The 142,098-nt window shown below is 36.9% G+C and overlaps 11 protein-coding genes, 1 long non-coding RNA gene and 2 other non-coding genes across 26 annotated transcripts; 8 read left to right on the plus strand and 6 right to left on the minus strand.

Moving 5' to 3' along the window:
• Positions 1–1,484: 1,484 nt before the first annotated feature.
• LOC141599039 (thiamine biosynthetic bifunctional enzyme TH1, chloroplastic) lies at positions 1,485–9,532 on the plus strand. Of its 2 annotated transcripts, XM_074418915.1 has the most exons (11): positions 1,485–1,790; positions 2,513–2,770; positions 3,358–3,432; positions 3,674–3,749; positions 3,841–3,916; positions 4,894–5,028; positions 6,288–6,352; positions 6,464–6,591; positions 7,374–7,630; positions 7,981–8,551; positions 9,258–9,532. In XM_074418915.1, exons 1-10 carry the CDS (start codon positions 1,752–1,754, stop codon positions 8,510–8,512), a joined length of 1,641 nt encoding a protein of 546 aa, XP_074275016.1. In that variant the 5' UTR covers positions 1,485–1,751; the 3' UTR covers positions 8,513–8,551; positions 9,258–9,532. The 2 variants fall into 2 exon arrangements, with proteins under 2 accessions (XP_074275016.1, XP_074275015.1); XM_074418914.1 differs by lacking the exon at positions 9,258–9,532 and having other exon boundaries at positions 7,981–8,862.
• A 2,927-nt stretch (positions 9,533–12,459) lies between these two features.
• On the plus strand, positions 12,460–17,565 carry LOC141599046 (serine/threonine-protein kinase SRK2A-like). Its single transcript, XM_074418928.1, has 10 exons — positions 12,460–12,712; positions 12,822–12,965; positions 13,086–13,160; positions 13,301–13,402; positions 13,964–14,017; positions 14,131–14,223; positions 14,334–14,426; positions 15,133–15,237; positions 15,326–15,424; positions 16,833–17,565. Exons 2-10 carry the CDS (start codon positions 12,846–12,848, stop codon positions 17,172–17,174), a joined length of 1,083 nt encoding a protein of 360 aa, XP_074275029.1. The 5' UTR covers positions 12,460–12,712; positions 12,822–12,845; the 3' UTR covers positions 17,175–17,565.
• Positions 17,566–19,014: 1,449 nt separating this feature from the next.
• On the minus strand, positions 19,015–28,439 carry LOC141599044 (nibrin homolog). 6 transcript variants are annotated; one of them, XR_012523701.1, is made up of 15 exons: positions 28,329–28,431; positions 27,824–27,892; positions 26,812–26,865; positions 26,319–26,574; positions 25,727–25,815; positions 24,909–25,039; positions 24,485–24,531; positions 24,284–24,392; positions 23,556–23,642; positions 22,021–22,183; positions 21,059–21,444; positions 20,772–20,833; positions 20,524–20,623; positions 19,888–20,414; positions 19,015–19,829 (listed from the first exon to the last, which is right to left on the minus strand). XR_012523701.1 is itself a non-coding variant. In XM_074418923.1 (15 exons), exons 2-14 carry the CDS (start codon positions 27,858–27,860, stop codon positions 20,361–20,363), a joined length of 1,575 nt encoding a protein of 524 aa, XP_074275024.1. In that variant the 5' UTR covers positions 27,861–27,892; positions 28,329–28,439; the 3' UTR covers positions 19,015–19,355; positions 20,356–20,360. The 6 variants fall into 6 exon arrangements, 5 of the variants coding, with proteins under 5 accessions (XP_074275024.1, XP_074275026.1, XP_074275027.1 ...); XM_074418923.1 differs by having other exon boundaries at positions 19,015–19,355; positions 20,356–20,414; positions 28,329–28,439; XM_074418925.1 differs by having other exon boundaries at positions 19,015–19,355; positions 20,356–20,414; positions 27,824–27,893; positions 28,323–28,411.
• Positions 28,440–45,140: 16,701 nt separating this feature from the next.
• Positions 45,141–52,872, minus strand: LOC141599040 (MLO-like protein 4). Of its 2 annotated transcripts, XM_074418917.1 has the most exons (15): positions 52,482–52,872; positions 52,221–52,278; positions 50,037–50,263; positions 49,841–49,957; positions 49,431–49,494; positions 49,066–49,157; positions 48,402–48,476; positions 47,885–47,970; positions 47,753–47,802; positions 47,622–47,662; positions 47,364–47,534; positions 47,240–47,275; positions 47,034–47,101; positions 45,764–45,824; positions 45,141–45,653 (listed from the first exon to the last, which is right to left on the minus strand). In XM_074418917.1, the coding sequence occupies exons 1-15, from the start codon at positions 52,605–52,607 to the stop codon at positions 45,288–45,290; spliced, it is 1,638 nt and encodes a 545-aa protein (XP_074275018.1). In that variant the 5' UTR covers positions 52,608–52,872; the 3' UTR covers positions 45,141–45,287. The 2 variants fall into 2 exon arrangements, with proteins under 2 accessions (XP_074275018.1, XP_074275019.1); XM_074418918.1 differs by lacking the exon at positions 49,841–49,957 and having other exon boundaries at positions 52,482–52,729.
• Positions 52,873–54,644: 1,772 nt separating this feature from the next.
• LOC141599047 (uncharacterized) lies at positions 54,645–58,685 on the plus strand. The gene is made up of 6 exons (XM_074418930.1): positions 54,645–55,307; positions 56,194–56,444; positions 56,677–57,052; positions 57,154–57,285; positions 57,899–58,074; positions 58,299–58,685. The coding sequence occupies exons 1-6, from the start codon at positions 54,753–54,755 to the stop codon at positions 58,420–58,422; spliced, it is 1,614 nt and encodes a 537-aa protein (XP_074275031.1). The 5' UTR covers positions 54,645–54,752; the 3' UTR covers positions 58,423–58,685.
• A 1,093-nt stretch (positions 58,686–59,778) lies between these two features.
• On the minus strand, positions 59,779–66,416 carry LOC141599048 (uncharacterized). Of its 4 annotated transcripts, none has more exons than XR_012523705.1 (7): positions 65,964–66,416; positions 65,736–65,809; positions 62,487–62,588; positions 61,855–61,927; positions 61,092–61,494; positions 60,921–60,988; positions 59,779–60,469 (listed from the first exon to the last, which is right to left on the minus strand). It is a non-coding gene; the product is annotated as an uncharacterized LOC141599048 (long non-coding RNA). The 4 variants fall into 4 exon arrangements; XR_012523704.1 differs by lacking the exon at positions 61,092–61,494 and adding an exon at positions 62,152–62,239; XR_012523702.1 differs by lacking the exon at positions 61,092–61,494.
• Positions 66,417–66,784: 368 nt separating this feature from the next.
• LOC141599049 (uncharacterized) lies at positions 66,785–72,145 on the plus strand. 2 transcript variants are annotated; one of them, XM_074418931.1, is made up of 7 exons: positions 66,785–66,911; positions 67,203–67,345; positions 67,450–67,541; positions 68,535–68,634; positions 69,457–70,312; positions 70,480–70,613; positions 71,108–72,145. In XM_074418931.1, the coding sequence occupies exons 2-7, from the start codon at positions 67,251–67,253 to the stop codon at positions 71,967–71,969; spliced, it is 2,139 nt and encodes a 712-aa protein (XP_074275032.1). In that variant the 5' UTR covers positions 66,785–66,911; positions 67,203–67,250; the 3' UTR covers positions 71,970–72,145. The 2 variants fall into 2 exon arrangements, with proteins under 2 accessions (XP_074275032.1, XP_074275033.1); XM_074418932.1 differs by having other exon boundaries at positions 66,873–66,960.
• Positions 72,146–73,154: 1,009 nt separating this feature from the next.
• On the plus strand, positions 73,155–73,228 carry TRNAR-UCG (transfer RNA arginine (anticodon UCG)). The gene has a single exon. It is a non-coding gene; the product is annotated as a tRNA-Arg (tRNA).
• Positions 73,229–73,317: 89 nt separating this feature from the next.
• Positions 73,318–73,393, plus strand: TRNAR-UCG (transfer RNA arginine (anticodon UCG)). Its single transcript has one exon. It is a non-coding gene; the product is annotated as a tRNA-Arg (tRNA).
• Positions 73,394–75,237: 1,844 nt separating this feature from the next.
• LOC141599050 (ubiquitin-like domain-containing CTD phosphatase) lies at positions 75,238–80,732 on the plus strand. 2 transcript variants are annotated; one of them, XM_074418934.1, is made up of 7 exons: positions 75,238–75,638; positions 77,299–77,443; positions 78,414–78,528; positions 78,616–78,679; positions 79,160–79,325; positions 80,019–80,275; positions 80,547–80,732. In XM_074418934.1, the coding sequence occupies exons 1-6, from the start codon at positions 75,355–75,357 to the stop codon at positions 80,262–80,264; spliced, it is 1,020 nt and encodes a 339-aa protein (XP_074275035.1). In that variant the 5' UTR covers positions 75,238–75,354; the 3' UTR covers positions 80,265–80,275; positions 80,547–80,732. The 2 variants fall into 2 exon arrangements, with proteins under 2 accessions (XP_074275035.1, XP_074275034.1); XM_074418933.1 differs by having other exon boundaries at positions 75,240–75,638; positions 80,019–80,583.
• Positions 80,733–81,860: 1,128 nt separating this feature from the next.
• LOC141599041 (serine/threonine-protein kinase-like protein At5g23170) lies at positions 81,861–83,406 on the minus strand. The gene has a single exon (XM_074418919.1). It carries the CDS (start codon positions 83,286–83,288, stop codon positions 82,110–82,112), a length of 1,179 nt encoding a protein of 392 aa, XP_074275020.1. The 5' UTR covers positions 83,289–83,406; the 3' UTR covers positions 81,861–82,109.
• Positions 83,407–86,142: 2,736 nt separating this feature from the next.
• LOC141599042 (nuclear intron maturase 2, mitochondrial) lies at positions 86,143–88,949 on the minus strand. The gene has a single exon (XM_074418920.1). It carries the CDS (start codon positions 88,606–88,608, stop codon positions 86,344–86,346), a length of 2,265 nt encoding a protein of 754 aa, XP_074275021.1. The 5' UTR covers positions 88,609–88,949; the 3' UTR covers positions 86,143–86,343.
• A 1,180-nt stretch (positions 88,950–90,129) lies between these two features.
• On the minus strand, positions 90,130–98,582 carry LOC141599051 (putative magnesium transporter NIPA4). Its single transcript, XM_074418935.1, has 9 exons — positions 98,187–98,582; positions 95,820–95,876; positions 94,710–94,800; positions 94,454–94,614; positions 94,228–94,355; positions 94,004–94,141; positions 92,691–92,783; positions 92,182–92,287; positions 90,130–90,765 (listed from the first exon to the last, which is right to left on the minus strand). The coding sequence occupies exons 1-9, from the start codon at positions 98,371–98,373 to the stop codon at positions 90,611–90,613; spliced, it is 1,116 nt and encodes a 371-aa protein (XP_074275036.1). The 5' UTR covers positions 98,374–98,582; the 3' UTR covers positions 90,130–90,610.
• A 4,640-nt stretch (positions 98,583–103,222) lies between these two features.
• LOC141600565 (uncharacterized) lies at positions 103,223–104,470 on the plus strand. Its single transcript, XM_074420807.1, has 5 exons — positions 103,223–103,427; positions 103,707–103,819; positions 103,893–104,005; positions 104,097–104,200; positions 104,277–104,470. The coding sequence occupies exons 1-5, from the start codon at positions 103,301–103,303 to the stop codon at positions 104,468–104,470; spliced, it is 651 nt and encodes a 216-aa protein (XP_074276908.1). The 5' UTR covers positions 103,223–103,300.
• The last annotated feature ends 37,628 nt before the right edge of the window (positions 104,471–142,098 follow it).

Consider the following 142,098-nt stretch of genomic DNA (forward strand, 5'->3'; position numbering starts at 1 on the left):
ATGATGATGATGATGATGAAGAATGAATTTTTGGGGGTGTGGGTGACGAAGGGTGTTGTTCATTTTTCTAGTTTTAGGTGGTAGTTTGTGTTTTTGAGTGAATTAAAAGAAGGGTATTTCTGTCTTTTTATTGCATATTAAATTAATGAGTCGGGAATTATGCTAAATGATAATCGGAAATGAATTATGATGGGAGTTCAGATATATACGCGTAATGTAGGTGGTTATTTGTAAATAACGAAATACAAGGTGGTAGTTTGTAAAATACGGTAAATAATAGGTGGTAGTTAACAATTTTCACTTTAAACAATGCATCATAATTTGTGAAAAATAATCGTAATACAGTGGCAAGTACAACCACCACATATGAATTTTTATGAATTTTTCAGTGCAATACATTTTTTCCCATTTTTCTCCTTGTTCATCCTCCACCTCCTCTCCCACAACTCCATACCACCGCCCTTCTCTGGCGACAACAACCACTAGCCGTTGTCGCAACCAATGCTTGCCAGTTTTTTCCGCACACACCGTCTTATGATACCACGCAAGAGGAAAAGTAAACAAAAAACAAATTGCAAAACAGGTGCGCAATCACTTTACTACCAACCTTTCTTACTCTCACGGCCTCTCGACCGTCCACCTACCAGCCTACCGACGACGACATCCCCTCACCATCCCGTTGGCTACTGTCTACGCCTTTCCCTCAACGGTCTGCCTCCCATACCAAGTTACCAACTATAAGTCTACATTATCGAACCCTTTGTCCCCTCGCAAGTGAACTCCTCTCCCTCCACCGATGACTCCACCTCCTTCCGTCGCCGGTGATGCCTCCACCCTCGGCATATTTGATTTATAATTTTCAATTAACCACAAACCCTAATTATTAAGAAAATAAAATATTCTAAACATAACATTAAATTGATCAATAAATTTGTGATTTAAGCATAAATATCACCCCCCTTATACTAAGAGAATAAGAGAACTTAAAAAATTTCTCGCCTAAATGAATTTTGCTGTAATTGGGCTTTCATTATATCATATCTGTAATTGGGCTTTCATCATATCATATCTCTAATTGAGCTTTCATTATATTATATCTACAACTGGATTAATACAAAACATAATAATAATAAATTTTACAATTAAATTTTAAATTGGGTTAAATATGAGTTGTATGATTGTTATTTTCTTTAATATTCTTATCTAAAAACCGCGCATTCGCGCGAGATCTATACTAGTTCCTAATGAAGCAATTTTATTGATTTGAGATGTTGTGTTCGATTAATTTGAGAGGCATTGTTATCAAGGGAGAGAATTTGATTTAGAGTTATTTTGGTCAGGGCATGCAAATGGAAATTATCCTGCAAAAAGTGCTGTAATGAGTCAAAATTGTACTCCGAAAATAAATTCCGTGAAACGAGTACAAGTAAACAACCGTCATGAACTTATTATATTGAGATGTATAACCAAAAACTATATCATTTGATGTATTACATCAAATGTATAATCCACTTATATTGCAAAAAATTATTACCAATTTAGGATCATCAATTATTCAATTTGGTAATAAACCGAATCAAAGAGTTTCCAATTTACAAAATTTTCAGGTTTGATTCGAGTTCCTATCCGAATTACAAAACTTTACACTCAATTGACACTAATTTTGACTCCAAAAATTGAAGAATGGTCTCATTTTCTCAAAACACAGAAACAACTTTAAAAAGAGTTTCAAACATAATCGTTGTTGATTCATGCTTCATTCTCACCTCTTCTCCTCTTCCACACTGCTGGTACGTTACTTCTTCTATCTGAATTACGCCCACGTCCCACTTCTTTCGTTCTTTCCCATTATGAGACGGTCTTTTTATTATTATTATTATTATTATTATTATTATTATTATTATTATTATTATTATTATTATTATATATTGTTTTACCAATAAAAGACCGTCTTACATAATAAATAATTATAAATAATTACTAGTAGAATTCTGAGAAATTTTGGGTTGATTGAGCATGTGACTGATACCCATTACTGAAATGCCATCATTTGATGTAATTCAATTGCCTCTCTGACAATTTGGAGTTCTGTTACTAGAGAAATTATCTGGGTTTATGATTGCTATGTTTCAAAAAGTTTATAAATTCAATGAAAACCTCTTAAATTAACGGTTTAATACCGTAATTCGGGTTTTTCCCAGTTGAGTTTTGTCCTGAAAAGACGCTTATAGATGAGTAAAGGGTTATTATGTTGATGACTCTACCTACCGCGAATAAGTAATCAATTCAAAGTGTCTTCAGATTATTTGAAAAACTTTTCATTGAGTTTTTGGGTATAGATGATTTTAAAAAAACAAGGGTATATGATAAAATTTGAAAAACACATGATTAACGAGTCGAAAATCGCTTTCAGTTTAGTTTTCAGTGAGAAGTCAGTGATTAATGGTGTTTGACCATGTAGGCAGGTTGATATTATTGGGTATAATTAGTTTTGTGATGATCTGCTTCACAGAACTGCAGTTTGGGGTTGAATCAAGGCAAGTTGAGATCACCAGAGGCTTCCAGGAGGTATAACAACTGTAAGGTTTTGATGGCTTCACGGGTTAATGATGGCGCCAAAGAGAAAATTCCGCATGTTTTGACCGTGGCAGGGTCTGATTCTGGTGCTGGTGCCGGAATTCAGGCAGACTTGAAGGCTTGTGCAGCACTTGGAGTGTATTGTTCCACTGTTATCACTGCTGTCACTGCCCAGAACACTGTTGGAGTTCAGGTCAGTGTATATCATCCACAAGTTGATCTTTCTGATATACGGAGTTAATTCTAATGTGTTTCATCACTTCATGTTAAGCCCAAGTATGTAGTATGAGGACAACGTAGCCGTGGAAAAATTTCTATAGAACGTCTACAACGATGTAAATTTTATTATAAGAGGGGTGGCGTGTTAAGGGGTAGTAAGGTCCAGATCATCAATCCTATAGTCCTTACGCATCTGTATAGAGTCTAGAATACAAGGGATTATAAGATTCAAACATTACGAAATTGCTCAAATTATTGTGTAATTGTGATTGGGATATACTCTATAAGACAGACTTTGTTCTGGCTAACAAAGAAGCTAGAATAACAACCCTTTTCCCAATGATCGTGAACAGGATATTTCCTCTGATACCCGATATGTTCAAAACGCACCTGAAAAATTGAAATTATCAACAAGTGTCCTTTACCGATTTTTTATTCTTGTTATTGAATCACTCAGACAGCCAGGTTTCAAGTTATTTTGAGTATTGAAAAAGCCAGCGTGTGTTATATCATTTCAACAATTGAGTTCTAAAATTGCCAAATGCTTTGACTTATTTCCAGGGAGTTAACATTTTACCAGAAGAGTTTGTGGCGGAGCAATTAAAGTCTGTTCTTTCAGATATGCAAGTTGATGTGGTAAGTTCAATTGTGCAAATCCAGGAAAAGAAAAATAGAGTTTTTATCTCCATTAGTCCATTGAAAGAAATTAATCAATTATTTTGTAAATAAAACTATACATATTTTAATTTTTCTTTCTGTTTGATTACATCGGAATTTTCAGAGAGAACTACATTAATTTTAGAGGAGAGTTAGAATACCATTTTTGTCCTGTTGGGTAGACAATTGGGTTGTGTTTTAATAGGTTCAACTGTCTTAGGTGAAAACCGGCATGCTCCCTTCTATTGGCATGGTCAGAGTGCTTTTACAGCATGTTAAAGAGTATCCACCTAAAGGTTAGCAGATGATTTATACTATAGTGATGCGTAGTTTGGTTTCTGACTTCCTGTTATTTCCTCTGAGCTGAGTCGTGTTAAAACAATACAGCTATGGTAGTAGATCCTGTTATGGTATCAACTAGCGGAGATGTGCTTGCTGGGTCTTCTGTTCTTCCTGTATTCAGGTATGCATAAATCTATAACCAATGTGTCGTTTTTTTTTTTCATAATTAGCTCTCCTGTGCTTCGTATTTATTTGATGTTTTGATTTCATTGTTGCTGTATTGTCCTATGTAAGACTGTCTGCTGTACACTTGCACCCACCCACTTACCTCTAACGCTTCTATCCAGTCACATCAAATGGCTTTATGGTGCTGGTTTACTCTTTCTAAATTGCTTCTATCCCAATTGATTTTGTGTATATCTTTTATTGTTTCAGTTGAGACTTGAGAATCATAATGTAGTGTGGTCGGTCTAATTTAACACCAAGACAGAAGTTTTTGTGATTGCTCATCTTTAGGTTTGAACTTGAATTTCCCGTGTTATTGTTTAAGCATAAAGGGTGTCAACATTGTCACGTGTTATTGTAAGGCACTTGAGCGACATCTCATCGGTGTTACATGTTCTCTTGGACCTGTTGTACGATTCACTGTGGTTTGAATGGGTTTTTGTCTTTCATGTTTTTTGGCACACTACATTTCGAATTGTGATCGGAGATTCCTAAAGCATTACACCCTCTATAGCGGACAAATGGGGTTAATATTACATCCTTGGTAACACATCCATAGTTTTTAGTGTTCACCCATAAATCATGCACGCCCATCATACATTCAGATGTAAAAAAATGTCTTTTGGTGCAAAATTTGATATGCCCATCTCAGCGTAAGCAAGAAAGTTGAAATCTTATGCAACCAGCTGTAACTGGTAGATACGAAGTACGTGTTAAGAATGCACGGATATGTACTTTGGGATCCTATCTGATTAGGGTTATGTGGGACGTGTGGGATTGGTGACTATCCTTCTATTAGTGTGCCAAAAGAATTGGCAATACTGTCCAAACAATGGCGCAGAGTCACTTTCTTCTCTTTATCTGTTTATTCTTTATGTTGCTTGCAGTTATTTTATAATCGGGTTCTACATTTCTCACCCTCTCCTCACACAGGGAGGAGTTACTTCCTATGGCAGATCTGGTGACACCAAATATAAAAGAGGCATCTGTTTTACTTGGCGGCATGCAGTTAGAAACTGTTGATGATATGCGACGTGCTGCAAAATTGATCTATGATATGGGCCCACGGTAAGTTCATGAAGAGCACTTGATATTGTTTCCTGCTATTGCTTCAGTCTTTTTCCCCTAAATCTTTCTTTGTGACACCAAATATAAAAGAGGCATCTGTATTGTTTTTTTCCATACAGTTTTCACATTTTGAACCCCTTATTTTGAGGGCTGTCTTCCAAGCTACTCCGTATGATTTAAATCATTGCTATGAAAGTACTTAATGATATACTCCATCCTATCCATCCCAAACTACCCATCAACTTTTCAAAGTCAAATTTGTTAATTTAAAAATCTAAGTATAAAATTGACATATTTACTTTTGTTATAAAAAGAGATTCTGGAAAATTATAATTTCGAGACAAAAAAGGAGTGTTTGGCCTTAAATAAAAGAGTTTTTTCATAAATTACTTCTCAAAAAAATTTTGTTTTAGAACCGTCCAACTGGCCCCCAACCTGGCCTTTCATCTTTAAAACCTTCCAAAAAAATGCCTCAACCCGCTGACCCGACGTCCAACCCGTCCCGTGCCAGGTTATGGTCCACCCTAAGCTGAACCGGCCAACCCACTTCTTTCCTAGAGTCGTGTCAGGGTTGATCCACTCAACCCTGACCCGTGACAGCCTGTTCTGTGGCTACCTCTAATAGATGATATGGTTCATTGTTCATACTCTGAATTTAGCCATAGAATTAAATATCGGCCGCTTCACTGATATGGGACCGAGTTATAAAGGTTTTGAACTTTGGAGTTTACTGCGATCCCATTTTACCGTATTTAACCGATACCACGACCGCAACTGAAGCCGAGATTTAATACTATGTTTGAAGCTGCAGAAGTCAAAACACACGTAATGCGATGATGATTTTTTGTGTTCACATTGCTGTGTAATATTAATGTTGGCTAAAAGCCCTCGAGTCATGTATAAAAGCCTGCAAATTTATGGACGTATCTTATCTAGATTAGTGACTAAATGACATGCTTTCCGAGGTGTATCTTTGTAAACGCTTTACATTTCAGAAATGTGCTTCTGAACCGTATTTAACCGATACCACGACCGCAACTGAAGCCGAGATTTAATACTATGTTTGAAGCTGCAGAAGTCAAAACACACGTAATGCGATGATGATTTTTTGTGTTCACATTGCTGTGTAATATTAATGTTGGCTAAAAGCCCTCGAGTCATGTATAAAAGCCTGCAAATTTATGGACGTATCTTATCTAGATTAGTGACTAAATGACATGCTTTCTGAGGTGTATCTTTGTAAACGCTTTACATTTCAGAAATGTGCTTCTGAAGGGTGGTGACCTTCCTGCTTCAATGGATGCAGTTGATATCTTCTTCGATGGTAAGCTTATGGCTTTTTGCCACTCATATCTTGCTCTCTCCTTTTCTTTTAAGGTTATGCTGCTAGTGCTGGCACCAAAGCTTTTGAGTATAATATTTAGTGTTCTCGCAGGAAATACTGTGTGTGAGCTTAGTTCATCTCGCATTAAAACACGTAATACTCATGGAACTGGTTGCACATTGGCTTCAAGTATAGCAGCCGAGTTAGCTAAAGGCCTATCCATGATTTCAGCAGTTAAGGTGATTACCTTTTTTTGTGTGTGTTGTGAGCGTCTTTACAATCTACTAAAGTCATTACCATGGTACTAGATTTCTCCCTCAACAACAATTCATGAGGCCATTCGGTTGCAATGATCTATTTCACATTGCACCTACTTCATATGCGTGTTCCCGCCATATTTATTATATTTAGTTCATTTCCCTTCGACCAGGAAACTTATACCGGAAGCTAGGCGCTTCATTGAAACTAAGTGCTTAATTAGTTTTTCCATTAAAATTTGTTTAATTGTAGCTTTTCCGTTAATATTAAGCTTAAGCTCTTAGTTAGTTAGTTTAATGGAAACAAGACTTACATTATGGTGCAAGTTTTTCTGTTAATTAGCTTGGGGACCTAGATTAGTTTTTTCGTTAAAAATTGTTCTATCATCTTGTCATTCTTCCTATTCAGTCAATGTTTTGGTATCAATTCCTTCTTTTGTGTATGGAACTGTAGATACCTTTTGTGCATTTACTTTCCTGATAGGTACTATAACTTGGAAACTGATAATCTTTTAGGAACCTAAATTTGCCTTTTTGTGATTGTGCTGATGACAAATAAGGAAGTATAATGTCTTGAATTTTCATGCCTTTTTGTCGTCTCATTAGTTATTTGTTAAATCCACAATTTCCATTGACAAATGACACGTGAAAAACGTTGATGTCCACTCCTTTTGCTTTCCTGAATTTGCCCACTTTCGTCACTTTCATCACTCCCGATTTTTTCATCTTTGAATTGAACATTCCTTCATTCTCGTATGTTTTAGATCGCCAAGCGCTTTATTGACACTGCATTACATTATGGAAAAGATATGGACATTGGTAGAGGACCTCAAGGGCCCTTTGATCACTTTATGAAGCTTAAATCTGTGGCTGGTAGATCAATTGCACCTCAGTTATTCAGGCCGGAAGATTTATTTCTATATGCTGTTACAGATTCTAGAATGAATAAAAAATGGGACCGTTCAATGGCTGATGCTGTCAGAGCTGCTATAGAAGGAGGGGCTACCATTGTTCAATTAAGGTCAGTACCAACTCCTACTGTTTTAATAAACATGTTTTCCTAAATACGGAATAAGACCGCAAGGCAGTTCTCATTTTCCTTCAATAACTTGGCTGTTTGAACTTGATTATGAGTTCTGCTTGCTGTGAAACCCCTTATAGTTTCCTTTCCAAGACTTGCAAGAAATCTTTAATTCTTTATCTAACGAGTTGCGTAACAAGTCATTTTTTTAATTCATTCTTTGATCTGGATTATGATTAAATAAAGCAAAATGACTCCCTAAATTGGTAGCGCTTTTTTTTCATTGTGAAGTAGCAGTTATTCTATGCAATTTTTTTTCGGTCATCTTGAAACAACCTCTTGTTTGCTAGGGAAAAGGATGTGGACACTCTGGATTTTATCGAAGCAGCCAAAGAATGTCTCAGTATCTGCCATTCGAAGGGCATTCATCTACTAATTAATGACAGAGTTGACGTCGCTCTTGCCTGCAATGCCGATGGTGTGCATGTGGGGCAGTCTGACATGCCAGTCCCTTTAGTTCGCTCTCTTTTGGGCCCTGAAAAAATCATCGGCATTTCATGCAAAACACCAGAACAAGCCCGACAAGCATGGATTGATGGGGCTGATTATATTGGCAGTGGAGGCGTTTTCCCTACCAATACTAAAGCAAATAATCGTACTATTGGCTTAGATGGCCTGAAAGACGTTTGTTTAGCATCCAAACTACCCGTTGTTGCAATTGGCGGCATAGGTGCATCAAAAGCACGTTCTGTTATAGAACTGGATGCACCAAATTTGGAAGGGGTTGCTGTGGTTTCAGCTCTCTTTGACACTGAATGTGTTTACTCAGCAACTCGGGAGTTGTATGGAGTTCTACAGGAGTCCGTACCAAGGAGAAAGTAGATTAATCTTTCAAAATTTCTCCTTGTATTTTCCGATGAGGTAAGTTTGATGATATTAAAGGATCTCATCCTCCTTCTTCTGTTGCTCAATGGTTTTTTCCTTCTTAATAATTCTCGAGAGAGTACCCCCCAAGTCCCGCCTCTAAGTGAGAATAAGGTTTATACTTTCCTTTTCTCGAAATAGTCTCATTTTTTACTGTCTCCCAATAAGGTTCACGACTTGGGTTTTTCTTTTTGAAATGTTTTTTTGGAACAATTTTATCCTAATGAAAATTTGTATGTGTTACCAGAATTGTCACTCTTTTGCAGCCTCTTTCATAATTTTAACTATTGTCACTTATTTTTCTCTTCTATCTAAATCGTTCTTTCTCACTTGTATAACCGCTATTTTCCTTACTTTTTGTAATAGTGTGACCCTTATAGTGAGATAAATGAAGTATCATTGCTCTCAGGCATCTGACTCTGACTGATAGAGTGATAGTTGGCGGAGCTGCATTTTCTATGTAGAGATGAATTTCTATACGGGGGTTTGTAAATGACAAACTTGTCGAACCTTTCTAAATGTCGATGCATATATGAACGCTCTGTTGCTAGTTGAGTGTCGCCAGTGTGACGTCTTTCTATTTTTATGTGCGTCAGACGTCTTCCTTTTGGCGTCCTTAGTGAATGCTATGATTATTGTCTCTTGTAAAAACAAGAATCACAAAGGATTGTGCTGTTCTGCTTTATATGACCCTTTGTTGCAGGTCTTCTGGACACTCCGAGCAACGGCTACCGCAAGACAAACTTCTTCAACTTTCTCCTCCATCCATTTTCCTGTGATCTTCAGCAATTTAAGTGAAAAAAGCGTCTGTTGTTGCAGAACCTATGTGCCGGGCTGGTGGCCCATCTTTCGGTCATGCTCCCATGGGCCGCCTAGTTGTATTGGTTAATTGGGCTGGGCCACCAGTTGAGCCCAGCTAATTTGGTCCATAAGTTCCCTCCGAGATTCGATTCTTATTACGAAGGAAGTTTTATATTACTCTGTATTATAAAGAGTTTGCACAAGTTAATATTATAATATAACTAAATAATTTCATAAGTTTTATCAAAATAATTTTCTTTATTCTTAAAAATGACAAAAAAAAACTCTAAGAAGTCAATAATACGGTTTTCCCAATTTTTAATATTCGAGTAAGAACTAATTTACAATGGGCCAACAGCGCTTGATCGACTGACGCCTACTGGACCAAGTGAACCATGCAAACCGGTCCAACTAATTTTCCTATGTTGATGATAAGAGATAAGTAAGCAATTTCTCGACTTAAATCAATTTCGTAAAAAGAAGGATATTGTGTGGAAGAAACAATTTTTTTATAAGGGGTGTGATTATTATGATGACGGATTAGTACATTTTTTTATAGACATGACAAATGGAATATTGTATTCGAAATCAGGTCAAATCCGAGTCATTTCATGTTTACCCCATTCAATTCTTGTAACACCATTTAAAAATGGAAAAGGATCCTCTCCATTACTTTTTGGTCCATTTCTCCTCACAAAGATTATTCTATTATATATTTCACTCTTACCCATTTACCTTTTCTTACTCAAATAAATTTACAACCATCCGATCAGCCCCAGAGTTAATCCGGACCATTAAAAAGTAATGGACCTCCATTTCTTTTTGAGAAATTTCTTTTTGAGAAATGGAGAGGATCCTTACCCATTTAAAAATGGTCAATTTAGCCGGATCCAAGTGTGCTCTACAATGCATGGCACAAAAAGAAAACACAAATTCTCATTATAGACGGAGATCTCCGTCTATAGTTATAGACGGATCAAATATCCACTCACTTTAAACATGAGATAAATAACAAATTGCATGGTGGGTCCCAAAAATATTACCATTTTAGGCATATTTGACTCGTCTTTCACTTTAGACGGATATATCCATCTATAGACTATAGTGAGACTAATCGAAAAGAAAATAGAGAAAAAAAGTAGAAGACATTGGGGTGACCAAAACACATGGAGAGGAGACATTCCTTGATTTAAACAGAAGAAAGTTCCTTTGCATCTGCTGCTACTACAATTGGTCTCTCTTGTGACGGGTTATTATTTATGGCGGATATTTTGTGAGTTAAAATGGTAACAAAATGGGTTAGTGGAGAAAGGGGACCACATGAATAGTGTTGCAGAGAGAGAAAAAGTGGGTACTTTGTGAGGTAAAATGGTATCCGTCACTCAAGAGTGACGGATATATGCCGTCACAAACAAGAATTTGTGCTGCTACTAATAACACTCCACCCCAGCTACAACATTTATTCTCACTTCCCTTTTCAACATTCCTCCTTTTTTTATACTTACTTTTTACTTTCCCTTTTCTCTATTCTTTTTTTTCTTACAATACCCTTTTATTTTATTTTATTCATTTCTTTCATCATATAGAGGCATAGAGCCATACAAGGGCGTCTAAGGCCATGGGCAGTCACCGACGTGGAAACCATTCCTCCGATATTAGTCACCATATTTACAAGCTTTATTGATGCAATTCAATATAAAATATCGAAATTATAGTAAACATGTACATTCATATTTGGTACCTCGTTTTTTTTAGTGAACCTGAGCTTCATTTATTTTAACACGCCCCTAATTATATTGTTCCGGGTGTAATTCCAGAGCAGATATTTGTTACCACTCGTAGCTCGTAGAATGATGTCTTTGCTTGAATCCTCCTAGCGGTCTCCTGAAACGATGAACAAACTGAGGGCTCGGCTTTGGCCGAGCGTACTCACTCCGACGCTCAAGTCAGTTAACTTAGAGAGGTAAGTTGTTGTTACTTGGCTAAGAGTGTAATGTAGAGAGATAAGGGAGATATTACCAGATGAATAGTGATTATTAGGTTAAATTGTCGATCCTTTCCTCAATGAAGGTTGAGGAGTATTTATAGACTTTCACCTTTTGTCACGTAGTGGCCAAGTGGCTAGCAGGTGGAAAGACCGTTCTACCCTCGGCCGATGGGCCTATGGCAGGCCGGCCGAGGGATCTTGGATATGAGTACGCGGATATGTGCCCCTTTGGTGGTTGCAGTACCGAGACCAGTGACAGCCGATGGTTTTGACGGCCAGTCGTCTGAGTCGTTGACTTTGCTGTGGATATCTTTGACCTTGCTCAGTATGTTGACTTGGTCAGCGGTGCAGAATATGCCCCATCATATATATTCACATATAAAACGATTATGTATACTACTCCCTTAATATCACACCAATGGTAACATTGACTTTTTCACACTTGTCGAGACACGTTTTGCAACGCGAATATCTTTAGTTACACATTATTAAAAATTATAAAAATTTGATATTCTTATAGCATTCATGACGATAAATCAAACAAGATCGCACATGACTATATTTTATCTTATAGATTAAGAATAATATCGAAAATTTCCTACGACCATAAATAGTGCCAAGATTCTCTATGTTACCATTAGCATATACTCCCCTTTGGTTCTTTAAAAGCCACAAATAAGTAAAAAATATAAATAATAAGTATAAATATGACATGATATTAAGATATTTAGATTCGTTATTAAAATTTCCATAAACATGGATTTTCCAACCAAAAACAGGAATATAGAGATACCCTATAGGTATGATTAAGTTATCCTATTAGGAATCATGGATACGTCAATCACAATATAAATCGAGTTCGGATTTCCTATCTCATTTTCGTGTCTCATCTTGTGTTTAGTGTCTCTCCATTTAACACATAAGCATTAGACATTAAAAATAAGTATTTAGGGATCATAAAATGATAAGGAGGTGTTAGAAGATTAAGGTAACGGGACACAAAAGCGGGACAGAAATTTGGATTCATATAAATTGTTCACCTCTCCACTACTATAATAATTTATAAATATAGATTTTTCCTGTAAATTAAAATATTCGTCTTAAATTTAAAATGAGTCAAACAGAAAAAAAAATATTACTGAAAAACCGACAAACCGTCTTAAAAGAGACCAACAGACAACCGGAAATATCCCTTGATAAATTCCTTTATCATCTTATTAATCATAGAACTTGAATACTTGTATAATTCTATTTCCTGAGAAAAAATAAATATAAATCTCTCTATTTCTGCACCTCTTCATCCTTCTTTCCTGACACACATACACTCTTTCTGTAAGCTTTATAATTCACTCAATTTTAATCTTAATCAGGTACCCTTTAACTTATTCTTCTTGTTTTTCAATTAATAATTATTTTAATTTGATTTGATTAATTAAGTTTGTATTTTTATAATTTTTGGTGTTTATTTTTTCTGGGTAGTAAAAAAATTTGAAAAAAAAAAAGATGGAGAAATATGAATTGGTGAAGGATATAGGATCTGGGAATTTTGGGGTTGCTCGTCTTATGAGAAATAAGGAAACCAAAGAACTTGTTGCCATGAAATACATCGAGCGCGGTAACAAGGTTTGATTTGCTATTTTTTTGATTGATTTTGGTTTAATTTTGGTTAATTATGGTTTAATTATGGTTAATTTTGGTGGGATTTTGATAATTTGGGTGTGATTGTTTGTGGGTTGTTGTTAGATTGATGAGAATGTTGCTAGAGAAATCATTAATCATAGATCGCTTCGTCATCCGAATATCATCCGATTCAGGGAGGTAGGTTGGTTTTGTTGATTGTTTATTTATTGAATTTGAGGGAAAAAAAGTTGATGAATTTTTGGTATGTTAATGTTTGGTGAAATGGGTGGGTTTTTGTTTGTGTTGATTTTGGTGTTTTGGGAATGTGGTTTTGATAGGTGGTGTTGACACCAACACATCTTGCAATTGTGATGGAGTATGCAGCTGGTGGCGAGCTTTTCGAACGAATTTGTAATGCAGGAAGGTTTAGTGAGGATGAGGTACTTTTTAGTTGTTACTTGTAATCGTTATGGTTATTCTGCGCTATTTTTTTAAGATTAGCATGGTTAGATGTCAAAAGTACTTCTAGTGGCGGAGCCAGGATTTGAATTTCGAGGTTAAGGGTGCTTAATACATGGGGTCAAAACTCTAGGGAACGAATTAGTAATGTTAGAGAGTAACTTGGTACAGATTCGAGTTTTTAACTCAATGTTCGTTTTTTTCAATGGGGGAGCCTCATCCCCTGCAAGCCCTCCTAGCATCGTCATTGAGTAGTACTGTTTCCTTTTAGGATTATTTTTTCGTTGTTCTGATGTTAGGTGGAAATGCTGGTGCGTGTAATCAGATGGATTTAAACTCGGGATAAATGTAGCCACCTAATGTTTCACATACCTTAATTTTAACTAATAGGTGAAACTTCAATGTTAATGTGTTCGTGTTATTTAATAAGTTGAAGTGTAGCTGTTTGGCTTTGGGAGAATGGGTATTAGAATTAAATTCGGAATGTTGAACCTTCTACAATTCAAATGGTCGTCAATTTGTTCATTTTGTTGCAATTGCAGGCGAGGTATTTCTTCCAGCAGCTTATATCTGGTGTCAGCTATTGTCATACGATGGTAATGTTCGCGTTTTTTTAGAGGAGAAGCTACCATTTGTTTGCTGGGTTGGCCGGAATATAATGTTTGTTAAGTTTTTTGTTATTATTTCACTTTTATTTGTTTTTGCTCAGCAAATATGTCATAGAGATTTGAAGTTGGAAAATACCCTCTTGGATGGAAGCCCAGCACCTCGTTTAAAAATATGTGATTTTGGCTACTCAAAGGCAAGTAAATTTCAGCGACTCAAATTCAGTAGCCCCCGTTTAGCTTTAGTATGGCAGTTCCAAGATTATTTATAGGATTTACTTAACTATGTTTGTTGTGAATGGACCAGTCCTCTCTTTTGCATTCAAGACCCAAATCAACTGTTGGAACTCCTGCTTACATTGCGCCAGAGGTTCTCTCTCGTAGAGAATATGATGGCAAGGTAATTATTGAGTTAAAGTATTTATAATATGGAAGCTAGTAGTTTTTGAAGCATTACCTTTAATTTTACCAAGTGTGTTATCAAGAATATGATAGCTTTGCCACCATGCGATCTTATATTCTATTAAGGCACGTTTGCTATCGGTCGCTTGGTCAGGAATTGGCTCATTTGTCTATTAAATGCTAAATATCTCAATCACTACGTAGCTTGCTCATTTTCCTTAAGTCTTATCTCCTGAGTTGTTCTATCTCTAGCTTAATGGCCGTATTTATCAGTATGCCCTCGTTCCATATAATCTGGCGGATTAACAACTTTGGCGTGATAAATAACCAGAGGTTACTTATATTTAGCTCCTGAACATGTCTATTCTCGGCCGAATGCAGCTTGTAACTGTAATCCTGTTTTTCGGTCATATACTCCATCCTAGTCAAAACTTTGACTTTTCTATTTTTTGTAGATAAGATGATGCATGATAGTTTGGCAAGTGACAGTGTAGTTATCCACCTTTCATTATGTATATGAGCGTCGCTTTTAGGGTGTACCTTTGTATATGCCGTCATCCTATCTTGTCTTTTTGTAGATGGGTGCCACCTCTATGATATCTTTCGTACATGGGTGTCACCCCCTTGGTGTCCATTAATTAATATTGTATTTTATCGAAAAAGAGAATGCTCGTATGTTTCTTAGGAACTACTATTCTTTTCAGATGGCTGATGTATGGTCCTGTGGAGTTACACTCTATGTCATGCTTGTTGGAGCTTATCCTTTTGAAGACCAAGAAGACCCGAAAAACTTCAGGAAGACTATCAATGTATTGTTTTAAGTTCTTGGTATCTTTTGACGTGATATAGGTATATTGATTTCCTCATTCTGATCTTCTTTGGCTTGTATTTTTCCAGAGGATAATGGCTGTTCAATACAAGATTCCAGATTACGTTCATGTATCTCAGGAATGTAGACAACTTCTTGCTCGCATCTTTGTTGCAAATCCATCAAGGGTAGGTTGCTTTTGATAAAAAATTTAATTTTGTCCTCTGCAATTTAGTCGGTGCCAAATCGTATGCTTATCACATATTTAACGTAGTTTATGTCATCAATTTGCTTATTTGTGTCATATGTTTTGTGGTTGCTCTGAAGGGCTGATGCAAATTTTCTGAATTGCAAAATGAATGAGATAATGCTTGTGCTTTTTTTGCCTCGTATCCTCACTTTGCAGTGTCAACGTCTACAGACTCTTTAGTTAATAATGTTTTAGATTTAGAAATTGCACATAATTACTGAATTTGATGACAAATTTCTTAATCTTAACCATGTAGAAGAGTTTGTGAACTGATGGTACAACTATGTCGATCATCTAAGATATTGCAGTCCATTGAATGATTAGAAATTTGCGACTCAGAGAGTAAATTTTCCTTCTTTTTAATATGCATACATTTATGGATACACCTCAAACACAGTCACTTAGGTACAAGGAAGTAGATTGATTGCACAAAAAAGTTGGTAGGCCTGGTTGCATTTAAAGTAATTTGATTTGATGATACTGTGTCTACAGTTCCTAAAGTGTCAAGGAACTGCCATATTTTCTATGATTGTGTGTTGGCTATATCGGCCTGTAGCTTGTAGTTGCTAGAATGAGGCTTAGTATAATAGCCTGAGACCGTAGGACCGTAGGACCTTCAACCGTCGGTTTGGGTAGAATCATACTGATTCCAAAATCCAAACTACTTAAACTGAGTCTCTGAATTCTTTTGATTTTTTCAAAATCTTCTCACAGAATTTGAGAAGCAGTAAGGAATTATAGAATCGTAATACGACCACCAAAGGAATAGCTTTACCCGCTTTACTTTTAGAATTATTGTTCAAAGGAATGGTTAGAGGTGAGGATTGAGAAGTACAGACTCTTAACAGCTTGCGTAGAAGTAAGTTAATGTTATGACTTTTATGGGTTAGTTTCATTTTGAATGATAAATTTTGCTAACTGAATACCCGACAACTCAACCAGTGACATATCCAATTGAATAAAAAGCTTTAGAGATTGACGTGAATTGTCATGAACCACGCTCATGAGATTGTTCTGGTAAATTTGTATTGTGATGATTGATGACTGGTTGGGATTTATAAATATTTTAAAAGTAGGAATTCCATAGTCTATTTCACCTGTTACTCAAATATCACTTTCTGATCACCCTCTTTCAAAAGAATTGATTGAGGTTTTAATTTTGCGTCCTCGACCTTTTTTATGGACTATTTCTTATGTGGGTCGTTGGCATGTGAATGGCTCTATTTTCGATGACTATGGAATTCCTACTTATAAATTTTTTGTACAAACGTGAAATGGAAAGTATTTCTGGAACGACAGGAGAATTTAGTTACTGTGTTTGAGCCGGGTAAACTTGTGTTGTGCAGAGAATATCCATAAGAGAGATTAAAAGCCACCCTTGGTTTCTGAAAAACTTACCAAGGGAGCTTACTGAAGCTCATCAAGCCACATACTATAGAAGGGAAAATCCGACATTCTCTCTACAAACCGTGGAGGAAATCATGAAGATTGTTGACGAGGCCAAAAACCCTCCTCCTGTCTCACGCTCCCTCGGCGCCTTTGGTTGGGGCGCAGAAGAGGACGGTGACAGCAAGGAAGAATCTGCATATGAGGAAGACGAGGAAGAGGAGGAAGAAGACGAGTATGAAAAAACCGTCAAGGAGGTCCACGCTAGTGGAGAGTTTAGCAACATTGTCGTAAAAGAATGAACTTTTTCAAGTCAATGGAATTGTCGAGATTCAATAATTTTCAAAGGGGTTTCTTGGTTTTTATTTCAATCATATACTTGGATTATGCCAAGAATAAGGGTGTTTGTAGATAATGTTGTATAATTTGTTCAGGGTTATTCGAGTCCGCTTCCAAGACAACCTTTAAATTTTGGTTTGTTGTTTTGTAAATTAGGATATTTTTGGTTTATTAGGAATCGTGTTTTCTGTAAACCGGGTTTAGTATATAATAGGGGGTTATTATCGGTCATGGGTATCAGTGGTGTGATATATAAGACATAGGTTTCTCATTTCTGGTTGCTTGTAATGCAGATCTTGCTTCATTTATGTTTTCTCAGTAAATTAATCGAAAGAATGATGATGATTATTGGTTTGTTTGTCTTTCAAACTTGTATTCCTCCGTCTCATTCCTTTATTTACCTTCTATATTCTTTGTTAGGAGTATTTTTTTATCAAATTGATTGAGACGGAGGATTATACTGTCTTTTACTCTTCACAAATTTGCACATGTATGCTGAATCAGCAAATTTGTTCACTTGGGAGGCATGGCACATGTGAAGCATCACCTATGTCGGCCTGTCGAGTATCGTGCATCATGAACACGATCGGGGAACGTGAATCTGATAATGCTGCCATTTTGGGTTAGTTCGGGTCATATGAGTGACTCGAGTCATTTTGGATTAGGACATTTTTAGAGTGGTACTCAAGTCATTGATGAAGAACGTTAGTTTGGGGTCACTCATACATGTCGAGTTAGTTAATTTCGGTTTCTGGGCATATTTTGGCCCGTCTCTACAGTCTATGGGTGGGTCGAGTCGGGTCCTATAATTCTGATTTGTCAGGTCTAAGACGAGGAGCATGGGTGAGCATGATGCATGTCGCATGTGCATGTGAAATTGTGAATGTCATGGGGAGACGAGCTGTTTACATCTATTAGTTCGTTCAGAAATTATTGATTTATATTACGGGTAATTTTTATTTGGTCGCAAAGTTTAAATCTAGTATGAGTACATAATTTTCCGTCTACAATAGCAAAACACTACAGAGTTTATACTATTATGTACTCTCATAAAATTATGTGTCTGTTTTTACACACTATACATTTTTTTTATACAAATTATATACTATATATACAGAGTAATATAATCATAACAGAAATTATAGAATAAGGCCATTTTAGGTAAGACGATCATTTTATAGGCTACACATTCATTTGTTACAAAAAAATCTACAATCAATATGCAAGTGTTATAATAGGACAATTGGTCTTACTTCATACGGAGCATTTTGGTCTGAAACAATAAGACGAGATTTTCCAACTATTTTACAGCCAAATGTGATCACTATTATAAAACAAGTTATCATAAACTGTAACCCTAAATGTACCATTGTAGTTACATTTAACCATAAAATGATCACATACTCATCTAAAATTTCAGACAAAAAATGGTCATCTGAAATAAGAATTTGCGATAACAGAACAAAACGTCTCCGATATAAAACAATAATTATTCAAATAGTGACGTGGTACATTGATGTGGTGTATACACTGTAGGGCGTGCAGCAAAGGACCAAGTTGCTTTGCAGAAATATCTGCCCAAAAAGCATCCGTGGCTTCCTGATTAGATTCTGTACCATGTAAAACGACTTCTGTCTTGATTGTTGTCAATTGTGATACGATGTGATCTATAATATCCGTCTTAAACTTAAACGGGTCAAGTATTACACATAAGCCAAAAGCAGATGCATTAAGATTAGCAAAGAATTTGTCCTATCTATTCAAATGGTGTTATTTGACCCGTTTTATCCGGATATATCCATCTTAAGAAAAACCTATTGATTTCCGTTTCATATAAAAATCCGCCGACGTTCCTGATAAAGTTACTTATCCAAACCCAACCATATCTAATCTAAAACTTACATTATAGATTGATTACCCAAACTGCAACCATCCAAACTTAGGCCACCAAGTTGGTATCGAAAAATCTAGCCGACGCTAAAATGAAACTAAGAAAATTAATCATATGATTAAGACGGATTAAGATATACTACAAGCATGGTAACGGAGTCACCGAGTCAGAGGAACTGTTGTAACACACTCATGCCATCCTTTACACGAAATGCTACTCCGATAATTACAGTTTCTCATTCAAATGATGTCACCTGTCAATTAACAATATTAGCAGGTTAGTTTTTCGTTCAAGTGAGAACTCGCCTGTCATGTGCCATACTTGACAGATTAGAGACCAAGTAGCACATGCCAATTATTTTCGGAACAAATCCATAATGAATGGATTGTGGCTCAGATGAATTATCATTTGAAACTGTCAAATACAAGTAAAACAAGGAGAAAAATTAATGAATGAGAAGAAAACCAATTAAACCATAAAAGGGAGTCCGAAAGAAAAAAAAATTGTGATCTCTTTTTAAAAAAATAAAAGGAAAGGATGGGGGGAAGGTAAGATACAAAATATACAACGAAGACCCCATTTATCATATCTAAATTCCATGGAATGTCAACTAAATAGTTCCGGATTTCGTTTGCTGGAGACTCTTTATGTCATTTTATGCTAGTGTTGAGTCTCGAAATTAGAATGATGGAAAGGAAGAAAGTAAATGAAAGATCCAAAGATTTGTCTATTTAATAAGATTGATCACATGACCTAATTAGGATTTTACATAAGATGTTTAGCACTTTGAAATGAAAGAAACTCGCCCTCCCGATACATTGACATTAACAATCTAATTGGGTGATTAAAATCAGTACAAAAAAACACCTAAATACAACAGAGGGAATTTTGACACATTCTTTCTGTTATACTTACTCCCCCTACAGGTTGATTAACAGACCAGAAACTGCCAGTCTGCCAGTTGCCACTACCATCCTCCCATCACCATATTTTACCATGCGAGCCGCCAGTAACATTCTCCTCCCCAAAAACCAATTGCCCCCAAGCGTCCTCCCTTACCGTGTTAATCTTCTCCACATCACTTCCATCACGCTATAATTTTCTTTTAAAGAGGTTACGGTGGTAAGTAGATGAGATGGGACGGGATAATTATAAGATTTCAATGGGCTTCTAACTTTTTCTGTGCAGTAATTAGGTGACACATGTGCTATTTTAAAGTTGACGACAGACTTCAGAGTTCAGATGGACTTTACCTTTGTCAATGCTGACCCAACAGTCCACGCAGAGAACCAGCAACTCCACGGCGCCGTCCCTAACTCGAAACCAAAAAAAATAACTCATGAAGAAGAATACATTCATTATCGTGTCAAAACATCAAGAATGAAAAAAAGTATGGTCCATCTAAAAGGCACATAACCAACCTTTTCAGTGTTAAACAAGTCTTCTGCCATAGCTTCCATCTGTTTCCTTCTTTTTTCTTCTTTCATGTGTTCACTAAGTTCCTTATCATAATCAGAGTCACTGCCAAGAAGTTGTGTAATCATAGTCAGAAGAAGATCAGGAGGAGAAGATTAAGAAAATAAAGGACACATTCTCAATAATAATGTAACGCTAGTGTCGAGTCTTATATTTTATCTTGTGTAAGATGGATAGAAACTGTGAAACTTACTTGTACGGATACTTGGCAAATGGGACCAAATTGCTAAAGCTGTTCCCAGATTGGGTGTTAGTCTGCATATCCGTGTAGCAGCAAATGGTTAAATGAAAAAAAAATGGGGAGAAACATGGCGTGAAAGATTTCAGTGAAAAGATTTAAGGCTGTTTGCCATTTTCATTGGGTATTCTCTGACTGTATCCACAGCTAAAATATCGAGGAAGTTAGGAATCTAGCATCTTCACATTTTAATGAATTTTTACAGGAATATGGTAGATCTCAACTATGTTAAAGTCACATACCTTTCTGAAACGCTTGAAATTAATAATTCCATCCTGCGAATCTAAACTAGTTGCGCTTGGAGGATTAACATGCCGGACAATTAAATTCTGGCTGTACAAAATATCCACGTTCACACTATCCAGATCTTCAACCTTTGCTCTCACATGTGCTTTATTCGGCTCCACAAAATGCGAATGCTCCTGATTTTCAATTTTTCTTTTGACGGGTGTTCTATTCGGCTTCACGTCCAGACTTTCCATATTTCCACTCTTTTGTTGTTCACATGCATTTCCAGGCTCTACATGAGTTATAATTGGATGCTCTGATGTGGCTGTTTCTGTTTCTGTCTCTGCATCAGACTCCGCTACTATAGTCTCGCCCGTCGAGCATGAGGACGAAATAAGAACTGCAGAAACAGTACTTATAATAGTCAAAGATATACACACTAATGCTGGGATGTTGGAGACCAGATACCAATTCTCACATAAAAGTGAATTAAAAATACCTCATCCCATTTATGCAGTCCTTATTTGTTGGTCAAAAATTTTCAACTTTGAACATAACTTCCACATAATATGTAGGGATACAATGTAAAAAAAGAGTTTAATTTAATATATATGAAGTAACTATCGTATTTTCATATGAAAATTTGTTATTGGTACTGTATATTTTGAGAAAGAGTTTGCCGAAGTTGACATTGTTTGACCACAACATCAAATGGATACAGCATGAATGGAACGTAGGCAGTATACACTAGTTTGTATCAAGATCATTCATCACTAAGTGTGCAAAGGCCCTTACTGGCTGTGCATCCAATTTCTAGAGTTCTAATTTCTAAACGCATACAAGAAAATGTAGAAAACTAATTGTGAGTTATCCATAAGACAATATACTAAAGGCTAGAGACGACATTTGCAACACACTTTCAGGAATAAAACGTCCTTGATCAAGCATTAAGAAATCCAGAAATGAAGCCACTTACTTGAGGGAGATATGATGATTGATGAATCCAGGTACCCTGATATTACAGAAGAAATCAATTCAACCTCATTTACTTTAGATAGAGCGTTCCTGTGACGGAAGTTATCAGTAGATGCAGAAGGATTTACAAGCACTAAGCGGTTAGAATCTGCATCTTGTGGGTCCTGTTTCAAAGATTTGATTGGATACACCAAATTCAGCTAAGTGGCAAACATGCACATGAACTTCCATATCATTCAAAGGAGGAAAATCGAAATTATTAACAAATACTCCCTCAAGTGATTATATTGCCCCAATTTAATTTTGATCATCAAACAAAGACGATTTAACTGATAATTTTCTCACAATATACAATAGCAATAATTTATAAACACGATAGTATTAATGTTGTTGTTTTGTACTCGAAAAAAGACATTTAGGATCTTTAACAATGTTTACAAACCAGGCCACTTAAAACCCTTCAAACAACTAATTTCTACTCAGAGAGCCTACTGCCACTAGTTGGCCTAAATTACAGAAGTAAAAAGCTTTACTCATGCACAAGCAGAGGCAACTTTCCAGCAGAGTTATTAAACAAACGATGACGGCGTTCTACTAGACTCCATAGCATATAAAATTCAGGTCTTTTGCACAGATAAATTCAGACATTGGAGATTAAAAGATAAATGAAATAATTAGATTTACCTTAAAAGTCTAAAAGTACTCCCAAGCAAAACAACATGCTATTTGACCAAAATACCCCTATGATGAACTTTTTGTAACTACCAGAATTTATGGTATGGGTACAAGTGATTTTAATAGATGGTTTTACAAAATTTTAAGTGTAAAAATTTTTACAAGAGACTTCCTCTATAAATAGGGAAGGATAACCAAAGAGGGGAGGACAACGTGAACAAAGGACTGAGTGAAGTGCTTAACCACATAAGGGACTAAGGGTTACCATGTCTTTCACATCCCATCCTATTAAGCTTACGGGTCCATATTAACTACCTATAAATTGATCTTATATAAGAGGCTTGCTCAAACCATTATAGTTGTCCTTCGCAATATGACCGTCGCTTATACATCATAAGTGGACCAAAACAAACACAATTAGCTGGACTCTTATTATGAAGCGCATATTATTGCATGGGCCAGATTGCTTCATTTTTAATATTTTCATGAACAGCCAATTACCTATAGACGACAATTATACGCCTCAGAGAGCAACAAAAGGGCAGAGGACTCATGTCCAACCAGTTCTTAGCTAAGAGAATATGTCAGTCAGTAAAGTTATGAGCAGATGACCCCATGGGGTCATGGGGAATTGGGAAATAATCATACTAGAGCACAAAAATAGGCTTAGCTCCATAGAAGCAAGAAGTTTGGCCAAATAATGTACAAACAGTTTAACTTGCATCGCAGCTTACGTGCAAGAAGAAAATCTACAAACTAGTAAAGAATAATGATGCTCAGGTGAGTTTTGTTTAAAATAATACTAGTAATAATAATAATATTCATAACAATTATCCTGTAGAAAAATATGTTACACTTAACCTGGCTGTTAGAATCGAAGTCCTCAATGGAAATAACATTAGCACCAGAAACTTCCAGCAATGCTTGCATCCTATCTTGAAATCTATACTGCATCATTAGAATAATCAACCAAAATTGATTTTTACAGTCAGTTGCGAGCACAAAGCCGGAAAATCGTGACAGGAAGAGAATATCCGCCTATCATACCTACGGGTTTGAGGGCATCCACAATGATTGATTTTTAGCACTAATTTGGTCCATATTAAAGAGCATCCCGAAAAAATCAAACCATTGATGAGTAATCCTTAAGTAGTCGACTGAGGAACTTTCTCAAGGGCAGTTGGTTTTTGGGTTGTGGAACAGAAAAGTAGAGAAAATTTGGTATACATTTGAAAAATTGTTCGTCGATGAGTGTAGTTTTGTGTAAGGTTACAATGTGGGATGGTATGCTAATGGTAGAAGCTGATAAGGAGCGTCTTTCATTGTGGATGGCCTGACAACTTCTCCATACATACTAGCACAACACTTAAACTTTTTATTTCCTCTATTTGTATCATTCGCATTAACTTTGGTTTAGAATGAATTGGAAGAAGCCTCAGCGGCTAGTTCAGTGAAAACTGTTTAGATGAGAGCTTAACAAAGAGTACCATCAACAAGATTCATACTTAGAGAGTGAGAGGCGGTAATTGACTCATTATTATACAATCAGGCAATCAGCAATTTACATGGTTTTTAAAAAAATATACTACCTTATCTTTTGAATCCAACAGAAAAGTGTATCCCCTTAGACAGTTTTCACGAGTTCTGTAATCAGCCACTGTCACAGATGCACCATCCAAAGTTAATGTTGGAATGTATCTGCCACCAGTGCAACAAATAATTAGAGATTTTTAAATATATTATTAGTAGAACAGAATCAACACAATCAAAAGGAATAATTTACTGCTTACGAACTATAGCTTGGAATTTCATTACGGATCCTGTTTGTTGCTACAAACTGCACATAATAGCATGCCATTAACAGTTAGAGAAATAGCATGTCTAATACCAGTACAAGTTTACAACATGTACTAAATGATTAACGAAGTTAGATCGAAAATTTAAAGACATAGAAAGAGGTAAATGATTACTTGCCAAATTAAGAAAGAAAAGGCTCAAACATATACCTCCTCCATCCATTAATAAATTTCTTTCTTTACTTTTCTTTGCAAAAGTTACAAAACATAATAAGATGTGGATGAAAATCTATGTTGATGAAAGATGTGGTGTCACAAACCACAATGACCCACAAAATAGAGAACAGGAAGTTTATTTTTGGACAAAGGGAGTGCCACATTAGAGCTAAGAAAAAAAAAAAAATAAGCCTTAATTTACCTCTAACCAAGTGCTTAATACTAAAGGCTTCTTGGATAAAATCGCATCAATTATCCCCTCGGTGACAGGCATAAATGGGTCAACAATTACATGGGTGCACTGAGTAGTCCACTCGTGAGTAACATGAGCACCTAGAAGAAGAATTTGAGTTAGCCTGGGAAAGTATGACAACTACACGTCTACACATGATAAACATTACATATATCCTAACGTCACAGTGCATTAAAACGAGAATTTAACTTCTGCATCTTAAATTACTTATCGAGTTGTCCTACATTGTAGGCATTCATTTAAATAAATTTGATAAAAAAAAATACAGCGAAGAATAAATTGTACAAGAAATTTGCTTAAGTACAGCGCTAGTTGTCAATTTTCTGTTTGACCCAAGCCTCAAATAAAAATGGGCTCTCATGAGTTCTACCAGTTCCTAAACGGACTCTAGAGTTTCACAAGTTCCTAAAACCAACAATCAATGCCAACATTAAAAATGAGCAAGCTCTAAGCAGGGTAGGACTCAGGACTCATAAAGTGGATTGTAGTAGGTTGTAAGGGCAAAGGGTAACATTTCTAGAACAAACTGGAGACCTGATTGCGTTTGTTTTATCAACATAAACCTCAAGACGTATGCATATCCACAAAGTCAGAAACCTACTACGCAAATGCCTACAATGGACAAGTCTAGATGGCGTTAGCAGTTTAACATGACTACGCAACTGGAAAGACAAGAACTAAATATGGTGCCAGTACATAATAAATAAATAACAACAAAAAAAAATAGAAAAGAATTGCACGCAAATGGATAAGACTGTATTACTAACCTATAGATGACACTCTATCTTGTGTCGAAGGTGTTCCTTGCGAGCTTGTGAAATTGCAAAGGTAGAATTTCAGTGGAACATAACAGAATCTGTTCAAAAAAATTCCAAAGATAGGAAGAGGCAAGGAGTAATTAGTATGGTCCACAAGGTAAGCAGGATGAAAAAAGAACGATTTGAAACCAATAAAACAACATTATCTCATTGCCTCATATGCTCCCAACTACTGCGGGTTATGGCTCCACAAAAAGATTTTCGATGAAATACTTGTACTCTTAACGTTCTTTCCATTTGACTTAACATGGTCTCCAAGAAGGCACTTTGATCATCGATTTTCAACATTCTCATATTAATTTTTTTGGTTGAAAAACATAGTTTTGAGAAGATTTATCGATAGCAAATGTATAAATTTTAGTATCACATTATAATTTACTCTGTATTATACTTTGATGGTATTGAAACCTTGACCTCCTACAGTCAAATGTGACTAACATTATATTACTGGGGGAGTTATTAGTACCACGCAATTTATCACCGTTAAACAATAACACAAATGGACTAATACATCTGAGTAACTGAAAAAAGAAGCAAGCACCTGAAAGTCACAGTACCAGTGCCAAAGGAAACCAAGTCTCCATCTTTCAAGTACATTTCCCTGCCAGGGCACTCATGCACTCTTTCTTTTCCGTAAGAATCTCGATCAATAACAGTTCCATACTTCGAGCAGTCTCTAATCCGAACTTTTGAGGAGGTACTAGATGACAAAGAGTCAAAAGGTTCCATATCATCTACAATTATCTCAGCATGAACACGCGAGACTCCTTTATCATTGCCGACTGTCACATCGCAGCCTAAATGCAAGGAACAGACAAATAAGAATATTACATATTGTACCCTAGATGAGCCGACCTTGATAATTAGAGAACGTACAAACGTCCAACTAGAGAGAAAGACTTTGGGTTCCAGACAGACATTAGCTTTCATAACTCGAAGTCATGAATTGTACTTGAACGCAGCCATTTTAAAGGAAAACGGCCCTATAGATGTCTTATAAACCTTTTCTGCCATTTTCATATAAAAAAAAATACCTTTTCTGCCAACCTTGTAAGCTCCCTTTGCATATATGTAATACTTATTTTCCCCTGTAATACAAAATCAACAAGGAAGTTACATGACTTGTATCAAAAAAAAAAAACGGATTTACAAAATCATATTTGTCACTATATCAACAAGGTAACAAATGCGGAAGTCGAGATAACATGCCCACTCGTACAACTGTGGTATGTGATTGCGGGCACGACAGCTTTCATTATTTTTGCAACTCAAATCTATACAGTGTATCAGTGAAACCTAGCAGGTAATTTTTCTGTTTCTCTATTTCAGAAGAATTATGCTAGTTGCAAGAAGCCAGACGACACAAAGCGCCTAGAAAGCACTCTGTAGTCCGTACAATAGAGACCATTTTTTGTGACACTGTTTATTTGTATCAAATCTCACTCCGTTTCAATTTATAAACTTAGAAGTTAGAACCTCAGTTTTCCTGTTCTCTTCTCATTGGTCTAGACAAGATCCCCTGATACCCCATACTAGGTGACCACAGTTTCAGTGATTGAGCATCCCATGAAGGTCGCTGATTTGTTTTAATTCTATACTCCCTCCTATTCGTTGGAATCGCGATGGAAAGCATGCATAGCACAAAGAGTCGAATACTACAGGCCTAAAAGAACAACTACATAAAAATAAAAAGGGTGACAACTGCTCTAAGTTACTCCAACTCCGGCTCTATTGCAGGACTGAATAGGGGGCGGGGTGTCGAATTCAATGAAGTGTCAAGTGTTGTGTCGAATTTCCCGAGTGTCAAACACGGGGGCAAGCAACCAAAGTGAAGTGTGAGAGCAACATAACAGCCTACAAACTACCACCACAAGGCTAAAATAACATCAAAGATACTTCCTGTTAAATTCGAATGTCACGGTCAACAATAGTTTTCATTAATAAAACCCTAAACCCCTAAACAATGGATATGATTATATGAACATGATGCAAACAAAATTACAATAAAAGAAAATTCAACAGTAACCCGAAATCAGGAAGACAAACCTGAAAGAGGATCAACAGGGAAAAAACCCCAAACCATTTAATCTATTGATTAATTCTACACTCTGCAATCTGCACCCCACCAATTTTTGCAACCAAGTAAGTTAATTTATCCCAGAATTTATACAAGTTTACAACTTTACACCAAAAATACTCGCTTTGTCTCAATTATTTGTTTATCTTTGATAAAAATATCGCTCAGAGAGCATAAAACGTAAATAAATGATTGGGACGAAGCGATTATTCAATGAGGGTAAAAAAGGATTGACCCTTGAAGCAAATTAACATGCACCCACAAAAGTAAATGCTGTAAAAACTAAACAGTGAAAAAAAAATTCAAATTCGTTATGAATAGAAGAACAATCAAAGACCCAGAAATGTAAGGAAGGAAATTAACCGAGCATAAAAAGGTAAATAAATGATTAGCACCAACAATCAAAGACCCAGAAATGTAAGTAAGGAAATTAACAGAATGACTGTAAAAACTTGAGTAGCATGAATGACTCACCAGTCACCCCCTTGAAGCAATGTGATGTCGTGATGTTCGACTTTTCGGATCAACTGATTAACGTAACAACGTCGGTTCCAAATTGTTAATAAGTGAAGATTATACGAATGCAATACAAAGTTAGCGGGTTAAAATTGATGTTATGGTTCATTTAGGTAACTAGTTGAGATCCCGGTATTTGTGAGGGTTAAATTAATTGAACTTTAATTTTTACATAAATGAGTTGTAGTTATAATAGTATATTGTAATGTACTGATTATAATGTTAGAAATATCATAAAAAAAAAGTTTTTTTTTATTTAAAAGACTTTTAGATTAAGTTATTTTTGTGTGAACCTATTTTTATTATTAAAAATAATGATAGTTGACTATGATGGAATAACATAATCTAATATAGAGTCAGTACTATGTTATTATAAAGCGCATATTGACCTTATAACCCGAAAAAATATATAAACAGTATACGACACATCTAGAAGGACGATTTACAAACAATTAAAAATACTATTTACCCCTATATTCTTTTTTCTTTTATTTTTAATAGGAAAAATTAGAATTATTGATTCTTACTCCTAGATCTTTTTATGAAGAGAATATATAAAAAAGCACAAAATAACAATAATAATATCACATTTTTATATTGGACATTAAAACATGTTAGCTTGTATAGTTGTATAAAATGGAAAGATTAAAAAGAGCGAAGTTAACACGTTTCATTTATATAATCAGTTGGTTTTTTTACTTAGCTTTAATCAAACTCAGTTTCAATGTCAAAATTTTACTATACATCATAGCTAATTTTTGTACGTTAATTAGAATGGCCTTGGTAGGATTTTGGAGATTTTATTTGTATTAATTATAATCTTTATTTATACTCTATAATCTATATTATACTTTATACAAACACTATAATGTTTGGAGCCATAACTTTTTTGTGTATAGAAATACACAAATTCTCATTGAAGACATGACATATCCGTCACAAGCTGAAGACGGATACCATTTTACCTCATAAAGTACCCACTTTTTCTCTCTCTGCAACACTATTCATGTGGTCCCCTTTCTCCACTAACCCATTTTGTTACCATTTTATCTCACAAAATATCCGTCACAAATGGTAACCCGTCACAAGGGAGACCAATTGATAGAAATATAGGATACTGAATATTTTATTTGTGGCAAATATTGCGCCTATAGTTGTGGAAATTCTATTATTATTAATAAGGTAGTATTAATATAAAATATCAATGTTTGGGGCCTACCGAGTTTCTTGTTTTAAAGAAAAAATTATACTTACACGTTGAATTTTGCGTTGGCCCACTAATGTATTGAATTGTAGTGAATTAAGTTGACAAAAAAATAGTCTCACTTGTTTAAAAAAAAAATAGTCTCACTTATAGGAGAATGCATTTAGGCAGGAAAAACATTGAGTTTTCTTATTCATAACTTTTTTGTGTATAGAAATATAGGATACTGAATATTTTATTTGTGGCAAAGATTGCGCCTATATTTGTGGAAATTCTATTATTATTAATAAGGTAGTATTAATATAAATTATCAATGTTTGGGGCCTACCGAGTTTCTTGTTTTAAAGAAAAAATTATACTTACACGTTGAATTTTGTGTTGGCCCACTAATGTATTGAATTGTAGTGAATTAAGTTGACAAAAAAATAGTCTCACTTGTTTCAAAAAAAAAATAGTCTCACTTATAGGAGAATGCATTTAAGCGGGAAAAACATTGAGTTTTCTTATTCTTTTAGTTATAGGGGGATTGGGTTAACATGAACACGAATAAAAAAAGGGTTATTTTATAACAATATTCATTCTATAATAATCACTTAATTCTATCAATAATTTCAATTAAATTCAACCTAAACACTATACCTTCTTGTTCCGGGTGTAATTCCAGAGCAGATATTTGTTACCACTCGTAGCTCGTAGAATGATGTCCTCGCTTGAATCCTCCTTGCGGTCTCCTGAAACGATGAACAAACTGAGGGCTCGGCTTTGGCCGAGCGTACTCACTCCGACGCTCAAGTCAGTAAACTTAGAGAGAAGTTGTTGTAACTTGGCCAAGAGTATATTGTAGAGAGATAAGGAAGATATTACCAGATGAATAGTGGTTATTAGGTCAATTTGTGGATCGTTTCCTCAACGAAGTTTGAGGAGTATTTATAGCTTTTCACCTTTTGTCACGTAGTGGCCAAGTGGCCAAGTGGCTAGCAGGTGGAAAGACCGTTCTGCCCTCGGCCGATGGACCTATGGCGGCAGTGGCCGAGGGTCTTGGATATGAGTACGCGGATATGTGTCCCGGTGGCTAATTGTCGGCCGAGACCAGTGTGACAGCCGATGGGATGCATCGGCTAGGCATTTGTCTAAGTCGTTGACTTTCTTTGTGGATACCCTTGACCTTGCTCAAAATGTTGACTTTGTCAGCGGTGCAGAATATGCCCCATCAATTTGCCCCCAGCGTAGTCTATGCCGTGGTATGGGCTCCGATGTATGTTGAGCGTATATTCTGCGTAAGTATTTTTGCAAAATTTTCAGCATCGGCTTCTTCTGATGCGGCGGCGTGGTTCTTGTTAGGCCGTACCATATCCCCCCTCCACATGGATGCGTAAAGGGCATCCGATGTGGAAAAGAATATGACGCTGGCCGAGACCGGGGTGAGAGTCGGTTGTTTTTGATTGCCCCGGCCGGTGCTTCCTAGCTTGGTTGACCATGTGGCCGGCGGAGAGCAGGTACCTAGGAATTTGTTGAGGAAGACGAATAGGCGAAGAGATGTGAATGGGCGTGTTGAAGACGCTTGGTTACTGTTGCATTGATTGACATTCAACTGTTGCAACGATTGACATTCCGTGGTTGCATGTCTGACACGTGTCTGTTCGCTGATTGGTTGACGCTTCATGGGCTGTGCCCTGATTGGTCCTTCTTCATGGGCTTTTCCTATAAATAGGGCGATTATTAAAGTGATTTTGGCCACCAATTTCATTTTCTCAAATTTTCTCCAAAATCTTCATCTTTCTAAACTTTCAAGAGCTTCGTTTTCTTCCAATCTTCAGAGTCTTTGATCCGGCAAGTGTTTTTCTTTAAGGTAAACAAACAAATTTTCTTTTATTTTGTTAGTAATTGTTGCGAACATGTCTTCTCAACGATCTTTGGGCCCGATAAACTGCGTCGGGGGCCCTAGGTCTCCTTCTCCTGAAGTTGATCCTCAAATTTTGGAGGAATGGGAGGATGATGATTCCTATGGTGATTTTGGTGATGATTTTGGTGATGATGTGGAAAGGCCTCGTCCTAATGAGGGGAGGCAGTACATTATGGATCACGGCGACGCCTGTAAGGTCCGCCTTGACCGTACTTGGAGTCATAAGCTCGCCAGTTGTTCCGGCGAGAAATTCTTCGAGGGTCATTTTTTCTTTGGTAGGGGATACAAAATTGTTATCCCTGAGGAAGGTCAGGCCGTCTGTTGCCCTCCACCGGGCTACACCGGCGTATATATGCGGCATTTGGAGTACGGGCTCCGGTTTCTGCTAAATGGATACGTTATGGCCATAATTAGAGCCATGAACGTTGTCGTTGCCCAGCTGCACCCGTTGGCTATGAGGACCATAATCGGTTTTGTCTGGCTTTGTCTCTTCAAGGGAGAGGCCCCAACGGTGAATTTATTCCGCCGGCTTCACCATCTCAAACCATTCTCTGGCCGCGTCGGATGGTACAGTGTGCAAATGGAGCAGGGTTATGTCTCTGTTGACAAACTTTCTTCTTGCAAGGACTGGCAAGGTCGGTGGGTGTACGTTAAGGTGCCGGATGACTATCCCGCCGCCCGCTCTTTCCAAAGACCAAGTTAATTTGCGGTGCGAGACTAAGGCGGAGCACGACGGATGGGTCACCGGAAGAAGCTCAAGATGGATGCCGGCAAGGTCCCTCTTAAGGAGGATGAGAAATTTGCAATGAGGAGGTCATTTGAGGTGGACAAGAGTGGGGTGCCGAAAAGATGGATTCCCCCGACGCAGATCATTCTTCAGGATGAGCCGCTCTGCCATGTCGGCCTCATACCGGCCCTAGCACAGGGTGAGTGGGGTCGGTGTGAGGCCCATCACCGCTCTCAATGTTCCTGTTTCTTGAACTTCGATTTATTTCCTTACTTAACTCTTGCTTTGTTTCTTTCGCAGACCACTTTGGACCGGACCTGTCTGAGGATATACTCCGGAGAATGGGGCTGCATAAAGATAAAACCGTTGCTAACTTGCATCCCAAGGCTCTAGCTCATGACCGCAGGACGTCGCCGAATGACCTCATGGAACAACGGCTGAAGGGCTTGAGTGTGGAGGAGGCTCAGGCGAAGGTTGTTAGCGGCGTAGTGCGTCGGACGCGGAAAACAAAGCCTTCGGCGGCGAAGACGTTGACGCCGGTTCCGCCTCTCATCCCCCCCCCTAAGAAGGAGACGGTGGAAATTGTTGATATTCCTTCTGAGGGGGACTCTGATGCGGAGGAATCTCCTCTTATCCGTAAGAGGAAGGAGACAGCCTCTACCGTTGGCAAGGAAGTGCCTCCTCCGGCCAAGAAGGCCAAGCATGGTACCCATCTATCCTGTGGCTCAAATTTAGCCGGGTCATTAGGTGCTCCTGATGGCAGGCTCTCTGATATGTCGATATATGTTGATACTGATGCCTTTATTAAATTTTTGTAGACCAGCCGCCGTCGGACTTCGCCCTCATTGGGCAGCAAGCGGAGGGGACCTCTGCGCAGGTTGGTGACCGAGGCGTCACCATTAATTCTTCATCCCAGAAGGCTTCCCTCTCCCAGTTGCAGGCTGGTGGTCAAAGTGTCACCACCGTCCCTTCATCCCAGAAGGCTTCCGTCTCCCAGCTTATAGAGGAAGGCACGAAGCTGATTAAGGAGCTGGCGAGGTGGAACGTGGTTACCGGTGCTCGTCTCATGGAGCAGGAGAAGGCCGTGGCTCGAGCTGTTTCTGAGCGTAATGCCACTAAGCATGTGGCTGCGTCGGCGAAGCTGGATCTCCTCGATGAGCGGAGGCGTAGGGGAGATGCTGAGAAGGCGCTCTTGGCTGAGAGAAAGCTCAGGGAGGACGCTGAAAAGGAGGTCCTTGCTGAGAGAGCCAAAGCCGAGGCTGCGGCAGCCGAAGCGGCAAAGCTGCTGGAGAAGTATAACCTTGTTCAGAGGCACGCCGACCTCTATCTCCAGCAGAGGAACGAATCCAGGGACCTGTTTAAGGCCCAGGCGGAGGTGATTCGGAGCAAAGAGGCCATCATCAAGCAAAAGGAGGAGGACATTGAGATGCTCCAAACCGTCATGCTCCCCAACCTGTGCGCTGAATTCCGGGACTTGGCCGAAGGAGCTGCTAGGGAAGTGATCGGGGAGCTTTTCCCTCTTGATGGTTCCTTTCCGTGGGGCAAATTTGACGAGCTGCTTGATGACAAGCTCGAGGCTAAGGAGAAAGCCGTGGCGGAGAAGGCCAGGGAGGCGGTGAGGGCGAAGATGGAGAAGGAGGCGGCCGCGGAGAGAGCAGCTCTTGCTGAGAAGGCTAAGGCGGCCAAGGAGGAAGCCGAGAGAATGAGGGCGGCTGATGCCGCCGAGGCCAAAGCTGAGGCTGCTAGGAAAGCTGTTGGATTGCCTTTTGAAGAAGATGCGGCTACCGCTGCTGATGGTGAGCAGCAACAGGCATAGGGAGGCGGGTGGTCGTCACCAGGCTCACCCGACGTCTCAGATAGCTTCAGCTCCTCACACAATACCATGGGCTGCTTGATGAGAACAAGTTTACAGCAGATCTGCTTCGGCTCCTCACACACTACCATGTGCTGCTTGATGAGAACAAGTTTACAGCAGATCGGCTCTAACTGTTCGGGAGCCAATTATTAAGCCCTTCCTTCCTGCCACCTTTTGGCGCTTCAAATGACGTTTTTGTAATTCTTGCTTTTCTTTCCTTATATTTTGTACAACTTTGGTAGGTTGTGTTTTGGCTTATCCCAATGGGGACGGCCGTCGTCTGCTTTCTTTTCACCTGTAACCTGTTATTATTAATAAGAGTTCGTTTCTTTTGCCTTCGGCATGGCCGAGGTCTTTACATTATTTCTTTTACTTGCGTTTTTTAAAAGCTGAGCGTCTCAACTGCATTTAGCGTTTCCACTTTGCCTCTGGCTTGGCCGAGGTCTTTTCTCGTTTTTGTCTGAGTTGCTCTCCTACGTTATTAATTGAGCGCCTCTTTTTGTTCCCGCTTTGGCTTGGCCGATGCAGTTTTTAGAGTGTGTATCTCAACTGTTTTTAACGCTTCTAAGGCATTTTGATTGTTTATCAACTGCGCTGGCCGCGACTGTCACGGTGTCTGCTTTCTGATGAAGACTGCCGCTCTTGTCGGTACGACAGTATGAGCCGGCGTCTGTTCCTGGATAGCGTGTTACGCGGCGTCTACCACTATAAGTGACTGCCGAAGCGTCTACTATTTGGGGTGACTGCCACAACGCTACATTTCTTCATGGAGACCACCGCTCTTGTCTATGACAGTGTGAGCCGGCGTCTGTTCCCGGATAGCGTGTTACGCGGCGTCTACCACTTTAAGTGACTGCCGAAGCGTCTACTATTTGGGGTGACTGCCACAACGCTACATTTCTTCATGGAGACCACCGCTCTTGTCTATGACAGTGTGAGCCGGCGTCTGTTCCCGGATAGCGTGTTACGCGGCGTCTACCACTTTAAGTGACTGTCGAAGCGTCTACTATTTGGGGTGACTGCGACGGCGCTGCTTCTCTTCATAACGACTGCCGCTCTTGTCGAATCGACAGTGTGAGCCGGCGTCGACCTCTTTCTTCATAACGACTGCCGCTCTTGTCGGTATGACAGTGTGAGCCGGCGTCGGCCTCTTTCTTCCTGCTAGTGACTATGGGAAAAAATGGACATTCTGATGGAAGACTTGGTCGACTTTACATTAGATATAAACATGCGTCGGGGTGCCCACAGCTGTTTTGGACACCTCCGCCGCTACACAAGGTCTACCGGTTTCCTAATGCCTATAAGCCGTCGGTCGCATCCATGAGGTCGCCCTCCTGTTGTAAGGACGAGCTTTTTCCCCTATCCGACTGCTTTGCCACTTTGAGGGATTGCATGTTGCATCCTCTGGCAGATATCTGGACGTTGACCACCTCGTCCTTCTCGTCCTTGGAAACGAGCTTATGGGCTTCCCCCCGGTCCGAGACATACATAAGTGTCAGTGCCCGGATGGACATCACCGCGTCGGCCTCGCTAAGAGTGACTCGGCCTATGAGAACGTTGTAGGCGGACGAGCCGTCGATGACTACGAACTCAGCTAAGACATTCTTAGCCGCATTCCCCTCGCCGAACATCACCGGTAGTCTGATTGAACCCAGGGGTACCAGGCCAGCCCCGGAGAAGCTGTATAGTGGATTGGTGCAGGGGCTCAAGTCCTTGATTCTCAGGCCGAGGCTGTGGAAGCACTCCCTGAACATGATGTTCGTGTAGGCGCCTGTGTCAATCAGACACCTCTTCACCAGGTGGTTGGATATGTCCAAATTGACTACGAGTGGGTCGCTGTGAGGGGTGATGACTCCCTCGTAGTCCTTTCCTCCAATAGTCATATCGGGAATGCTGGAGGCGGGGGTCGCTGTGTTGGGCACAAAGTTGATGGCCTGATACAGCTCGTTTAGGTGCCGTTTGTGTCCATGAGCTGACCCACCGTTCTCGTTACCTCCGATGACTACATGGATCACTCCTATCCGTTGAAAAACGGATTTCTTATCTGAGCCGCTGGCGTCAGTCTTCTGGCCTTTGGCCACATACTTGTCGAGGCTTCCCTTCCGGATTAGCTCTTCAATGGCATTCTTCAGATGCGGCGAGTTGTCGATGAGGTGGCGGTGCAACCGTGGTATTCGCGATCTTGGCTCGTGTCGCCGTCTCCTTTTGGCTTGGGAGGCCGTTCCCACTTCTGGCCCTCGTTTCTGCTCAGGGCGAAGACTTCGGCGGCCGATGCGACCAGAGGGGTTTTATCATGGTAATGCCTTTGGTAAAACATTCCCGAACTCCCCCCGGCGCCCGTCGAGTCCTGCTTCTTGGCAGATCTATCAGACCGTGACCTGTTATTGTCACGGCGTTTCTCATCGGACCGTGACCCGTTATTGTCACGGCGTCTCTCATCCGGGTTGTCATCCCGGCGGCTTTTCTTTTCTGAGGGCTCGGCCTCGCTGGGGCCTACCCAGGTCTTGTGGTAATCTTCCACCTTGATGGCCTGATCGGCCATCTTCCTCGCGGCGTCTAGGCCCAGGCCCCCGTGCTTGATGAGCTCGTCTTTTAAGTTTCCCTTTGGGAGGCCTTTCATCAGTGCGAAAGCGGCCAGTTCGGGGTTGATCTCCCGAATCTGCTGAACCTTGCCGTCGAACCTCTTCACATAGCTTCGCAGAGACTCGCCCTCCTCCTGTTTGATAGTTAGGAGGTCCGACGTCTCCACGGCCGTCCTTTTGTTGCAAGAGTACTGGGCTACGAAGGCGTCTCTTAGGTCGGCGAAACAGTCTACCGAACCGTCGGGGAGCCCCTTGTACCAATTTTGAGCCATCCCATGCAGAGTTGTTGGGAAGACTCGGCACCAGACCTCATCGGGCTGCTCCCATACCGACATGTAAGACTCAAAAGCCTCGGCGTGGTCGGTTGGGTCACTATCTCCTTTGTATGTGATCGCCGGCAACTTCAGCTTAGTTGGCACGGCGGTGTCAAGGACGTAAGCACTGAGGGGCTGTCTGACCACGTGTCGAATGAAACGCGGCGATCGGCTCCTCGCATTCCTAGTCCGGCTCCTCTCCTCGTAGCGGGAAGGACTCCTCCTTCGACTCGGGCTCCTTCTCCGACTCTCCTGAGTCGGACTTCTCTGGTTCCTCCGGGGTGTGCCTCGTCGGTGCTGCGGCGACGCTGTCCTCTCCCGAGTGCGAGAAGGACTTATGTTTACCACGACCACCTTGGGCTCTTCCGGCGTCTTGGCAGGGTCGGCCTCTCCTAGGGCCTCGTTCAAATTTCTGGGAGTCACGTTCTGGGCCCTGGTCTCCTGGACGGTTTCCGCCGCTCTTGTCGGCGTGACAGTGTGAGCCGACGTACTCCCAATTAGGTCCAGGAGCATCTTCAGTTTCGCTACGTCAACCACCTGTCCCATGATGGTGACCTGGTTGACGGGCAGCGGCGTGTCTGGTATTATCGGCATCCCGAATTCCGGTTGGATTACTCCGCCGGTGGAGGGCTGCACGACTCCAGAATTGTGAAAAGTATCATCTTGGCATAGTGCGGTTTCGTCGGTCACTACTACCTCTTGTTGTTTCGACATCTTCTTAGCTTTTGGGGTGGGTTTTTTTCTTGTGTTTTTGTTTTTGTTGTTTGGGAATGAATGTGACTAGCTTCTAGTGTCTTTCCCCACAGACGGCGCCAATTGTTCCGGGTGTAATTCCAGAGCAGATATTTGTTACCACTCGTAGCTCGTAGCATGATGTCCTCGCTTGAATCCTCCTTGCGGTCTCCTGAAACGATGAACAAACTGAGGGCTCGGCTTTGGCCGAGCGTACTCACTCCGACGCTCAAGTCAGTAAACTTAGAGAGAAGTTGTTGTAACTTGGCCAAGAGTATATTGTAGAGAGATAAGGAAGATATTACCAGATGAATAGTGGTTATTAGGTCAATTTGTGGATCGTTTCCTCAACGAAGTTTGAGGAGTATTTATAGCTTTTCACCTTTTGTCATGTAGTGGCCAAGTGGCCAAGTGGCTAGCAGGTGGAAAGACCGTTCTGCCCTCGGCCGATGGACCTATGGCAGGCTGGCCGAGGGGTCTTGGATATGAGTACGCGGATATGTGTCCCGGCTGGCTAATTGTCTGGCCGAGACCCAGGTGACAGGCCGATGGGATGCATCGGCTAGGCTGTCTAAGTCGTTGACTTTGCTGTGGATACCCTTGACCTTGCTCAAAATGTTGACTTTGTCAGTGGTGCAGAATATGCCCCATCACTTCTAATAACAAACCAGCTCATATTTAATTTATAATTAATCGTTTTATAAACTTAATCCACCAATTTTCACAGCTTTTTAAATTTCAAAGAAACAAACTCAATGACTAGTCAGCCGTCTTAATCCACCAATTGTTGTGTTGGTGCTTAATCCACCAATTTTTGTGTTGGTGCTTCGTTTTAATTGTGTTGGTGCTTTGTTTTAATTTTTTTTTAATACAAGTATTAATTAACGTGGGGATGGGAGACGCTGGCCGAAGGGCAGTCGGAGTAACGTCATCAACGATTGGATTGATTGGGAATTTTTTTCCAAATTGGGGTTTTTTAACAAACTAATTAGCAAAATAGGTCGACTTTGAAAGTATTTGCCGAAAATGGGTCCACGTAGGATCGGATTTGGCGAAGCTGTGGGAAGAAGCCAAGTCGCTTTGCCGGACAACGACTTACTTGGCTGCTCTAATCAAAACAAAAACATACTTTTCTCCCTCATTTCGTTCATCCCCAATTAAACACAGAAAAATCCTAATTGAAAACCCTATCACAATCACTCGATTTTTCCTAAAAAAACTCCCTCAAATCAATCAATTATTTCAATTAAAACACAAATTATTAGTCTCTAGGCAATATCAAACAACTATTTGGGTCTTTTTTGTTCAATCTCCATTGAAATCCAAGGTATTATTAGTTTCTTGTTCACTCTCCATTGATGATGTTTTTTACTTGGCAAATGGAGGGAAATAAGAAGAATGCATTGTAGATTATGGAGGATGATCGTGTAGGTTTGTATAATGTTGCAAATTCTGGAATTTATAAGCAGACGCAAGTCGCTCAGGGGAAAGGCGTCTTTAGCTAAAACCGTTGTCCGAGTAAGCGACTTGTCTTGCTAGCTATGACAGTGAGGTTTGTGATCTTCTGAACTGTCACCCTGGCTATAGTCGCTGAGCGGGAGAGCGACTTGTAACCGAACCTAGCTTCGGTGATGACGTGGACCCATTTTGGGTAAATACTTTCAAACTCGACCTATTTCGTTAAATACTTTGTGTTTGCGCCCCATTTTGGAAAAAAATTCATTGATTGGAGTAGTTGAACGGAGGTAGTGTTGGCGGTGAAGGTAGATGAGGAGGGAAGAGAGGAAAAAAAAAGAAGTTTGGATGAACATAAGAAAAATGACAAGGATATAGATGTAAAAAGCGTATGTGAAAGAGTAAAATTCGTATGTGAAAAAGCACGTCCCATTTGATTTCCATCTTTCACAATTATATATTATATTTAATTTTATATTTAATATTCATATATGGATATTAAACTTGACATTAAAAAGGTGAATGACATGTGGCAAAGTATTGGAATGTGACATGTGGCAATCAAAGAAGTAGTTGGTTGTTGCTTTAATACTTCTTCCATTCAACTTCACTCTACCACTTTGCTTTTTCACGTTCGCCAACGCGTGTTTTACGCGGTAAATATCGTTAGCTACGTATTTGCAAAAATTATAAAAGTTAGATATTTTTAATATACTCATAAAGACGAATCAAACAAGATCTCACATGAATATATTTTCACTTATGTAATGAGAGAAAATCGAAATTGAATGTGCACTTATGAATAGTGTAGAAAATGAAAATAGGTAGAGTGGAGTTGAATGGAGGAAGTATAATATATGATGATATGATATGATATGATTATATATGATATGTGATGGGGCATATTCTGCACCGCTGACCCAGTCAACATATTGAGCAAGGTCAAGGGTATCCACAGCAAAGTCAACGACTCAGACAGTCTAGCCGACGGAGCCCATCGGCCTGTCACTTGGGTCTCGGCCTGACAACTAGCCAGCCGGGGCACATATCCGCGTACTCATATCCAAGACCCTCGGCGAGCCTGCCACAGGTCCATCGGCCGAGGGTACAACGGTCTTTCCACCTGATAGCCACATGGCCACTTGGCCACTACGTGACAAAAGGTGAATGCCTATAAATACTCCTCAACCTTCATTGAGGAAAGGATCCACAAAATTGACCTAATAACCACTATTCATCTGGTAATATCTTCCTTATCTCTCTACAATACTTTTAGCCAAGTTACAACAACTTCTCTCTAAGTTTACTGACTTGAGCGTCGGAGTGAGTACGCTCGGCCAAAGCCGAGCCCTCAGTTTGTTTATCGTTTCAGGAGACCGCAAGGAGGATTCAAGCAAAGACATCATTCTACGGGCTACGAGTGGTAACAAATATCTGCTCTGGAATTACACCCGGAACAATATGATATGATTGGTCACATTTGGCTGTAAAATTATCTCAAAATCCGGTCGTATGGTCTGTCTAAAGGGAGACCAACTCAATTATATGAGGTGCCTGCATAAATTATTATTTGAGTCTTTTGTCAAAGATATCATTTCTTTTAAAATATTCGCCAAAACAATCCTATGACCATTTTAACCACCAACCTAACCATTGAATAATTATTAAATTGCCAAATAAACGCTAATATTATTAGTTGGTTCAACTATTAAAACTTTTACTAATGACTCGGTTTGTTTGGGTCGTCGAATCGCACACTCTAATCTCAATACTGGAGTAGAGTTCATTGAGACATTATTTTAAGTTCATTGAAATAATTTCTTTGATAGTTATTTAATCATTAAGAATTAAGAAGTAAGATAATTATTTAATCGTAGAAAATCCGATTAATCCACTAGCATTCCTTTACCAACAATTTGAGACGATGAAGAAAGCTTTCAGCATGTTTAACATATTTATACCGCAATCTAAAAATTCTCACGTGGAAATTTTTGTTAGATGGAACCCTCCACCTCATGGATGGACTTTACTTAACACGAATGGTGCCTCTAAAGGAAATCTCGGGTTGGCCGGTGGTGGTGGAGTCTTTAATTTAGAGATGAAACGGGTAATTTCATTACAGCCTATTATATCTCGTGTGGATTTTGTACCTCTATGAAAGCGGAATTAATGGCTCTCCTCAACGGCTTGGAGCGAGCTAAAGCTATCGGATTAACAAGGCTCCTTGTTAATATGGACAACAACCCTTGTGTTGAGCTTATGATGGAAGAACAACTAGTCAGCAATAGTCTCAAATTCATCGTCAAGCGTTGCAAAGAATTGATACAAGAAGCAGGTTGGATAGTCAAGCTGGAACACACTTATATATAAGCTAATAGAACCGCTGATTTCTTAGCAAACTATGGGGTCACTCTGAGTTCCATCCCTACGCACCTAGACGCTCCTCTTACTCAGCTACGTCCGATCTTTCAGGAAGATATATTTGGGGTCGCTATTCCTCGTGTAATAACTAATAATTAATTCTTCGGGTTTTTGCCCCTCATTGTACCAAAAATACGAACTTTACTCTTTCGCATACATTTTTTCATAAACTTTCTATATCATACCCTTTTTTCTAAACCTAATCAAATTAACTCTTCTCTACATTTTTTCCCCTAAAATCGAATTTAATTACTCTAAAAACTTGAACAATGAATTATAATTCTCTAATTAGTGAATTAATTATATTGTTGAAGTAGAGGACTTTAATATTGAACTAGTTTTGTGACCCGTGAAAATCACGGGTTTGACTTTTTTTGTTGTTTTGTTTTCATTGTATAGTTCCTGAAAGTGTGTGTCGGTTTTTTTTTCTGTACTTTCTTTTTGACTTGGAAATATATTATAATTAGGGTATTTTGAAGTTTTGTGATATTAGTAAAAACTATGTAATGATGAATGACACCAAAACCCTTGAATCTATATGATGGTTTGATTTGGCTTAATGACAACCCCTAAGTTAGTATTACATTTTAATATTCGATGATTGTAATCACTAAATCAAACTTACTTAAGGGAAACAAAAATACTTGGTATATGTGAAATAAAAGTAGAAAGAATGAATTATTAATTGTTTATACATCGACATTTCACGTTTAGATCCTCGGTAAGTAAAAATAAACAAAAATAAATTAGAATCCAATTGAATAGAGTGTAAAAGACTAAGCAAACAAAAGTATGCAAATAAAAAATCATAGGTGAACGAAAGTACCGCCGCCTTTTTGTGGTCTTATTTATATCTCAATAAACTCTCCTAGTACTAATGATAAATGAGAGTTATTGAAATTAGACTTTATAAGGAGTTATAAGATATAAATATTATTTTAATGAGTCAATTTAACTAATTTTTATTTTTTGTCTGTTTAGTTGCCAAGATCATTAACGATGGAGTAATGAAAAATTACTCATGCATATTTTTTTAGAGAGTTTGTGAAGGTTCTTACATGATCACTTAGTCATTTATTTAACCAATTTTTATTATTTGTCTTTATAGTTACCAAGATCATTACTCGTGTAGTTATGAAAAATTTAGTGCATATTTATCTTTCTTTGTCTTTTTAGTTACCAAAATCATTATTCATAGGGTTATGAAAAATTTAGTGAATTTATAAAGGTTCATAAATTATCACTTAGCTAGAGTAAGATGATGTATAAATAATCATTATTTATTGTATAGATAATAATAATAATAATAATAATAATAATAATAATAATAATAATAATAATAATAATTATAAAAAAAAAAAAAATTATAATAATAATAATAATTTATGAATGAATGGATCATAAAAATGGTCATGTTAAATAAAATTAAATGGTTTATGTAGTCTTTTTATGTAAAATGTATAGATAAATAGATCATAGATAGATAATATCATAATAGTAAGGGAGTGAAATTGGTATTTTGGTGTCGGTGGAATTAGAAGTGAAATTGGATGAGGTTGGGTGAAATGTGAATAATAAACTACTCTTTTTTTTTGTCATTTTTTTGCTTTTCCATTTCTTTGCTACTCTTTTTTATGTTCTTCTTTTTGGCTTGGTAATTAATAAATAAATTAAATAATTTATTAAAATGTATAGAAAGTAAATTAATTGTTAATCCTATGTGGAATTAAATTAATTGCTAGTGACATGTGGAATAAAATTAATTGCTTTTACCTAGCCTTTTAATTATATAGTATAGATACTGCGTATTAGAGTACTGTTTTTAATGAGAGGAGAATTGAAGCGTTTGGTTGTGTGGTAAATTATTTTAAGGGTTGTTTGATAAGAATAATCTATCCTATGAGTGACCTCCTTAAATTACTATCCTTTAATAAATCTGAAATTAATCCTTCCTATCCCCCCTTGTTTCTCAGAACAAACTCATTTAATTTTTTTACCCGCGGTAGTAGGTCACCTTTTTTACAACAATTTTCTTATATATTAATATTAATACTTGATTCACTTTTAAGGTAATCCAGATCCTTAAGTTTTACTTCGGTTTCCAAAATCGTTTTAATCTTTATTCTCGATTTAAATTTTAAGATTTTATAAAAGAAATCCAAACTTCGATTTTTTTTTTTTGGTCCAAACTTCGATTTTAAAACCTATAAGTTTACCTAACTTTTGTATTATGTTTCACTCCCCTTTTGTTTTTCAATTTTTCTTTTCTATTTTATCGCTTTTTGAGGTGTGCGTTCATCCTTAGACGGTTCTAAAGGATGATTCATGCCGGCCGACCCCAAATCATTTTGCGATTAAGGCTCTATTGTTGTTGTTGTTGTTGTAGTTGTTATTATTGTTGTTGTTGTTGTTGTTGTTGTTGTTGTTGTTGTTGTAGAACAGTAGAAGGTCACCTTTTCCTCCCTTTTCATTTAACTCCCAAATCCAACCCATTCCACGACAAACTGCTTTGTGGTGAACGAAGAAGATAAGGGGCGGAGATGGTGAAGTTTAATGGTGGTCTGGTAGATTTATGGTGATTGGCGCGGGCGGAGGTAAGCAGCTGTGCGAAGCTGGTGGTCGGAGGGAGTCAGCGCCGAGGAGTGACCGCAGCAGGAGTGGTGGTCGGAGGGAGGACCGTCGACGGTCGACGAAGGGGTAATGAACGGAGGGAAAAGAGATGAATTGGTTTTTTTTTTTGGAATTAGGGTAAGAATTAAGGTGTCTTAACCCTTAAGAACATAAGGGTAACATGTTGTTTAGGTTGCCAACAGGTTACCGGTCACTCTAGTGTGTTCTGGGAAGGAAGGAGGGATAGGAGGGATTAAATTTGGACTACTTAAAGGATGAAGTAATTTAAGGATGCCACCCATAGTATGAGTTATTCCGATGAAATAACCCTTATTTTAACGAAAATTTTTCATGTTACCCCTTAATATTTTGTCAGATTGTCCAGTTACCCCTATTTTTAAGAATATGTCTATGATATCCTTGAAGTCCCATTTTTGTGTCCATGGGACCCCCTAATGTAACGATCGCTAAATACAGGTTAAATTTTGATGATGTGGCAATAAGTTAATAATTAAAAATTACGAAAATTTCCTGTGGTACTCTTAATTTAGTCAGATTTCCCATGGTCCCTGCTTTTCATTTTTTCTTCACGTGAATTTCAACTTCCAACTCCTCGAGGCTCAGTTGCTGTGAATTCTAACTGATAGTTGATACTACTACGAACAACCCAGTACAGAAAACAGAAATATTAGATCAGATACACACAAGAACAGGACCAGTAGTTCACAGAAAATGTTTTACAGTTTTACCTTCTCGGACATCAGCGGAGACCAACACATTATTCAGACGAACATCTCTCAGGTTTAAACCAACACAATTAGCGAGCATTCCTTGGAGCTTCTCTATTTTAGGAAACTTATATCAATAGAATCACGATTACTGAAATCAAAAGGGAAACGAACGGAAAGCTCATCAAGGTCAGGCAAGCTATAAATGCTAGCTCCCTCCTCTAGTGTGAAACTGTGAATCGCGATAAAATATGAGATTCTATTGTTTGTTATAGATAAATGAGGCATGACAAATAATGGATCGAGCAATTGTATGTCATACAACGGTCTTATATGAATGTGTAGTAGTGTACTAGTGTGTACCTAATTTACATGGATTATAAACATCAGGTTTTCTGAAACAAATCAGCAAGTGTATCAGAGTTGTCCTGGAAAGTAGCTTGAGCGGCCTGGGAGATATACTCCTCTATACGAAAGGAAGTAAAATCATCAGGGACAGTAACGGAATTTGAAACACCGGCTTCTCCAGTTTGCTTGGGATTTGCTACTTTGATCTCATTCAAAGAAGCCACGGAAGAGCTTGAAGATAATGTAAGGGATGCAACTGTAAGTGTCTCATCTATGTCGTCAAGGGAGCAAACTGATCTCGCTGTATGAGACCGTTTTGACTTGGCCTTTACTCTTTTGCACCAACTGTGTAACGAATCTCTTACACTCTCCGCTACCAACGCTTTCTTGCATTTTGATCCCATCTTGTACCATTATAATCCAAAAAAAAAACGTCAGTGCATTCGACAAGTTTGATAGCATGCATACATACATAATTGAACACTAAGAGGAATGCAACAAGTCTGCAACTGACCTGAGTAATGATAACGCTAAGAGGAACTGTGCTGTAGCTGCACCAAAATTGAACAAGAACTCTGCATTCAGAAAGGAAATTAAAAACCATTATAAGATAAAGACTACCTAACCCAACCGGAGTTTCGAGGGCATATGAACCTGTCAATGTCATATAAAAATTGGCACAATACAACAACAACAACAACATCAGAGCCTTGGCTGCATTCTTTTGGATTTCAAACTTATAGGATTCGAATCGAATCAACTTATAAGATTCGAATCGAATCGAATCGAACTTATAGGATTCGAATGAACTTATAAGATCTCGAACTTAATCAACTTATAGGATCTCGAACTTAATCAACTTATAGGATCTCGAATCGAACTTATAGGATTCGAATCGAACTTAAATTAAGTGAAGTATAGGATCTGAATCGAACTTATAGGATCGAATCGAATCGAACTAAACTTATAGGATTCGAATCAACTTATAGGATTCGAATCGAATCGAACTTATAGGATCTCGAATCGAATCAACTTATAGGATCTGAACTAAACTTATATGATCTGAACTGAACTGAACTGAACTTAAAGGATCTGAAGTGAACTTAAATTAAGTGACTTGAAGTCCAAAAGAACAGGGCCTTAATCCCAAAATAATTTGTGGTCGGCTGACATGAATCATCCTTTAGAACCGTCCATGGTTGAACGCACACCTCAAAATGCGAAAAAAAGGAAACGGGGAAAAATGAAAAACAAAAGGGAGAGCAAAACATAATACAAAGTCTAAGGTAAACTTATAGGTTTTAAAATACAAGTCCGGGTTTCTTTTATAAAAACTTAAAATTTAAATCGAGAATAAAGATTAAAACGATTTTGAAAGCCGAAGTAAAATATATAAGAAAGTGGCTGGTAAAAAGGGTTACTAAAGGAGGGAAGAACAAATAAGTTTTTTTTAAAATTAAATAAAAACACTAAATATGTCAAATAACATCAAATACTAAAAATCCACATGTATATTATTACTCTTATATATTATCCAAGCTGCAGACAAATAGCGACAGTGAGTAAAATATATAGCCTTTTTTTGTGTGTATGCTGCAAGGAAATGCATGTGCTACCATGGGTCCATGGCCCCTTGATATTGGAAGTTGGAACAACTACATTGAAGTATGACTAAAGATTTATGTCTGGTTATCAAACTTAGCAAAGAAAGAAAGGACAAAAAAAAAAAAAAAAAAAAAGAAAAAAAAGAGTAACAGTATGTAGAGTCTAAGAATGACGCATACCCGGAAACTAGACGTGTTACAACCATTGTATGGTTCTTTGTAAAACAAGCATGTTGCTTGAATCCCCACTACACAAAGGAGAGAATGTAGTTATTTCACATTGAAAAAATGCGCAAACAGATTGCGCCAAAAGAAAAGTTTCAAAAATATGTTGGAATTCCTGAATTTTCTTCTGTATTTCTCTTTTTTTGTTTCCGTGGACTTACCATGGACCAAATAAATGTTGCCAATTCAAACGAATTCTGCAGAATTACCCAAGAAAACAGGTCACATGAATAGTAATTAAGAAAATCCGGAGATTTCACTATTTCAGGGCGGTAATAAAGTCACCTGGAAGGAAACAAACTGTATTAGCCATAGTATCATCTCTGGCTTTCCAAACCAGAACAGCCCATCACGTGGTTTCACTTGCGTCCCACTGGCTGGGCCTGATTGTTCTGCTATCTCTAGTGCTAACAGGGAGACAACATGTTCAAGCTTTGTCCCCAACAGCATCACAAGCTTTTCACAACAAATCAACACATTATTCATTCATGTATGTGCGAAGAGCAAAGAAGACAAAACAATGATAGTGAAAGGTTAACTTACAACGACGGGAATAAAAGAAAGCCAAAAGTAGATGTTTAGCCCTGCAAATTTAGCGGTTGTTAGATTCAAAATTAAAAAGAAAGATTAAGTAGTTGAACTTGTATGAGTAGTTCCTTAGAAGAGAGAATTACCGTGGACATTGAGCAGAATACATAATATAGCATAGCCCCATAGCGGCCAGCTGCAAAATCCAGGCAGCTAGATTCATTGATGAATACATATATCTACTCGGATGAATCTTTCGAACATAAATGTTTCTATACCTGATTCCTACAATTGCATTGAATTCATCTTCCATGCTCCTGACCATGTATTTGTGGAAGTTGTAGGAAAGTGGTAATTTGTGGTTCTGCAAAAAATCAATACAAATTAGTTTTCACCACCACTGATACTTAGAATTAAGAGCGAGTTTTCTCGTCCTTTTCTTAACAAAAAAAGGCCAGCTTCTTACTATTGGCAAAAAACACTCCAATGGACGGGTTGTCTAACTATCTCCAGAAGGTAGCATATTTTGGAGAATGGTGACTCCGGACTCCGGAGAGTGGTAACCTATGTTACTCAGACTCGTATAGAAGTATCCGACACGGGTACGTGTCCAAGTGTCGGACTCGGCTATTTTTTTTAAGAATATGCATATTTTGGTCTAAAATGAGGTGTCCAAGGGTCATACCCATGTCCGAGTGTTGAGTGTCGGACACGGGTACGCGAGGAAATTAGAAGAGTCGGAGTAACATAGGTGGTAACTTTGTGGAACTTATAGCGAGAAAATGTGAGACTTACGGTAATAAAACCCAAACGGAGGGCCAAATAGTCCGACTTCTTAATCGTATTCTTGAATTGTCGTAGAAAACATAGCTGCAAGATGTAAGAAACATTGGATCAACTGGAGAATTCAATATCCACTAAATAGATCATAGAGCAATACACTACTTGAGCCTGCTAGCTTAGGCATAAAGTCGTAAACCTTGACAAGGAAGATCTTCACAAGAATCAATGATGCGGGTGTGCAAATATACGTCTAAAGTAATCAAGAAATCGGTTTCATTTCTCTGAGTTGGACAGTCAAAAACTGGCTGCAATATACCTCTAGTTTTATCCTCATTGGTAAAAGACGCACGAGAATTACATGATATCTTATAACTGATGCTTTTAGCTACATGTATCATCCCCATTAGGGTTAACTTATACTCACTCAGAAATATCTGACACAAGTGCCCGTCTGAATGTCGGTCAACACTACTTTGTGGAATCATTATAATTTTGGTTAAACATAGATCATCACGAGCTATTTTGTACAATGAAGCGTCCAAATGTCAAATGGGTAGGCAAGGTAATATGAAGAATCGGAGAAAAATATAAACCATCTTGAGCCGTGTAAAATTACCACGGCTCCTTGAGGCAGAAAAATAGCTTGTACTGTGAGACAAAGAAATCATCAAATTACCATCCAGATTAGAACCCGGTTTCTGCTCCATGGATGGGAGGCATGGTGGAAAGCAAAGGTTGTTTGCCGCCTCATAACTTTGTTCTTCTTTGCTGCAAAGCAAGACTGTTAATTAGACGCACTCGTAGTGTTGCACAAGTATTTAATTTTGTTGGAGAACCAACATTGTGTACTGCACTTCAGTGCGGTTAAAAGTTAAAACCATGCCACATTTTCATTAAAGGCAAACATTGCCAAAAAATTATAATGACCACACAAAAAAGAACGTACAGAGATAGGAGGATGGTTATGTAGATGGGGCATAGTTATTAGTTAATAATCGTGTGATGTTTCAGATGAGAACAGCTTTAGCGTAAAAATCATACCTTGCAAATCTCCATCACCAGCTTGATCAATCGCTTGATACTCCCATTTTCTCCAACTGTATATCTATGAAATATGCAATCAGGAGCGTAAAAATCATTCATGATACTAATGCTTCTAACATAAAAGAGCGTTGGGTAGTCGTGCATAACAAAAGAAGCCCGTTATGGAGTATCTGCTTCTTTAAGTTAGCTTGCTTCACTATATTCTGTTTGAACTCCTCTAACTGATAGTAGGATCAAAACACCTATTTCCGTTGTAACTATTGTAGATTGGGAGAACATATTAGTCAAAGTTGATGTCTTTCGATCACCAAAGTCAAATGAAGACAGTATAAGTTGGGTGGAGGGTTAAGAACCTCAACTATCCGGAATAAGGAGGGTAAAATGGCAAATCAAGATCAAAACTTCACCTTTGTCATGGCTAGCCCAACTGCAACAAAGCTGTACAGAACATGGGTGATACCAAGTACAAACAAGAATCGGTGAAGCTGTTCTAGACCTTCATATGACACAAACGGTTCACGCCCCTGCAATAATCACATGGTTAAGACACTGCTAACTGAATGTGTAACAAAGCAACAAACACAAAGAAACTGAGCTACTAACCTTGGGACATGTATGAGAGACGGAACTGTATAATCCTTTTGGAGGAACATCAGTCTCGTTCAAAGAAGGGTGAGACTCTCTAACTAAGAAATGATTATGCGGAGAGAAATCTTCCTCGGTACAAGTGTAGAATCTACTGTCAAAAAGAGATGAATCCACACATATTTCAGAAATCCATCTCGCCCATTGCCCCAACATTAATGATATCAGACCCAGTAGCATAAGCTCTGTATAAAATTGAACATATGAAGGCATACACATTAGTCACAAACAAGAGAGGCAACAAGCAACACAGAAAAAAAAATTAATTATTTTTCTACTCTTTCAGCAACAGCGACACCAATCAGTGAAGGAAACGATTTCCATTAAAATGTTGTCACTGACACGGACAAGAGGTTTTCAGTTTCACATCAGCCATGACTCCAATTTAACAAAAGTAGCAAAAATGCGGAAGTATTTCTCAAACACACAAAGATAGCCAACAATTAAACAACAGTAACTGAAGTACAGGCAAGGCAGGATTAAACAAGAAAATGGTTACTGTAACTGATATAAGTCTACAACACACACTACTAGAGACTACATTTCAAGCACACACTTTGACATGGCATGTAAATCACTACCTAAGAGCTATAAATATAAACAAACAAGAAAAAAACTTGGCTAAGATGCTCATCCAGTAGGTCCTTTGTGTATTTTGGGACTACATTTTAAGGGTTTCAACTTTGGCGCAGTAAACTCATCCTATAAGCTTACGAAAGCTAAACCTCACCAGCTCACCTCAGCCTACCGTCTTAAACAAGACTTGTTGAGCAAACAACTCAATCGAATATTCTTCGTGCATGTTTGGTCCACGTACTTCACCATGAAATACCATGTACATTAAATTCATATAAATAGCAATTCATGTAAATTAGGTAAAAGTTGGTTGTTTGGTTTAGACAAGGGAATTGTAATTCATCTGGAAGCTCCCACTTACAAAGTGGTTACGGCCAAGGTAAGTAACTACATTTTGTAGAAATCCGTAGAAAGTTCTACTTCCCATAAACTTGGCAACCAAACAAGAAGCCTAGCTAATTACTAGGATTTTTCCATTTCACACTTTCACGTGAATCGGGTAGACAACCAAACAAGCGTCAAGCACTGAAGCACTTAAATAAGCAATGGCAGATCGAGAGGTTAGGAGGTGCGGTTGGCCCAGTTGCCCCAAAATAATTTTTTACCCCAAATTAACAATAAATATAAATTCTTGGGTTAAATTTTTTGTTTTCCTCCCCCACCACTACGCCGTTATCGAGCGTCCTTGCCACTTGCGTGTGCCTCCGTTCACTCCCCGTCTCTCGTTGTCGCAGTAGTAGTCGTGGATTGCTGCATAGTTCACCATCAGTCACTCATAGTTCGCAGACACAAAATCCCAAAATTGATTTGGGAAATTCTTAACCAGAGTCCATCTCCACTTGTCAGTAGTTTTAGACAACTGACAACCTACGCCAAATTATCACCGAACAGGTTCCAGCTAACCAGTAAAACCAAACCGGCTCACTGAACCAACAAAAACCTATCGCTTTTTAGCCTAACCAGTTTGATAGATGAACCATCTCAACCAAAACCTTAAGGTGATGGTTGAACTCCCTCACTCAAATGTCAATTGGGCTTGAAGAGTGGTTAGTGCACAGGCTCTCCCGTACCGTGTTATGAGAATCCACTTCGTCAGTTATTGAGGAGTTATTGAGGTTGCCAGGATACGTGTCCTATACCCTGGCTCTGATACCATAATAGATGAACCATCTCAACCAAAACCTAGAGATGATGGCTGAGGCCCAACTATTATAATTATTACTTCATTTTAACGATTAAGTTTGCCGAACTGACAACGAAGACCCCTCAATGCACTTATGGCAGAAAGATGAGCTCAGTGGGTCAGACGCACCGAAAAATGATTAATACAGAATATAAAAGTTCTTTTCCTAAATTTTTCAACACTTGTTTCTTTTGCTTGACTAGAACAATAAAGTTATCAATCTATATTTTGTCTCAAAACTTTAAATTCTGGTCCCCCAACCCCAAAAGCCAGGGTGTTCAACAAGGATGAGTCGAAAACAGTGATAATCCCTTCGTCGTGTGTGCTCTCATAAGATGTAAACGACTGACAGAAAAGCCAAGTTAGTTGAGTCAAACAAATACCTTCCTTAATCTTCTCCAAAGAAGCCAACAAAGCTTTCCTTCTTTTCTTCTTCAACCACTGCCATTAACATATACAACAAAAAGAGTAAACTTACTACTCCATAACTACACAAACATACACAAGCAGTGGCGAAACCAGACGAGGACTAGCAGAAGCGGTCGCCACACTAAAAGTATTCCGTCCTACTAAGTTCAAATCCTGGTTCCGCCAACACAGGCAAGCAAGCTAAAACAATGCAGAGCAATTGCAGACAATCTCACCTTACCAAACCAATAAATAGACCTTTCTACAAGAAAACAAACAAACACCATAATAGTAGTAACTGTTGCAACAGACCATGTTGGTGTTTCAGCTAAAGACCTCCCTTCTCTTAACTCACCTTCCATTACTATTCTTGCTCATTTACTAAAAACCCACTTACTAATCCTACATTTTCATCATAAAAAGCTCAAATCTTTGGCAATAAAAATGGAAAGTAGAGACGGGTTTTCACCCGTTTTAATCTTGAGACGGATTTACTAATTCTACAATTTCAATCATAAAAAGCTCAAATGTTTGGTAATAAAATTGGAAAGTAGAGACGGGTTTTGACCCGTTTTAATCTTGAGACGGATTTAGCTTAATAAGATCCAGAAAATGAGGAAATGAAGTGTTAATAACATGGAAATGAAGTGTTTTAAATGGAAGGAAATGCAAATAGGATTGATTAAATGAGCATTGGTGCAGGATTAGCTGGGAGTAGGGATTCCAAGGAACATGGGAAACTTCAAGTTAGTAGTAATCTCCCTTAAACTAAAAGAATAAGAGATTCTCAAGTTTTCCCGCCTAAATGAGTTGCTCTAAATTGGGCTTTGGGCTTCATTATATCCTATCTTTGACTAGGCCATACTGATTTATTTCATAAAATTCGATATTATTAGTTTTTGCATAATGTTTTTTACCAAGTACGAGTATTTAGTTCGTATAAAAAAATTATGAACTTATATTATTAATTTCTTGACAAAAAAAACTTTAAAATTATTTGATATAATTTATTAATTGAAATCATTAGTTTTGTGATGAAAAATTTCATTAAAATATACATTTCATGAATTTACATAATTCTAAATATGAAAAATTAATAATACGTCAATTTTAAATCTTAAATAATACATTATAAAGTAAGTAAAAGATCTATGAATACCGCGCATGTATGCGCGGGATCCATACTAGTAATTAATAAAATGGGTTCGCCTTGTCCCCAAGTTAGTTTGGACAATACAACAAACAGTACACGTGCATTCATCTTCTGTTATTAGTCAAATTTATAACTATGGTACAGGACAGACGTGCATCGACTTGTATTTGAATTGTTGAAAGGTTTTACTCGTATTTATGTGCGTTCCGTGTATATAAAAGATACGGAGTGCACATTAATACACGCGTCAAATAATACTTCATTTTATTTCGTGGAATGACAAGTGATGAGTATTTAAATGATGGGTTGCAATTTCACATAATATAAGGTAGCATCGAGTAATTCATATGAGTATTACGGAGTACTTATATTTTTTGTTTTAATTGCTATCCATCTATACATGATTTATCATGTTAGTTAGTAAGTGGAAGGAGATCGATAACATTACTCTATTCATTTTTGTAAGAAAGTTTTCGAGTCACGTCCTAACAATTGAAAAAGTGCAACTTTGATCGTGTACTATCAATCGTAGCAAACCAACAACTTGAGTCGGATAGCTTACTCGGTATTATTTACAATAATGTAAGTTATTCAACCTTCTGTCAAAAAAAAAAAAAAAAAAAAAACAACTTGAGTCGGAATTAAACGTATTCTCTTCCATTGTAAGCCTGATGTGTTCAAGCACATGTTACTTTGTGCCTTGGTCTAATACTCCCTTCCATTTCAAGCCGAATATTCAAGATAATAATTATTTGCGACTTAAGTAACTCGTGATCTCGTCCTAAATAAGTGATCATTACTCAATACTACCAGGCAATCACAAAATATGGAGAAACATTTACGCATCTGAGGTAGTACCTCAGACCTTGTAGTTTTTGAGCATATACACATTTTTTTCTGAGCATATTACCATTATAAATATAGTTTTTGAGCAATATTATATTTTTTTAGTGTAATATTTTAGTAAATGTGTTCAAAAACTTTATACTAAAGCAGAATTAAAAAACTTTTAAATAAAATTCAGAAAATAAACAATAAGAGGTACTATCTCATATGTATAGTCTATAAACTGAAAAATATGTAATGAAAGGAGAATATATGGTCAAACATTCATTTTAAAATTTTATTAAAAAAAAAAAGTTAAAAACAATTCCGTAAATTTTTACAAGTATCTTGAATTTTCAAACGGATTATACTTAGTTTAACACTAAAACCCTACTAGTAGTGGGTATGGGCGTATGGCCAGTGGCCACTAGCCCACTACCATATATCTCTTCCCCAACCTTTCTTAAACCCCAAAATTTCAAACCCTGAGTAAAAACCTCACCCAAAAATTCTCAAAAAACCGCCAAAAATGGATGTTCAACAAGCAACCAATAAATCAGATTTAGTACTAATCCTAGATTATGGTTCTCAATACACCCACCTCATAACTCGTCGAATCCGGTCTCTTTCAGTCTTTTCGCTCTGCATTTCCGGCACATCCTCACTCAAAACCATCACTGACTTAAACCCACGTGTAATTATCCTTTCCGGTGGTCCCCACTCAGTTCACGCGCCTGACGCGCCGGTATTCCCTGATGGGTTCGTTGAATTTGTGGAAGAAAAAGGCGTTCATGTACTCGGGATTTGTTATGGTTTGCAATTGATTGTCCAAAAGCTTGGGGGTTTAGTCAAAGTTGGTGATAAACAAGAATATGGTAAAATGGAGATTGAAGTTTTATGTGATGGAAGTAGGTTGTTTGGGGATAAGTTTAAGGGTGATAAACAGGTTGTTTGGATGAGCCATGGCGACGAGGTTGCTAAAATGCCTGATGGGTTTCGAGTCGTGGCGACTAGCCAGCAAGGTGCTGTTGCTGCTATTGAGAATCCTGTCAGGAAGTTTTATGGACTTCAGTATCATCCTGAGGTACTCTAGGATTTCAATTTTTCGAGATTTTGTATTTTTGTATTAATTTATAGTGAATTTGTGGTTTTAGATGTTTAGCATACTGACTTTTTGCTACTAAAGGTAAACAAATGACCGGGAGGGAGGGAGTGTGTTAGAGAAGATAATACTCCTATGTGTGCAATGAAAGTTACACTATCTAAATCTCTTTGGATGATTATACTGTTTTTGGAGGCATTTGGGATATTGATATGTTAACCTTTTAGGGATGGGTTGAAACTTGAAAGCGAGTGGCTTTTAATTTCCTTACTCATTTGAAAGGATATGCCATGGTGGTTGGTTGTATAATAGAGGATGATGGTTGGTTTGTTTGGTAATTGAATACTGAAAGTTAACGATTCAGTAACGAGAGAGTTTGACAGTTGTGTTTTTTTTTATGGGCGGCACTTGTTGTCTTACCAAATGTGTTTTGTGTTTTTAGTTGCTTTGTGAGTTATCTGGTCGTGATTGCGTAATGGGTTCTTGTTGTTTGTTCGGTTTTCTGCTGAAAGTTGGAAACTTTTGTGGTTTTAACTTGGAAATAAGTATGAATTGTTCCAATTTCTAGTTGATTAAGTGACAAAATATTGAAGGGAAATGATTGCTGGATCACTACATTTGTATAAAGCGATTTTATGTTAATGCCACTTTACATTTATACATTACGAGTCATGGCAGTTTGTGAAAGTTAAGTATATATGTGAATATACTTAGCAAAGAAAACATGGATAACCTCTTACGACTTACGAGCCTTTGATATTGTGCGGATGTCAATGGAGTGGAAGAGAGTCTCATGAATGGAAAATCTTTATTATGATCATGAATTTTGATCAGTGAATGATGAGGTTAGCAACTGATTGTTTTGTAGGTTACACATTCTCCACTAGGGATGGACACGCTGCGGTATTTTTTGTTTGATGTTTGTGGGGTAAGTGCTGACTGGACTATGGAAGACGTTCTGAATGAAGAAATCAAAGTTATTCAGAATACAGTAGCTTCTGATGATCACGTCATTTGTGCATTATCAGGCGGTGTTGATTCTGCTGTTGCTGCTATCCTTGTTCACAAGGCTATTGGTGACAGACTTCATTGCATTTTTGTGGATAATGGGCTTTTAAGGTGAGGATTGACTCGTTTACTGCCTCTACGACTTTAATCCATCTATATGGTTCGTACAATCGTACTTGATTTTGGTGGTCATCCTGTATCAAGTTATCTTTAATTTTGGGGAGACATTTGCCACTGGTGGATCACACTTGGAATACTTGTATTTCTGGTAAAAAAAAGTCGCATATGTTAGCATCAACAATTGTAACTAATTTAGCATGCATGTTGTGTGTCGTTTGTGTAGGTATAAGGAGAGAGAGCGTGTTATGGATACATTTGAGAAAGATCTCCACCTCCCTGTGACTTGTGTTAATGCAACAGAGAAATTTCTAAGCAAATTGAAGGGTGTTGTTGATCCTGAGAAGAAAAGAAAGATAATAGGGAAGGAATTTATTTGCATATTTGATGAATTTGCTCAAGAATTGGAGAAGAAGTTTGGAAAGAAGCCTACGTACTTGGTTCAAGGAACCTTGTATCCAGATGTTATTGAATCTTGCCCGCCTCCAGGAAGTGGAAGAAATCACTCCCATACAATTAAGAGTCATCATAATGTTGGTGGACTTCCAAAGGACATGAAGCTGAAACTTATCGAACCTCTTAAGCTATTATTTAAGGATGAGGTTTGAAAATGAATCTCGGGTTCCTAATATTTTTGGTAGTCTAGTATTGCCTTCCAATTTGTTGAAAATTCTTGATTGTCATTTTTTTTTTTGAATTGAAGGTGCGTGCACTAGGAAAGATCATGGACGTTCCTGAAGGATTTCTGAAACGTCACCCGTTCCCTGGACCTGGGCTGGCTGTTCGTGTTATTGGCGATGTCACTGAAGGAAACCGTTTAGAAACTTTGCGGCAGGTGAGAAGATATTTTCTGACCTTGATTAGAGTTTTAACTGTTTCTCCCGTTTAATAAGCAATGTTGAACATTCTTCTCCGTCACCAAGTATTGTATTATTATCAGAAAGTCTCCTATGCGAGACGAGCTCAGATCCTTATGTTTTCCTAATTTGATTGTCCACAAGTCTCTTCAGTAAACCGGCAAACCTAAACCCGGTCTAGAACAGACCAACCAGAAACCCATATCGACCTGATTCTACCCAAATGTTACGGGCCCCGATCCTTGCCGTCTCGAATGCAAACATACCCAAAATGATCAGTAGTGGAAGAGGCTTGTCACGTACGCTACCCCTATGCGCTGTTTGCAGGTCTACTCACGAGAGATCGTTCCATACTATTTTAAAGTGAAACCAACCCTTTTGAGTACAGAACTCACCCGTTATCCACTTAGTTACTCGCCCAAAAAGAAAACTAAAACAAAGTATCAACATTTTCATTATATGGGTTGGTGTCAAGATAATCTTATCAGAAGACCATTTTGTATGAGAAATTGTATTTGATTATCGGGTTAATGCGTTGGGTCTCACTTGTAAGGCGGTCTGGTCTCATCATGTTTTCGTGTTTCTCCTCAGGTTGATGAAATATTTATTCAGTCTATTAGAGATGCTGGACTATATGATGAAATATGGCAAGCATTTGCTGTTTTCTTGGGTATTCAATCAGTTGGAGTGCAAGGTGATCAAAGAAGTCATTCTGATGTTGTAGGCTTACGAGCTGTTACAAGTCACGACGGGATGACAGCTACTTGGTAAGCATCCAACATTCGTTTCTTAACTTGTTTTACTTCAACTATGTCTAGTATATATATATTGATTTTCAATTTTGGATCCGATATTCTAAACAAGTAGTCCAACTGTCTCGCGTTGCTAAATATTGAACTGGCCATTGGATTGCTGATTAAATCGTTTGGCCACCGTATGCAATTATGTCTTGGAGTCTGACGGATAGTTACGTCTGGTGCTGTAATTGCAGGTACCGTTTTGATTGGGATTTCCTTGATAGCGTGTCCACCAAAATCACCAATAGTGTTCGGGGTGTTAATCGAGTTGTTCTGGACATAACCTCAAAGCCCCCGTCTACGATAGAGTGGGAATGATAACTCAGAAAGATTTAGTATCCAATTTTTGGTCACTTATTCACTAAGGTGATTGATTTGCAGATGCTAAGCTGCCATTTTTCTGTCATAAACTCATAATTGGGTAGTCAGTTACTTTTGATTGTATCGTCGTAACTGGCATCTGCTTGATACTAAGCCGACATGTTGTGTCATGTTGGCGGACTCAGTTACAGAGTAGTTTAGATTGTATTGTTTAACTGGAATTGCTTGAAAGCTGCCAATTTTGTGTCATGTCCATTCGTTAGTTTCTCGAGCTCTGTCTTGTACTCTTGCCTACGGTTATTTATGGTCTAATAAGTTATACTAGGAAATGATATCCTGTTGAAAAAGCCGTTAACGGATTATACAACTGGTTGGGTGATCAATAATAGGAGTTGCTCCTTGACAGCGAATCTACTCGAGTGAGATGAATAGAGAGTATACGGTTGATACAAATGGCCTGTTTTTCTATGGACTACTTTATTGCGTTTCTTTTACTGAAAATGGGGTAGCAGTGTCATAAAAAATCGGATTTTAAATCTAGTAGAGACGATGTTCAATTTTCTTCATACTTAATTTCTAACGAGTACAAATTATCAATTTGTTCAACACTTGTCGGAGTGTACAAATCTAGTAGAGACGATGTTCCCAATTTGAACAAATTGATAATTTGTTCAATTTGTACAGGAGCCGTTTCAAATTGATAATTTGTTCAATTTGTTCCCAATCTAGTAGACACGCCTCAAATCTAGTAGACGATGTTCAATTTTCTTCATACAGGAGCCGTCTCTACTAGAGTGGGATACCTCGAAAGAGTTGGACATGAATGTCCGATACACGCAGCCTCTATGCAAGATGTAAATACCTCAACCCGCAAGTAGAGCATGTCTTACTGAATTTTACTAGTTCGCTATATCACGTCTTTAATTAGACTAGTTGTTGTATCGCGCGCTTCGCGCGCGATACCCCAAGATATTGTGACTCGTTTATTTGGATTAGTATCGATTCATGCACGGAGTGCGGTTTTCTCAAACTTGATTATTAGTTTTGTTGTTTTTCGCCCAGATTGACAATGTTAATTGCAGCTAGGAAGGACTATAGTTGTTCTATTGAAGAGCATTTTTTTATATGCATATTATCACAAGCTCGATGGATCTTTCTAGGGGGATAATTGGAATGTGCTTCTCATACGGTTGTTTCGCTTCGCTCGCGATACCCCGAAGTTATTATTTTGCTTCTCATACCATTATTTCGCTTGTGAGATTTTGAAGTGAGTACTTGATTGTTCAACATAATTATGGTCTATGGAGACCTAAAATATAAATTTTAGAGTTGGAGATTTTCGAGTGCCCCAAGTTGAAGAGAGGAAAAATATGAATCCTACATATCTAGGCCTGAATTATGGAGACATGAATCACAAGTTCACAACCACCGCCAACATACAAAAAAGATGAAGTAGACAAGATGCCCCTGTGTTTTATCTGATTTTACAATATACCCTCAGCCTTTTTTATAAAATCACACAAAATCCCCCCAGAACTCAATAAATTGTTCTACAAATACCCTAAATACTAAAATTTGACAAATTTAAATATTTTATTTGGCCAGTTTTAGTTGAATACTCATCTAGATTACGTAGAGAATTTTTGAGATAATATGTAACTATTAAAAAACTCTAGCTGCCAAAAAAAAAAAAAAAAAAAAAAAAAAAAACTCGAATTTGGACATTTGGAGTATTTTAGGAACTGATGTGGGAGTTTAGGGGCATATCAGATGTTTCTTAAAGATTGAGAGTATATGGTAGAATTTCAGGGGGTATACAGGGTGTATACCGTAGAAAATTCCAAAAAGCATATATTTCCTTATAAAGTCAATATTAACCCGTGTATCAACCTCTACATATCAAAAAGATGAAGTAGACATCTTGCTCTCCTTCAAAACTCTGCCACTATGTTACCATCTTGTCTTCATGTCCAAGCTTGTCTTACATCTATGATCTATCCCTTCTTGTTGAAATGTTGGGCTATTCAAATTATTGTTTAGACTCCTGAAATAGAAGACAGGTGACAAACTGCACCATTCATTTCTATGTAGGTAAAGTTGCATGAGCCAGTGAAAAGAATTTAACTCTATATAAATACATACCCTATAAAGAAACAAAGGTGTTATTGTAAAACCAGCTTTTAGCTACAAATGAAGGCACTTAAAATAGCTTGATAAGTACTTTCCAAACGGTAGCTATGTAAAAACAACCAGCTTCTTTACAATAAATTAAATTATTTTGAGGATTTCGAAACGATAGCTATGTACGTCAATCGTCGAAGAACGTTGAAGGAATCTCTTTATAGAATTTCCTCATTTACTCCACAATCTAAACCTACCTAACTACAATTCTCACAAGCTGTAAGCAAAAAAGGGAGCACGATATAGGTGAACCTATCTCAGTTTGGTCACAAGTAATGCATAAAACTTAGTCAAGCACAAAAGCCATAACATACCTGTATATAAAAGCTAGCTCCGCCAACTGAACATGCAAGTGATTCCAAGCTATTATCTCCTTGATGATCTGAAATCCAAAATACTTTAATTCATCAAAACAAAATCTATGTTTAATCTATTCACCAATAGAAAGTAAATAGTATAAAGTTGCACATCCAAACACAAATTACCAACGATTTTGTTTGACTCTAACACAAGATAGTGACAGCCAGCCTCCCCATCTAAATAGTACAAATCTCTTTATTATGTAATTGGAAACGTCTTTATCAATGATTTCAACCAAACTTCAACCTCCACCCTCCTCCTCTAACCTCAACCTCAAACTCAAACATCAACCTCCATCTCCTCAGCTTTTAGCCTCACCCTCCACAACCGCATCTTCCCCCCTCTTTATCCTCCTTCTCCAACCTCCTTCTACCCCAACCCCGACCCCAAGCGCAAACAAACCTCCTCCTCCATGTCTGACCTCAACCTCCTCCTCCACGTCTGACCTCAACCTGCTCATCCAACCTCCTCCTAAGTGACGATCAGCTAAAAATGAATAACTTGTTGTATGAGTTCTCACTGGCTTACCTGTATTTAGTAGACAAGATAACTCAAGAGAAATTGTTTATATTGGCGTAGTAATGTCCAGCAAATATGTATATATCGACATAATATATTGTCAATTGAGGCATGACCATATGTGTTGTTTTCAAGTTCTAGGAACACAGGGCTGCAATTACATGAACTATAATATTCTACTGAAAGTACACAAATATTCAATCGACAATTATCTTCTTACCTTTTCAATTAGTTGTGGGGAGGATATAATGTTTGCAATGTCATTTAACAGTCTTATTTAAGCTACATTATCTTATAACGGTTATAGTCAGTCGTTGAAGCTATATATAATAATGAATAAGAGAGAAAGTGCAAAGAAGATTTACTTACTTCGAATCACGATTGCGTTAAGTCCATCTCGAAACAAAAATTTTGCTGCTTCATCAAGTAAGATCAGTTTGGCCTACAAGTGTGATGACAATACTTGAGGTATATAATAGTATAAGATAATATTAAAGTACAAAATTCGTAAAAATATACTACTCATATTAGAACAGAGGAACATCTTGACAAAGTTCTTTTTCAGAAACAAAATATCCAATAATTTAAATTGATGGTTTATTCAAAACTAAGCCTCATTAACCAAACCCAAATCAAATCAAACAATACAATGATGAAATATTGTACCTTTCCCCCCTCTCCTTATTTCATTTACGTTGTCAAGCTTTCTTAGTTTTGTCAAGAAAAGGGGGAATCTTGTTTGCAACTCCATCATCTATAAGAAATATTCCTCCCGAAATACATTAGAATTGAAAATGCAGATGTGTGTTAGGTCAGCACGTAAAGAAATGAGCAAAGTTTAGCGACTACATATCATCACAGCTTAAGTGACTCCATTAAAACCTAAGATTTTGCAAATGGCTTTGGAAATGAATTTTGGGAGGTTTTAATCAAACAAAAACATTAAGGAACAAAACCAATCGCATAAAATAAGGACAGAAAAGTAGATGTCAAATGCTTACATTTTTCTATTTTCTTTCCGCGTGTATCAAACCTAACTCCTTAGGTTAGCTAATTTCTCTATCCAGGCCTCTCCTCCATCTTTCCTTGGTCTTTGTAACGACCTGGCCCAAAAAATATGAGTGCATCATCTAACCGTAGATAGTATAACTTCACATAGCAAGTACAACTGGGATTGTCAAGGAGGCCTTTGAACGATAATATATGTATCGTGTAAAAAGTAGAAGGTAAAGTGGTACCTTAGTGATCAACAAATTAATAAATGAACAACACAATTAATAAATTTGTTCTTTTTTCACATCAAAGCTGCTTGATGCAGGGTATACGTCAAGACACGGAAATACATATTAAAGAGAAAGCTAACTCACAATCTTGCTTCTTGGCATAACAACTCCATAGCCAAGGTTGAAGATCCATTGACACATCACGAGAGACATAACAAACTAATTTTTTAGCACCAATCTTTCAGAATTCAAGTAGTCACAGACTCCCAGCAACTGGCACGCCCGATAGGGATATTACACATATTTTGACAAATTAAGACCTCTTTGCAACTGGGGTATAAACTATAAAGCTGTGCTAATCAATCGTAGCCTCGTAGGCCTGGGTTCAAATATCTTCTCATCGTTGTATTGACCTTCTTGTCATTTCTGGTTTACGTTCCAATAAATCACAAGAGTAAATGTTTATAGACGAAATACATAGCTGTTTATTACGATCCATTCCAATGTTTTCGAAGTTAACCTATCAACTAATATATGGTCGCCAAGACACAAATCTAACCTGCACTATAGGAGCATCCTTCAACCCCTACCTAGTTTTGGTTCATTCATGAACCCCTAAATTTTATTATCGTCTCACAAACATTCTCCATCACTACACTATCCCAGTAAAAAAAGTTGAGAGACAAACTGAAAGGCATATTGAGTCTTTTGTCAAACAGACATGAAGCAGTCTTAATGTAATCGAGCATCATCAGTGTTGAAGAAGACCCCTAACAGCCCCTCCAATAAAACTTTTAACCATTTCACCCTCCGTCACGAAAATTAAATTAACTTTCTTTTGACTAAGCATTTTTGTTCTGTCTCACATAACATAGTCAACTAATTCAATATAAATTGGCTCTCAAAATAGACAACAAGCCAACAATGAGTCATCAAGTTACCCAAGGAATACAATGACAGACTCCTAAATTGTGAAACCTTTAAAAACAAGATGGCATAAAGTCGATCAAATTAATCAACCATCATTTCTCATCTATTCCCGCAAATTTTTACACATTCGAAAATGAAAGAACGCTAAATAGTTGTACAACTTCTACTAATTTATCTATCCAACTACATCAATTAACCGGAGCCGACCTAATATTAACCTACATCATCAAAGGAACGGAAACATTGATTTAGCTCATGATCAACAGATTTTTAACCCTTGATGCGAGGAATTCCAAATTCGAAACGTCCTATGGATTGAGGATTCAACAACTTCGTCAAACTCGTAATTGGACTCAGAGCTACACATTCCTCTCTTGTGAGATTGAGAGATCTCATAATTGATTTTTTATGTTTCCTTCATTTTTTTTCCTTTTTTCTTTAAAAAATAATAGCAGATACTACATAGAACAACTGTCTTTCTAATTGATTATGTGCCTTCAGTTTTTCGTCATTTCTTTACACCAATAGGAAGATTTCAGCTTCTTAATGGTTCTCTATCTTAGCTATAATTCAAGGCAATGGGAAAAATTTAGTGCAACATACGATATATTGCCAAGGAATTAATGAAACTAACTGACGACATCCTTCAGCTCGAAAGTTTCCCTCAGACTTGTATGATCAAGAGATAGAAGTACAGAAGCCAAAACACTATAAATTGTTTTTTTGTCGGATGATAAAAATATCAGCATCCAAAGGGACCTAACTCTATCATACAAAACTCAATAACTACACAAACTAATATCAGCACCCACTTGCTATTTTTATCCACTTTATTGGCGTTGAATTTGATTTCTACTGTAGTGTATGACACTGATTCCATATTTCCAATGGACCAAAGATTCATTACTCTTTGGTTCTGGATTATGATAGAATAAAGCAAAATGGCTCACTAAAGTGGCTGGGTTTCTTTCCCTTATGAAGTAGTGGTCCTCCGATGCAGTTCTCGACCCAATTTTCATTTTGGGTCATTCGGAAACAGCCTCTTTGTGTTGCTAACACAAGGGTAAGGCTGCGTACATCCGACCCCCATTACCCCGCAATTTGCGGGAGCCATTGAGGCACTTGGGTAATGTTGTTGTTGTAGTGTATGACACTGCTAACAAAGAAATAAAAAGTGTGAAATGAGAAAAGATGGACAAGAGAGCTTAAGAGGATGATCATAGTGCATTATGTTTTGGGAGCAAATTGAAGAATAATGGAGGTGAGAGGCTCACAATGCAAAAGGCTGAAAGTTGAAACTTAAGGGCTTACTTAGGGGTCAAAATCATCAATGAGGACTATCATTAGCCTACAACAAGCTATCCCTAACTACTTGTATTCAGCTGACGTAATTAAACTCAAATTTTCCAAAATTTTCAGCACTCGAAATCACCTAAAAATGAGTCTTGTAAAAGACGGTCTTGCATATCCAATTTCATTCATTCTTATGACATAGATCGCAACTTGTCCAATCAAGCTGGCTACATAACTCAATTATGATTAATTTCAAGCCCACTTCCTGACCATCTGAAATAGACCGTCTGCTAAAACAAATTATATGGTTCTTTTCACACACCCCCCTCCCCTACTTCCTTTCTCCACAAAATCCATATCGAAAACCTCCAATAATAGCAACAAAAAAGAGACAGAACAAACTAAAAGGCGGAAATCATCAGCGGAGCAAGTGCGTATTCTAACACGTAATTGTTATGACTATGATGTACCCACTTAAATTAAAATCAAATAAAAAGATCCACAAAGCTTGATCCTAATCTTGGCCTTAGGAGCATCATTAATTCCAAGCTAGTTTAACCATTGCATTCTGTCCTGAATCATGATATGTCCTCAGAATTCATTTCTATTAATTAGTACTAACATATTTCTTGTTGTACCATTATGACATAAACAACTCCAAACCAATCCAACCATCACAATACTGAAAAGTAGAATGCAAGCAAGTAAATGACTAATTAAGTTATACCTGTAATCTATTCGGCGAATGTCGGGGATAACACTTAAGCAAAGAAAACAGACAAAGTGGGGGCATAAAAAAAGTACCTGAGAGAAACAAATGATCCATCCACAGATCGACGGCAAAAAAAAAAAGCGTCCCGGGTTAGTATTGAAGAAACCTGAATATCAATCAAGTACTGGATTAATCAAAATGCATTACAGCGAACAAAGAAGAAGAATAATTGAAGATGATAATCAAATTATTATGAAAAAACCTAACAAATTAGAAGGTATGAAAAGGGAAAGTAGATGGGAGTGTTCACTCTAATTTACCTGATTAGTTCGCTTGTCAGCCATGGCGTCACCGTCGATTCATTATGACCGTACAACGTATTTCGCTCTACTTCATAATCTCCTCCCACTCCGCAAAAAGTGAAAGCAAAAAGTGTAAGAGTGTGAGCAGGTGATGGTTTGTATTAGGGTGATATACTGAGAAAACAAAAAAGGCAATACCCGAGATAGAAAGAGGAAAGGAGGAGAAGTATTAGGATTTGCCGAAAGAGAGAGGTTGAGGGTATGATAGGAGTGTAGCTGGTAAAGTTAGGGTGAATGTGGGTTGGACAGTTGGACTTGGACTTCAAACGATAAATAAGTAGATGATGAAAGTATGAAGGCCCAGCTATTCCATGTAAAACAAAAGGCGGCCAAAACGACAGGAAGGGAAGTCGTATTGGACTGTTCATTTGAACAGTAAATGAGCTTGGGGACATTTAGAATAAGGTAGGTAGATAGACAAGCTGTTTTTAGTTTTACTTGTTATGTCTCTTCATTTTTTGAAATTTCCCATTTTGCCCTTCTTTTTATTTGTTCATTTGGATAACGTTATTTTTTGTATATTATTAAACGATATCAACAACGATAATTAATAATGACTTAAATTTTTCGAAGATCCATTTTTGACGATTTTTTTTTTCAAATGGCTTAACTCCACGAAATGAACGCAATTGTGAAAAAAAATTACTTTTACACATGAACTGACCAACGCCGATTCATATGGTTAAATGGTTTACACAAATAGGCCTAGGATAAATCGGGTAAATCATAGAGTGGGCGAAGGCTCAATTATTTTTAGGGGCATAATTATGGGCAAAGCCGGATATTTTAGGAGCAATAATCAGCCATTTAAATTTAAGACGGATATATTGACCAGAAATCGCCATTCCTATTTCCCTTTGACTCGATGATCTACAGACTCTACAATATTGAGCGACATTTCAGCTTGTCAGTCTTCACTCTTTAATCTTTACGCTCAAATTCAGCTGAATTGACTGTATGATTTAAGAACCCTAACTTCGTAATAACAATCAATTTAGCTGAATTTACTATTTTTAATTTTGTTTTCGGTATTGGTCGTAGATTAACTTGTAGTATTATGCTGCAATTTGAGTTATGATTCATGAATTTACAAGCTTTAGTTTGATATTTCCAATCTCGGAATGCTGTTATTTATTGATTTCGTTTATTGATTAGGATTTGAATCAACTATTTATTGTTTGTTTGCTTTCGCTGTAGAATTTATTGATGCTATTCAATTAGGAAGGTGTAATTTGCTGAGTAAAAATGGCTGATGAGGAGACAGTTGTGGCGATTAAGAAGCCGCCTCGTCCGCTTGTGCGTCTTGTGCTTCTTTTGATGTCTCATCGTGTTCTTGTCAGGTATCGCCTTTCTGTAGCATTAGGTTTTCTGTAATGCTTGTTTGGTTGTGAATGAAGTCATGACTATGACGGGTTTATGATCGAATTGTTATGTCTGTTGTCAGTTCTATTTGCTGTATTGCTGGAGTTGTTGCTCTTTTGATCTTGCCAGTTCTTGCCAAAAACACCTACATTTCAGAAAACGCGCTCATGCCAGGTGCAACTTGCTTGACTACTGTAATTTTTTTGGTCTCTTAGGGTGTGTTTGGGTTGAGGGATTTGGAGGGAAAGGGAGGGGAGGGAATTGGAAGGATGAGAAATCCATTGTTTGGTTAGCAAAATGAAGGTAGAGGGATTTGGAGGGGAGGGGAAATGGATCCCTCCATCTTCCTCCTACAAGGCAAATTAAATCCCCACCAATATGGGAAAGATTTGGAGGGAAAATCACCTCCTCCATTCTCCCTCCCCTCCCCTTCCCTTCCTTTCCCTTCCCTCCTTCCCCTTCCCCTCCTTTTTTTCCTATCCAAACAAGGCCTTAGGGTGTGTTTGGATAGCAAAAGTGGAGGGAAAGGGAGGGGAGGGGGAAGGAGGGAAGGAAAAGGGAGGGAGTGGGGCGTGGGTGTTTGGATACAATTTCCTTCCAAATCTTGCCTATTGGAGAGATTTTGATTTGCCTTGGAGGAGGGAAAATGGATCCCTCCAAATCCCTCCCCCTTCATTTCCCTCCACCCTTATTTGATATCCAAACAAGGGATTTTAAATCCCATACTCTCCCTGCCTTTCTTTTCCCTCCAAATCCCTCAATCCAAACACACCCTTAATGTATGGTACTTAGTGCTTGGACTAGTAATCAGTTGATTGATTCCTTGTAATTTCATTAGCGACTCTGGAAGTGAAGTAAGATAAATGTTCGGGAATACACCATTTTATTAGTAATCGTATGTTTTGGGTTACTTGTTAAGGAGGATACAACACAGTTGATATGGTCGATTGGTCTCCCATTTAGATGACCGGTTCGACAATCTTACTCAATAGTGTATATGCATAGCTTTTCACTTTAAAAGACTTTTGAGTGTGATATATGGCTTTTTAATCGAAGAAGCAATGATTTTTATAAGATTATTTTATCTATTATTTTTATAATCATTAGCATTAAGGTGAAATCTTTGAGTATAACAGTGAATTGTGTGGTTGGAACTTTGCCTCTCAGGTTCAGCAAGTTCCATGCTCTCTGGCCGTGATGTTGCAGATGCTAATAAACTTATTGCTGAGATAATGGGCTTGAAATCTAAAGGCAATACTGCAGGCATGTATGTGCCATATCTACAAACGACCGCTTTTGACTGACAAATGTGACAATATAACGTTATACTTGGACTATGTTTTTTGCGTTCTAAGTTAATCGTGTCGTTTTTTTTAGGCAAGTGCACTATTTACTAAATTTGGAACCAAGAATGAGAGTAATTTTTATTTGAAATTTGATTGAATAAAGCAAAATGACTTGCTAAAGTGCCTGTTATACCTGCAACGCCGAGCACAAAAGCTTAAGGGTGTGTTTGGATTGAGGAATTTGGAGGGAAAAGAAAGGGAGGGGAGTAGGGAATTTAAAATCCCATGGTTTACTGTGTGCCCTTAGTAGTCCTTTTAGTGTATTCTGATTGTAGTTTTAGAAAGCATGCCCTCGGGTGCTCTTAATTCCAATGGCTCGGTGAGGCACTTGCTAAAAAGCCTCTGCGTGCCTTAAGTTTACCTTGTTGATAAGGCACAGCTAGAGAGGTGTGGTACTATGCTGTCTTCATGATATTTTTTTTTTCTAGTACTTTTATTATCCCCTTTTATTTGCCAAATTATCCTTGGCTTTTACTACACAATTTTTTGTTGGAAACACAAATTTGTTTGCAAAAATAGTGATCCTGGTGTATATGAGGCGCATGCCTTCGCCTCATGTGTTGCGTCTTGTCGCCGCAAGCCTTCATTGCCTTGGTTTGCCTCACACCCATCAAAAATAACATTCTCATACGATCACCTTGTGTGTCAAAAGCCGTAATTGAAGTTACTTTCCTTAAGTCATCTCTGTGATTGTGTTCATTTAAACAAATTCAGTTACCTGTGTTTGCTTCGATGAAATGCAGAGAAATTCCAAGGATACTAGCAAAGTGCATAACGGACTTGGGCGCCGAAGCTAGTCAGTTCCAGTTCAAAGAACAGTCAAATAGTTTCCATCCTCTTCATTTTTTTTCTAGCCCAGATAATGACCTAACACATGAAAATATAAGTTGTTCCTGGCCAGCTATCAGTACTGTGGGGATAATCAGGGCTCCACGTGGTGATGGGAAGGAATCTATTGTCTTGGTCACTCCTTATAATCCCGTTAAGCCTTATGCTGATGAAGCCTTAACTTTGGCTGTGGCATACTCAGTTTTCAGTTTGCTCACACAAGTCACCTGGCTGGCAAAGGATTTTATCTGGCTTGCTGCAGATTCTCGGTACGGGGAACATGAATCAGTTGCTGCTTGGTTGAAACACTATTATGCCCCAAGATTTGATAGTCCAGGAATAATGCACAATAGTTTTTGCCCTGCTAGCAATCACCTTGATGAACATGAGGAGAATCAAATTATAGGTGAACAGCCACTCGAGAGCTTCAGACGTGCTGGTACTATGGCTGCGGCCTTGGTTGTCAAAGTTAATGGAGAAGAAAAATCTGATGACAGTCTAAGTATATTTGCTGAGGCATCAAACGGTCAAATGCCAAATCTTGATCTTATAAATATCGTGAATCATTTGGCGGTACACTATCAAGGTTTTCATGTTAAGGTGGGGAGACTGTGGCCGTTGCTACATTCAAATATTCTGAAGAGTGTTGGGGAAGCAATTCAGTTTCTAGGAAAAATTGCTAGAATGTTAAATCCCCAGTGGGTATTTGGTGTGTCTGCTGGTGAATATGTTGATGGTGTTGCTACCCTTGCCAGTTCATTGTATTCTCAGGTCATTCTTCTTCCTTACTAGCTGCGTACATGCTGCATGGCTATTGCACTATGGTTGACATGATGTTTGTGTGTTCTCTTTCTTTTGGTTATTGTCTTTTTTATAACCTTTTTTACTCACAGTTCTTTTCCTGATTTTTTTTCTTTCTTATATTTTCTTCTAACTAGGCTTTAGGTGTTCCGACTGGTTCTCATGGTGCTTTTCGCGATTACCAAATTGATGCTGTGACGTTGGTGATATCTACAAAAGCTTCACCATATAACTATGTCAAAAAGAGTGAATTTCTATTACGGAGTGGCCGGTAAGTTTCTCTCCAGAACTCTTTTTGTTAACCCATATAGTATTTTGTAAGTTTTATCCAACTTCTTGTTTACCTCGTAATGCTCTTGTCAGCTAAATCCGGGCTTGAACTAAATTTAGACGAGCTCTTTAAACAACTGTGTATATAAATCTAACAAACTTTGTGAAGCTTAGATGGAGCTTGATTGGGGCAAGCCATCACATATCTTGTACGATCACTTTTTCATAAGATGATGTATTATGGACTAATCTAACAAACTTTGCCAATCTTATGATGATGTATTATGGACTAATCTTCCGAGAAACGTAAAAGAGACAAAAAAAAAAAAAAATACTTGAGTCTGCACGTGTTTATAAAACGTTGATTTTTCCCCTAAGCCCTGTTTTATTAGTCATATAATAAGATTTATTCAGTGGAAACTTCGGGCCATTATGTAAAATTTGTGGAGCATGTGCTACAAATTTTCTCAATTCGTTTTCAACCCTTAAATGCAGGTTGGTTGAAGGTGTAGTTAGATCAGTGAACAACTTGCTTGAGAAGTTTCACCAGTCTTTCTTCCTCTACCTCCTAACAGGCCCCAGCAAGTTTGTATCAGTTGGCGTCTACATGATTGCTTTTGCTCTTCTTATTGCACCGTTACCAATCGTTGCTGCTTCTCTTTACTCTGATGCCATTAAGTCTGATCCTGAATCTTCATCAAAGACCAACCCTTCTCTTGACCTAACCGCCTCCACTAATTCGTGGAGATGGCTTCGTTCGGCAAGAACCGTATTTATCATTCACATATGGGCGGTTTTCGTAGCACTATATCCGTATTTCATTTGTCAGATTCCCAATACGACCTCAACAACTTGCGTTCTTTCCTGGATTTTGCTATCAATACTCAGCCTTCACTTCTTGTACTTGCTTTTCGGCTCTCCATTCTCCAACCTCACAAAGTCTCTCCCCTCGGAAAAAGAATGGGCAGTCTTGAAATCTGTAATGATTGCAGCTGCATTTACTGGTTTGTCCCTAATGTCAGTGGTTAACTTTGCAGCGGCGGAGATCGGGGCGTTGTTGATCGTACCCTTATGCTTAATGGCCCATCCTTTAAAACTAGATTTCCAGGTTCGTACTCGAAAAGCTCTTGCAAGAATCGCTTGCAACGTGGTCCTAGGATTGTCAGGCTTTCCACCATTTGGTTTCTTTTTAATGAAAGGTTTGTTGGAAGGATTTAGCCACGCTAACTTTGGCGAGTTTTGGATCTGGGTTGAGTCGCTATGGCTAGGGAATAGTGCAACATATCTATATGTAATGTTGGTGCACCTTCCTTGCTGGGTGCTTTGTGTTCATATATTGTTACATCGTTGTCACTGACTTTTACACTGTACTGTCAGAATTCTGACTTCAATTTAGTTGTTTGTAACGGCGTTTTTTAATTGAGTCGTTCTGTACACTAGTTTCAGGAGTCAATTTTAGCTTGCTAGCTTGATGATTCTTTTTCCGTGTTGTAACACACTATAATTCCATGTTATTTGATGTAATTTTTGTGGTAGTTTTTATTGTGGGTAATGTGTGTTTAACAAAGGTTAATGTCGAGGGGACACCGTATTCAGTAAGGAGCAAGAGTTGCATTGAAGAGACTGCCATCTTGATTATTGAAGGTAAAGTCGAAAATTCTGTTTGTAATGAATGACTAAGGAGGATGCAGCTTGGTCGCGTGATCGCAATGCTGCTGTGTGATGGGTTATGATACAGGAAGGACAGGAATTGCGGGAGATGGGACAGAGTTTCTGGGTTGAGGATGCGTTACAAGCAGAAGCAGTTGAGTTATAGAGATCGGTTTTTATTGTCTTCAATTTGTGCTTCAACTACTTGGATTGAAGGAGACGCATCATCTAATTAGAAGCATCACTGGAGATTTACACTCATGTTCTGTAAACACTCGTCGTTAATATAATCCCCTGCTCCTTTAACACGATATCTCGTAACTTGGTTATGAAAGTCAAGAATCTGTAAGGATGACTCAATTTTACTGCTAGCAAACTAAAACGGATGCTGTGTGCAACTCGCTAATTTTATACAGGTGAGACGGCGAGTGTACGAGACACTGTGATGGTAAAATTGTCCACAAAAAAAAATCCAATCCGTTTACTTTTTAATGTGCATTTATTTTTCTAAAACTGTGAAATTATTTTTTTTTTTGGTTATTATAACGCGTGTTCAACGGATGAAAATTTTGGAAATTATCTACCTGAATAATACCGAGTATACTTCAAACTTGTCAAATTAAGTAAATACTCCGTATGTAGCTAGTTCTCTCAATTTAGATCATTTGTATATTTACATGGTTTTGGCACAATTCACTCATTATTAACCTTTTTATCTTAAAATACTCAGTTTTTCTTATTTTTTTTATACTTCCTTATTGATATCGATGGTCTTTTGTTCTTCATCATTGTATCCGAATATAAAATGCACTCAAACGGTTAAACCCGTAACTTATAATTTTAAAGTGCCAAGAATATATAAACATAAAAGAGAGATAAATAGTCATCAAATGACCGCATAGCGCAGTGGATTAGCGCGTCTGACTTCGGATCAGAAGGTCGTGGGTTCGACTCCCACTGTGGTCATATTTTTTTTCCCACGTTTGTCTTTCTCATCCAATAATTACCAGACAGTCCATACTAATATTCTTTACTTAAAATGTTAATTGTTAAATGACCGCATAGCGCAGTGGATTAGCGCGTCTGACTTCGGATCAGAAGGTCGTGGGTTCGACTCCCCCATTGTGGTCATTTTTTTTTCCCACGTTTGTCTTTCTCATCCAATAATTACCATACTAATATTCTTTACTTAAAAATGTTAATTATCTATTTGGTCGTAATTAGCATAATTCATTAGGTTGGTTTTTTTACCCTCCCTCCGGCTGGCTCCGTCTTCCATGTTCTCTTGGAATTTTCTTATATAAATATTTAATATTAATAAATCAAGGTTAAAATAGGATAAGATATGTATGGAAAGCACAAACCTAATGCATAATTACTTTTACACCTCGAATGGTTAGGCGGTTTTGATAGGAGAAAAAAAATTATACATCAGATGTATTACCTCACATTTAATGACAGCTTTTGTATATTTTTTTTTAGTTCTATAGAATTTATAAATTACATTTTAGTTTTATGATGTTATAAATCAAGTTTTTCTGAGCTTATGTGTAATTTTTTTGAGTTATAATATAATTTTTTGAGATTAATGTTTAAGTAAATTAACTCAAAATTCTTATAATAAAACTCAAAATTTTTAAATTAAAACTTAAAAAACTTTATCTTAAAGCTCAAAAACTATAACATCTGACATTCGTGCTAGTTGTAGCAATCTAACTTCGGTCTCTTGGTCTCATGTTAGTAGGAAGGTTAACCGAGCTACACATGAGCTTGCACACATATGTAATATTGGTTCATTGTGTCGTTTTTCGCATATTTCAATTCCGCAATGTACGAACATTTGGTTACATGCGATAGTTTTAATATAATGTAATCTCTTATTGGGTTACCTTCAAAAAAAAAAAATGTCAATTGGTTTCTATTTAAATTAAAGGGTTTTATAGTATTAATATTGGTGAATTTTTAGGAGAATGAACTAATGAAAATTATATATGATCATCCTAACATATAACGGATGTACAAGATTATCGTACACCTTAGCCTATGAAAAGCCTCAACTTTTGTTCTACTTTATTTTGCTTTGTTATTTATGGATAATGTGGTTAGTTCTAATAATGTCATTGAACACGGTGTACGATAACATGGTATATCCGGTGCCCAAAATTTTCTCCTAATTATCGCTTTATAAATGGTTTTTAAAACAATGTAGTACATATAGAAGAATGTTATCTGTATATATTAAAATGGATTATGCTCCGTAGTCTGTAAGTAATGTTTAACAAAATTGCAACTTCGTTAAAAGTTGGTTTTCTTGTAATTACCGTCATAAAATGAATTTTAAAGAATTTATGTTGAAAGTAGTTATATTTATATTTTAGGAAGATCCACATAAATAATCTAAAGTTTACTCGTCCTTATAAACAATCCTAATTTCGTATCATCCTACAATAATCCAAAACTTGTAAAGCTATATGTGGGTTATGACTTATGAGTGTGGTATTAACTTATACTCCAATGATCTTGACGAGGTTTAGTATTTTTCTACATTTGTTCTTGTCAATTTTCTATAGAGGTGGCAATGGTTGTGTGAAAATACTACATAACCTGATGATGATAATTGGTATAGGGTTAAAGCGTTGTAACTTGAAACTCATTCAGGTAATTGAATTGACTAGAACACGACGTAAAATTTGTTTAAGTTAAACTTGAATATTTCAAACACGAATTTGACACAAATAACATATTTATTTAAGTGAGTCATAATTATATTGCACTATTGGTCTAGCATAAAAATTTACCGAACATTATCTTTTGGGTTAATAGGTGAAGGTCAATAAAGATTAATTGGGTAAATGTGTGTTTTAGCCTTTTAGGGAGTACTATTTACATGAGTTAAGCCGTTAAGTGGGTTAAAAAAAGCCGTCTAAGAATAAAAGGGTTATATTTAGGTCGGATTGGGTAAGGATCGTGTTGACACGAACACAAACCCGACCAGACCCAATTTGTTTCGTTTTAAGGTCTTCTCTTTCTCTAGGCGAATTTAGTCTACTCGTACTAACCAAGCGAATATCGAAAGTCAGGTGAAAATCAAAATGGACGGAGCGCCATCATCATCGACGGCGGCGATAGCGGCGGCGATCGCGACGGAGGAGGAGATGACACTTACGGTAAAATGGAGCGGAAAAGAGTACACAGTTCGCGTATGCGGCGACGACACCATCGGCGAGCTTAAACGTCGTATTTGCGAAGCCACTAATGTTCTCCCAAAGCGTCAGAAACTTCTTTACCCTAAAATCGTCGGTCCTAAACTTTCCGACGATTCTACACTTCTCTCTAACCTCACTCTCAAATCCTCTGTCAAGATGACTATGATCGGGTATACTTTTCGAATTTAGCTTCAATTCAATTGTGCATTTATGAATTATTATGTGTTTTGCTAGATTAAGTTGCAATTACAGTGTAGGAAACCCTAGTTTTTGTGATTTACGCGAAATTTGCGAAGGATTATAGATATGTGTTTAGCTCAATTCTGCACATTTTGATATGTTGTACACTTTCACTTGCTTTAGTTGCTATTAGAATGTAGGAAAAGTGTAGTTTTAGGGATTACGCCGATTTTGTGGAGGAATAAAGCTTTATTGCTAATTTTTATGCTCAATTCTGCACGTTTGTTAAGTTTTTCTTGAGAAGTTGCTCTTAGATTACAGAAAACCGTAGTTTTAGAGATTTATGTGGAACTTTTGAAGTATATGGATGAGTGACACGCAGAGGAATGTAGCTTTATTGCTACATTTTTAGCTTGATTCTGCACATTTGTTGGGTTTTGCTTTATGAAGTTGATATTAGATTGCAGGAACCGTAGTTTTAGGGATTTATGCCTAATTTTTGGAGGATATAGATGAGCGACACGCAGAAGAGTTTAGCTTTATTGATGCATGTTAAGGCGCTGAGCTCAATTGTGCACATTTTGATATGTTTTGCTAAATGAAGGTGCTATTAGCATGTAGGAAAACCTAGGTTTAGGGATAATGCCTAATTTTTGGAGGATTATGTTGTGTGACGTGTAGAGGAATGTAGCTTTATTGCTACATGTTTAGCTTGATTATGCACATTTGATATGTTTTGCTTGATGAAGCCGCGGTTAGATTGAAGGAAACCGTAGTTTTAGGGATTTATGCGGAACTTCTGAAGGATATGGATGAGTGACACGGACAGGAATGTAGCTTTACTGTGCACATTTTGATATGTTTTGCTAAATAAAGGTGCTATCAGCATGCAGAAAGTAGGAAACCTCGGTTTGAGTGAGTTATGCAAAATTTGTGAAGGATAGGGACGTGTGACATGTAGGAGGGACTGTAGCATTATTGTTACATGTTTAGCTGGAAGATTTGTACAAGTTCGCCTTCCGCTAATTATATGGTGGTTTTACTCTATGATAGTGTAAGGGGTCCTGGTTTTAGGAGTATATGCTGAATTTCCGAAGGATAGAGATGTGTGACATGTGGGTGGGGAAAGATAGCTGTATTGTTACATGTTAAGCTTAAATACTTGTATAGGTCTGTTCTATAGCAATTATATGTCGTTTTTAGACGTGGAAGACATCCTAGTTTTAGGGATACATGTGGAATTTCGGAAGAGTAGAGATGAGTCATATGAGTGGCATTACAAAGACTTGTATAGAGTTGCTTTTCTTTAGAATTGAGTGAGTAACCAAGACATAGTTGAATGGAGTGATCAAAGTTTAAAATTTAGGATTGATCAAAGTTCAAAATTTAGGATTGATCAGCAAACCCAGGGAGAACTACCCCAGTGGTTCTGAAGCATTGTAGATGAGTAGTCATAACTGACGACTTAATACTCTCTGGACTTTCCCTTGTATAGTTTAAATTGGCCACGCTATTTTGAGTGAATATCGGTATGCACTTCTGTGTAGTGGACACTCGCATGATACACCACTTTTAGCTGTTATTCTTGCCTGCCTGGCTACCTACCCTTAGTGAGCGACATTGATCAGTGTGTGTGTGTGTATTTTGCAGGACAGTAGAAGATGATATAATTGTGGAGACAGTTGATTCTCCAGAGATTGTTGATGATTTTGAACTTGGACAAGATGAAGCTGTTGACATAAAGGATAAGGATGCCAACAAGCAGAAGTTAAGGAGACGAATTAATCAATACAAGGTTTCTATTTCAGTACCTCTTTTCATGACTATTTCATACCATGTCTTTGTCCCACTATTAACTTGCATGCTTTGTTACTCCGACTTTTCTGGTTTTTTCATGTTTCAACACTGACATCCGAACAGGATTAGATTGGAGTCTCTGTTTATGCTAAAAAGTTGGTTGTTTGGCACTAACAAGCCTTGAAAATTTAGCCAGCACTTTGTTCCAATTGCCCCTGGTAACTTGCATTTACTGTGCTCTTTTGGGATAAGAGTACTATTTTGAATAATTGGATCATATTGAGTGGTACTTATAAAGTCAATCTTCGAATGTATGGATCACTTGAATTGCTATAAGATTAACCCGGTTAACAGCAGCTCCAGAGTCCTCTTTAGGCACCAATAATATGGTGAGTTCTCTTGAAAATTTAATTCCATAATCTTTGTAGATTGACTCGTCTCTAGGACTTTTCCATCATGATTGTTGTGCCTTTAAAAGCTGGAATGGGACCCAAAGGCTTTGGGATTATGGGATATGGTATATTAGTTTCAGTACACTCACCAATTACAGGGAAGAAGCTTTGTGCATCTAAATGGTTTTCAGTTGAGTACTTGAGACTAGTGCCTCTAAGAGACAATTATCTTGATTTTGGTGGGTACGATTGTGCATGATTACCCAAGGGGTTAATGTTTTTGCTTATACCGGGTTCTTTATAAATGTGATTCTACCTTTTCTCTGTTCTGTATTTCTGCATGGCTTCACTGCCACTGAAATTGTTTAATCAAGGCTTTTAAGAGTGAAGTATCCATCATTATTCCAAATCGTATAAAATCTAGGACTTCCATACTTTTTAAAGCTAGGACTGCTTGGTTTCTTCTCCAGCTTAGATATTTCACCACCACCACTATGATTATGTTGTCAAAATTTATAACCATTTGTCTGAACCTTGTTCTTATCATATCCTTTGGCCCATTTGCATTCAATGCAGATAAAAATACGGAATCCATGTCGAAGTGGAAAGAAATTACTAGTTTTAGACATTGACTATACTCTGTTCGATCACCGTTCTCCAGCTGAGAATCCTCTGGAGCTAATGCGGCCTTGTAAGTAGTAAATTATTATTATTAATTTTTTTTTCTGTGTAATTAAAGATTTTATTCAGCAATAATGTTTGTAAATGCGTCCTGCAGATTTACATGAGTTCCTTACCGCTGCTTATGCTGAGTATGATATCATGATATGGTCTGCAACGAGGTAAGTTGTATCCACTGTTACAAATGGAAACCTTGAGTCCTAGACTATAGTCCTTTATCCTGGGATCAGCAGGCCAAAACATTAGAAAAAAATAATGACTGTGATACTTACCCACCATTATAAGATCATAGCATGAACGATAAAAAAGCATTAATAGCGTTATGGCTCTAGAACAGAAAAGTTAGACAGTTGCAATGGTTTTGTAGCTCTTTGATTATCAATGCCTGAGTTTGAATAAGATGATAATTCAGTTACTCAATGAAGAACAAATCAAACCAGAACAGAAAGGGAAGAAACAAAAAGTGCACTATTAGTTGTAGTGACACAGTTAAAGCAAACTCACGAACAATTCAGGAATGTTTTGGGGTTTTAATAATAGTTTAAGAAATGGGCTAAATTTAAAGACATGAAATTAGTTCTTTGTTGATACTGATGCAATATTGATTTTTTTGTTCAACACATGTTATCCTGTTCTTCCAGCATGAAGTGGGTGGAGCTTAAGATGGCGCAGCTTGGAGTACTTGACAATCCCAACTATAAAATCACTGCTCTTCTAGACCATTTAGCTATGATTACAGTTCAGTCAGACTCTCGTGGTGTGTTTGACTGCAAACCGCTAGGTTTAATTTGGGGCCAATTACCTGAGGTTTGAAAATTATTTTCACTCTTTTTTTTCAGTTTCATGTATGCCTGCTTGTCATGTCTGCATTATCTTCTTTTCTGTGAATTTCCCATTGTTCGCGTGTTTTATTTCACATAACATCGTTCGACTTACTTAGCTACAAGTAATTACTTGGCAATGCGTCGAAGAGAAAAAAAAAAAAAAAGGTGTAAGATGATTGACTGGATGCATCAATGTTCCTTTGTTTCCAGGCCTCAACATTTTAGTGGTGATATCTTTGGTCGCCAATGGACTCAAACTTCTACGTACGGAATTTGTTGACTTTGAAGTATGATAGATTAAAGTCAAACGAGACGTTAAATTGTGTGTGCTTCTTATATTTTGAATTTGCCCTTGTTTGACACACTACTTAATGCAATCTTCTTTATGAGTCATCTAGACAATCTTTATATGTTTCCGTTTGAGTTTGAAGATGGATACATCCTCTCTCTCTTATACTGCCATAGGCTGAAGCCTTTGAGGTTATGACATTAGTGTCGTACTGATGTTGGTGCTAGAGGTGGTGGTGTATCTTTGACTGACTACGTTGAGTCTCATTCTAGTCTTATGTAGGGGCTTAGAAATGTTTGCGGGTTTTAGATGGTCATAGCCGTAGGCTACCATTTTTATTTTATTTTTTCTGTTAGAGTCTAAATAGCATACTCGCTCATAATGCAGTATTACAGCTCGAAGAACACCATAATGTTCGATGATTTGAGAAGGAACTTTGTGATGAACCCACAGAACGGGTTGACGATAAGGCCCTTCAGGAAGGCGCATGCGAATCGAGAAAGTGATCAGGAACTCGTAAAGCTCACCCAATACCTACTTACCATAGCTGAGCTAGAGGATATAAGTACCCTTGACCATCATTCTTGGGAATCATATTCTGATGATAATTCAAAAAGGCGTCGTCATGTCTAATATTATTATCGGTATGGGCTCTTTGCTTCTCTCTTGCTAACAAGCTCTTTTGCACTCCACCGCTGTTACTACTACTTGATCATACATTGTAATGTTATTTAAGTGGTGGTTATTTATGACACAAACTGCGGTACTCCGAGAAGCGGGGATTTAAACTTAAGATACTATAATTACCTATGGAGTACCTTAACAGTTGGGAGTTTAGATAGCCCATGTGTAATTGTGCAAGTATGACGAGTACTTATTTATCCTCTCTTTGAATGAGTTTTTGTATCAAATCAGGACATGACCGAGCTGGTAAAAAGGTGGATTCGAGGTTTTAGCATGAATGTTCGTTCATGTATCATCATATTATCAACGGTTAATACGGAGTATGTTTTTACCAGCTTACTCATTCATTCATTGTGAAACAGTAACTCACGAATCTATTAACACATTCTATGAAAAAATATTGGTTTTGCTTGTGACGGGAAGTGGATTGTGACACTCTCCTTTTTAACATTATTTTAACCGCTTGTGAAATGTATAAGAATTTGTATTCTTGGAAAAGGAAGCTTAGCTACTAAGGTAAACATGCAACAGTATGATGCTAATGCTTTAGGTATAAAGATAATCTTGTGAAGAGAATAAAGAATGAAGAACATTTATCTAGAGTTCACAAGATGACACAAAAGCAAGAGAAATGTAGCTTTCAATAAAGCATAACAATTATCAAACAAATCACAAACGCAAATTCTATGATGCGTATATTCGTCTTGAATTTAAAACGGTTCATATAGTGGAAAATCTAAAAGGCAGAATGTTTACGGATTAGCAAAAGCTTCGTCTGTCGTCTCTCTCATCTATTTATAAAGCTCACTATTGATTCGTTTTAAATTTAAGACTGATATGTTCATCCTAAGAAACACCATGTTAACATATAGGGGGAGTATACTAAAAAGCATAATAATATCTAAATACTCCCTCCAATTCACAATAAACCTCCCATTTCATTTTGGCACAAAAATTAAGGAAACACACTACCCCACCATATAATTAAATTTGGACCACACAAATACACTACCCTACCATACAATTAAATTTGGACCACACAAACACTTACCAAAAAAGGAAATAGGGAGGTTATTGTGAATAACCGAAAAAGGAAATAGGGAGGTTTATTGTGAATTGGAGGGAGTACCTTACTAATTAATCCGTTTCTTTTTAAGACGAATATGTTGGTCTCAAAAAAATCTAAATTTGCAAAATACTTGTGCATTATGAAATTGTGCGTTAAACATTCGTTTCCCTACCAACTATGGGAATCTTGTGTTTGGAGGACAGTGCGTAGACGCATGCCCACCTGAAATACCGACCAAAATTATATAACCCATCAACTCACTCTAGAACTTGCCCTGATTTCACCAACTTTGGGGATTCTTGACAACTGTTTGACTCGACTCCTTGTTTTGGTCCAAATTAGCTAGAGGTTTCGCTTTTACCTAATGCCTCGGTTTCCGCAAAGGCGAGAAAAGGGTAGTACGTATATGCAATCTTTATGAAAATTGCGTTGAGAATTGCATAAAATAACTAAAATTTGACAATAAAAAAGAAATATAACCGGTTAAGTGAATCATTTATCTTGATTCCCGATGGAAATCTTAATGGTATGGTACAATTGTTGTATATTGTTTACCTCAACAAAAACACTAAAAATATGACAAATATCGCCTCAAAATACACAACCGATTTCCAAATAATTTACAAAGTAATCGCGATAGAAGCTTCATCGCACCATTTGGTTTGCTACCGTTAATCCAGCCATGACCCTTATTGTGTTTTTTTTTTCCTCAACTCGAATCCAGATTACACTAGATGATCATTCATATCAGCTAGAAAATCCTTTAACAACAATTTTCGGAACGAAACCTCATTATTGTTATGTGGAATTACATCCCTTTGACATGCTACACATTTTATGGATGTCACACCATTTTCCCATTTCTTGGACACCATAGCTCTTTCGCGTCTTCTTCTTTTCAAGATTATAAATCCGCTAATAAATTTCACCCAAATTGGTCGTCTCAAACCTTGTAGTAAACTATAATAACAATTCTCCAATTTATGAACAATCTCATCACTTGTTGGACGATCATCAACATTAGAAGACACACAACGAATAGCCAAGTCTAAAACTTGCATCATAACACCTTCCATGAACCTTGAAAATGTCATTTTTTGGTCGAAAATTCGACTAAATTCTCGCTTTTCGACCAATGGTACGACCCAATCAATCAAGGAAGTTGTAGACCTTGTTGCATCAATCACCTTTTCGCCGGTAATTATCTCCAACAATACAACTCCAAAGCTAAACACATCATTTTTAGTGCTTAGCATGCATGGAGTGGTATAACTTGGGTCCAAGTACCCAATTGTACCGGCGGGTTGAGTCGTTGGGATAACACGGTTAACACGGCCGGGAAGTCGATTAACTGCCACGTCATCGAGCCTTACGGCTAAACCAAAGTCTATTAACTTTGGCCTAAAATTATTGTCAAGCAATATGTTGGTTGACTTGATATCCCTATGAATTACCTTTGGTTTAAGGGTATGTAGAAATTGTAAGGCTCTTGCAATTTGAAGGGCGATTTCGACACGTTTTTCCCAAGTTAAGATGATTGAGGGATGGGAGTTGGTATGTAACAAGTCATGTAGTGTACCATTTGGTATTAACTCCATGACTAACATAGCAACACTAGTAACCTTGTTGATCTGTCGGATACTTCTAATTGAGTCAGGACTAGTTCCGAGTAAACTAACAATGTGGTGAGTTTTTGGAAGGGAGGAAAGAATAGATGCTTCGTTGTCGAGTTTGGTGTTGTCTTGGAGATTTTGAAGCCCAAGTGACCATCTCTTTATCGCTACGACTTGCCCGTCTTCAAGTGAACCTTTGTAGATGCATCCATGGCTTCCTTTACCAATGATTTGTGAATTGGAGAAATGCTTTGTAGCTTTACTAAGCTCCTCATACTCAAACTCCCTCATGATAACTACTTTGCTTAATTTACTAGCTCTAAGCTAGCTAACCCAATGTCTATATATAATGTAATAGTGGATTAGTGGGTATTCAAAAAGCGGGCAGGTATCGTATTAAATCTGTGTCGTGACACTCTTTAACAAATGTTGCATACATACATACTAATAAGTTATAAATGCTTTACTCTTGTAATTATGTTCCTTTAGGATCTCACAACATTATTTCAGATGTCAATTAACTTAGTTGGTAAAGTCATGAGCGGTAGTACTCATGATCTGGTTCCAACCCCGACAGAATTAAAACCGCCCTTATGACTCTCTTTATACAAAAAAGAAAAAGGATCCCATAGCATTATGGAAAGAGATACGATTGAAATCATTGAATGTTGAGTATAGTACAGTTTCAATTACAAGACGAGGAGAATAAAGAGGTTTTAGGGGACAAGTCACGTACTAAAGAGTAAAGAATCATGTAAAAAATTGAAAAGTTGTAAAAAGCAAAAGGGTAAACCAGCAAAAGTAAAGGAATCTCTCAAAGATAGAAAAAAAAAAGTAGATTTCTTTGGCCCTTAACTATGTTAATGCTCTTTTACGGCAAATTCTCATTTAAGACGAGTCAAATATGCCCATGTAGGACAATGAGTAGATTATACAACTTGTTGACTTGTTGTATGCAGTTGTATGATGTAGAATCCGAGCTGTGTACTAAAGTTTTCGAGTTTTGTTTAAAAGAATCTGAGTTATGCTGTAAAGTTTTTGAACTCACACACTTAAACATAAAAAAAATAAACTCTTATAAAACTCAAAAAAATTACAAATAAACTCGGATTAATGTATAAGGGTGTACAATGTTTATTATACAACTGGTTGTATAGTAGTATTTGTGCATGTAGGAGGGGTAGAACAAAAGTAGAATACATTGGAAAAGACAAATAATTTATCTGTGGAATGATATTTGACCTGTTTTGTTATTAAGACGGATATAACCATCTTAGAGAAAACTAGTTGTTATTTTTATAAAGTTAAACCAATTAAGTATGGAATTTATGAATATACGAACATGTGATCAATTAATACATTCTTTTGAATAAGATAGGTAAGTTGAATCTAATCATTTTATAGGCTTTAAAACCACATCAAAGAATTAATTAGACGCCAAGAATGTCTACAATCAATTAAATTGCGGCGACTTTGTTAACCTCACGAAAATAAATATTGCTAGACTACCACATCTTGGAAGTATTGAATGACGTAACGTACCTTTGCATACGGACAAGCGTATTACTCCGTACAAACTAAAAAACTTGACAAAATCTCAATTGTGACGAACAAAATCCGTCATACATTAGAATTATAATAGGATACCGAGCACGGAAACACATTTGCGAAAAAAAATACACTGAAAATCTCGAATATTGGGAATCTTTAAAGTGAAATAGAAAAATGTTTCAAAGTTATTCCTTCGTCCGGATCAATAGTTATGTCTTCTACATAAGGGTATTTTAGTTAATACAGAGTAGTAATGAGCTGATGACCCACTCCAAGCAGTCAAACATCATCCAAAGCCACCTTGCTCATCTGCCCCAACAAACCCCACTATCCTTAACCAAACCCGAGTCCCGACCTTCGCCATAAGTATGTCAACAATGAGTCCTGTCTTTCATAACAAGAAATTTTCTCCAGAATTTCTCTAATGGGCAATGCAAACATCATAAACAATTACTCCGTATTAACTAATAAAGTACAGCCCAACAACACACATTATACATACCAATTATCGGTTTTGAAACTTTTCAGACAGCAACAAGATGTCAGGAATAGCGAAATAAACCAGGGACCGATAAAATTGGAGAAAAGCATAAGCTTAAGTCTAAACCACTCTATAAAACTAGTGGATAGCTGCATTACAGGTTGCTTCCTGTAAAGTAAAAGTCTCGTCTGCGTATGGTAGTCACACAAGACTAACCTCCCATTTTCCCGTCTCTTAGTTATATACACATCAAAGCCTCAAAGGGTTAAAGAAAATGGCCAACTCCATAATTATGTCAACATCGAGTCCTGTCTTTCATAACCAGAAATTTGCTCCAGAATCTCTCAAATGTAATGCAAACATTAACAACTAACTATTAACCATTGAATCCTGTTTTCCTCCTCGATACTTTTGACAAGTCTTTCATATCTCATGTCAAGTTTTTCACTCTCACAAAATTAGAGAAAAGCACATATTTGCTATATGAATTCATACGATTATGTGATGCTTACCCATGACTACAGGTTTTTTCCTGCATAATAAAAGTCGTCTGTGTACACCTGCCCCCCTCCTTACCCAGCAATTTGCAGTAACTATTGAGGCACAAGGTAATGTTGTTGTTGTCGTCGTAGAAAAAGTCGTCTACGTATGGTTGTCACACAGGCAGGCCAAACAACCACGCTCCTCCACCAAGCTCCATTATCATACTATTACATGATCTCACACAACACCAAACTCCCATTTTCCCGTCTCTTGTACATCAAAGGCACTTAATAATATTTCAACACTCTTTTCAAAACAACCGGACTTTGACAATAAATCGTTCAAGTAGTCTCTGATTCCAAAATATCAGGAATATATCTAATATCTAGGGACTATGCTTGTAATATCCCCCTTAGCTAGTAGTATAAATAGGAGTAATTGGTTGTTACTCAGTTGCAACTTGCAAGTGTCGAACACAGCTACTATCTGGAAATTTTCATGATTTTGTGGTGACACGCACCAAACAACAAAGTAATATGTCGAAGTAACACGGGGAGAGGGGGAATGATGTGGGCTCAGAAAATGTACAGCAGTTAAATTCTACAGCATGCAAGAAAATGTAAATCAAGCTTATAAAAATAGGGAACGTAACATTGAGAAAATTGGAAATGGAATACACTCAATTGGGCGGAGTATTTTACAAGGTATTGTCATAATCTTGATAAAAAGTTGCTCATGAACTACCCAGAAGTAAAATACATGTTTCTACTGTTAGGCATGGGTTCTTCCTTTGTTCGCAGAACATCAAAAACGACAAGAAAGCAACATACCTCATATATGTCCAATGCCAACACTTTCTTTATTTTCCTCTTCTTCTTCTTCTTCTTCATCTTTTTTATCAAATTCCTCACCACCGGATTCCAGCAGAAACTTTTGATTATCTTCAGCAATAGATTGACCACGACCGTATGAAGAGATCTTATCTCCTAAAGTAGCATTTCTTTTATAATTCCATACGAGCATCGAAACATAATCTTGAGGTGATATTAGCCCTTGCTCTTTAATGCATTTCAATTGATCCTCCAAGGTCTTTGGATCACTAAGACTCAGATACTCCGTCAATGCCTTTTCATGGTCAGGTCTCCAATTACTCACAAAAGGGGAGTAATCAGTTTCAGGGACATGTGACATCCTCGTATACTTTAACCCCTCTATGGACTCCGCAAGACCCATTCTCAACATGTTCTGGTACTCAGGTGACAGCCCTTTTTTTTCCTTCAAAGGGCGACTAAGGGTACGGCTACTAATCTTGTACACTTTGGCACGTGAACGAAGTTTATATTTTGCAGCATACAGTTTGGCAAGTGAACCTCGAAGAATATAAGAGCAAAAATTAACTATTTTCTTTCTGTTATCGGCATACCTATACCACTCAACCATAGTAGAGAGGAGCTTGTTCATCTGAGCATTTGTGTGAGCTTGAGTAGCATGAAACATTCTGAAACAAGGCTGTGGATCCGGGTCTCGATCCCCCTTCAGAAAGCCCAATTTCCTAAATTGCCTAATACATTGCTTCAAACTCGCTGTAACTGACAAAAGAGTCCCCACGCCTTTCTCACTAATAATTTTTCCGCCTGAGGCAGTGTAACGGAGTGTGGGATAAACAACCCTTCGACATAACACATGGTCGAGAAACATAATGCCCTTAGTTATGTGCTCTATAGGTAGACACTCATTGTCGAGCTTGAGGAGATACTTTTCATCACAGAATTCAATTAACTGCCTTCTCAATATACCAGCATCAGCTCTAGGTCCTCGAACTCCGATCAAAATGTGACCACCATACCTGATATAATCCAGTTTCCGGGTTTTATCGGGTCCACTAGTGGGGACGAACTCAGGCCACGAAGTATTCCCTTGCTCTGCTTCACCTTCTGGCGTATTCCATATGACATCACTTTTGGAAGGACGATAGAACTCCTTGATCTTATCCTCCATCCAATGATCCAACTCATTCAAGCATATATTTGCTAGGAGTGGGGTTAGAATCCCACAATGACCCCAAGACGGAGCCTTTCCTGCCTCCTCCGGAGCAAACCCAAAAAAAGTCTCCAACCAATATGGATCAGGCTTCGGTTCATCGTCTGCTAAAACCTTCTTCTTCTGATACTTTCGACTCTTTTTCTTCATTTTCACACCATCTTCAATCTTCGTCACAATCACCGGTGTCACCAAGGCTGCTCTTATCAAATCAATAACCTTTTTATCCCTCACATCCTTCATTAAAGCATTCACCACCATCCCCACCTTCATTCCGTCAAGAATGGTACTCAAATCTCCTTTAATATACCACAAATACCCCGCAAAACTCCTCCTAATAACCCTCAAAACAGTATGAGACGTTCTACCAGGTCTAAAAGCATACGACTTCTGAGAAAATCGTGCCTCATAAATCGGCTCCAAAACCATAAACAAAACCTCCTGAACAACCCTATCTTGAAACGGGGTAGGCTGCGTAGTGGTCAATATATTCTTAATCTTCCTCTTTGACAACGAATCATAATCCGTCTTATCCCTCGGAGACCTAATATAAAAATTCAACCTTGCACCCCACTTAAACCTATCATCAAGAACAGCATTCCTAAGAGCCAACAAATCCTCCAATGCCACCCTTTGTATCGAATTCCGAGGCAAATATGAACCAACCTCATCAGCATACACCTTCTGATATGCCAACACCCACAACTCAAATTTCCTAATATAAGTAGTCAAATTGGTGACAGTCCTTTCCGGGTCTCGAAAATTCTCAATCCACATCTGTGAGCAAACTCCAACCCCATCTTCCTTCATTAAGCTCATTGGGTCATCCGGGTCGGGTTTTTTCCTTTCATTTCTATACCCCACCCTATCATTTCGAAACCCTACCCTATCATTTTGAAACCCCGCCCCACTCGAAAGCGCCCGAGAAAGCGAAAACCCATTCGGGTTTCGTCCCAATTGAGTCAATAATTTGCATAAAAATGTTGGCTTTCTAATGGATTGATTAATTGAACTACCAAGAAATCTATAACCTAATACTGCAATTTTTTGATGCATTTAAATAAAATTGACAGTGTTTCAATTAATCCATCACTAAAACGCAATATAAATACACAAATTAATTGCTAAATGCTAATCAAGTAAATTAAGGAAGTGTAACAGTGAAAACAAACCTAAATTAGGTAAATTGATTGGTGATATTCATCCGCCCAAGATTGCATAATAGTATTTTTTTGGGTGGAAACGGAGTGACAAGGGCGAATATGATGCTGACGGGTTTTGGTGATAGTTATGCGAGTGTATAGAAATGGAGGGTTTTGTTGCTGTCAAGAATGCAGGGTTTTAGGCTTTAGCAAAGAGTGTTTTTTGGGTACACAAGTTTTGCGAAGGGGAGATTTACAGTAATTTTTCATTAGACCAAAATACCCCTTAAAATGTAAAAACGATAATAGACCGTCTTACCTAAGAATTTGTATAAAATGAGTTTTTAACCATTTCTTTAGTTTTTGATTTTTCATGTGGATGGTTTGCTTTTTTTTTTTTTTTTTTTCGCGGATAGTATATGATAATGAGAGATTGAACTGAACTTAATAGCTGAATTGAATGAAGCTAAACTGAAGTAAGAGTTAATTTGTGAAGATAAAAGCTGAACGGTACTGAATGAAGCTGAACAGAACTAAACTAAACTAAACTGAATAGAGCGGAGCTGAACTGAATTGAGTTGCTATTGGCGTTAGTTTTGGGTTAGGTCGAGGCTAAGTAGCGTTATCGGGTGGGATGATTTGTGTTTGAGTTTTGTCATTCTGGCAGAGCTTGATTTGAACTGGAATTCCACAGGGCCACATTGATCGATTATCGGTATAGATGGGGTTGATTTCGTATTATAATTTAGTTAGTTATTATTAGCTGGGAAATATCATTTACACTCTAAAATATGTCAGGGCCGAAATGTGGAATTGAGTTTGTGACTATTGTAAATGAAGTCCCAAGTGTTATGTCAGTATTCAAAATTAAGCAAACGAGCTGGGAATTTGATGAATTGTGACCGTGTTTACTTTTGATTAAGGAACTATTTCTCTCTGTTGTTTCTTTTTCGGTTTTACATTGTAGTTCTTGAGTATGGCTTTAATAGTCATATTACTGTACTGTAAGACTCTTGCGCATTGTCAAAAAAAAAAAAACTTTTGATTGGAACCATAACCTGAATGACCAACTTGGGAGTTTTGTCTAAAATAGAATAGCTGCTGAATACGATCCAAAGTCAGAATTGATCCATACCCGACCCAAGACCTGTTTGTCGGGTCTATAGATAGAATTCGCTTCTAATCATCGGCTTCACATTGTTGTTCTCAACTTTAAAACTACACTCTATTAAACAAACCAAATTGTTGCTTACTAATTATCAGAGCTCATACAATCAATCAAATGATCATTACGATTTCTAGACAGGAAGAAGCGCGAGGTTGTGAAAATAAAAGCCTGTTGTGTTTCTAAAAATTCTTCTTGCGACATACTCCGTAGAATCAACGATGTCATACCATCTTTTTTCTATCAAAAACCAAAATACAATCAACACGAAAAAATTGAACACCACAAAGGATTGAATATTTGAATGAATTGATAATACGTCTTCAATGACATATACACAGGTGCCAAGGAATTCACTGTAGCATCACCTGAACCGGCCACATATAACTACATGAGTATATGGCCGTCGACATATCTTCCAGATTCAGAATTGCCGGTGTCACATCTTTGTGCCAGGTAGTTTATATTCAAGGACAATGACTAATTCACAATAATTATAATCATATTACCACAAAAGTTACAATATTTTTTTTCCCAGGAGCGAGAGGGGGTAGATGGAGACAATTGGACTCACACGGGTGAAGGAACGTAATGTAAGGCAGCTGCTCCGAGAAACAATTAGAAATACAAGAAACACATGCCTTTTTCTTCTACCCATCTATGTATGTCCCGTGAAAAAAGGGCTTGTTAAGCTTGTTTCACCCCTTGGCAAATAAGTGTTGTATTTTGTGGAAGCAGTAGGCACGAGATATCAAGGCGATCTTAGTGAATCTTGCCGTCTGAGGGGTATACCCTCAGAATCCTCAGACCTTGATTCTTGTCGTCTGAGGGGTATACCCTCCGATTCCTCAAACCCATTTTCTCCCATGTGCTTGCTCATTTTCACAGGCAAAGAACTAGATAGTCCTGCAATGTAGCTCACAGTTCAGAAAGTTCAATTACAAGCTATCGTAAGGTGCGCAGGGAACAGCCTCACAACCATGGTTTAAAACATAACAAATGCTCCTACTACGTGACCTAAAATCCATTGCTTAATGAAATTCCAGGTCGTGATTCCCTCATCTATAATTACCATATAACATCGTTAAGAAAAATGTTGATATTTTGGCCCATTAACGTATATTTCAATCACCGTTATCTTCACCAATAATCTTTACTCGCCCGTTATTTATGGGAGCAGTTAGTGTACCAGAATCATCTTGGATTTCAGAACAAGTATATGTGAAGATTACGTATGATAAATTGTTTTGAAATCATGGCTGCAAGGCTTCACGTCACATAAGCAACATCCAGATACCAATATTTAGCAACCGTAACAGCAACTGACACTTATAATTTAATATCATACGATCAACTGGAAGAACTTTATGACTCAAGACATTATCTATTTATCTGATACGATATCTATCCGATATCCCCACAAAGTTTCGTGCATAAAGACAGAAAAAAGTAAGGTGTAGTATCACGAAGAAAAGTACGACTAGACTAGGGTCGTCTGGGTACAAGTGGAAGAAAAGCCTACACTATCTACGAGTTAATAATCATTAATAAGTGAGGTCACTGACGTGTATTTTAAAAGCATCTAATACAGTTCGATACAAAAAGAAAAATTGACCTAGACTTAAAAGTGTCGAAAGTGATCATCACTTTTAAGCCTTTCTCAATACTAGTTGTCATCACCTATGAAAGCATTTTGCCTCTTTCATTCATTTAAATATTCTGGTAAATGCTTAGACCAAAATCTACTGCTCAAGTGTATACCCTTGTTTTCAAACCGAGCTCTACGCTATAGGATACTATGCATGCTGACCTGAGCACCTATGAAAGCATTTTGCCTCTTTCATTCATTTAAATATTCTAGTAAATGCTTAGACCAAAATCTACTGCTCAAGTGTATACCCTTGTTTTCAAACCGAGCTCTACGCTATAGGATACTATGCATGCTGACCTGAGCAGCATTAGCCGGCATCAGTGGGAAACATTATATTGTACAAAAGTGTTAACTATAACCCTCCTTTTATATTAAGTTATCCTAATTGTGTGATCAAGAAGGGTACAGAAGTGTTAACTATATAACAACTCACTGGCTAATAAAAATAGCACCAATTTAAAGTGAGGAAGCACAAGCCTAGCAATCTAACCAATAAGGAAGTAGCATACTCAAACACAGTCACATAGATACAGGTACCAATTTTTTAAGATAATATTTATGCGAGTACGAATAGATTAAGTTCATGCAACCGTGTCACTCAATGAAATTTGCATTAAAAAATTTTAACCAGGACTCAACGTTTCATCAAAAGTTGGTCAGAAAAAGCATACCATCAGATAGGTCTTTTGTTTTGTGAAGAAGAAAGGTCCCTGCTAGAATTGTCACAAAACCACACATTTCGGTCACTATCTGTGTAGGACTCTGCCTATCCCAATCCTGCAAGTAGAAAACCATCTTAGTTAATTTAAAGAGTAAACATGTACAAGCAGGCATTTTGAGTACACGAAGACGCGCACAACCAAACAATCTCTTGCGAAAAGGACAAATCAAACACAAAATCAGAGTTATCTCAGATTATGTGCTGAAATGTATTAATCAACAAATGCGTAATATCCGTCCAACAATAATATAGTTGACAATCGTAAACTTGAACTAGACGTATAGCATACTCTCTTCAAGTTATTAGTAGTTTCCGGTAAAACTTCTCACAATTATGCTAGATTTTAGGTAAAACTAATAGCTTCTCTTTAATAGATGAAGCTATAATATATTTCACCATCAATCATAAATAAAATCGCACTAGCTAAATAAAATGAAAATCACAAGTATAAATTAGTACCTTAAACATGATCACGCTAGCCAGTATTGTAAATGAAGTGAACATGACATAGTAAATTGGGGAAACTACAGCTGTGTTGAATGTGTCAAGAGCCTGCATAATACACGGAAAACGAGCAAGAAGACTTATTAGATATGACAGTGTGAAATCTAGCATTTGCTTAACTGCACAATAAGTTACTACAGACAATGAGCACAGAAGATCAGGTTGTAGTCATTTCAAGTCCTTCCTTATTTTTCTTGTTTACAGGTAAAAGATAGCTTCTATGAGAGAAAGTGGAGGTGTCACCCATATGCAACAAGAGGCAATAAAAAAATAGCCATGCACCCTTGCCTCATGCTATCATGGAACATGTTATCTACAAAATCACCACATGACAACTTGACAAGTAACACTCTCGGCATTTAAATCCACCAAAATAAAGCTTCATTTAACGACATGAAAATTCTACTATTCCCTATACAATCACCAGTGGCTTTTACCCACATGGCCCTATGCACCATGGGTTTGCTGACGGAACCATCTTCTGAATTATGGCAACCCAAGATTTCTTCGTCGAGATTGATCTTGTGGTCGCTAGCATGGATCAAATTATAGAAAGTCTGACTAATCACCCAAAAGTGCAAAACGGTAAAGGTTTCATAGATCAAACACTCGTCAGCTACTTACAGTAGGCTCAGGATTGTTTTATTCAGTAAATGTAAATTCATGTATAAAGAAAATTTTCCACTGCTTTCTTTATCGAGAAATATTCATAAGTTACTTTGCTACGCAAAGTGTTTCCTTCACTCCATAGTAAAAGGCGGCTGCCATGTATCCTGTCTTGGCAGGATCTCCAATCTGATCTGTTCTCCACAGACTACAGAGGAAGGCTAACATGCCTACTTACAAAAAAGTAAAACACTTGAGTAAATTGTGATAACTTATACTCCCTCCGTCTCAACAGATTCTTTACATTTTATTAAATCGTCACAAATGAATAAAAGTGTAAAGAATCTGTTGAGAAGGAGGAAGTATACATGTAGTGAAGTTGGCATAAGTTATATCCAAATTAGACTCACCTAGTAGCACGACTATTTTCAAGGGTAAATATACCCTCTTTCCATCATCTAGAATCCACAATTAAATTTACGTTCAGATTCAAAAATGTGCCCTTAAGTTAGCAATATATCATCATCACCATTTAAATTAAGAATGGCATGCTAAATGGCTTTGATTGACAAATATTTGTAAGCCATTGTCTTCAAAGAGAAAACACACGAGCTAAGAGGACTGGAAGAGGACGGGGAGATATGCCGTCTTCATATTTTTACCTTATTCAAATAATTCATTTGGGTAACCACACAAGCAGCTACAATCATGGTGAAGGCCCATGTTTGAGGGTATATGAGTTGATTCATTCCTGAGAGTGTCAGCTTCATAGCAATTCCTAGCGCTTTCACACTCATGACCTGTTGTCAAAAAGATAAGTTGATATAATTTTCTCCCACCTAATGAAAATTAACTCTATGATTTATACGGAGTATATCACACTTACTGATAAGGAGCCCACTAATGAACAAACTCCAATATAAACCATAATATGTGTCTGTCCATATTCTGGTATAACGTGAAAGATGAGCACAAACACAGCAGTCATGATCAGAGCCGCATAAAAGAGAAAACCTGCCAAAAGAAGCATGCACATGAGTTCCAGCTTGGACGTTAATTTAACAGAATCAATAAAGACACTCAGATCCAGTGCAGCAAACAAGCTACAATACCAGGTTCAGTAGCTAGATTCCAAACTTCAATTACAGATTCAATCTCACGTTCTGGAGGTGCGTGTAGAACAATTGTAGTTGAGCCAACGACACATAGAACACAACCAAGCATTCCAAAAATGTGTAGCCTCTCCTTTAAAATAATATGTGCAAGAACAGCGCTGCATCAACACGTCATTTAGCAGACAAGAGGCAAGACAGCCCAACAAGTACATTAACATGTTTCATCAAAATTCGAACTACACATAAAACATACCTAATGATGATGCTTAATGCCCCAAGAGGAGTGACCAAAATGGCAGGTGAAAATGCATATGCAGCAAAGTTGGCAATTTCTCCAACAATCACTGTCACAAGCAATGGGCCTTTATAAGATACACTTCAAATAAAACAAGATGGAGACATGAGAGCTGAAGCCTACATGGTAAAGGTAATAATACGTGAACTCTATCTGTTTATATATACAGAAATCTACCAATACTGAAATTAAAGATGAATCTTATTGATTACAGGACAAAAAGAATCGCACCCTTCAGCAAAGTAACCATCCATCTTATTCTTTTATGGAAGAAAGACTATCGCCTCAGTACTTACTACTTAGCCACGCATGTCACGCTCACAGCCTCACATTATCTTAATGGCTTGGTCCATGAGTCCATCCTTGAAAGACGAAATATGTACTCTCTACTTGGAAGAGAAGAATGAAAAGTTTGAATTCACAAAGCTTGGAACATGGTTCATTTGTTTATTTGGTGGTGCACTGGAATGAACATCGTATATATGATGGTGTCGCCTCTTCACATCAAGAGTTCAACTTTCACTTCTATAAAACTACTACTCCGTATATTTTTAGATCCATATCCTTCACCCAGATCAGAACTAGTTTTTCTTATCTTTGTGGATAAAATCACCCATTATAGTTTGAGAGTATCATTATTCATTATCCATCTTTGATTTTGTGTGTGGTAGTCACATTTAGGGTGTCTTCTTGTATTTCGCTGCCCAGATTGTTTTTGTGGCTGATGGGTTCCCCTCTATGATATCTTTTTGCCCATGAGCATCACCCCTTGGTGTCCTTTAGTTAATAATATCTCTTACTTATCAAGAAGAAAACTGGGTATCACTCATCCACTAGCCTTTGACTATTGCGACTTGTCTCGCACCTTTTTTAGGTTATTCATACTATTCCTACTCTTTATTAAAAATTGTGTCGTTTGAAATAGAAGCAAACCCAAATGAATGGAGGGAGTATTAATCAAAGACTAGAACAAAGGTTTAGACGTCCAAATTCTGGCATAATGACCTACTCTAGATGCTCAATTCCTAAACAAGCTTCAAGAACATAAATGAGAAGTGTGTTACTTACTTGTAATCATGCCTATCCACCACAGCGGCTCATATAAATAAGAATAACCACCAACTCCTGCAGGAAGTAACCATAATGGTCATTTCAGAGACAAATTTCTCGCTTCCAACAGCATAATGAAGGTTAGTGAATCAATATACATCGGTAGAAGGCAAGAGAAACATAAAAGCCAAGTCTCATAGAAAGAAAAGTGCACTACTGCCAAATGAGGGGGGGCATGCTGGGCATGCTCTTATGTTCTTTGTGCATGGTCCATTGGGATTGAATTCGGACGGAATTAACAAGCAGGGGCTAATTGATAGATGGTTGTAAGTTTGAGTTTGGAACAATACAGAGAAGAAAGGAGGCCAGAAAAAGTGAATGTAACTAGAACACAAGAAACAGTGTAACACTACTTCGAATAAAACATAACACCAATAAACACTCCCTACCTCGCAAAAGAAAAAGGCAAGCTATCAATAGTATGTCCAGTATCTAAGATCTATTTGGAGTGATTATATCTAGATTTACTTTTTCTCATAATATATTATATTTTCAAAACTTTTCCAAACAGTTTCCAAATAATAACTTCTTGACACAGTGCATAGGGAAAATTTGATCAAATGTCTGAAATGAAAATAGGATATACAGAAGGAAATTTTTTAATTGAATATCCATATCCAGGACATTCGGATATAAGATCAGAAATGGATATTAAATAATGACAATTAAGTCATTAAGATATCTGGATCTGATCCAACAGAAAACATTTACTCCTTTTGTCTTGGTCATTTGTTTACCTTTGCTTTAGGTACAAAGACCAAGGAGAGGGGAGGGGACCATTTGAGGGTAATGTTATTGGATGATAAGTGGACAATATTGAAATTGGATGATCAAATAATTCATTAGAATGATGCCTAATATAGAAAGGTAAACAAATGACTGAGACACCCAAAAATGGAAATGGTAAACAAATGACCGGGACGGAAGGAGTACTTCATATTTGGCCATTAAGTGTGTATACCGCATATGGGCTTTAAAGATGTACGAAGAAAATGTCATAAATAGTGAATATCTATCATAAGATGTACAACTCGCAAACGCAAACCTTGCCCAGATCTAGTCTAGCAGATCACTTCATAACCACCGGTGCTGCTCTTTCTTAACTCTATTCCCTAGACCCTAGTCCCTTCTTTCTCACCCCTATCCAGAATCATTGCCCAAATCTCTTCCATTAAAACCTTCATTCTATAACCAATTGCCTCAATTTATGATGGAGAGGACACTCACATGGATCTAAAGTTGCAGAGAAGAGAAAGATCACAGGTATCCGAGATTTTACATTTACCGGATATTGGATATTAAAGTGTTCAAAATTCAGTAAGGATATCTGATTGTAATGTGAGTATGGATCAGATATCTGTTATTCTGTTTCATGCACAATCTTACGTATATGGAACCGATTTTTAAGAATCTATAACAAATTCAGTAAGGATATCTGATTGTAATGTGAGTATGGATCAGATATCTGTTATTCTGTTTCATGCACAATCTTACGTATATGGAACCGATTTTTAAGAATCCAAATGTGCTTAATAATGCAATTTAATCGCAACCACAAAGTCTCAAAACCTGACCCAGCAACAGCGTGGCTAATTTTACACATACCAAAAAGAAAAAGGAGTAAAGACACTCAAGAGTAAAAGACTGTCAAACAACATAACCATAACAAATTCCTGATAAGGAAAACTTGAAAATGACCATACAAGAAATGAAACTTAATTCTTTCCCGTTAAACTCTACTTGGTCAAAATGGTACGAACACAAGCACCGCTCACTACTCACAGCAATGCAACAACTCCCAATGAGAACGAATCAGCAACTCTAAAGCCACAAAACCAGCCAAGATAAATAACTTTAAAGTGCAATATATTTCCTCAGATACCATCTTATACTATCTTTGTGTCGGTCCAACCCACGCAACCATTTACCATGTACCTAATCAGAAGACCGTCTCATGGTTAAATCTTATCAGAAAACCGCCTCACATCAACCAAATCACAGCTATCGAACTTACCACAAAACCTCCAACAACAATTATCACATAGCTAAGCTAGCTAAATCAGTCACAATAACTCATCAAACCCCAATTTTCCCAAAACAAGCTCAAAATCACACTACATTTTCTCATAAATGCAATTTTTTAGAATAAAACCGCCTTACCCAAGACTAACTAAACATCGCTACTACATTCTAATCAAACAAACTAAAACTCACCAAACAACAAAAAATCCACCAAATCTCATAACAATCAAACAAATCAGAACAACAAGCAAACAAATAATCGAAACAAACGCAGTAATTAATTAATTAATTAAAGAATAATACCAGCCCTAAGACCAGAAGCACCAGCTTTCTTCAAACCTTTTTTCTTAACAATGAAGCTAGCACCAATAAAACAGCTAGACGACAAAGCTAACACCAAACCTTTGATATTATCCCCCGACATTCCCTTATACGACACGTCACCGCTGTCGGACGACGACGCCACCACCGCCGCCGCTACCGCCGCCATTTTCAACTACTACAAATTTAACCCTAACTTCTCCTGCAAGTTAAGTAACTTCCGTTTCGATAAATAAGACCGCTGTATAGCGTACAATTGCGACGATTTAATCGCAGATCTCACGGCGAATTTATTTAGAGAGAGAAAAAATGAAGAGAGAGAAAGTGTGTATGTGTGTGTGAGTAGATCAGATGTGGAAGAAAGGAAGACTGTGAGTTGAATTTTTTTTTTTATTTATTTATTTTATTGGATTTTTTAAAATGTCAATTTTTTTATTTTTGGACACGGATATTTCTTCCGGGATTTTTGTTTTGGATTTTTGAATATTTTTTTTTTCGGTGCTCATGGATTTTTGAATTTTAATTCGTGTGTTTAGCAAAATCTCGTTTAAGACGGGTATATTAAGCATAGGAATTAGGAAATACTCGTATGTTCATGTGAGGGAAAAAGACAAACAAATGCATGGGAAAAAATAAAAGATTTATCGAATCACAACTTTTCATTTAAAGCGGCATTATTGGTTTTAAGCTTAAGACGGGATAAGTATCATATCACTTGTTTATATATAAAATATATGAGTTTTTTGTCCATATACATTCTTATACACACAAGTGGTATATAATTGACTTGTCTTAAACTTAAGACAGATAGTTTCGTTTTAAGGAAGATTTATCATTGGATATTTGATCAGTTTTAACATTAAAACGGTATCTCCGTCAAAGAAAAAGTATGTTTGTTTAATGGGATTAATCAGTGGTTGGGAGGATTAATTATGGTTTACATAACTGATATTAGTCTTTAATCTTTGTCCAAAAAAAATAATAATATTGGTCTTTAATGACAAGGGGAAGAGATTTCACTAATCAATTGTTAGATTCTAACACGCTAGAATGAGTCATGAGAACCTTTAGGGTGCAATTGAGGGCCACGAATTTTCATTGAAGACGGACACTATTCGTCACAAGCTGAAGACGGATAATGTCATTCTCACAATATGCAAGTGACACTATCCATGAAGTGCTCCATTTTCCCCCCACTTGCCCTCTCACTTGCCGTATTGTGAGAGGGGCACTATCCGTCTTCAGCTTGTGACGGATAGTGTCTGTCACAAGCAAGACGCTTTGATAAGCACAAAATCTCATTGAAGACGGACACTATCCGTCACAAGCTGAAGACGGATAGTGCCCCTCTCACAAGATGCAAGTGGCAATATGCATGGGTGCTCCATTTTCCCTCCCACTTGTCAACCCACTTGGTTTATTGTGAGAGGTCTTCAGCTTGCGACGGATATTGTCCGTCACAAGCAAGTTATATGATGTAGTTATGGTGGTGGCAAGTGGCAATCGGCCTAATTCACCATATAACCACACTCACGAGGGTGGAGGAGGACTTTTCAAGGTTTTGGGTGTGAGGTTTAGATTTAGTAATATGGTGGCTATACGGTGAATAGGGGTGAACAAAAAGTGGCTCGGACTGGTAAGCCGGACCAATTCGGGCCGTCCGGCCCGGTCCGGTCCAGAGCGGATACATACCAATCCGGTCTCCGGGTCCCAAAAAATATGGTGACCGGTCTCCGGTCTGGTCCCCATTAAAAAAAAAACTTAATTTGCCTTGTAAAGTGGTACCGGTCCGGTCCAAACCCGATAAAAACCGGACCTAAAGGGTTCCGATCCGGGTCCCCCTCTAACAAGTCCGGTCCACGGGTTTGATGATTAGCCGGTCTGCGGATTCATCCGATCCGGTCCGATTTGGTTCGGTTTTGGACCGGTGAAACACCCCTAACAGTGAAGCACGGGTGAGGTTGGTAAGGTGCTAACGTCAAGTGTTGTATTGTAGGCCCCAACGGTTATGTAGGATGCGCGATAGAAGGTGGATAGTCAAAGTGGTGGTGGTTGATGGTGGTGTAGATGAACATGAATGGTTTTTAATATTAACAGTTCCTTTGATATACCAAATTTCTTTCTTATTGCGAGTAAGGTTGTCAGGATCGGGATTCTACTTTGAATCGAATATCGAGTGGTAGAATTAGATCGCATGATCGACTCAAAAATCGTAAGATCCTACAAATAGCTTGGATAAACAACCACGCTTCGCTTACAATGCACATTTTTTTGGTTCCATGATAATTCTAATTATATAATGTAACAATTATCTTCAACTGCATGTGGTAATTTAAAAGTTTTTATATCGTTTAAAATGTATTTACTTAAATCGTGTATCCAATGACAAAGTTATCAGATACACTTATGAAGCAAACAAGATCATTATACTCCCTCATTTGCATTTTTATTGCCCATTTTTCCCTCGTAATCTCTCCTAAATCAATCGTCCATTTATATTTTTAGTAAAGATATTTAATGAATCTCTAATGTTATCCTTGATATTTTTTTTTTTTTTGAAAGAAAGGATCAATTCATTAATAAATAGTCATACGACATCTACAACATGTGTCAAATTTGACCGAAAACAACTCGACTAGAACCAAATAAAATAAAATCTCGTTCAAAGAAAGATCTGTAAACTTGAATTGCTCCAAAACACATCCTCTATCATATCACCGCAAACAGCTTTTCACAAGAGGATTATAGAATCTCGAGCCTTGACGAGAGACGATTTCATCTGACCAAATTCAGTGCAACCAACAAATCGACAACATATGTAATACCATATAACGATCCATTACGAAACTGATCTTCCGCATCTTCACCATACGAGGAACGACCAAGACGCTCTTATCTATATTTCCAATAGAACTAAAACCTAGAAAGACAAGGACTGGAAAAACTCCGAAAATAGAGACGGACAAACGGATCTCACCAAAAGGGAGACTTTTATTGATATTTTAATTACTCTCCTAAACTTACATTAATCGTCTTCCTTTTTCTTTAATTTAATGGCTAAACCGCGAAACTTGTAATTTTGAATATTTACCTTAGGCAGTGTTTGGAAATTCAGAATTGATTTCATTTTCATGATTTTAATTGTAGAAATCAAAGATGTTTGAATTCAATAGAGATCATCTGTCCCATTTCGTGTCCCATCTTGTGTCCCATCACTTCTGATGATGACACATAAACACTTTGTTATTTATTATTGCCATTTTTATCCTTTGAAGTATGATGTGTCAAGATCTTAAGGTAATGAGACATAAGATGAGACATAAAAATGGGACATGTGATCTTAACTCGTTTGAATTCAATTGCAAAACCAATTCCAAAAATTCGTTTGCATATCACATAGAATTCCATTCTGGATTTCAGTTTCTCAATGGTATTTGAGAACCCATGGAATTGAAATTGAAATTGGGTGGGTCGGTATGGGTCGAAGTCGCCAAAATCATTTTTGTATTTTTTTAATTAGGAAAAAATAAATCTTGTGATGGAAAATATTTGCGATTAAAAAAAATCATAAATAAAAATATTGCGATATATCTTACGTCAAAAAAAAAAATGTGATCAAGTAGTGATAAAATTGAAATGACTATTATTATATTGTAGGAATTTAAGAGTGCAAAATTTTACTTAGGTTGGAATTGATTATGAATTTGGTCCAATTCCAAATTGATGGGGCATATTCTGCACCCGCTGACCGAGTCAACATATTGAGCAAGGTCAAAGCCAAAAGACAGCAAGTCAACACATTAGACAGCCTAACCGACGCAGCCTGTCGGCCTGTCACTTGGGTCTCGGCTAGGCAACCAGCCAGCCGGGAGACATTTCCGCGTACTCATATCCAAGACCCCTCGGCATGGAGTCAACCAGGCCGGCCCGGCTGCCATGGGTCCCTCGGCCGAGGGTAGAACGATCTTTTCCACCGCTTTCGCCACTTGGCCACTACGTGACAAAAGGTGAAAGTCTATAAATACTCCACTTCTCTCATTGAGAAAAGGATCCAAAAATATAACCTAAACATCTCATAATCTGGTATAAACTCCCTTAACTCTCTACAACATACTTTGCCAAGTAACACACAACTTAATTCCTTTAAGTTTACTGACTTGAGCGTCGGAGTGAGTACGCTCGGTACCAAGCCGAGCCCTCAGTTTGTTCATTGTTTCAGGAGAGGCCGAAAGGAAGAGTCAAGCAAAGTCATCATTCAACAAAGCTTACGTGGTAACAACACTGGTCCGAATCACACCCGGAACACAAATTTTATGGGGTTTCAGGGCTTGAAATGTCTCATTTCCGGAATTCAAATTCAATTGTAAGTTCCCAAACACACCATTAAAATCATTCCCAAGAAAGATGAAAAAGAACAATAAAAGTATAACCGGGGGAGTATTTCACAACTTAATATCTAGATTATTGATCATTGAAAATCGGTTCAAATTAAAAGTCGTAACTACTTTATCGTAAACAATGTGTTCTAATTCTCCCTACCCTCGGTTAATTTGAAACGGTACTTTTCTTGTCAGTTTTAGCTGTTAAACGAGTCCATTTTCTCTCCATTTGCTAAAAAGAAAGGGAGAGGCAAGTTCCTATCAATGGGCTAGATCACATTTTAACAACATCTAACAGTTCTAAATTTATGAATAAAAATAAAGGAAAATGAGGGTAAAAAAGGAAATAATTATTTAAATAGATTGTCAGAGGAAATTGAGAGAAAGGAAATGGAGACCGTCCAAGCATATAGAATTTTATAAAGAATAACAACATAAATTTCAAGTATTAATTAGCCATAAGTCCGTAACTATTAACCAATAAACGTGTCTTATATTCAGACCCTAACCCGACTTATTTGAAAGCTTGAGGGTATGCCAACCCGCTGAACTATTAACCAATAAACGTATCCCATATTCAGACCTTGACCCGACTGTAACTAACAAGTAACAACTAGTTTGAGCAAAGGTCGGTTTGTTTTTCCACTCTCATAAAATACATAAGCCGAACACTCAACCCTAACTCCTTGCTTCTGCTGTTGGAAAATCAAAGAATCAATGGCGAAAAACAAAAGAAAATCAATGGCGGAGGATATTCATCTTAAAAAACTACCACGAATCGACGAAGACGAAGAATTCGTCGATACCGAACCCTTGTCTCTCCCCGGGCAGCCTTTAAAATTTGGTGCTTCTATATAAATCGAATCAAAATATTTTTCCCGTCAATTGTTTATATAATCAGGGCCGACAAATAAAAGACCGTTTAAGGCCTCATATAATAGAATTTTTATAGTAGATGGGACTCGAATATGGACATTTATTTATTTAACTACTAAATTTGACTTCAAAAAGTTTGGGATGCTGGGAGCGGTTTTGAAAACGTTTTGAACTTGCTATGAGACGACCCTGCTTATAATTACGAGAGTTGTTCTCTTTTAATTTGGTGTTCATTGAATTCCTGCAGAAAAGAAAAATGGGTTGTGCTTCATTGTGAAGAAGGAATATGTCAAATCGAGATCTAAATTCTTCAACAGGATTCATATACATGATTCTAAGTTGTTATTAAATCAAAAGCAGGTCAGTATAACTTCGTGCTAATACCGTTATTTAGTAGTTAATTGTATGCTGAATAATGTGAGATTTTGCACAGGATAAGGTAAACCGTTTTGCTGTACGTGTAGAACGATGCAATGCGAGTTTTCTCGAGTTTTTTAGTGGACCCGCTGTTTTTCGTGCTGTTCAGTCTAAAGCTGTTGCATTAAGGTATACAGATGTCTGTTCATAAATTATACTATGCGACAGTCGTATAATGCGACAACAGAAAAACTGAATTCAGGTTTTGGCAATTCTGCAGCTATAGTCAATTGTTGAAGGATATTCAGACTGCAATGCAATCTCAGCTCGCTGCTACACAACATTTATTTAAATTACTAACGAGACATATGGTTGTCAGACGCCGTAAGTGTTCCCTCATCATGGCAGCGTCTTTGATCTTCCTGAAGCGTGACTTAAATCCGCATTTATAATTCTACAGAGAAAAATGTTTGCCTGAATGAGATTGACAAGCAAACTGCTGATGTCGATGGTGATGTTAATGTGGAAGATTTAGACTTGACAGATCCTCGTCTGATTTCCATATTCAGGGAAAAGCATCAGGCGATGATAAATCTAAGTCGGGTACATATCTCCGCTTTCAGTAAATTAAAGGCTTTAACATCAGAGCCGTAATCCCAAAATGATTTGTGGTCGTCTGTTGGACTGTTGATGTGAGATTTTTTGTTCAGGAAGCGGTGAAAAAGATGAATGAAATACAAGACTGTTTCAGCGTGTTTCATAGTTGTCCAACAGATTTTGTTTCTCGTACTCTTCTTACCATCCGCGTTGTCCCAAGGTACGTATGCCATATCTTTTGGATTGAAATGATCGATCTTTAAAAGAAGAGGGACAACATATCTGACGATATGAAGTGGTAAAATTCTACAGGTACCATAAACTTTTGAGTGAAATCGACAAGGCGAGGAGAAGTCAGAAAGCTGGGTTGGTTAAAATAAAGGACCTCCTGGCTCCTGCGCAAGGAGAAGAGCAAGCAAGAGTCATCTCTCAAGTAGTTCAGTAGATGAGATTTTATATTAGCTCATTGGAGTATTACGGTGTATTAAATTAATTAGGGCGAAAGTGGTAAACAACACCCTTGAATAACAAACAACCTGATATTTAATATCATGAATGTAAAATAATGATCTTATGTCTTACAGAGTATGATTTTACAACTTTATTATTGTCAACGATATATTTAGCATAAGCGAACTATTACGATGACGTGTTTGGAAAAAATTTCGTACGATGGAATGCTCCCCCACATGGCTGGATTTTACTAAACACGGATGGTGCGTCTAAAGGGAATCCAGGCCCTGCGGGTTGTGGAGGAATCTTTATGGACGAGTCGGGAAATTTTCGTGCGAGGCAACTCGGGTTTCGCAAAGTACTTGTCCACATGGACAACTCATCGTGTGTGGATCTCATTCATCGTCGTCAGTTGTTAAGTAATAGCCTCCGACCTCTGGTACAACGTTGTATCAATCTCATAAATTTGGAGCACTGGACCGTTAAAGTCGAACACGTATTTAGTGAGGCTAATCGTGCAGCGGATTGGATGGGTAATGCCGGAATTACTTCTGCACCGACCACAACCTTTTTCGACATCCCTCCAGATGGCATCCGTACGATTCTTCGAGAAGATGTTCTTGGGGTAGCTATTCCCCGCTTAATTGCTATTTATACGGTTTTTGTATGGTGCTTTGCCCGTCTTTAGTACCAAAAAAAATGATGTGTTTGGAAAAATAACATATTTTGAAATATATTTTTAGCATAAGCCAACTATTACGATGATGTGTTTAGAAAAATAACATATTTCGAAAACCACATTAAACCCAGCCATTGTAATCAATAAATTCTTTAACTATTTCCAAAATTAAAATTAAATCTCACAATTGGGATGATAATTATTTTAGTCTATACTAAGTGCATCGAATAGACACTCAATCTATTTATATACTCGTACTTCACGTAATGTTTAAGAATTTTAAGTTTTTCTTAATGGTACCCCTCGGCCTTTTCATTTTCCCATCAACGGTACCTTTTTTTTTTGAACTCGTGGTCGAGAGCTCAAATTTTTTGGATAAAATAAACTTTGACCGACACATAACTCCTACTTATGAGTTCATAAAACGGCGATAGTTTTTTTCAAACACATTGTCTCTATGAGAAATTAGGTTTAAAAAAAAAATACGTATTGTTTTCCTCGTAGCCTGATGTTATGCCTAGTTAAAGATTTAAAATAAGAATGGAAATCGAACCGAAACATGAAATGTCCGACATATTAAAATCGACCTAAAACCCTAAATGATCCAACCATTACCCGAAAATGTGTCGCACCCGAACTAACCCGTTTGTCAGGTCTAGTCTTAAGTTTAAGTCGAATATACCCATCCTAAATAAGAATTTGGGCTAAAACGGGTCGTATATTCAATGCGGCCCAACTATATGATCGACTATATCTCAAGTACTTCATATTCACTAGATGGGAGTCTATATAAGCTCACTCGGTGTATATAAAACTAGTTACTGGCTATATAACTTTTTAAATGTAGCTAGCGTTTAATACTTAAATAATTTGTGTTTAGCAATATATCTATGTTTTTGTATTATGTTTTTTATCTTACGTGTGATCCTTAACTTATTTTAAAGCTAGAACGAATATGTCAGTTTTAAACGAAAATTCGTGAAATATGATCTTATACTGTATTATGAGTTCAAATTCAGTGGGCGGCCCAGAATTTCTCGCGGACAAAAGCTAACCCTGAGTAAAATCTAACCGAATTTAAATCATGATATAAATATACGAAAATTACGGCTTCAACTTAGAATGAATTTTGCTATAAAATCAATTAAATTTTCGACGGGATGAATCACTTACACACACCACACAAATCAATCAATGAAAATAAGATAGAAGAACAATCCCTAATTATATTGGAGAATATTACTGTATACATACAATATAATATATTAGGAATAAACTCTTTATATGTAGCTTATAGTTGATACAATTTAGATCTCGGTGTAAAGATTTGATATACTTATGATTGATAATAATAATTACAATTTACAATCCCCCTTATACTAAAAGAATAAGAAATCTTAAAGTTTTCCCGCCTAAATGAATTACTCTATAATTGGGCTTTGGGCTTCATTTTTTCATGCTTATAACTAGGCCATATTGATTTAACTGCATACAAAAAATAATTCTATGTCATTTAAAATAGGGATATTATTTTTTCAACTTGCATAGACAAATTAATAGAATATTCTTATTTTGTTACATGGATGAAACTGCACTAATTATACGTATGATGGATAGAAATATTTTTCTACTATTATTTTTAAAACTAAATATGATGGTTCCGAACACTTTTTTTAGCAAACACTTTCTAATTAATTCTAAAGTTTTGTCTTTTGATACAAGCGTACTATAAGTTAAGAATATTCATAGATTGTTTACTTCTAAAAAGAAAAGTTTACACTATGTAAAACATTTAAACATTGGTTAATTTTACAAGTTAACAGTATTGAATGTTCTCTTTTCTACCTCTTAATACAAAATATTACTAATATTAAATTTCATAGTTAAATTTCAAGGGAGGTTAAATACCAGTAATATAATTATAAAATTCTCTAATATCCCTATTTAAAAACCGCGCGAATGCGCGGGATCTATACTAGTTTGATAATAATTACAATTACAATTGAAGTGATACATATTTGAACATATAAACAAACTACCTAAAATACAAAGATACTAGCTTGATTTTAGGAGAAATATAAGGAAAAGATTTGAAGTATGATTATAAGGAGAAATATAATCATTCCCTTAATTGTAGTGTTGATTGTTGACTATGATATATTGTTGATGATACTCGGGAGTACTATAAATATGGTGCCAATATAATCACTCGAGTGGAATTATCAACAATAACCACAAATTTGGAGATTCTGTTGATTTCCCTCCTTCCAATTTCTTGTTCGATTTCCGATTCCTAAAGTATTTTTCTTCCTTTAATTTATTTCAAACATCGTTTTCAATTTGATTTCTGTAATTTTTACTATATCAATCTCCAAAATTCTACTAAATTTCTCTTATACCAACTGATGTCTCGCCTTTGATTATCAATTTTGACCGGCTATTCGCTACCATGCTCAGAGATCTCTATTTATCCGGTACCCGATTAGATATGCGTTCCATGGACATCCTCGCTTTTTGTTACGGTGTCTTAGGCCGTTTTGGTTTCGGGTATTTTGCCAAGATCCATAAACTTGGGTACCCCTTGTTTTATCTACCACCATTTTCAATGGTCTTATTTATAATGATGTCCCATTTAGAGATTCGGTTCTTACTCTTACTCGTACGTCGTAAGTAACCTCCGCCCTATTTTTGACACTAGCATCCTTGAGCTTGCCATAATACCTAAGGGAATGACACCTAGCACAAACTACAGGCTTTTCATGGTTTAATGAAGGCCCTTTTTTGAAGACGAAATGATTAATGAATCACAAGTTATCATGTGAATTATGATTGGATAAAGTGTAAATTACTTTTATTATGATAATTCTCTGTTTTGAGTAATTCCGCAATGTATTTGGTACAACATTCTGGTACTATGAACCTGGTTTTTGATCTCCTATCTGAAAATTGATACCAAATCTTAAAACATGTTCCCTTTGTTCCATTTAATTGCATACGTTTTCAGAATATAATGAAATTGATTAAACGAAGTAAGCGAAAGGGATACAATTATCAAGACTCACGAGTCACGATACAATTATCGTGGATACATGGTCAATGAAGATTTACCACTAGTTTTTGTCAATTGTTCGTATAATCAGGGCCGTCCGATAAATCTAAGAACCTAGTTTTAAAAGAACGTTTGAGGGCGCATGTAATTGAAAAACCTAATTTTTATAGTAGATGACACTCGAATATGGACATTTAGCTACTAAATTGTCCCTCCAATAAATTTAAGAGACCTCGTTTTAAAAAAACTTTTGAGGGCGCATGTAATTGAAAAACTTAAGGCCGTCCGATAAATTTAAAGATTTTCTTAATTTGTTCGTATAATATGGACATTTAGCTACTAAATTAACCGTCCGATAAATTTAAGGATTTTCTTAATTTGTAATTTCAGATCTACTGGACCTCTATAATTCCGTGGCCCTGTACGACCTCACTGGGCTAAAAACCGATCCTGAGTAAAACGTAACAGAATTTACATCCTGACCTAATATACGAAATTACATCCTGATCTACTTTTGCTATAAATTCAAGTAATTCCACACTAATCAATCAAATAAGATAGAAGAAAAAAACCCTAGTTACCACAAATTAGGGGATTTCCTTCCAATTTCTTATTCAATCTCGGATTTCTAAAATATTTTTTCCTTTTAATTTATTTCAACATCATTTTTAATGGCCTTATTCATAATGATGTCCTTTGATTATCGATTTTGTACCCGATCGGATATGCGTTCCATGGGAATACTCGCTATTTGTTATTTGCCACCATTTTTAATGGCCTTATTCATAATGATGTCGATAATAGGGGTGTTGAAATTTGACGTTATCATGTACAACACCATTATCGATAGTCTTTGCAAAGATATGGACAGCCTTTGTAAAGACAAAGTTTCAACACATTGGAGCCTTTGAAGATCCCTGCTCCAAAAAGGGTTGCATTTAAACCAAATCCGCACATTGGAGATGATGGTGCAAAAAGAACAACTGCAAATCAAAAGAACAGCAAATTCGGCAAATTAGCCGCCTAGCCTGAAGAGGCGGTCAAGGTCCTGAACTTCCTAAGAAGTCCAATAGTCTATGTAAGGACCGTTTGAAATCAAACCGAATGTAGTCACCTATTTTTAGCTTTATTAGACCAAGCTTAATATTTTGATTTAAGGATATGCTTAAGTTAAAGAATTATGATAATGCTCTTTTAACATATTGCAAGAAATGTTTTGGTTGTGTACATTTGGATTGGATTGGCACGAAAACACGGTTTTTGATCTCCTATCAGTAGTTTGGTACCAAATCTTGAAACATGTTTCCTTTATTCCATTTGATTGCATACGTAAATGAAGTATAATACAATGAGAAAAGATGTTTGTAAAAGCGGTCTTATGGATACGGTTATTGAGCGCCTAAACAAATGAAGCGAAATGGATGCTCTTATGGCATGGTCGCTCACGATACAATCATCAAGATTCAAGGATACATCATACATGGTCAATAAAGATTTGCCAAATGCATCATATTATTAATGGTTAAGCTAAAGCTAGCACTCTTTGGTTGTTACTTGATGATGATTTATGGAATTATTATCCGAGTAGGTCTCCTGAGAGATGGTCTCTTAATAAGCTTTATTGAGAGACCATTCTACAATTTTAAGAAAAAGTGGTACTAAACCTAATAAAATAGGTACAAATCATGATTAAAGATAAAATGGGTACGTTTATTATGTAAATAGGTACAAAAGTATTATGATACGATCAACAACAAAAAGGGTACGAAATATAAATAAAAGGGTACAAAAGCGAAGATGTTACGGTTACACTTGGTGTAAGGAATCTTCTGTACACCACTAATAAAATTTGAACATGTGGCGGATTCTATTACTTAATTATGGAAGGGATTTGGAGGGAGATATAAGAAGAGTAGAGGGAAAAATATTAGAAATTTATTAATAATTGTGAATTATATTTACCAAAATTAAAGATATACATAATCTTATCATATCTTTCAAAATATTCTACACCATAATAATTTCGGTTACATTTTATTTTACAAAAAAAAAAATGTACAGAGTATTGTATAAGTATTATTCTTTTAATCATCTAGTTTTAATTAGATTTTTTTTTTGTAAAATTTAATATACAAAGAACACAGTAATGATATATTGAAGATGTAGAAAACACGGGTGCTTATGTATAAGCTTAACGAATAACGATTGTAGAAAACAGACCCTTTTAATTTCTTATTACTTGAATTAAATGAGATTTGCTTCAGGTAGATATAGTGGTACAATATTTTTGGTCAAATGGGACTTAATGAATAACTAATCTCTTTGTCGCCAGTGCGCCGATGGCGGTGCCTGGCGGGAAGCTGGTGGTGTTGGTATAGGTTAGTTGTATAAGGGGCCGTTGGCAAGCACAAAAAAAAAATAAGGGGTTGTTGGTAGGAAAATAAAAACGTAAAATAACATATTACATTGCATATTTGGGAGAAGATAATCAATAAAATAAAAATGTATCATGTAATAACTATAAAAGAAAAAATAAATTATTAAGATGATAAGATATACAGTATTATCATATTTTGGTAGAAAGAAATCAATAACATATTTGGGAAGATAATTAAAATTTTAAATTAGATTTTTACAAATTTTACTACTAAATATAACAAAATCAAAGTTAAAAAGATTTCATCTCATACCCCACCTTTGCCATGTGTCACTACGTTACTCGTAGTGTATAGAAGATTCTATACACCGAGTGTAACCGTAGCTTTTTCCGTACAAAAGGTTGGTCTCTCAATAACTTAGTGAGAGACCGTCTTTCCAAAGTTTTAGTGTTATTATCCATATAGTTTCTCTATAAGTTTCTAAATTGACGCCTTGATGATAATTTACGCTGGGTATATATTTAAAACGTTGTCTTGTTTTTTATTTGTGTTATCAATTTATCATCAGCAAGCTTTGTCATACTCGCATTTAGAATATGGCTGTGTTATGCTCATGTATACAGTATACTTTTCTAATCCTAATATCGAATTCCTTGGTATGCCTGAAAGTGCGGAAGCTGATAGAATCATTAACATGTTGTATCCTTCCTTAATCGTCTTTGTAATATATTAGTATTATTTGTTCAAGGTACACTAATCATTGATGCTAGGTATCTATCTGCTTATCTATCAAAAACAGCATACGCATAATTTGTAAAGGTTGAAGGCCTAATTATCTACAGGCAGAACCACCATTGGGCTTGGCGGTTTAGGTTTGTGATAAAAAACACCAGTTTAGATCCCGCGCAATGAATTATATTTATAGTATTTTTATTTTTGTATTACTTTATCAGGCTGAATTAACATCTCATTAATTTTACGTCATTATATTTTGATATGAGAAAAAAAAAAATTGAACTCTAAAATTATTCAAGAAAATTGAGTTATCTTTAACAGTAAAATAGTATTGTTATCTCATTAATTGTTCATTTTTCTCGTTAGTGTATTTTGTTTCGAGAAAAATAAAATAAAACTGAAAATTAATCCAAAAGGATTGACTAATGTGCTGAAATATATTTTTTTGAAAGTATTTTTTATACCACAAAATTAATGGTTTATAGTTTACTGTTTAGTGAAAATTATATAACTTGATGAAAAAATTAATTTTAATGAAATATATTATAATTATTAATTTTCTTATTTATTGAATTCAATTAAATTATCAGTAACTTTCTTATTTAAAAAGATGATTTTTGGAGAGAAAATTGATAACTTCACTTATTTTTTTTAGTAGATAGGGAATTAAACCATTATTTGGAAAATATCTTTATACCCCCCAGAATTTCGCGACCCTGAGTAAAAGCTTAACAGGGTTTACTATTATGAATAATCATATCTCCTATATTAAGCAACAAATTAATTGATTTTAATTGATTAGCTGTGTATATAATATCCCTTGATTTAAGCCTTAATTATAGCTATTATTATTATTATGTTCATACTGGATATTCATTATTCATACTGGACGTATCTTATGTAATCTATGTATAAATAGTCCTACCCTATGTAAAAACTTCATCAAGCCAATAAAATATACTCCGTAGTACATTCTTTTCATTTACATCTTGACCTAACATTCGAAAATTAGCTGTGTATATAATATCCCAATGTCTTAATTCAACTTCCTATTTCTAAACTATTTTCTCCTTTTAATTTATTTGTTTCCAATTTGATTTCCGTAATTTTTACTATATCAATCTCCAAATTCTACTAAATTTTTCTTATACTAACTCTCTGGCCTTTGAATTTTGATCATCGATTTTGACCGTCTCGCTGCCATGATCAGAGGTCTCGATTTATCCGTTACCCCATCGGATATGGGTTCCATGGGCAACCTCGCTATTTGTTACTGTGTCTTAGGCCGTTTTGGTTTCGTTTTTTTTGCCAAGATCCGTAAACTTGGGTACCCATTTGAGTATTTTTAAGTTTTATTTACCACCATTTTCAATGGTCTTATTCATAATGATGTCTGTCCCAATGCTTTTAATTCCTTGGTAGTATTGTTGAACTATATGTCATTCTTTTACCTTCAGCTTAGGTTATTGTCTACCATTTTTTCTCAATCGCAAAAATGGTAGACAATAACCTAGAGCTGAAGGTAAAAGAATGACATATAGTTCAACAATACTACCAAGGAATTAAAAGCATTGGGACAGACATCATTATGAATAAGACCATTTTTTCTCAATCGCAAAAATTCCCTGCACTGAAATCTAGACCAGCACCTGCACATTGGAGACGTTTCACGGTTCAATTTGATGGAGGGATTTGGGGAATGACACCTAGCACAAACAACAAGCTTTTCACGGTTCAATGGAGGCATTGGCGTGGTTCCTTAAACTCATTGAGAATGTTCTTTTTGAGGAAGATTAATGCGAAACTTGTAATTAGGATTCATAGGACCCTAGCTAGGGTTGCACACTATAACATGTTGGTTGACAGAATGATTGACGAATCACATGTTATAATGCGAATTACTTGTAGTTGTAGCTTTATTAGACATAATGCAAGGAAATGTTTTCAGTAATTCCGCAATGTAGTTGTTGTTGTTGTAACCGTCCAACTTGTGCATTAGTAGTTTGGTTGTGCAAATTCGATTGCATACAATTTCAGAATAGACTTTACATATATTTTGGTAAACTTATACAATCAAATGGATTAAATGTAAAATAATACAATGAGGAAAAATCGTTGTAAAAGGGGTTTTATGACTTTACATGTATTGTCGTAAACTTATACACTCACGATACAATTACCAAGGATACATGGTCAATGAAGATTTGCCAAATGCATCATATTATTAAGGGTTTTTCTAAGATTTGCCCTTAGAGCACATCTTAATAAGTTAATTAGAGAAACTTTGTTTAGAATAAATCATAAAAAATAGATATAAAAACTCACATTTATCATAATTAATGAAATATTCTCAACAAATATTCGATAATTAACTTATTAACATCTGCCCTAAGGGCACAGGTTAGAAAATCCGTATTATTAATGTTAATAGTTTAGGGTAATGCTAAATCCAACACATGATTTTACTCTTTCCAACACATTTATCCACTTTATTCCGACTCTAACCCTCTCACTTTTCACACCCCAATTGAGAGCAAGAAGCACATAAACACCAAAAAAGAAAAAACAACACCATCCCAAATTTGCTCTGACACCATCTCTGCCAACGGTCGCTACTCCGACACCATCTGCGCCGACGTCCATTTTTCCAACACCGTCTGCTCGGAAAATAACATTCAGCGTGTTTATTTATGTTCCATATGCCAAATATCGATTCAGTCTTCTTTGCCTTGGAACATGATGGAATCAATCAATATTGTGGTACAGCAATCAGTCTAAGAAATTCGCAATCCAATTTTCACTACAACTCATATCAAATTCTCAATGCAATTTAATACACTCGTTGAACACCCAGATAGACTACTCTTCTTTGATTGTCTTCTGCCTGACTACCTATATCTATGAGATTCTAAATCTGAACCCTAATTTTTTTATTTTTTACTTTTAAAAAAAAAACTTTTTATAGAAAAACATTAATTAGATCGATAAAAAGACGTGTATTAATAAAATTGTTGATAAAACAGAGGCCTTACATGCGATTTGTGTGAATTACAATCCATAATCGTCGAACTATTAACAAGTTTGTTAGGTTTTTTGAGAGGGAAAGAGAAGAACTTTTTTTTTTTTAAGACGAAGGGTAGTTATGGTATACAAGGTAGAAAGTGTGCGGGATTTAGTAAACTAGTGTGCGGGATTTAGCAATTACGATAGTTTATTGCTGTATTGCTGCGACTGACTAAAGTTTCATGTATTGCTAGGAATATTTGTGCTTAATGCCGAAATGCAAAATTTATAGGAAAGAGAGATCCGGCTATGCATATTTGATAAAACGCTTAATTTTTTCCTTAGTTTCTAAACCTATAAATATTTATCTTTTTTTTTTTATCCTGAAAATGAAAGGCATACCGTATTAAAATCAGAAAGTAGAAATTCCATGAGTTACAACTTAGGAGTATTATAAAATCATGAATGTAAAATAATTTATCTTATGCCTTACCTTATGATTTTACTTTATTATTGTCAATGATAAGACTTACCATTGCCAATGTAAATATTAGAAAGTTATAATTAAATATTTCAATTTTTTTCGAGGTTGTCTTATAATATTACCCTTTCGCTTTCACTAAAAACTTTTGGCCCCGTTAACTTCAAATCCGGCCTAGAATGAAGTCGTTCTGGCTTTTAAAAGTAAAATCATTTATCAAATCCAATGATATGAAATGGTAAAATTTTGTAGGTATTGTGAACTTGTGACTGATATCAATAACCCGAAGAGTACTCAGATAACAGGATTTAATAAAATTTGTGATCTGTTACGAAGATGAAGGGGTCAAGCAAGTGTCATATCAAGTACTCCGTAGTTCAGTAGATGAGATTTTATATTGGCAGATTTGGCTCACTCAGTGAGTGTATAAAACTACTTACAGGGTATATTAATAAGTTTTTGGGTTTTTCTAATATGTGCTCATAGGACACATATTAATCAGTTAAATAGAGGAGGATTTTCAAAATTATTACACTAATTATGGTAAATATGAGTTTTAACTTTAATTTATCATTAAATATTCACAAAAACATTTCCCTAATTAGATTATTATCATGTGCCCTAAGGGCACATGTTAGAAAATTCGTAAGTTTTTAAATGCAGCTATCGTTTAATTTACTATTAACTAAAAGAATAAACAATCTCTAATATTTTTCCGCTTAATTAAAGTATCCGAACTTTATGTTAAAGAATATGAGCTTTATTAGAAAGTATTGAGTTCATCCATTTACACATTAAAAACATGAACTTTAAATTAGCTCAGAAAGAATACACATAAGCTCGAATTCTTATACTTGGTTGTACCATGCTTATGGTACAACTGGATGTATAATCCTATTTGTGGATTATACATCCTATGTATCTCAGTTTTGTAGGTTTTTGAGCATTATAATAACGTAAGTTTTCGAGTTTTATTTTAAAGTTTTTGAGTTTACTATAAAGTTTCCAAGTTCAATCCCTCAAAACATTAAATTCAAATAATTACAATATACTGTAACTGAAAACATTACATATTATAGCATCTTTAATGGTAAGCAACAACTCTACTATCTTAACTTTCCACATCACATTTTTAAGTTAAAACACTTTTAAGTTACAAACTCCTCTAATGGTTAAGCTATAAGAGTTGTTGCTTAAATAAATTTATATGCATTTATTTAAGAGTAAATTATCAATTACACCCACGTCAAATACATATTTTTACGTTTACTCCCACGTCAATTTTTTTTATTAAATTACACCCAAGTTAATAGCTCAATTTACAAATTGCACCCAATATCGGAATCCGGCCAAATTTCCGTCAATTTTCAAATTTTCTGGGTAAAATATTAAAATTTGGACGACTTTGCCCTCCTTCATTCCTTTATTAAGTTGATAGTGTTTCCTCCTCCTTCATTGCCTCTTCATCCTTCTCTTCTCTCTTCCCTAATTTTATTTCCCTTCATTGTGTTCATCATCTCAAGGTAAGTCATTCCACATTATTTTATTTTCGTTAATTGTGTTCATCATCCCAAACCCAGAAATTGAAACCAGGAAATACAAACCCAGAAATTTATAACTTAATTTAATGGCAAGAGAAATCAAAAATTAAGCAACAAACAAATTTAACTTAACTAATTAACCTAGACATTATCAAAGCAAGAGAAATCAAAAATTAACCAACAAACAAATTTCAAAGAAGAGATACAAGGGCAACTTACAGATGATTAGTAAAGTGATTGATGGTGACGGATGATCAATATATCAATAATCAAGATTTAATTGCGATTTATGCGAAAATTTGGGGGAATTTGAAAGGGGAAGAATTTTGGGGAAATATTGGGAACAAATTAGGGTAAAAAGTGAAAGAGGGGGGAAAGTAAAATGAAGAGTCAGGTTGATTCTGAGTTAGAAACACGCGGGGGCATTTTCGTCACTTAATCAAGTTTTTCCCCTGAAAATGGCTCTGGGTGCAATTTATAACCTGAGCTATTAACTTGGGTGTAATTTACAAAAAAAAATTGACGTGGGAGTAAATGTAAAAATGTGCATTTGACGTGGGTGTAATTGATAATTTACTCTTTATTTAATTGGCACATATCTCTTTGTAGGTCCATTTGAGCTACTAGCTCCATAGAGCTAGTTGTTCAAACTAAGATAGTCCATGTGAAGCTCTCCAATAATGATTGAGCAACTAGCTTGAAACTTTTAGAATTTGCAAGCAAGTCTTTTTGATCAAACATTGGAGATGCTCTAATTATGTTAAATTTGAGTTTTTATGGCAAAAAAAATTAAAATATAACTTATAATTTTTAAAAACTCAGAAAAAATAAACATAAACTCAATAACGAGGTATAATATACTACATCCGACGTATGTTCCTATTTCTCACAAATTGGGCCGGTTTTAGTTGAGATTTTGTAGAAATGGGTCAAAATGTATTTGCTATGAAATTTAATTGAAATATGTGTGTATACGTTTGACATAAATAGCACAAAAATTTTATCACCTTATATAGAAAATACCCATTTCTATATTTCTATAATATTTGGTAAGCTAACGTTTAAAATACTCATACTATATCATTTTTATCATATATGTATCTTAAATATTATATTTAAGAATCTTCCACTATCACAATAATCTTTTCATCACAATATTTTAACCACAAAAAAACATATCGAGTTACAATTAAATTATATTTTATAGATTTTGTGATAGAGAATAATTAATGATAATATCTTTTACTTTCAAAATTTCTTTAAGAGTATCATCTTTCATACCACAATGCTGATAATGAAGATGAATCTTGGATAAACTTAACGCAAAAAATATTAACAATTTCTTTTATACCTCTTAATACGGAACACTATGGTCACTATCAATAGTAGATTTTACCCAATGCTTTAATTTTTAAATTCATTGTTAAATTCTCTGGTATCTTTATGTTGGGTCCCGCCCAATAAATTCTTGGTGTAATTGTCAACAAAGTTGCTGCATGGTTTTGTATTGCAAATAGTAATGCAATAGTTTCTCATGGAGAAAACATGGGACGGTGCATGTGTATGCCTAGCAATAGGTGGTTGCAATTGTTGACAATAAGAGCATGCATTGTTGGACTTGGGAGTAAGACTTCAGTGCAATTGCTTTGCTTCTCTGACAAATAGTGAAGTTGCACTTGCCTATAAAAGGACGCATACATCACTTGTTTTTGGCAGAGGGAAGGAACAAGGAGCACTCTACATCGAAATTGTAAGTGTCTTCTTGGTATTGTGCTTCACTGGAATTTGGTGGAGTATAAGGCAGGCCTTACGGTATTGGTAAGGTACTCACACAAATAAACAAGGGGTTGTGATTCGAGTAACGGTTCAACCGGGTTTGAGTGTGTGAGGCAGTATAACGGGTCTTCTCTTACAATAATTTAGAGGGTTACTCTAGGGGTATAATTGGTGGTAATTTCCAATTATACTGGTGGTCTAGAGGGTACTAGTTTGTATTCCTAAATTATTGTTGGGTCCAAATTCGGCGTGTAATTTGATACCGGTTACGTTGTACTGGCACTATCTTTATAGTGGCACTATTTTATAGTGGATTCTGTCTTTTCGGCTGGTGGGTTTTACCTCCGTCTTGGACGGTTTTGCCCTGGGTATTGACCCTAAATCTCGTCTCAACTTATTATTAGCTTGCGGTTTATTTTACTTTTACATTATATATCGATCGGTGCTTCCGTTGCGCGTGGGAGATTGGAGCTAATTTCCCAACAAGTGGTATCAGAGCCACTTCGGCTCGGTCCGAGTGGTCTGGTGGTTTGATCGGTAGGGATGTCAAATATGGGGTCTCAGTTTGGAGTACCAAAATTTGATGGTAAAAGTAGTTTCACCCTGTGGCAGAGGAGGATGAAGGATCTCCTGGTACATCTTGGCTTGGCTAGAGCCTTGAAGGGAGATGAAGGCAAGCCGGAAAAGTTGAGTGATGCCGACTGGGAGGAGGTGTGTACTAAGTGTGCTAGTACCATCGGGTTGTGCATCTCGGATTCCGTCATTAACTGTGTTCTTGACGATGACTCTCCATCGACGATATGGGAGAAATTGGAAAAGCTTTACATGGCGAAAAGCTTGACCAATAAGTTATTCTTTGAAGGTTTGATTATATCGGTTGCGGATGGACGAGGCGGAAAATCTCATTGGACATGTCAATTTGTTCAATGGACTGTTAGATGAGTTGAAGAAGATCGATGTTAAGTTTGAGGAGGAGGATAAAGCGTTGTTACTCCTCAACTCTCTCTCGGATACATACGAGACGTATGTGGATACGATTCTGTGCGGAAAGGATACCATTACCATGGAGGAAGTACAGGCGGCATTGTTGTCCTTTGATGCGAGGAAGAAGGACAAGGATGGAATGCGAAGTGACATCTCAGTGATGGTTGCTCGGGATGGGAGAGGACGATCGTCTAACAGGGATTATGGATCGAAGCATGGCAGGTCTCGGTCCAGGAACACTTCTCGGAATGATGGAGTAAAGTGTTACAAGTGTGGTGACATTGGGCACATAAGGCGGAACTGTCCTAGGAAAGATGTGCCGGATAACAATGGTGACAACAACTTGGCTGCCGGTGAAGGGAGTAGTGATTGTTTCCTTACCGAAGAGTGTGACTTACTTGCGGTCACGGATAAGTGCGATGTATCTTCCAAGAAAGAATGGGTGTTAGATTCTGGTTGTGTCAATCACGTTTTTACCCGGAAAGAGAGTTTTGATGAGCTCCAAGAAGGCGTGCCCGGGAAGTTGAAGTTGGCCAATAATTCAACAGTGGATGTCCTTGGTGTTGGGGTGGTGAAAATCAAAACATATAGTGGAGCGGTGCATACTTTGGACAAGGTAGCTTATGTTCCAGAGTTGCGGCGGAATCTAATCTCACTTAGTCAATTGGACTCCCAAGGTTATGAGTCTAAAACTCATGGGGGAGTGGTGAAGGTGACTAAGGGTAGTATGGTCCTCATGAAGGGGGAGTTGCATCGTGGTTTGTACCGTCTGTTGGTGAAGACCTCAAAAGGTGACTGGGAACGGAAAAGACGTCGACGTGTTACGTTCGCGGTAAAGTTGGCGAAGGTAAATTGTTTCCAGGTTATAGACGGGGGCAAGGGTAAAATTCCTGCTCGTGAAAAGGTGGAAGGGTGGAGGTCCCTCTCCAGAGTCATTTGACGCGGTGACTCGGTTGCGGCTAGACCTGGCAAAAGCAACCCGACCCGATTGACCCGACCCGAAAAAGCTGACCCGAGACCCGAAGTGACCCGAACTACATCACCCAAATGTGACCCGAAAACCCGAATTGACCCGACCCGACCCGAACATGACCCGAACTTCCTTGACCCGTACTGGCCCGACCCGAAAATGACCCGATCCAGAACCACTAAACCCGAAAATGACCCGACAAAATATAACTCTAATTGAACCGAAAAGACTTGAAATGACTATTTCTCTATTATTCATTGACCCGAAAATGACCCGACCCAAAATGACCCGACCGCTTGACCAAAAACAGACCGACAACAAACCCGAAATAGACCCGAAACCCGAAAAGACCCGTCCCGACCCGAATTAACCCGAACTCAACGAGAAACCCGAATTGACCCGACCCGAATTGGCCCGACCCGAACCCGACCCGTTGACCCGTTTTGCCAGGTCTAGTTGCGGCTGTACACGGTGCATTGACCGTGGTTGTGAGTTAGGGCGAGGACCGGATACTAACTCGGGTGTGCAGTTGGTATTTGAAATCGGTCAATGGTTAATTCCTCGGTAACTCCCTTGGGCGGGAGGGGGAGATTTGTTGGGTCCCGCCCAATAAATTCTTGGTGTAATTGTCAACAAAGTTGCTGCATGGTTTTGTATTGCAAATAGTAATGCAATAGTTTCTCATGGAGAAAACATGGGACGGTGCATGTGTATGCCTAGCAATAGGTGGTTGCAATTGTTGACAATAAGAGCATGCATTTTTGGACTTGGAAGTAAGACTTCAGTGCAATTGCTTTGCTTCTCTGACAAATAGTGAAGTTGCACTTGCCTATAAAAGGACGCATACATCACTTGTTTTTGGCAGAGGGAAGGAACAAGGAGCACTCTACATCGAAATTGTAAGTGTCTTCTTGGTATTGTGCTTCACTGGAATTTGGTGGAGTATAAGGCAGGCCTTACGGTATTGGTAAGGTACTCACACAAATAAACAAGGGGTTGTGATTCGGGTAACGGTTCAACCGGGTTTGAGTGTGTGAGGCAGTATAACGGGTCTTCTCTTACAATAATTTAGAGGGTTACTCTAGGGGTATAATTGGTGGTAATTTCCAATTATACTGGTGGTCTAGAGGGTACTAGTTTGTATTCCTAAATTATTGTTGGGTCCAAATTCGGTGTGTAATTTGGTACCGGTTACGTTGTACTGGCACTATCTTTATAGTGACACTATTTTATAGTGGATTCAGTCTTTTCGGCTGGTGGGTTTTACCTCCGTCTTGGAGGGTTTTACCCTGGGTATTGACCCTAAATCTCGTCTCAACTTATTATTAGCTTGCGGTTTATTTTACTTTTACATTATATATCGATCGGTGCTTCCGTTGCGCGTGGGAGATTGGAGCTAATTTCCCAACACTTTATCTAAAAACCGTACATTTGTATGGAATATACATTAGTACTTAAATGGGTATTGCGAAAATAAATTACCTAAATAATTGTGTTTAGCAATATTTTGTACTACGATTATTCTAGTTTAAACGATAACTAGTTTTAAACCCGTGCAAAATCGCACGGGTATGTATTTAGGTCGGAATGAATGTTTTTTGATGAATATTTTTTTTTTGCATTCGTTCTTGTAATTATGTACTTTTATTATTAATTATGTAATTCATTCCGATTATATGTAATTAATTTATTAATTCTGATTTTATATAATTATTTCATAAAATCAGATATTATAACATTTTTGTATTGACAGAACATTTTTAAGAAATAAATTCTTTTGCACACCAGTGGGACCCACCAAAAACTGAATTTCCAAAAAAAAAAAATGTTGTACATATGACGTGGCTCTCTCTCCATTCAATAAATGCTCCTGAATTAATAAAGATAGGATTTGTGAAGTATTATGTGAGCAGATTCAATGGGGCCTAGAATTTCGCGCACGCAAAAGCCAGCCCTGAGTAAAACCTAACAGAATTTAAATCTTGACCTAAATATGCAAAAATCACGGCTTCATCTTAGAACTAGTTTAAATATGGTGCCAATATAATCATATTAGCTTGAAGTGATACATATATGAACATATAAACAAACTTCCTAAAATACAAAGATATTAGCTTGATTTTAGGAGAAATATAAGGAAAAGATTTCGGATATGATTATAGGATAATCATTCCCTTAATTGTAGTCTTTTATGATATATTCTTGATACTCGGGAGTACTATAAATATGGTGCCAATGTAATCATACGAGATACAAATGAATTATCAACAATAACCACAAATTAGGGGATTCTGTTGATTTCCCTCCGTCCAATTTCTTGTTCGATTTCCGATTCCTAAAATATTTTCTCCTTTTAATTTATTTCAAAGATCGTTTTCAATTTGATTTCCGTAATTTTTACTATATCAATCTCCAAATTCTACTAAATTTCTCTTATACCAACTGCTGACGATCTTTGATTATCGATTTTGACCGGCTACCATTCCATGATGAGAGATCTCGATTTATCCGGTACCCGATTGGATATGCGTTCTATGGGCATCCTCGCTATTTGTTACGGTTTCTTAGGCCGTTTTGGTTTCGGTTTTTTTGCCAAGATCAGTAAATTTGGGTACCCCTTGGAATATGTTTTAGTTTTATTTACCACCATTTTTAATGGCCTTATTCATAATGATGTTGATATGCATTCGAGGACACGAGAAGAGAAGGCATTACCTCGGTAGTGTTTATTATGTTTTTTAATTAGTAGCTCAATCTCATATAATTGTTGATTGACTGATACTATCAACTTCTCTTGCTCTTTATCCTCACCAATCAGTTCCACAAGATTTGTTTCAGTCATCTCTAGAAACAAATTTCAAAGCATAAAGACAGGAATACTCCGGAGCACACTCCGAAATCCAGAATAGCATCCACACATTGGAACTATTCACATAGTTCCTCACTAGAAAGCGTCAAATGTGCATGGTCGTGCAGTGCGTAAGCAAACTCCACCCTGTTTACGAAGATGTCCGATTGCCTTTGCAAACACACTAACGGTCTTTGCTGTAACTCGGATCAAATAAAACCGAATGTAGTCACCTTTTTTTTTTTTTTTTTTTTTTTTTCTATCACAAGTTATAATGCGAATTATGATTATGATTGAATAAGGTGTAAATTACTTTTTAGCTTTATTAAAACAAGGGTAATATTTTGGTGTAAGGATATGCTTAAATTAAAGCATTATGGTAATGCTCTTTTAACATATTGCAAGAAATGTTTGTTAGTTTGGTTGTGTATATTTGGCTGTGTTATGCATATGTATACTTTTTAATCCTAATATCGAATTCCTTCGTATGTCTGAATTTGTTTCATTGATGTTTTCCGCGGGTCTTCTTGTAAATGTAAACTAGTTTTAAATCCGTACAAAATTGCACGGGTATGTATTTGGGCCAGTATTAATATTTTTGGATGTATATTTGTTTTTGCATTTCTATTGTACTTATTTAGTTGGTCTAAATCTACGATTACATAATTTATGTTTAAATTTGTTACAAACACGTGTTCACATACACTGGTTTATAAAGAAATAACGTAATCTACTCTTGTAAATAAAAATTGCATACATAAAAAACTTTACATCCGGAAAAAAAAAAATATAATCTAATAATCAACTTTAATATATGCAAGTTATTCTAAAAATTGAAAAATTTTAGACTGCAAGTAAATACTCCGTCAAGATTTATTTTTTAAACAAAAAATATTGTATCATGTAGTTTTAAAAAATTATGTATGTAATTCATTTGCGTTTCATGTTCGATCCCGTATATAAATGTAATTCCTTCTTGAAATTATGTAATTTTATTATTATGTAATTTTGTTTTAAAAATTATGTAATTCAATTTCATTTACTCGCATTTGAATTCATTCTGCGTATATGTTATTAATTTTATTTAAACGGAATGTATAAAATTATTCCATAATATTAATTCATAGAATTTTTTCATAATATTATTTCATAGAATTTGTTGTAAGACGGAATTTATCGCATGTTTGAAAAGACGGAAATCTGAATAAATAAATACATTGCACACTCACGGGTCCCACCATAACATGAATTTCCAAAAAAAAAAAAAAAAAAAAAAAAAAAACTGCATTAATGACGTGGCGCGCCGAGGATTGAGTACTGTCTTTTGTATTAATATAGATAAGATTATTGCTGGGTGTGACTGATATTTTATTGTCGTCTGATGTTCGATAGTTTTCATTAGTTACGAAATTATATAAAAACATAGTGTTTGACTTATATAAAAACATAGTGTTCGACTGTTCGTTTCAAACATAGGTATGCCATATCGATTTCTTGGGTTTTAAATTCTGAAAGATGGATAAATATCCTAGGCACGGAATTATTTTAAGGCCCTAATCTTTGATATTTTTTTTTTTTTTTTTTTTTTGACAGAAGGGTTAGGATTGATCACATAGCGTTAGCCGCTAAGCGATGAGCAATCCTATTTGCAACTCTAGGACAGTGACTAATTGAACAACAATGACAAAAGGAAAGTAAAGATGAAATAGAACATAAGATTGATTTAAGCTCCTGATGAACATCAGAGCAACCCGTCAGTTGGAGAGCAAGAGATAAGCAGTCAGTTTGTGCATCAATATGATAGAAACCATGGTTGACAGCGTCCAACAGAGCATGAAAGAAGGCCGTAGCTTCTGCTTGAAGAGCCGAACCAGCCCAAAACCGAGACTGTCCAGAGTGAATGACCCTTCCAGAGGAATCCCGGAAAAACCAACCTGCAGAAGCTCGAAAATCCAAACGCCAAGAAGCATCACACTTAAGACGAATAGGGCTGGGACATAGGAAATCCCCAATGAGAAAGAAAGGTAAATGATTTCTAATTGAGGCAAAGTCCATATTAGGTGAAGCAAAGATGTCATTAGAAGAGATTAGACGGCGTTTAGCAGCAGTTGAGTTATTGATAGCATCCGTCATAAGAGTTTTGATTTGCAAAGACAAATCCATAACCAAAGAGGGCCGATAGAGCAGATCATTCCTTAGACACCATATCCTCCACAAGGTACTAACAAAGAGAATACAAGAAAAGGGTGAAGAATCCTTGATAAGAAATAAAATCCAGTTAATCACCCATGTTTGAATAGAAACATTCGCACCAATAGAACTGCGGATACCCAAAGGACACCCAGCCCAAAAATGCGATGCTATCATACAGTCGCGAAACAAATGTTCAGGAGATTCAATCTGATCGTCAAAAGAAGCACACAGCTTACACTGATAGTTCCAGGGCAGATTCCTCTTACTAGCTTCATAACCAGTAGGTAGTGAGTTGGAGATTAATTTCCATAGAAAAGTTTTCCATTTCCCCTGAATAGGAAGCACCCATAATCGTTTCTTACAAAATGCTATAGAAGCAGCATCCATACGATTTTTATCTTTAAACGTAGCCTTTGATGACCAAAGATGAGAAAAAGCAACAGCATACCCACTTTTAACTGAGTAACAGCCATTTTTGTTTAAATCCCAGAACAGACGATCATCAAGTTCTTCAGATGAAAGAGGAATAGAGAGAATATAAGGCGCCATAAGTTCACCACAAAGAGAGTAAACCACATCAGTCTTCCAAGAACCATCAGCATTTTGTAAATGACAGACATTAAGAGCCGGCTTCATAAAAATTTCATGATCAGAGAGGCCTAATAATTGGCCCAAAGATAATCCGTAAATCCACTTGTCTTTCCAAACGTCAAGAAAAGATGGGCAACCAACCTGCCAAGACAAATGATCACGTAGTAAATGAAGACCCCAGTGAACACCACGTTCACCCCAGGATTGACCTCCGCGCCTAACAAAGGAAGAATTCAAAACAGTACTTGATGAGATCTTATATTTGGGTCCAAGAACTCTTGCAATTAAACTAGTAGGATGAGATAAAATTTTCCATCCAATTTTGGCCAAAAGACTTTGATTCAAGCACCTAATATTACGAATGCCAAGTCCGCCACTTGACTTCGAAGCATTAATAAAAAGACTACTACACCAATGAAGACTGTGTCTCATTACAGTTCCACCCCACCAAAATTGCGAGAGAAGAGAGTTAATCTTCGAACTCACACTTACCGGTATTTGAAATACCGATAGAGAGAAAAGGGAAAGCGAAGACAGAACTGAATTAACAAGAGTGAGTCGTCCAGCAGATGATAAGTAATTATTATTCCAGCTTAGAATTCTCGAGCGGACTTTATCGTAAATCGTAGCAAAAATTTCCTTCTTTGAAGAACCAAAATCCGTGGGTAACCCCAAATATTTGCCCATACCCTTATTACCAGGGGCCTTTAGAACTTTAAGACACTCACGATAAATTCGAAGAGTACAGTTAGGGCTCACCGTAATAGTGGTTTTAGTGTCATTAATTCGCTGACCAGAAGCATCTCCATAAATATTTAAGAGGCCCATAAGTGTCACACAGTGTGAAACTTTAGCATCCATGAAGAAGATAGAGTCATCAGCGAAAAGCAAGTGAGAAATCGGGGGAGCATCCCGTGAGAGTTGAATGCCTTTCAGGAGATTTTTATCTTGTGCATCACTCAAAAGTTGGGATAAAACTTCAGTACATAAAGCAAAAATATAAGGAGACATAGGATCTCCTTGCCGAATACCAGCCATTGGCCTAAAGCTCTTTCCTGGAGAACCATTGACCAAAACTTCATACGAAACGGACGTTATACAATTCATGATAAGTTGAACAAATTTGCTTGGAAAATTCATGGAAAGTAAAGTGCATTTCACAAAATGCCAGTTCAAACGATCATAAGCTTTGCTCATGTCTACCTTGACAGCAAGAAGACCTCGCTTCCCAAAGCGTTTTTTAGTAATATGGTGCAAAAGTTCATGAGACAATAAAATATTATCTCCAATATGTCGACCAGGAACAAAACCATTCTGATAATCGCCCACAAGAATAGGCATCACCTTCTTCAATCTATTAGAGATGCACTTTGTAACAATCTTTATGATAACATTACATAAACTGATAGGACGAAAATTGTCAACGGTTTCAGGACTACTAACTTTCGGGATAAGAGCAATAGCTGTACGATTGAAGGCATTAGGAATAGACCCAGTATTAAGCATAAAGAGAACAGCCTCTTCAACCTCAGTTTTAATATGGCACCAAAATTTCTGATAAAAAAGAGCAGGAATACCATCCGGTCCCGGCGACTTAGTAGGCCCAAGTTGGAAAACCGCCGTACGAACTTCCTTGCGTGTAAAAACAGAAGAAAAATAATCTTGTTGATCACTAGATAAAGCAGACTTAATAACTCCGAAAAGATTCTGATGAGAAGCTTGATATTGCTGAAAGGACTCATGTTCATCATTAAGACCATAAATACCTTTAAAATGATCATTAAAAATAGAAGAGATCTCTTGTTTATCAAAAGTCCAAGAAGAGTCCACCTTCTTAATGCCAATGACAAGGTTACGGTTATGCCTTTGTTTGACAGAATTAAAAAAGAAACGGGTACTAGCGTCACCATCCTTTATCCAATGCAATTTCGCACGTTGTTTCCAATAGAGAGTGGCTGCTTTATTGAATTCCAGATAATTTTCATGCCATTTCATATACTCTTCTTCACTATGGCCTTCAAAAATTTTTTGCAGTTCATCTTCTAATCTTTCATCAAACTCAGACCATTTTTCATTCCATGATTTCCGCTTAGCAAGAGTCCATTCCTTAAAAATAGCTCGAGTTCGTTGAAGTTTTTTATATAGCTTAATGACCGGAGAACCCCTATCATAAATGAACCATTCCTGCCGAAGAAGCCTCAGTGAATCTTCATATTCAAATGCCCATGCTTCCATTCTAAACGATTTCCGTTTAAAAGGCTCAAACAAACCCGTATCAAAAATAATTGGTGCGTGATCAGAACATTGAATAGGGAGATGTTTAATGCCAGAGTTAGGAAACAGAGAATACCATAAAGGAGAGGCTAAGCCTTTATCAATACGTTCATAAATACGCTTATGACCTTTCCTGTTGTTGCACCAAGTGAATCGTGGTCCTTTGTAAGCAATATCAGATAACGAATTACGAACTTTCCATTCTGAAAAAAGTTGTGAGCCAAATATAGAACCCTTATTACCTCCCAGCTTATCCTCATGAAATTCCACTTGATTAAAATCACCAAGTAATATAAAATGAGAGTCCATACGTGAGATCCAGTACTCTATATGAAGCCATACAGCTTCTCGTTGCTCTCGTGTTGGTGATCCATAAATACAAAAAACATACCAGAAACGTCCTCCACATTCATTTATCTTAATAATAATAAAGTTAGGACACTTAGCAATACATTCAATGTTCCAAGAAGGTTTCCAACCAACCCACAAACCGCCCTTAGAACCTTCTGCATCGACTCCTACATGATGCGAAAACCCATAAAAACGCAAAATAGAAGATACATGCATCGTACTACACTTAGTTTCTGACAGAAAGACAATATCATACATATGATTATTATAGGTCATCGCTCTTAACTTAGAAATTGTAGGGGCGAGCGAATCATTAAGTCCCCTACAATTCCAAGAAATGCATCTCATGGTGGACAAGAGGGTTGATTAGGTTCAACCCCCGCAAAACCATCATCAGAGCCAAGTCCAGGATCATCAGATTCAGCACTTGAGACAACCATATCATCATCAGCAATGACCAAATGAAAACCAGACGTAGCTGGCCTTGAGCTCTCACCAGGACAGAAGACAGAAGCTTCTTTAATCCTCTTTGGACTCTTCGTAGAAGAGTCAAACTCCTTATTATAATCATACAATTCAAAGCCAGTTTTGCAATAAGCTTCCGGATCAGAATAAGCACGGCGTTTAGCAGATGCAAGAGAAAAAGGAAGTGAGTAGCCCAAACTGTCAGCAACCATTCTCAGATCTTTACCTTTCCCATGAGAAGTATTAAAAAGCCCAAAAGAGTCAGAGAAAGGCATATTTCCAGAATCAACAGGATGAGGCATAAGACAACCAGAATTTGCTGCAATAATATCGTTCTCAACACGAGGAGGAATAAAATCATCAGCTGGACGAATATTCTCATTACGAAAAGGTGGTAAATCAAGAGTCTCATTGATCCCATTGATCTCATTAAGGGCATCATGAAATAAAGATTCCGAAAGTGAAGAGGTTTCAGCTGTACCCACAGAAGTAGAGGAGCTATTCAAAAGCGGCCACTCAGGAGTAGAAAAATTAGAATCAGAGGAATTAGAAAAACCATGTTCCTGGCCAGGATGAGCAGCCTCAACATTATCCATATCAGATAAATTAATAGGGTCATGGAAGAAAACAAGAACATCTTCAGGAGCATCAATAAACTGATTATAACCACGCTCATCATTTTCCCTAAAAGCAAGATGTTCCTGATTTTGCACACGAACCCTAATAGAGTTAAGAACGAAAGCAGTTTCATCGAAATCATATTCAATCTCTCCATGACCCCTATAAAGTAAGTAAGGATCGCCATGATTCAAATTTGGAAAGGGGTTATGAACAAAAGGAGCATTATATGTAGCATCATGGTTAGAATGAGACTGAAAGTTCATAGGAGCACCTGTATTCTGAACAGAAGGATTAATCTCTTGCTGGAAGAAATTAACCTGCTCATTCTCAGGAATAGCTGCATTTTCAGGGTGCTGAGGTAAATCAGTAGTTTCATGCATTAGTCCATGATTATTAAAATCCTCCAACGGAACAGGACCATTCCCATTGACTAGAATAGTATTATCCATAGAAGTAGTAGCTGGAAAAGTTCCAGGAGGAATATCACCATTATTATGAACATGATCCATAATAGGAATAAAAACAAGATTACCATCATTTGCCTGGGCCATATCAAGAGCATCACCATCTGGATTAAGATTCTCAGTTGGAGGAGTCCCACCAAAGTGATTAAGAGCAGTAAGGTCATCATTGAAATCCGTAGGCACTATATGGCCATTTATGCCATCTACTTCATCTCCAGTAATACCACCATTTGCATGCAACAAAGGATCATGCATGAGAGCATCCTGAAGATGAAACCCATTTTGATGAGGTACTTGATCCAATCCATCAACCTCTGTAGGTGCAATATTACCATTAAACCCATTTGCATGCAAAAGGGGATCTTGCATGGGAGCATCCTGAGGAAGAAAACCATTTTCTTGATGCACTGGAGGTACAGTATCCTCAGGAGCCTCTGCATGCATCATCGGATCAACATTAAGATTATCATCAGGAACCATATCATCATTCCCACCATTAACATTGACAGTATCATTTGCATGTTGCATATGTTGATTTAAAATATCAACATTATCAAAAATGATAGGACTCGCAAAAGGAAGAGCAGTCACTGCGAACTCCATGCCCGGATAAATTCTACCACCATCAACAAGACCCAAATCGAAATCAATAACTCTCTCAGTAAGATAATCAGCTGGAACATAAGCCCCACGATGTTGTCCAAGCCTTATACGGGAGGAAACATATCTTGTTGTTGAAGGAAAAGCACAAAGATTGAGATTGAACATGGTAAATTGATACCGTGTTTGAAATACAGCAAAACCACGCTGAATAACATTTTCAAGAGAAGAATTAACACTTTGAACAATATCTTCAATATGCTCAATGCATTGAGAGCTCTTATGCCCAATGCGACCACATCGTGCACAATATTTGAAAATTTCTTCATATTTGAATTGGATCCATAATAATTTGTTTGCACAACATGCAAGGAAAAAACCAGGGTTGAGGGGGTTCCCTAGTTGTATAGTGACCCTTAATCTGAGAAAGTCATGATCCGGAATCGTGTTGAACTCTTCAATAATTGTATCATCACCAAAAATACGAGCCACAATGGTAGCCACATGCATATTTAAATACTCAAAGGGTAAACCACAAACCCGTACCCAAACCCTAGCAGTGGGAAAAGTAACAGTACGTGGCACTAGAGCAGGTTGCCATTTTTTTAGTACCATTAGGGCACCATCAATGACTAAAATACCTCGATCAAGAACATCCTGTAGATCATGCATGTCATCAAAATGAAGAATATAAATATCACCCATTCTACGAACATGCACATGAGCCCTAGTAGCCCAATTATCTTCCACAATTCGATTAACATTGTAAGCGCGAAGTAATCTGTAATCAACCAGGTAACCTAGAAGACATTGATTCCAATAAATTGTAGATTCCATCAAGCCCTCAGGACCAGGAGACACGATACTCCCAGATCTTGGGAAGCGCCATTCACTAATAATACCAGGATTATTAGCTGCCTCAGTACGAAAGTTTATATCATTAAAAGTAGTTTCTAAAGGGGGATTGATATCCTCAGTATAAAAGTTGTAATTATTTTCCATGATGAAAGCTTTGATATAGGGAAAAGAAAAGTGCAGAAGAAGATATAAAGAGAAAGAAAAGGATGAGAAGTGAAGATTGAAAAGGAAGGTGAACGGTTAAATAAGGAAACTTAGCCAAAGAGTTTTACTGCATGCAAAGCAGACGGAAGAAAACTTCTGACATGAAAAGGAAAATCTTAAAGAAGATATTGTAAAGCAGGAAACAAGGTAATCATTAGCTTTTAGAGAATAGCAAACGTTTGAAGGATAAAACAATTTCCAAAGTAAACATGCAAAAAGGTTTGAATTTCTTTTTATTTTTCTAAAAAGAAGATAATGATTGTTTAGGGAAATGAAAATTAAAAACTCTCAAACGAGAGAACAGACTCTCTCTAGGTTTTTAGAGAGAGAGCTTTTGTACCTTGATATTTTTTTCGTTCTAGAGTTATTTACGAAATTATATAAAAACATAGTGTTCGACTGTTCGTTTCAAACTGATTACATATATTGAGTCCACGTTAGCATTTTTCCATTTTTGCAAAGCTTCCTATGAAGCATTCTACTAGAACTAGTGCTTTATGATGTTCATATTCATGCCAAATTTTAATATCTTCATTATAGGGAACACATCTGGGGGTGTTTCTTAGTTTTCGACCTAGTATACCAACACTACCCTTCTTCCATCGCTAGTTACAGCTAAGCTTTTGATTTCGGAACTGTGCATAGCCATCGGTATGATGTGGTACGGGTAGTTGGTAAACATAATTGGTAAAATGGTAAAATTGTGCAGGTACCGTGAACTAGTGACTGATATCAAGTACTATAATAAAATAGCGAGTACACAATCAAAACGACAATCTTCGCATACCAACCTAAGAAATGTAGAAAGACAAGAGTGGAAATATTTGTACTAGCTAAATGTCAGAAGCCACAAAGGTTAAAATCGTCGAAATATTTGTACTAGCTAGGTTATAAATGTTATATCGGAAATGGAAATAATAAAATGAACTAAAATATGATGATCACTAATCAAACCTTGGAGAAATTCAAACATCCCCTATTTACTAAATGAATAGTGTGGAGTTGAATGGAGGGAGTATTTCCTAAAATAAAGCTTAGTATTTTTAGCATATATATTATAGGTATGTTAGGTGATTAATGACACAATTTTTAAATTTAATATTTTTCATATTTTACATTCTGCATAAATTTATCTCCATTTTTATATGATAAAAAAAACGGTATACTTTTTTTAAAAATAATTGAACGATGAAAATTCATTGACTTTTGATAAGATGCACAACAAAATGTTAATAGTAAAAAGAATTCTAAAAATAATATCATTAATTTTTCGGTAAAAAGGAATTTTTTTATTAAAATAATCATTTTGTAACTTTTTACAATTTTAAATTTTATTGCTCAAATCAAAATATAGTGATTAGAAACATAAAAAATAATTGAATTGTCAATTTAAAATCCATAAATTATAGAGTACACCAAAAAGTAAAATTTTTAAAATACATCTAAACTAGGAATTAAATAAAGGATTGTGGGTCAAAGGAAAATAATCAAATATGAGTAAAAGAGTTGAGTGAGGTTTGATGATAAAAGAGAGGGATGAATAAAATAATAGTAAAATTTTCCAAAATAAAAAGGGGGGAAAACTGAATAATCCGTTTTAAGAAATATTGAAGAAAATAAAAAATAGAAGGGAGTATATTTTAATTTTAATTTAATAACTCCGATATTTTAGGATCTTCGTATTGAGCCTGTAAATACTTCGTATAAGAGTTAAGACGGTCTGATACAATAATTTGCGACAAAACAAATTTACATCCTGACCTAATGGTAGAACTAATTTTGCTATAAAATCAAGTAAGTATTGGACGGGATGAATCACTTCCACACAAATCAATCAACGAAAATAGAAGAACAAACCCTAATTAGTAATTACCACAAATTAGGCGATTCTGGTAAATCAATCTTTCTCCTTTCTATTTCTTACTCAATCTCCGATTTCTGAAATATTTTCTTCTTTTAATTTATCTCAACATCGTTTCCAATTTGATTTCCTTATTTTTTACTGTATCAATCTCCAAATTTCCCTAAATTTCTTTTATACCAACTGCTGCCCATCTTTGATTATCCATTTTGACCGGTTATTCGCTCGATTTATTCGGTACCCGATTTGATATGGATTCCATGGGAATCCTCGCTACTGTGTCTCAGGTCGTTTTGGTTTCGGGGTTTTTGCCAAGATCTGTAAACTTGGTAACACTTCGATTATATTTTAGTTTTAGTTACCACCATTTTCAATGGCCTTATTCATAATGATGTTGATATTACAACCTGTGTGAGAAAGGACTGCGTATGCACGGTTAACCAAGGGAGGACTGTGTATGCACGGTTAACCAAGGGGTGCAACATGTCTGCAATCCATGGGTGGTGGACTGGTGGATTGTTGTAAACACTGAACCTTTGTTTTGTAAATTACTTGTAGCTTTCGCCGACTAACTGTCACCGTGTTGCTACTTATATTTTAATTAGGATAGGTTAAACTAAGGCATTATATTAATGTTTTGAGCAAATCCTCAATGTATTTGATACAATATTGTGGTAGTTTGGTTGTGTACACTTATATTTTGATTAGCATAGGTTAAACTAAGGCATTATATTAATGTTTTGAGCAATACCTCAATGTATTTGGTACAATATTGTGGTAGTTTGGTTGTGTACATTTGGATTAGATTGGCACGAGAACCTGGTTTTTGATCTATCAGAAATTTAGTACAAAATCTTAAAAAAATGTTTCCTTTGCTCCGTTTGATTGCACAGGTTTTCTCTTTTCAGAATAGACTTTACATATAATTTGGTAAACTTATATAATCAAATCGATTAAATGAAGTATAATACAAGAAAAATCATTGTAAAAGAGGCCTTATGGGTATAGTTAATGAGCTCCTAAACAAATGAAGCGAAGCGAAATGGTTGCTCTTATGACAGTCATTATCAAGACTCATGATACAATTATAAAGGGTGGTCAATGAAGATTTGCCAAATGCATCATATTATCGTGATCTAATGGTTAACCAGGGCTTTGAAGCACTCCTTTGTTGTTACGTGACGATTTATGGAATTATTATCCAAAATTTCTCCAAAGGTTTCAAAATTGACGCCTTGATGATAATTTACGCTGGGATTTGGTGCTAGGATATTTAAGAACTGCCTTCTGGAGTTCTGGGTATATATTTAAATTGTTGTCTTGTTTTTTATTTGTGTAATTACAGGAAGATTTGGCATTTGGAATACATATTACATGAAAAATTGAACCCTAAGATTCATAGAATATGGTTGTGTTATGCTCATGTATACTTTTTTAATCCTAATATCGAATTCCTTCGTATGTCTGAATTTGTTTCATTGATGTTTTCTGCGGGTCTTCTTGTCAATGTTGCCGGGTGTGAGTGTGTGACTGATATTTTATTGTCGTCTGATGTTAGATAGTTTTCATTTGTTTCTGAAATGAAGATAGAAGACACTGTTTTTACTTCTTTACTGGCTGTACTTGTCTTTTCTCAGTTTGCAATGGGCCGAACTGATATATCTTGGTTTTGTACTCGGAGGAGTTACAAGGATTTGATCTTTCGGGTTCAGGGATTTTCAACGGAGAGGGGAGCCAGTACTCTAACCTCACTCTCGTCAGCCACTAGGCACTGATTACTGGCTCCCTTATTTTCTTAACCTGCCGGGAGTAGTGTGTCTCGTAACTGATTGTCGGAAACTTGGAACCACTTTAAGTCAAACAGTTTATTGCTGTATTGCTATGAAAGTTTGATGTAGTATTGCTATGCATATTTGATAGAGGGGCTTAATTTTTTCTTTAGTTTAGGATTTCACCCTGTCATGCTATCAAGTGTTGACATAAACCTTTTCCTGATCAGTTTCTATGAGACAGAACCGGTGTCTGTGGTCGCTCTATCCTGTAAAGCAATTACAGCTACCAACTTACAGGCATAAATCGATAATATAAGTAGGGAGGCAGAATTTTTTTTATGATTAGATCAGTTGTATAGTCAATCGTTGAAGGATATTCTTTGCATTACTAACGAGACATATGGTTGTCATAGGTGGTAAGGGCCTTAAAACGCGTTGTCGCAAGGTATGCCATATCGATTTCTTGGGTTTTAAATTCTGAAAGATGGATAAATATCCTAGGCTCAGAATTATTTTAAAAGGCCCTGATCTTTGATTTTTTTTTTTTCGTTCTAGAATTATTTACGAAATTATATAAAAACATAGTTTTCGACTGTTCGTTTTAAACTAATTTTACATATAATGAGTCCACGTTAGCATTTTTGAATTTTTGCAAAGCTTCCTATGAAGCCTTCTACTAGAACTAGTGCTTTATGATGTTTCCTTCTCCTTTGATGGAGCAGAAGCTGAAGTAGCTTGATAGTTTTAATGTCCATTCGAAGGCTGGTCATGGAAAGAGCAATACCATGTTTTACGATTTGATCCACTAGAGTATACTTATTTATAGTTGATTAATGTGTTTTTTATGTTTGACTATAATAAAATAGCGAGTAAACATTCAAAACGACAATTTTCGCATACCAACCTAAGAAATGTAGAAAAACAGGAGTGGAAATATTTGTACTAGCTAAATGTCACAAGCCACAAAGGTTAAAATCGTTGAAATATTTGTACTAGCTAAAATACAGTTGTTTTAGCAGGATTTTCCTGAAGGGATCCGGCTTAGTTATATAGTGATCAGGGTATCTAGTTCTATAAGATTAGAATGGTATGAATAAATGATAAAGAAAGAAGTAAGTATAAAGAATGACGTTTTTATTATTTTGATAGACCGGGCACAATGTTGTATGAATATCTGAATGCTCAAGAAAAAGAAGATAAAGTATAGATCAAATTAACTAATAATGAATATCTTTTCAATTGTTAAATTCTCCTATTTATAGTTCTATCCTCCCTTAACGTTATAATGAGCAACGTTTACAATCAGCAACCTCTTCCCCAAATTGTAGGAGCTGTTGCCGGAATAATAGGGCATGCTTCCTATTAGCTCGCTTGACCCGTTCTCAACTCAACCAATCCTTAGCTTTTTCTCTTCTTTCCGTCCAGATTCATGGATTAAATAGTTTTAGGTTTGGACTTGGTCTTCCTTGAGAATAGGGCACGGTTATTTGGCTTATACAATCGCATTTCTTGTTTATCTGCTCAATCCAGGCTATTTTTAGTAATCCGCCAAGCTATGATATACTGACTATCAGGCTTCTCTTCCAGGATTTAGTAGTCTTCTTGCCATAATATTCTTCATCAGCTAGATAGTAGTCAGTCTTGTCCGGTCTTCGTCTCAATCAATCAGCTTTATTGAGTCGGACCAGGTTATGGTCAGACCAGGCTAAACTGGGCCTAACAACAGTCATGGTCATAAATGTTATATTGGAAATGGAAATAATAAAATGAACTAAAAATATGATGATTAGTAATCGAACCTGGACAAATTCAAACATGTAAAGTTTAACAGACAAAGACAATAAAACTAATCCATTACATATTTTAGTGCACCGTCTACAAAGCTAAGGGTATGATTATTGGTAGTCTTGAGGCAAGATTTTGGTAAGTCTTGAGACAAGACTCACTCAAGACTACCAATAATCTACCCTAGTCTTGACACAGTCTTAACAAAGTCTTAAGTTGAGTCTTAGAAATCCAAGACTCAACTTAAGACTTTGGGTGAGTCTTGATCCCACCTTAAAGAAAAATTATCCAATGGGTGGGCAACATCTGTCCTTCTTTTTGTTAAAAAAATAAAGTGGAGTAGAAAAGTAGATTCTGAAGTGAGTCTGACAGATAATGTATAAAGTCTGAGGTGAGTCTGAGATGGGTCTAAACAATAAAGAAATAATAAAAGTTAGTGGAAAGCTGATGTGGCAGAGTCTTAAGACTTGGGAGAGTTTGACTGATAATCTCACCCTAATATTATGTGTTCAACTCTATTGGCCCCCTGAATTTCGGGGCTTGTGTGCCCGCAGGGAGTAAAAGCCGGCCCTAAGTCAAACTTAACAGAATTTCAGCAACTCGTTTATAAGCACGTTCGATAATACAGGACAGTTTAGGGCTGTTAATGAGACGAGATAACTCGCAAGCAACTCGAGCTCGGCTCGGTCAAAACTCGGCTCTTGTGAGCTCGGCTCGAGAGCTTAACGAGCAAGCCGAGTAAACGTTGGCTCGGCTCGAAAAGCTCGTGAGCGGCTCGAACTTGTGTAATTAGATGAGATACTACTCATATTTTATAAAAATATTTTGTCATGATTATATATTTGTATCACACATATCAAAAATGTCTTATACTTCCGAACCTTGTTATTGAACATATCGAGAAAGAAAAAACAACAATTCAACAATTATATACAAGCTCGAGTTTGGCTCGAACTCGCATTAAAACTCGCAAGCATGATAACAAGCACAATTTTTTTTAACTCGGATAAGCTCGAGATCGACTCGAACTCGATTTTTACTTTATGAGCACAAAACAAATTTACATCCTGACCCAGAACTAAATTTTGCTATAAAATCAAGTAAATATCTGTAAACTTGGTTATCCGTATATTTTAGTTTTAGTTACCACCATTTTCAATGGCGTTATTCATAATGATGTCAATAATAGGGGTGCTGTATTCGGATCCTCTGGTCAGGATCAGAACCTCCATGCATTTCACGGTTTAATGGAGGGAGGGGAGATTGGTGTCTCATCCCTTTCAATAAACCGCTTGGGTTTATCTTAAAGAAGTTTTCTGTAGGGAGATGTTTTAAACACTGAACGTTTTGTTTGTTGCGTCGTAGTTGTATTTCTTGTAAATTACTTATAGCTCTAGTAGAGCAAGTGTCACCGTGTAGAGCCTACTCGACTGTAATACTACGGATTTTATTAAGCTAAGTACTCGACCGAGTAGAGCCTACTCGACTGAGTAGTGCTAAGTGTATGTTCTGTTTGGCTTCTGCCCAGGAATACTCGGCCGAGTATGGGTAATACTCGACCGAGTAGAGGATACTCGACCGAGTATACCCTATACTCGACCGAGTATCCGGCCTGACGGGTATTATTTCCGCGGTTTTGGTTAAAATGATTAGAGGTTATATATAATCGTTCGTTAGTTTCTAAAATCATTTCTCCCCAAAAACATAAACTACGTTCATTCTCCTCTAATCATCTTCATCAATTCCAAGTCAAAGGTCGTCGATTGTGGATTCTAGCACCTCATTCCGTGTCAATCGCCGTAGTAAGTGTCTTATCCTTGTTCATCTATTGTCATTCTTATAAGTTAACAAACCCTAATTTGGTTAATTTGGGGGTTTAGGGTTTTGGTCATCATATGTTGTTGATTGTTGATTATCGTTGTTGTAGTTGATGATGTGTTACTAGTTGTGCATTTGTATGATTGATTGCAACGTAGCGGATTGCAAAAAGGTAGGGTTTCTCCTACTCAGTACTGTTAATTGATTGAGATTGCATATGTTTTATAATTGTTGTTATCTGCTGATCATCGGAGGTTGGGTGTTGTGGTCACGGTGTTGGTGTGGTTGTGTTGTGACGGTTGTGGTGTTGTGACAAATTGTGATGATCTTTGTGTGTGTGATTGTGGTGGAGTCACTTGCGGAAGTGGCTTCACACCCTAGTTCGCCCTCCGTGGAACCCGTCACGGGAGGGGATGTGCACATTAAGGGACAGGGATTGTTAGTCGCTCGTTGATGAGCTGGACTAGGTGGGGATGGGCTACGGTCACCCACTGGCGGCGAGGATTACCTGTTGCGATGGGTAATCTGGAAGGGCTACACACTTCGGTGTGTAGTCGGTTACTGTATGAGATCGGGAGACCGGGGATGGAGGATGGTCAGCCGGTTACATTGTTTGTTTGTCTTACATTGATTGAATGGTACTGACCCCGTTGTTGTTGTTTTGTAAAACCTGCGGTGATCCATTCGGGGATGGTGAGCAGACTTGACAGGTATTGCATTTGGTGAGCTTGGGCGGTCATGGGGAAGTCGTCATCACCAGTTGTAGTATCACAGTTACGAGTCTTAGCAATGATTTTGTAGTTGTCCTCAATTGAATTCACTTTATTGGTTTGGTTTGGATTTGGAGTGTTGTAAACATTAACACTTTACAGTATTTATAATAAATGTGTTTAGGACGGACGCTTTTGATATATACTAACCTCGGGCAACCGAGATGGTAACAGCCTTTCATGCTAGGGTAGTCCTTGGTAAGGTACCTTAGTATGAGGGGGTGTTACACCGAGCTTTGACCGAGCCGATCCCGTGGGCTTGTCGAGCAGGCTCAGTTATTGATGGAGAAAATTTTGGAAAGTATCAAAAATTAGATGGGAAATATTTTAATTACTATAATATATATTTCATATAATTTTCCTATTCTATAATAGAATTGTCCCACATCGAAAGATTAGGATACGATGACTGATCCTATGATTATAAATAGGAGAAATTCTTGGAATTTATGTATCAACCCAAAATCTTTTGAGTCTCTACTCTTTAGAGTTTGTATCAATAGGAGTAAGTCTCCTGAGAGACGGTCTCTCCTCTCTCAAGTTTTAGTGAAAAAATAGAGTGGAGAGCTTTTAATTATTTCCTATATTAAATAATAAAAATTAATACACCAAACAAATAAAACGTAAATACAATTGTAACTTTGTAAGAAGATGAAGAAAATTGTATGAGGTATTGTCACATGAGTCATGGATAAATAAAACGTAAATACAGTTATAAATAAAACGTAAATAAAATTGTAAATAAAACGTACTCGGTAGTTAAGTTTGGAGTATATGGTTCATGCTCTTTGAATAAGAAGAGTCATGGAGCTATAAGTTTAACGTCGTCATAAAATAAGTAGTGATGGACGAGTTACTTCTTGGTTTGTAAATAAGTGATCATCACATATGCGAAAGAGATAGCGTTCATCACATATGCGAAAGAGATAGCGTACTTTTTAGTATGTTATTTGTCTTACAAAGAAAAAAAATGTAGGTATAGTAAATAACTATATACTACATATAAATACTAGAATTGTCCCACATTGAAATATTACTATAAGGTGGGGTGATGGTATGAGTCTATGACTATAAATAGGAGTTATCATTGGAACTTATGAATCAACCCAAAATCTTTTGAATCTCTCAACTATTGTATAATTAGATTAGATTCATGGTAAAAATTATGTGAAATCTATAAGTTTTTTTAATAAAGTATACAATCTCTCGAGTATTGTATAATTAAATAGGAGTTAATTATATGAAATCTATACTCTAATAGTTAAGAGATTATATACTTTATTTTTCACATTCAAAAATATTATTTATGATATTTTCCTAAATTAATTTTTAGGAAACTCCACCTTGATAATCATCTGATGTGGGACAATTCGACTATTTATATATAGTATATTCACCACACTTACATTATTTTTCAAGGTGAGATAAATAACATACTTAGGAAAACATCATATATATAAAAGTATAGAAAAATCGTACGAACATAGTATAGTATTTTCTCATTATTAATTGGGTTGGATGTCAAACTAGGTGCGAAAAAAGATTGTGTACTTCTTACAATGTTATTTGTCCCACATCGGAAAATCAGAATAAGGTGGGGAGAACTTATGATTATAAATAGGTGTCATCTTTGGAACTATTTTTGAGTCTTTTAATTACTGTCTTATTAGAGCAACTCCAATGGTAGAATTTTTGGATTTGCTTGCAATTTACATAAATTACCTAGTTACAACATAACCATTGGGGAAGAAAAAGTAATGTATGCTTGAAAGCTAATGTAGCTTGTACAAGCTACATGCTTGAAATTGAATGCTTTGAATAATAGTGTAAGAATTGAATAAAATTAAAGTTAAAATAGTAATTTAACTTGTGTGACACATACAAGCTACATGGTATTGTAGTTTACCACTAAACGACTTTGTAGCCGGAAAACAGGGTTGCTTGAAATGATGAGACGGAAATCCAAGCTACAAGAGATTGTAGCTATCCATTGGAGTTGCTCTTAGAGTTTCTATTATCTCCTTAATAACAAAATTTATTTATTTATTAATTATTTTTCTCGCATAATCAATAAACAGTAGGTGTCTATGTATTTATCATTTGTTTTTTTTTTGAAAGAGATATTTTAATCATATATAAACAAATGATTAGATCTAAACAT

The sequence above is a fragment of the Silene latifolia genome, chromosome 9 (genome assembly GCF_048544455.1).
Source record: "Silene latifolia isolate original U9 population chromosome 9, ASM4854445v1, whole genome shotgun sequence".
NCBI lineage: Eukaryota > Viridiplantae > Streptophyta > Magnoliopsida > Caryophyllales > Caryophyllaceae > Silene > Silene latifolia.

What these genes read in the sequence shown, in the direction of transcription:
- LOC141599046 (XM_074418928.1), top strand. Translation starts at nt 12,846, where the DNA reads ATGGAGAAATATGAATTGGTGAAGGATATAGGATCTGGGAATTTTGGG. An exon ending in ACATCGAGCGCGGTAACAAG is followed by an intron (nt 12,966 to 13,085) that starts GTTTGATTTGCT and finishes GGTTGTTGTTAG; the next exon opens with ATTGATGAGAATGTTGCTAG. An exon ending in GAAGGTTTAGTGAGGATGAG is followed by an intron (nt 13,403 to 13,963) that starts GTACTTTTTAGT and finishes TTGCAATTGCAG; the next exon opens with GCGAGGTATTTCTTCCAGCA.
- LOC141599041 (XM_074418919.1), bottom strand. Translation starts at nt 83,288, where the DNA reads ATGAGGGAGTTTGAGTATGAGGAGCTTAGTAAAGCTACAAAGCATTTC.
- LOC141599042 (XM_074418920.1), bottom strand. Translation starts at nt 88,608, where the DNA reads ATGCATCAAAAAATTGCAGTATTAGGTTATAGATTTCTTGGTAGTTCA.
- LOC141599049 (XM_074418931.1), top strand. Translation starts at nt 67,251, where the DNA reads ATGGCTGATGAGGAGACAGTTGTGGCGATTAAGAAGCCGCCTCGTCCG. An exon ending in TCTCATCGTGTTCTTGTCAG is followed by an intron (nt 67,346 to 67,449) that starts GTATCGCCTTTC and finishes GTCTGTTGTCAG; the next exon opens with TTCTATTTGCTGTATTGCTG. An exon ending in AAAGGCAATACTGCAGGCAT is followed by an intron (nt 68,635 to 69,456) that starts GTATGTGCCATA and finishes GATGAAATGCAG; the next exon opens with AGAAATTCCAAGGATACTAG.
- LOC141599040 (XM_074418917.1), bottom strand. Translation starts at nt 52,607, where the DNA reads ATGGAAGGTGAGTTAAGAGAAGGGAGGTCTTTAGCTGAAACACCAACA. An exon ending in TCCGTTTGGGTTTTATTACC is followed by an intron (nt 47,971 to 48,401) that starts GTAAGTCTCACA and finishes GATTTTTTGCAG; the next exon opens with AACCACAAATTACCACTTTC. An exon ending in GTAACACGTCTAGTTTCCGG is followed by an intron (nt 45,825 to 47,033) that starts GTATGCGTCATT and finishes TTCTGAATGCAG; the next exon opens with AGTTCTTGTTCAATTTTGGT.
- LOC141600565 (XM_074420807.1), top strand. Translation starts at nt 103,301, where the DNA reads ATGGCGAAAAACAAAAGAAAATCAATGGCGGAGGATATTCATCTTAAA. An exon ending in TGTTATTAAATCAAAAGCAG is followed by an intron (nt 103,820 to 103,892) that starts GTCAGTATAACT and finishes GATTTTGCACAG; the next exon opens with GATAAGGTAAACCGTTTTGC. An exon ending in ACATATGGTTGTCAGACGCC is followed by an intron (nt 104,201 to 104,276) that starts GTAAGTGTTCCC and finishes ATAATTCTACAG; the next exon opens with AGAAAAATGTTTGCCTGAAT.
- LOC141599044 (XM_074418923.1), bottom strand. Translation starts at nt 27,860, where the DNA reads ATGGTTTGGGGTTTTTTCCCTGTTGATCCTCTTTCAG. An exon ending in ACTTCGATTCTAACAGCCAG is followed by an intron (nt 22,184 to 23,555) that starts GTTAAGTGTAAC and finishes TCTTTGAAACAG; the next exon opens with GACCCACAAGATGCAGATTC. An exon ending in AATCATCATATCTCCCTCAA is followed by an intron (nt 21,445 to 22,020) that starts GTAAGTGGCTTC and finishes CTGTTTCTGCAG; the next exon opens with TTCTTATTTCGTCCTCATGC.
- LOC141599047 (XM_074418930.1), top strand. Translation starts at nt 54,753, where the DNA reads ATGGATGTTCAACAAGCAACCAATAAATCAGATTTAGTACTAATCCTA. An exon ending in GACTTCAGTATCATCCTGAG is followed by an intron (nt 55,308 to 56,193) that starts GTACTCTAGGAT and finishes ATTGTTTTGTAG; the next exon opens with GTTACACATTCTCCACTAGG. An exon ending in GACGGGATGACAGCTACTTG is followed by an intron (nt 58,075 to 58,298) that starts GTAAGCATCCAA and finishes CTGTAATTGCAG; the next exon opens with GTACCGTTTTGATTGGGATT.
- LOC141599039 (XM_074418915.1), top strand. Translation starts at nt 1,752, where the DNA reads ATGCTTCATTCTCACCTCTTCTCCTCTTCCACACTGCTG. An exon ending in TCTCCTCTTCCACACTGCTG is followed by an intron (nt 1,791 to 2,512) that starts GTACGTTACTTC and finishes TCTGCTTCACAG; the next exon opens with AACTGCAGTTTGGGGTTGAA. An exon ending in TAAAGAGTATCCACCTAAAG is followed by an intron (nt 3,750 to 3,840) that starts GTTAGCAGATGA and finishes AAAACAATACAG; the next exon opens with CTATGGTAGTAGATCCTGTT.
- LOC141599050 (XM_074418934.1), top strand. Translation starts at nt 75,355, where the DNA reads ATGGACGGAGCGCCATCATCATCGACGGCGGCGATAGCGGCGGCGATC. An exon ending in GTCAAGATGACTATGATCGG is followed by an intron (nt 75,639 to 77,298) that starts GTATACTTTTCG and finishes TGTATTTTGCAG; the next exon opens with GACAGTAGAAGATGATATAA. An exon ending in GACGAATTAATCAATACAAG is followed by an intron (nt 77,444 to 78,413) that starts GTTTCTATTTCA and finishes CATTCAATGCAG; the next exon opens with ATAAAAATACGGAATCCATG.
- LOC141599051 (XM_074418935.1), bottom strand. Translation starts at nt 98,373, where the DNA reads ATGGCGGCGGTAGCGGCGGCGGTGGTGGCGTCGTCGTCCGACAGCGGT. An exon ending in TGCTTCTGGTCTTAGGGCTG is followed by an intron (nt 95,877 to 98,186) that starts GTATTATTCTTT and finishes TACTTCCTGCAG; the next exon opens with GAGTTGGTGGTTATTCTTAT. An exon ending in GAATCTAGCTACTGAACCTG is followed by an intron (nt 94,356 to 94,453) that starts GTATTGTAGCTT and finishes TTCTTTTGGCAG; the next exon opens with GTTTTCTCTTTTATGCGGCT.